At 36.8% G+C, this 144,179-nt stretch overlaps 2 protein-coding genes across 4 annotated transcripts in view; one reads left to right on the forward strand and one right to left on the reverse strand.

Moving 5' to 3' along the window:
• Window positions 1–5,522: 5,522 nt before the first annotated feature.
• Window positions 5,523–86,550, reverse strand: col13a1 (collagen, type XIII, alpha 1). Its single transcript, XM_053502569.1, has 44 exons — window positions 85,912–86,550; window positions 83,208–83,277; window positions 54,018–54,025; window positions 49,283–49,309; window positions 45,045–45,080; window positions 43,829–43,855; window positions 41,094–41,144; window positions 39,206–39,241; window positions 36,884–36,910; window positions 36,218–36,244; window positions 34,654–34,680; window positions 34,521–34,547; window positions 34,401–34,427; window positions 32,386–32,448; window positions 30,429–30,521; window positions 30,224–30,265; window positions 30,092–30,109; window positions 29,254–29,280; window positions 28,886–28,930; window positions 27,300–27,326; window positions 25,873–25,917; window positions 23,744–23,788; window positions 21,693–21,728; window positions 21,549–21,593; window positions 20,800–20,877; window positions 20,691–20,717; window positions 20,565–20,600; window positions 20,411–20,467; window positions 20,282–20,305; window positions 19,820–19,864; window positions 19,603–19,647; window positions 19,353–19,487; window positions 18,936–19,007; window positions 18,743–18,787; window positions 18,499–18,549; window positions 17,664–17,690; window positions 17,471–17,557; window positions 15,888–15,923; window positions 14,598–14,651; window positions 14,412–14,465; window positions 14,167–14,202; window positions 10,209–10,295; window positions 7,736–7,774; window positions 5,523–5,601 (listed from the first exon to the last, which is right to left on the reverse strand). The coding sequence occupies exons 1-44, from the start codon at window positions 86,176–86,178 to the stop codon at window positions 5,569–5,571; spliced, it is 2,211 nt and encodes a 736-aa protein (XP_053358544.1). The 5' UTR covers window positions 86,179–86,550; the 3' UTR covers window positions 5,523–5,568.
• A 47,738-nt stretch (window positions 86,551–134,288) lies between these two features.
• The window catches only part of LOC128529287 (core histone macro-H2A.2), a 10,023-nt gene continuing 132 nt past the window's right edge, over window positions 134,289–144,179 (forward strand). The window contains exons 1-10 of one of the 3 annotated variants that reach the window (XM_053502697.1): window positions 134,289–134,438; window positions 135,477–135,522; window positions 135,664–135,836; window positions 137,040–137,146; window positions 137,815–138,006; window positions 138,164–138,268; window positions 140,784–140,883; window positions 141,305–141,394; window positions 141,521–141,695; window positions 143,660–144,179. The exon at window positions 143,660–144,179 is cut by the window's right edge and continues 132 nt beyond it. In XM_053502697.1, coding sequence (XP_053358672.1) covers window positions 135,665–135,836; window positions 137,040–137,146; window positions 137,815–138,006; window positions 138,164–138,268; window positions 140,784–140,883; window positions 141,305–141,394; window positions 141,521–141,695; window positions 143,660–143,825 — 1,107 coding nt within the window. In that variant the 5' untranslated portion in view covers window positions 134,289–134,438; window positions 135,477–135,522; window position 135,664 and the 3' untranslated portion in view covers window positions 143,826–144,179. Of the gene's footprint in view, window positions 134,439–134,556; window positions 134,826–135,170; window positions 135,193–135,476; window positions 135,523–135,663; window positions 135,837–137,039; window positions 137,147–137,814; window positions 138,007–138,163; window positions 138,269–140,783; window positions 140,884–141,304; window positions 141,395–141,520; window positions 141,696–143,659 lie in introns of those variants that run through there. The other 2 variants (XM_053502698.1, XM_053502699.1) reach the window with 2 other exon arrangements.

A 144,179-nucleotide genomic window follows, 5' to 3' on the forward strand; every position in this document is an offset into this window, starting at 1 on the left:
AAAGAGTGCTTTAAGAAAGTCTGGTTTATTTAGATGTCCGACCTCTGACATGGTTAAATACTTCCACAGAAAAATAAACTGCTGGCATGTATTTCAGATAGACAAGTTTCTTACCCTGTGCGCCTTTACTGGCTCCCGTTCTGTTGAAATGTTCGCGGGATGTGTGTCATCGTGGCATGAAGCTGGAGATGAACAGCACCGCGCTGACGCTGCTCTCTCTGAGCGCCTGGCAACCTGACGGAAGCGCCTCAGTCACAGCCAGCGGGGCTGCAGCGCGACACCTAGCGGCCAAAACACGCAATGCGCTTCTTACTTATTATTGCTGCTGTTCCGAGTGTAGTGAGCACAGGAGGCCGGATATAAACAAGCAGGTAAAAGTCACCCACTGTCTCTCAGGTAGCATGTTGTTAATATGATAACAACAACTTATTGAAGTATAATATCACTGTACTGTTAAAAATCTGGAGGATGAGAGTAGCTATCCAACATCTATGGAATTACAAACAGCTACTGCAGGCTGCATCCCCCATAGAGAAAGAAACAACTAAATACGCCAGTGGAGCTTAAAGGGTCAGTTTCCAGGCATATTTGAAAGAAAAAAAAATGTTTAAAAGCATAGTGGCTGTCCACTTAAACTGACAGTCTGGGCAAGGAGAGTATTATTTGGAGAAGCAGCCAAGAGAGCCATGGGAAACACAGGACGAGTATTAGCCGTGCACTTCACAAATCTGGCCTTTATGGAAGAGTGCCAAGAAGAAAGCCATCGTTGAAAGAAAGCCATAAGAATCCCATTTGCAGTTTGTGACCTGCCATGTGAGGGACACAGCAAACATGTGGAAGAAGATGCTCTGGTCATGTGAGAGCAAAATTGAACTTTTTGGCCTGAATGCAACACTGCACATCACCCTGAACCCACTATCCCCAGTGTAAAACATGGTGAAAGCAGTATTATATTATGGGAATGCTGTTCTTTAGCAGGGAAGAGTCACCTTCCAGCAAGAAAACGACCCTAAACGTACAGTACAGCCAGAGCAACAATGGAATGGTTTAGATCAAATAATTCATGTAAAGTATTAGAATGGTCCAGACCTAAATCCAGTTAAGAATCTTTGGGAAGACTTGACAATTCCTGTTTACAGACGCTCTCCATCCAATTTGACAGAGCTGTTTTGCAAAGACGAATGGGCAGAAATTTCACTCTCTAGATGTGCAAAGGTGGTAGAGACAAAACCCAAAAGACTTGCAGCTGGAATTGCAGCAAAAGGTAATTTTACAACGTTTTGACTCAGAGGGGCCGAATAGAAATGCATGCCACACTTTTCAGAAATGTATGTGTAAAAAATGTAATAAATAATTTTGCTTCCACTTCACAATTATGTGCCATTTTGTGTTGGTCTATCACATAAAATCCCAATAAAATATGTTAACGTTGTGGTTGTAACATGGCAAAACGTTGAAAAGTTCAATTCATATGAATACAGTTTTACAGTACATACATTGTTTTTCAAGGCACTGTAGCATGTGTGCCAACTGGGTAGTTCTTGTGTCTCTAAACTTAATCTTACAGTGCCACATTTAAAATTAGTTCCTGTATGTAAATGGATAGTAGGGAATAGGCTTATTTTTTCTTATTTCTTTTTTTTCTTCTTTTTTTCAGTGTGTCTGGCCCCCAGAAATTGTACACGGTATACTGAGGACGACCAGTATACCGTAAGATGCACCCCTCGTATACAGTAAGTAGACTTCACTCATCTGCAACTTCAAGCCATATGCTAGCACTTAATCAAGCTTTAAAGAGACACTAAACATGCTGAGTGATCCTTATTGATCTGGTTTTTGTTGTGGATGGAAGTGTCTGCTCATGGTAACCCCATGTCTCCAGCGGTAATCATAACTGTAAGATGATTAAATATGTCTTATGTTACTTTCACAAGTAACTTTAATGGACATTCATTATGGTGATTATGATAATCAATTTTATCCCAAAAGCTTGATCCTCCAAATGTAATTATGTTAACTAGTGAATCGAAAGAAATTTACAGTAACCAATGATTTGAATTGAACCAAAACAAAACTTTTCTTTAAGCTTTTTTTGTTCTCTAAGGGAAAAAAAAGAAAAAAAAAGAAAAATGTATGCTATGACAGAGAACACAGAGAAATGAGAAGAGAAATGTGGAGAATGAGAGTTGCTATTCAACTTTCAATCCCAATATTGTTTCTGGGTTTCAGCAATTAACGATAGCTGCTGCATTCATAAAAAGTGCATCCTCCATGGTGACTAAAACAACTAAACTAGTTGTTTAAACTACTACAGTAGAGCTTAAAAGTTCAGGTTCCAGCTAGCTGTGATACATATTGTAGACAAAAACTTAGCCTTTAGGTCTGAGCAAATCAAAACTGACAATTATCTCACATTTTGTTAGAGAAAAAAATCTAGTTAATAGTCAACATCAAGCATGATTTCTGACTCAATGATTTATTGAGCGACATTGTCATTATTGTGCTACAGATGGTAAATGTTTGATTTGAAAATCAGGTTAGCTATATGTTTAAAAATACAAATAAATATTTATGTATTATGTGTTTAGAATGGCATACAATGGATCTGTTGTAATAACAGTAACAAATCATTACATCTCAGTTTTTTCAAGAAAAAAAAAATCCACAAAGCAAAAAGATTGTCCTATATTTGCTAGACTACTGAGATTGTAGATTAATACAACTTAATGCATAAAACAATATTAAACATGCAAGAGAATGTTCTTGTTGTCATGTTACCTTGAAATGCATCGCTGTGTTAAAATGCCCTTGTATCCATTTTTTGTGTGTATGTATTTGAACTTTGCTAACCAAAAAAAACAGACAACTTCAATAAGCAATCTCCAAGTGTGCATGCTGCATTAGCTGCAAAACCAAGTAATGTCATGAACTGACTATAGAACACATAGAACAGAACTTTGAGAACAGGAGAAAGCTAAAGGTGAGATCTGTACTGTAGATCAAAAGTCAGAATGAACTGAGCATAAACTGGCATCCAAATCTGCAAATTAAGAGCTTTATGTAAAGAAAAAAAAAAGAAAGAAAAAAACCCTTTAAGGAGTTTACTGTTCTCCACATGAAGTTACAGCCATGCAGGCTGGGATTAGCTAGGAAATCAGTTTTTATACAAAAGCAATACTTTATACTATATATAAATAGATAAAAACACAAAATGAAATGGCCACTATAAATGCTGCGTGACCTTTAACACATAGTATTTTATAAAGAATATCACTGGCACTTATTAAATAATTTTGTAAATGTCATGGCAGAGTACATGAAACATTGGTGCTAAATACATAAAGAATTGACTTTGCCTGTGTAACTGGTCTTTCAAGCTTGTGTGATTTCATATAGACTAAAATGTACAGGGTTGATGTGCAGCTAAAACTAATGCAGTCATTAAGTTAATTGATTTTACTGTATTTAAGTTGAAAAAAAAATCAGGTACCATAACTGACCTGCTACCAGTTTTAAATATGTTTACATTTGAATCACACTTATTAGTAATCTATTTTACACATCATAGTAAGAGTACACTGTACAAAGGACAGGATACAGCATCAAGACATAGTACAGATTAGGGAAATGTTCTGCTTAAAAGACGAATCACAAAGTACAAACAGTCAAATCACACAGTACATCAATCGAAAAATACCTCAGTATGATATGAATATAAAATAAAATACTTCATAACATATGCTTCTGTGGATCTGGATGGTTTCAACTGTAAGTTTGTTAAATAATCAATGTGAAGCAGTACATGATTGCATTTGTTGCATAAAATGTTTAATCCAATATGTTAAATAGTTGTAAATAATAATGAAATAGAGAGTTGTACACTATTTGGTAGGAATATATCTGAAGCAGGTCAAGTTTTTGCAAAACTAATACTGTTTGAGTGTTTTAGTATTTCTAAGCTGTAGTTCTTTTTGCATGCAAAGATAATCAATATGCCTCATGTTCCATAGCTTTTGGTGATTTACAAAGAAGTCTAATTTTCTAATGATGTTGATTGAAGTCTTTGTATTTTAGACTGAGGACAATTGTCTTGAAATCCTAAAATTACAGGTTACAAGCTTGAAAAAAAAATATATGTTTAAAAAAAGTCATTCCGGCAGTTTAGAATTATTTTGCTATTGTGGTGCAAACAGCATACTGTATACAGATGTTACCAGAACATTATGCAAGACGAAAATTAATCATTTTACAAGCAAATGTAGTTGATAACAGGCAGAAAATGTGGATGTAGGCTGACAACAGCGGTAAATACAGTATGACATCAGGAATGCTTCTGTGCATTAGGCTATCCACATAAACAGGAGTGTTAATAAAACACCTCTTTAACTTTGACACATGAAACCAGTTAACATTACTGGTAAATTTTAAAATATTTTAGTAAGGTTTTTCGTGGCATCATGTACCGGGGCAATACTGTTACTGTGTGTACGGCATGTATTACATTTGCCTTTAATTAGAATAACATTAATCCCAGACATTAAATGGGAATTTATAAAGCAATTTTTGGCCTGTATAAAGTAAATATTTGAAAATTGAATCACACAACGAAGCACTCAGTCCAACTTCATGTGACCATTTTGATAAAAGAAAAATGAATGAAAAAAAAAGGTGTTTTATAGACAGGTCAAATATTATTCAAAATGCAGTCAATAAAGTTTAGCTGCCTAGCATACAAACATGCTGTACTTAAAAAGGTTTGGGCTCAAGCAACTATGATTTAATCTGTCATCTTCATTTACAGAACATCAATTTCCAAGCCTTTGTAATGGCAAGAAAATGACAATTACAGGATAATATAAATGTTAATAGGAAGTTATAAAGGTATTTTAAACAGCTGCAAGTATTTTTTATATTGTGGTATCTGGATATCTGGCTGCTGTCCTATGAAACAGTTTATATAAATAAATACATTTTTAAACATGTCATATGAATTGAGCTGTCTCTCTGTGAGTGAAGGTACATACAGCATGGTTCTGTACACTTCCTGTCACTCTCAGGCTGAGAAAAGGCAGTGAAAGAAGAAAATCAGGAATCATTAAAGTTTTTTTTTTTTTTTTTTGCTTGTTAGTCTGGAAACACATGACCACCGAGATGACATGTTCAGTGAGCTGCGCTGAATCCTCAAATCACAGTTACTGGTGTCAAATAATAATAAAAAAGTAACAGTAACAAAATGCTCATTTTCACATAGTGAACATGATAAAAAGAAAGAAATATCTATAAAATTTGGAGCAATGATACACCTTTGTTTTGTTATGGCAGTTTCTCTGGTGAAGCCCTCCGCAGAAAAAATGTCAAGATGAAAATTGCTCATGTAGTCCTAGCGAAGAGAAGGGTGTTCACCTATGCCACCCTGTGGAGCCTCCCAGGAACACAACGTGCGCTTTAACTCTCATGAACATCCATGGAAAAGCCACGGCAGGTCTAAACTCAAAGATCTCCTCTTCAAGTTTCTTTATATAGCTTAGTATGAAACCTCACCAAGAAGCGGTGGGTCTCAGTTTGTTGTTACTTCTTAGCCAGCTGGAAAGGATTCTGACCCTTTCAATAAAACAAACACAATGCTGATGTTCCAGATGTTTACAGATATGATTGTTGTCTAAACATACCACACTTAAATGGATAAAATCACACTTTTATATCACCAGTTGCAAGTTAGAACAATTACAATCACAAGAAGTTATAGGACACAAGGTGTCATTGTTCTACATGCTGGTAAAATTAATATGCACTTTTCATCAAAGCAAGACAGCAAAAATTATTTCAGTAACTCTGGGCAAGACTTTTATTTTTTAAGCAATTAAGAATGGCTTAAAGAGATAATAGTTTAACTATGTTTTATTTGCATTTAATGTCCATCTAACGTTTCTTTTTTACATTATCCTTGATATATCTCTAACTCCTATACAGTATGTAAGAGCATGGCAGCACCATCTGAGGTATTACATCCTGATGACAGGTTTACTAAAGCTGGGCGTGATTAAAGCTTCAGTCAATCTCAAAAAAATGCTTTTCATAGTAAGCAGCAGCAATTAAACACAAGAATCAAGTTAATCACTCCTTCAACACACACAAACCAACACTTTAAAACAAATGAACAAACATTAGCTTGGGCTCCTCCTGATATGACTGAATTCCGTGGAAAGTGTAAAGGGTGTATATTGTTTTGGGTTTGCCTTCATCCGGATTTCAGCTTGTCAGATGAGGTACAATAAGGCGTAAAAGTATAATAGCAAATGCCGCAGCTTGCTTGTCATTGAGCAGCAATATACTGTACATATGGTATAAATTTATTTTAAAAAGTCTTCATAAAGATTAGTCAGGTAAATAATATGGCACTACTCAAAAAAAAAAACACATGGCTAAAAAAAAGAAGTAGTAGCTGCTTAAAATAATGTCTGAACTGTAATTGCTAGGTATGGCCTGTTAAGGCAAAAAATAAAAATAAGGCACCCTGCACAGAGAGAGAGGATCTTCTAAAGCTGCCCAAGAATTACTGAATTTGTCAACTTTGGACTTTTTAAAAGTTTTTTTTTTCTTTTATCAAGGAACACCCTCTTAAAATTGAGATTAAAACATGTACTGACCATATATGTTAATAATTCATGCATTAAAGTATAGTAATGAACTAATTAAATCTCAGTGCCACATCATAGTTCGGTTATATGTCCCAAGCTCATTTTTTAAAAAACATTACAGTTTACAATGGTGGTCAGTGCTATACAAATTTTGGTGTCCATTTTAATCTCAGAAATGAGGGGTTTTCTCACGTAAGGCCATTTAAAAAAATCCAGCTCCACTGACTAGTGCAGCATGGTCTGTTACAGTTAATCAAACATCATTATACAATAAGTTAATAGTCACAAGTCAGTTAACATAATGCACAAATATCATGCATATGCTGCCTCAGTATACGTCCTCCTTATCAAAATATTTTTGCATAATGCATAGGCACAGTATAAAATCCGTTACATAAAAATATTGCCAGTATTAAAAAATAAACAATAATAAAAATAAATCTGTACAAACATCCTGCCACTATTTTTAGGTTTTTCAATATTTTTCCCCAACATATAACAAAGCAAACAGTACAAAAATAAATATTCTATGTACAATCAAACACAAAAATCCGGAATTAATGTCACTGCAAAACAAGAAACACAAAAAGCACCTGTTATTTCATGCATGGGGCACACAGAGGTTTTTATGTATAACATATCATTAGTGTTAGGTCATTTTACATTAATAAAAAAAGTAACAGAAATATATATATAGTATATAAAGTCTTAAGCAAGTTTGTTTTAGCCCTGGTTCTCAAAGGTTTTTTAGCCAGGGCCCCCTTAAATTTATTTCAAGACTCCATTTTCTGAACATTATTCTGTAAACTTTTTAAATATTAGGCTCATTATTTCACAAGAGTTAAGTAATATTCAAGTCATATGGTATTTTGCAGGCCAATATCGTTTGACTGGACTCAAACATACTATTTAAGGACTGACTTGACATTACTTAGAGACCTTTTAGGGAAAAAAAAGACTGATACACTTACAGGTGTCCCTGGACTTCAATTTGAGAACCATTGCATTACAGCAATGTCTGTGTTAGTAACGGGTAAAAAAAGATGCACAATGCTACACTAATTGCAAAATAATAGATCAGATCTAAAGCTGCTTACTTTATTCCAACATCCTGGTACTGGTAGACCATCATCACCCTGAGGAAGGTAAAAAAAAAAAAAAACATTAAAAATCTAAGAATATAAACCTAAAGAAATGTTTGCTAGTTTATTACGTACAACTACAATGCAGCTACACCTTTATGTCATTTTATTACAGTAGCCTCACTTTACCAACAGGACACACATTTCACTGATGAGGGTAACTTTTCCCTCATTTTCTTCCACATTTGGTATTAACTAAAGCAGCTGATTCTAATTCGCACAACTCTTCTGGGAGATTAGTGACATTAACTGTTTTTTTGCACATGCAGAATTTTAATAAATTGTATATTTAAGCAATATTACACAAGAGAGTTTACCATACTCCTGGACATAAGGGCGCAGTCTTTGAGTGTGATATCACTCTTTATCCACCTATTCCACAAACATCATTTATCATTTAACAGTACTGAAAATATTGTAAGTTTCTCTTTATATTTTAACCTGCACCGCTTCAGAATAAACTTGTGGAAGGCCTCTCGTCCAACCAGATTGCTTGGTCGGAACTAACTGTTATATAAGTTGTCTTAATGCTTTTGACCATCATTGTATGTGCTCACGGATAACTGGGATCGGATAGTGTCGCACTAACTGATGGAAGAGACATTATGCCATCCCTCCTGCAATTCTCCGCTATATTAAGAATAAGAATATCTACTTATGGATGATCTGTTTTCACTGACTCATGGGGTATAAGAAGAAAACTGGCATAGCACAAATGGGCTATGGTAACGGAGTAATTGAACACCTACAAAAACGCACCTGTATGGTTAATAAATCTGATCAGGTATTGGGACAATGAGTGTAGCTACAAGGTAGATGTGCCTACTGGATGCACATGTAACAGTAAAAGCAACCACTTTCCATTGAACTGTCATTTTGCAGGATATTTTAATGTAAACAATCTTCACATGAACAGTTGTTTATACCACAGCACTGTTAAATTCTCAACTTGATTAAATAATACACTTTGGAATGAGCTGTTACTGAAAAATAATCTCCCCAGGCTGCCATTGATTTTATTACAATAAAAAAGCATAGCAAAGCTTTATTGCTTACTTAAAATTATATATTAACCTTTAACCTTTTTAGTAATTTTTCAACAGTGCATGCTTGTAATAAGACAATCTTTGTCATATATATTTTGTTAAATAGTTTCTTAGGGGTGCCAGACTAAATTTTTTTCCCGTGTAGGTGTTAGTGCAGGAAGAATTGTTACTCATTAGTAAAAGAGAACTCTTTCGATATTAGTCCAAAATACAGTATATTCGCCATGCATTCATACATAAATTTAGAAAGTAATTTAGAAAAGGGATTTTTATGAAAGTATTTATTACTAGTAAAAACTCTTTATCAACCGTTACATGATATCTACATTAGTAACATATTAGGATACATATCAGGTTTAATGAAAGGTAGTTAGCTTTATATATTATGTAATGAAAGTCTCTTTAGTGTTTAGTCATGCAGTGTCCTGATTTCCTACCATTACACTCAACTGGAACAAAGGTCTTGATTTGAGACCTAAGGTCCTGATGCCCTAAGGGACAGGGCTGTTTTTTTTTTTAGAAATGTAGACAATATTAGGTTTGTAGTTGTATAACTGATCTGTGTAAGTGTATAATATGTGCTGTGCAAGACAATGGGTCTCCAGAAGTGGGGCTGAAAATCACTTCACTTTTACTATGGCATTTTACTGTGCTTGTGTGTGTGTTAGATGTTGTTAAATCTAAAGTTATGTATCAAGTGAAGCATAAAAGGAAGCTACAGAGATATTTGTCAAACAAGTAAGCATGCAAGAGCAAAGAAAAACAGTCATAGGATAAGAGCAAGAGAGAGGGAGCGAGAGAGAGCACCATACCACAGGGCAAGGGGCATCCAACCCATCCAGGCCTGGCAAGCCTGGTTCACCTTTCTCCCCTTTAAAGCCTCGGAAACCCTGTTCATGAAATTAACCACATCAACATCCTGGTACACCACGATAACTTTAGAGGCCACTGAATAACCTCTAGGTCAGGCCAGTCTGAGTAATGCAAACTATCCTGAAACTCTCAGGAAAAGACCCTAGAGAATTCTTGACTTGAGATAATGTTTTTCACTCAGCGAATTCAGCAGTGCGTCTCCTTCCTGTCAACCCTGAAAATGGAAAAAACCCAGAGAAGGTTCTGGTCCCTGCTCAAGGACATCCTTTATGATTCTACATTCCGTTTTAGTGCATAGTGTTGAAGTTAATAACTTGCCTTCCTAAAATAAAGTATGATTTTGGCAATATTGAAATTCAAATTTAGAACCAGAACCCCTTTGAGTATTTGTTAATAAGTTAATATCACACCAATGCCTAAGATCATGCCAATGGCTCCTGGGACTCTGTTGAGCCCAACTGCCTTTGGCACGTTAAGCCTTGATGTGGCACACTAAACGAAGAACATACCAAAGGACAAGGGGCATCTAATCCTGGGGCTCCTTGGTCTCCCTTATCCCCTTTGGCCCCCCTGTTGCCTCTCTTGCCCCTCTCCCCCTGCAAACAATGTATTTAAAAAGACAGATTTTAGTCCTCCCTTTAAACTGAAACAGAAATTATTTTGAAAAATCATCATCACTAGTGTATATCATTTTATTCTCAATAAAAATTAAGAAAGGGATTTTAGTATGAGTGGAAGAGTTAGGAAAGAGGGATATCAGCCAAAGCTGTTGGTGTGCAAAACCTTTTTTGTAGCCTAAAAATACAGTCAGCCACCACAGAGTACAGAATTGACATGTACTGTACAGTATTACAATTGCAGCAGAGCTACATCTCAGGTTTGACTCTTTATTCCAACTGAAGCACCTAAGTTTTTTTTATAATATATATTGGAACTTGGCCAATCAGTTTGTCAGGATGTTTTCTAGCCCATATTAAATTGTCCTCAATGGCTGTAAGAAATCCTGTAAACCCATGACCTTATAACCAAGTAATTAACAAGCTTTTACATTATTCTTACAGTCAACATTTCAATTACTAACGGTCATACTCAACCATCAAACTCAATTACCATTATTTGATAAACAATTAATAGTTTTGTCCACTAGATGGAGAGCAGCTCTACAAAACATATTGTATTTCTATGCACACATTACTGGGTTCATAATCTGAACAAGTTGTTACATTAGTGATACAAATATGATTGTATATAATTTGTATAAATTGCTATGTCCATTATTTTTATACTTCAGTACGTATAGTGTGGGATGAGAGGAGGTCTCATCATAATCTGTTGGTTGGGAAAATGTCTTTCTAGTTTATACTACAGGCCATTTCTAGAAATATTGAAATACATCTGGACATATGTATATTTCTCTTTTATATTTATATACAAGAGATATAATATATAAATATATTGTATATATATATTCTAAGGCACAGATCGCAATCAGCTTTTACTGATCTGCTGTGATTTTTCCTTCTAGGAAAACAATGGGGCCCAAACCATGACAGCAATGTGTCTCCGTGGCATAACAAAGCCACAGTTTTCCCTTTAATTTGTTGCCTAAACATGGCAATTCTCATTCGATTAATAGAAAAAATAAACTAGGTAATAACAACTTAAATAAACAACTTAAATAAATTTTAGTTTCATTCAGTTATCTTCTGTGAAACAAATATTGAATAAGGAATTTTAACCTTAATGGCTGCACACCAAGTCTAAGGCTTTTGAGAGTTTCTAGGAATTTGGGACTTAATGGCTTAGAAACTGCATCTGAACAGAGTGCACAGTTCTCATGCTAAAAACAGCTATATACAGTACAGTATGTAAATAAAAAATAAGAGTTTGTTCATATTGCCTAATGCTCATTTTACTATGAAGGTGTCTTATTAGGCTATTTGCTAAAAAAAAAACTGATTTATGTTGCAATATTATGTTGCAGATTTATTGTTGCAATAATTTATTTTTTAAATACGCCAAGCACTTGATTAAGGGCAAAAATACTGCATATATGCATGCATTGTTTAGATTTTTTGCTAACTATGTACGTAGCTTTTTCTTTTTTCTTTTTGTTTTATGTACAGCATGGCTTTTTAGCATTTTAGAAAATTCTCTTGTTTGTGGCTTAAGTCCATTGCGATGCCTCTTAAATTCTTAGCTGTAGGCATACATGAGATTAAGATTTTTGAGAACTGTGCACGCTATCAGAGGCAGAGGAAATTACAGGCTAGCTGTCAGGAAGGTAAGTGGAGGAAGGCAGGAGGAGTAAGGAGGAGTAGTAACCCAGACTAGAACATTAGAGGATCAGAAGGAGGCCAGGAAGGGAGAGAGGGACAGAGAGGACAAGAGCCACGGTTCACAGGCCAAAGTGCAGGGGAGGAAAAGGGGAGAGGAAGACCTGCAGAAAAAGAGAGGAAGACAAAGGAGGAAAACAGTAAAACAATACTGACTCCTGTAGATCCTCCTCAGCTACTTCAACTAAACTGACATTAATCAAGTAATCTTTTGTAAGTCAAATACATTTTGGGACTCCTAATTTAACTCACCTAATTTGGAGTCACTAACATTCTCATCTGTAAAATCTACCTACGTTACCTACCTACCTACATACAATTTCTGACTATTTGTAAAGGAGAACCTGGGAGAAAACATCGACAATCTTTTAAATTGGGAGGTATTCAAGCAATGACAAATTAGTGTTAATGGGAAGGAGATGCACATGTATTGTGGCAAGAATGAAATATGAAAATATGTATGAGATAAAAACACATATCTTCTAGATATGATAAAAAAACTTTTATTTTGCAGGACCTTTTTACATGTGAGCTATTATTTCATGCTATACAGGCAGCATTCCTAATATAAAGTGAGAATATTTATGTGGAAATGATTATACAGTACTCTTAGTCCTAGACACCCTTTTTTAATATAAAGAAGCACTAGGGGCAAATAAAGTTCACGAATGAATGGTGCCTAGATGCTTGAAAAAGCTTATTGAAAGCTATAAAACTGCAGACTTCTAAAAGCAGAACTGCAGAACTGCAGAACTTTCAAAGCAGAGGATTGTCATGGCAAATTCCTAGATTTTGCTTAAATAATTATGGTTTACTTATTTTAACAATACTTGTACATGAATTAATGTATAATTTCAAAATGCCTTTTGCACAGTCTTGTATATTATTGCTATTTAAGTAATATTTATACTGTAGGTCTATGTGTATATTTGGATTTTGTATCTTGAGAGCTTAATCTTTTATGTTAAGCAACATCAACATCAAATAAATAATAGGCTTTGTAGCAACTTTCAACAGCATCTTTACAGTATTATTAATTTAGGTGACAGTGTGCCGATTTATCTACTTTTGTTTACCCAGTAGCAATTCATTGAACAGAAGTGACAGCATCTGTATGAATGCAGTTGAGCGATGCAACAAGGCAGATCCTGATTTGCAAAACTACTTTGGTCCAAAAATGTGCTAACTTTACCATATAAAATGACCTAGTTTAAGCTCAGACACAAAGCCAACACGTTGCCTCATTCATACAACTTGTTTTGCAGACCTAGATTATTTAACCCTTCTAATTCTACCAAAGCTACTTAATTCTTCTAAAAGAAAAAAGAAAATTTCTTCCCAACAAATAGGAACAGACAAGTCCTTAAAGGAAATGAGGAGCTGATTTGATTATGTTTGACGTTGATACTGTATTTATACCCTTTTAAACCAGCCGCCTCTTTTAAACTGTCCTGTTCTTTATCAGGTTACCATCTGTACAGATGGACATTGTTATATTTCTGAAAAATTAGCGCTATGTAGCACTACAAACATGTAGCGCCTCTTTTGAGGGAGAGGAAGAGATCTGCACAATGAAGGTCACTAGCTGTTGATGTCACTAGCTGTTAATGTGTTCCCTCTTCAGAAAGCCAGCTGTTTACAACTAAAGTCAATCCCATAATGCAATGTGAGATGACATAGATTTTTCCTGTTAAAGCCAATTGCATGTCTTTTATTTTGCATTTTCCACTGTTCTATTTTATAATCTACTTTAATTTGATATATTTGCATAATCATCATGTAGTATAGCTGTACATGTAAAAAGAACCTGCAAAATAAAATAACCCAACTAACAGAAGAAAGGGCCATTTAAAAAACATCAATATTCATAACTGTCTTGTAGTAAAGTAAAATACACAGCATGACTTATAAAGATTACAATACTACAACACATATTGATTTTGTACACAACGTTGTCTTGCTAATCTAAATAAAATCTATATGCTAATATTAAGCCCAACTGTGCTCTCAATACATCCTACAGTGGATAAAAAAAAAAAAAAAAAACAGAAAAACATCCCTATTAATATATTTTTAATCTGTTTATATATTTATCAATATCTAATTCAGATGCAACAGCATCAAAACTTACCCGGTTTCCTTTTAGTCCTGGTGGTCCTACTAAGCCCTAATAAAGTGTGGGAAAAACGGGAAATTAATGCAAAATGAAATGCTTATATTTATTTATGTCTAAAATCCATTTCACAGGAAAATGGATATTACTTGTAATATATGCCTATTATTCCAGCAAAATTTACAGCCAATCTTGGTGGCTTAATGCCATAATTTCAAAATCACAGTCTTACTTGTACCTGTGTACAAATGTACAGTACTTACAGGGATGCCTTGAGGCCCTCTTGGTCCTGCTACTCCCATTTCTCCTTTCTCACCCTACACAAGGAATATGAGATAAATAACACATGAACAATTTGACAGAATATGATTGTAAATAATATCATGATTTCTTATGAACTTAATGTAATACAGATGCAGCCTGTCACCAAAGATGAAAACATATCTCACCCGCTCTCCTTTTGGTCCTGCTGGTCCAGGTATACCAGGCGGCCCTATAAGACCCTTTGGAGGAAAAGGCAAATATTTAGACAATTCAGTCTTTAACAAAAGTAAGAGCTCTGAGTGCCATAGTCATGAAGGAAGAGAAAGTACCAGTAGAGCAACAAGCATTTCAGAGTTGACAATGCACTTTTATCCACTACTATTTTTTCTTCTCGGTGCTGACTATATCTATTTTTTAGGTAAATGAGATTAATTCATATTGCTTCCACATAGTGTAAGAATTATGGTGAGATTCTATCTTGAAAAGCTTTCATGTCATCTTTAAACTTAAAATTACCAGCTGGGAACTAGATTATTATTATATAATAAATAAAAATTTTCTGAGCTTTACTGTACATGCTTCTATTAAAACAGCTTATTTCCCAGTTCAACAAGAGAAACAGCTCAGAAAAGAATCTCCAAGCCATCATTTGATAATTTCCGTAACTCCAGTATGACATGAGAGCACAATAATGCTAATTTAAATAGTTCTTCTCAAAGAAACACTATGGAATGGCTTTTTGTAGATTACCAAATGGTTGAATTATGAATAAACTGTCAGGCCATGTCATGCCTCACTATCCACTGGAGTGCTATTAGACTAAGCATTCTAAAGATTATTGAGCTATAAAAATTATATTATAAATCCATCTTCAACTCTGATTTTATAACTTGGACAGGAATGAAAAGAAAGGAGTTAGACTTTTTGCTTTCCTGCAGTATATTCAGTCATGTGCAGGATATGCCATACTGTAATCATACAACATGCAACAACATCCAAGCATGCTCTCCTGATATATAAGGTTAAAGTTACTTTTGTTTTAGAAAATAAAGTCGTCGATCAGCCATCTTTAAATATTGGATATGGTAGGCTGGAACGGCAGGCTGGAAAGGCAAGAGACTATTTATGGTATGCTATGACATGATATGGGCCGTTGAAGTTGTACTCAACTCAATGCTAACAAGCAGTAAACTGTGTGGCATGTTCTGTGTTCTGGAAGGAGCAAGAGGTTACAGACAAATAAGTTCAGGGATAATGTAATATCAAAAGCCATCCCTGTGCCAATCCAGCCTCTAAACAAAGACATTAGCCAACAGACAGTAGGGAAAATATGAAAGACAAAAACAAGCAAAGAAGAAGAGGCAAGCAGACAAACACAGATGTGTGGCAGGCAGGCTGTGGAAGCAAAAAGATAGTGGGAGAAGAAGGGAGATGAGAGGAGACAGGGTGAGGGGAATGGGTCTTGTGCCACTCACCACTGGACCAGGCTTGCCATCTAAACCATGAGCTCCCTGGACAGTGTGTAAACAGTTAGAGAGTGGAGGGGAGAGACAAAGATGGTGGGGATGGGATGGGGGGTGGGGGGTGGGGAGGGGAGTGTGGGGTGAGTAAAGCAGTGATTCGTGTGGCATTAAAATAGCTTTGATGGAGGAGTGACAGTGTGGCTGATGATGTGAGAAGTAGACAGTAACTCCTTTTAACTTTCCACGTCAGTGTAAGTTATTTTCTTTTAGGTAGATGTAACCTGACCAAGTGCTTTGATGCACTTGACTACATTTTTAGATGATGGCTGCAAGATTGGGGTGTATCATTACTCAGTCTGGTGGAAAAGTGTTTGAGATTCAGGAACAAACTGATCCATGCATTGTCCCTATCATAAGAAAACCTTAGTTCACAAGAGGAGAAACAGATCTGTGCTAATGTTAATGTAAAGTTTCTTTTTTCCTCCTGCATATAAACCAATGGAGTATGAAGAGAACATATTTCATAATCAGGGGATCTGGTTTCTGTATAATTTAGGCAATAAACATTCACACAACGTAATAGGAAGCTGAAATTATGTTGAGTGTATTATAGTGCCTAAAAGGTTTTCTTATGACACAGACAATATTCTAAAAATAGTTTGCATCTATATGACCTGATTTCTTCAAAATGTTCGAAATTCCCTGAAGCTTTACAGTAAGATGAAACTTTGGTTAAGTGCAAAAGGAGTTATTGTGCTACTGATTGGGTGACTAGAACAAGTTTCTGACTGACACCATAAAGACACCAAAAGTTAGGAAAAATTCATTTGACGTTCATAATGGACACCACTGACTGCATGCCATTTAACAAATCAAAGAAATAATAATAATAATAATAATAATAAAGTGAAAAAAGAAACCCTGAGTAAATTACACAAAATATTGTGAAATGTTCTTGCACTCCATCATACTAGTTGATGCAAGGAAATAATGGGCCACGTTCCTGGAAATTCTCTTATAAGAATAGTAGTAAGATAAATCAGTACATCTATATTACTATAACTCAAAATACATAAAGCATAATACAAAAGTGCTATATTAGTTATAAGTTAATGACTGCACTTAAATTATTTTGCAATAACTCAAAAATATATACCTATTTAGTCAAGAAAAAAAATACTAGTAGTGAGAATAGGACTGAATTTGCTCTGTCAAATTTTATATCTAAAATTTAGGATAATTATATTTGACAGTCTGGCCTCTCTGCTAACTATCTATCTGTTCCATGCACTTTCTGTACACAAGGACATTCACTGCTTCATGCAACTTGACACCATGGCACTCAATAAGCCATCAGCCAGAGAAGCCCAGTCTTAACGCTACAGAAAGCAGCAATATTACATTAGTCATTTCATAGCGTATTTTTAAACCCATATCTAACACACAACATGTTCTTTGTTCCTAAAGAGAGTTAACTGAAAGAAAAATGTTAGCATTATTTTGATACTCACATTCAAATACTACCTTTTAAAGATATTTAGTCTGAGGGGAATATAAACACTTAATATTCAAAAGTAGTGTAGGAAGGTACTTACTGGTAGTCCAAGATGACCCCTGTCGCCTTTATCTCCTTTCTGTCCAGGTGATCCTTTCTCTCCTCTTATACCAAAACCTGGCTCCCCCTGACAAAGACCACCACAAAATAAATTAACTTCCTATGGACTATGAGTTGTATTATAAAAAAAACTGTGACACTGGTCAATTACTGCAGTGAAGCAACATCCTCACCTTTGGCCCTGACAATCCCGGAGGTCCCTGTAAATGAAAAATAATGCATATTTGAGCTGTGTTTTTAATTACAAATAAATAATACATGATAAAAAATAGTAAAATGTAAATGCACATTGCAGTGCTAAGGTAAAATGTTTTGCAGCTTGAATAAAGGTAATTAAAAGACTAACAGATTTTAATAAAAAGTGGGTCAAATGTTTGTCATATTTATACTGTACAGTGTTATGTCTGTCATTCATTTTCCTCACACTTAGATTAAAGGGATGGTTTGGACTAAACATTGAGGTGGATACAAATACAGTACAGTAGAATAGGTCTTGGTTGTTATAAACGTTCTTATTTTGCACACCGACCATGAAGTTTGTCACCCAGAACACGAATACAACGTATTCCAAAGCTCAGCACAGACTCATATTAAGCTTCTGCTGTCTCACTGAGCTAAATAGAGTTAGTTCCTGCAAAATTTCCTTGCTGTTGTGCCAAAAAGTGAACGGCTGCCAAATCTGATTGGACTCTGTGAGAGTATGATCTGATTGGACTCCGATAGAGTTCTTGCTTTCCGGGTGACACAATTCACGGTTGCTGTGTCCCAAGCAGAATTATTTATAATGACCAAGACCTATGGTAATGTACTTATCAACTTTGGTTTAAGACAGCCTTGAAAAATTCACTTTAAATGGGTTTAACTGTTCTGAATATGTGCAAAATGTCTCTACACTGATTAACTTGTAGTTGGTCATGGCACTGTGTTGGATAACCTGGCAATTCAATAAAACAATACTTTGTTAAATCATCTGGCAAAGTCATTACAAAAAGAATATATCATCCTTACCATCGGCCCCACGGGTCCTGCAGGTCCTGGAGGTCCTGGTGGGCCATAGAACTAAGTAAAATAGAGAATAAAGAATATTATTATATTAATAATAATCTGTCTATTTCGTCCAATTAAGAACCATTAAAAGAGAGATCTAGGAAGTAGATATATAGGAAGTAAATGCAGCTAAATTGTCCTGTCTGTTTGTCACAGGTCATTTTTAACGTTTTTTTGATCCCTCAAATTAAACATAAACATTTACCTGGTCTCCTTTTTCTCCATTCTCTCCTGCTTCACCTTTCTGACCCTAAAGAACAGTGTAAAACATTTTTACCACTCTATCATTCATATCTAATTACATAATCGAAGAGCAACAAAACCACCGCATTCTGATTCTACTGCATCTGACGCCTATGGATTAATAGCATCAATCCAACAGGGGCACCATTGCGTACCATTGAGCCTGGTAATCCAATGGGGCCAGGAGCCCCTTGAGCCCCTTTTTCACCAGTAGGGCCATCTAAACCCTACAGATTGGAAAGAAATGAGGAAATAATGGTTAAGTACTGCCAAGAAGGAATGTTTGGTCCAATCAATTGACATTCTTCAGTCATATTTCGGATGCGAATTTGAAATATGAACGTTCACATTCATGACACCTGGACGCAATGCTGCCCACACACTTAAACTAAATCTCTTATAGTAATGACATGTACGATTCTACTATTCAGCTTAATCATGATCCACAGTTTAACTGCCACATTGGTCTGGCAGATGTTAAAGAACTAAGATCATATTCACAGATTAGATGAAAATGTACTTTCGGATAGTGCCAGCTAAAAAGTTTGAAATCAGTTTCCTTAAACACTCACAGGTGAACCAGACGGACCCATGTCTCCTTTATCCCCTTTAGGGCCTGGTAAGCCCATAATTCCTCCCTCTCCTCGTGGCCCTTCAGGTCCAGATGGGCCAGCGGGTCCAGGCTCTCCTGGTTTTCCCCGAGGACCCTGAGACATGTGATTGTTCGATATCAGTAATTCACTTAAATAAATCGCCTTAACAACCAAACCAATCATCATGGCATACTTAAAATTTTTAATTGCAAAAGAGATGGCATTTCACCTTTTCGCCATCAAGACCAGGAGGCCCAGGCAGTCCAACTTCACCCTAAGAACAAAAGCATAGTTAATAAAATGTTAATAAATTAAAGTTTAAAAAGATTATTACTAATTATTAACTGAATTGTCATTAAAATGCATAAAAACTGTAATATTGAGACAGATAAAAATGCAAAAAAAAAATAAATAATAATAATAATATATATCGAAAAATCCAGTACCTTGGATCCAGGTAACCCGGGAGGCCCTGGTAGACCAGGTGGGCCCTGTAGTTGAACACATGAACAATTACTTGACTATGCATTATTATTTAAGTTAACTAACTCATAGAATTTTTTCTAAAAAATATATATCTGGGAAAAGAAGGATTACAAATCTAAAAAGTTCAGGAGGAAAATAAGAGACCACTGTTTTTTCTTAAATGAGCATCCCTACATGTATGGCAGTCACTCCATTATAGTGTCTGTTGCAACTATTCCAACACAAGCACATCTTTTCTTAGTTTATGTGTTGTTGTTGTTTAAGTTGTTGTTGTAAGTTTATAAAATAAAACAAAACTGTTTTTGTACCAAACACAACCATAAATAGTAAAACCTGAAGAAATTATAATTTTGCATCAGTGTTCTTTTATTTTATCCAGAACTATATACATAGGCATTTTCTTTTACATAGTAAATACTTACCATTAAATGCACATTTCGAATATCCTGGGGAAAAAACAGTTTATTTAAACAAATCATGTGTATAAAATTGCTCTTTCACAAATGAATAGTTTTTATTGACACAATAACATAACATTAAAGATAACATACATTCTCGTTGTTGTTGATCAACATTTTTCCTGGTTCCCCTGTTGCACCTGGAGGACCCTGATTTGAAAAAAAAAAATACAAATATCTAAGTCTGTTCATATAAAATGTAATGTATTTGAATTTCTAAATTCAAATGATTTGAGTTAAAACTTACTCTTGGTCCAGGTTGGCCTTCAGTTCCTGTTTCACCCTACAGACAGACAGACAAAATTCTTACCCTAAAACCAAAGTATAACACTAAAGTGCCTTGTTATTGTACAGTAGTTGAGACACTACTAACCTTAATGCCTTGATCACCTTTTTCACCCTGTAATATAATACATCAAAATGTTAACAGTTGATAACCATGATTGATCTCAGACAAGTTGGCCATGCTTAAAATGCTGCACCTTGGATCCAGGCATTCCCGGCACTCCAGGTTCTCCTTTAATGCCAACACCCGAAGAGCTTGGTTCCCCCTTTTCACCCTGCAATAAAGGAGAGATAAATGACAAAAACTGGTTATTCCAGTTCCAGTTCCAGTTCCAGCCAGACCAATTATTTACAGCATGACATAGTCACTGACACCAAAGGCTTGGCACATCATCATACAGTACTGTTCACTAAGTATTACTGTATTACATTCATTCATTTGCAAATGTTATCACTGTAAATTTCAGGCTTTACATAATTAGTAATAAAACACAATGACCAAACATGCCCATGTTATTTATTTCATTTTAAATATGATTGTGAAAGTCAGATTAGATACAGAGCCTGTAACTTTGTGAACAAGCTGGGGGCTAAATCTCGATGGGATGATGGGCAGCCTATTGCAATAATACTTTTAAACACTGTTAAATATCTTCCAAGAGAACATATAGATTAAATTACAGAATTAGATACTAAAATTGTAATGAAATCACAGCACAAGGTCAGGTCAGCATATCACACACACTGCACTTTTATGCGCAGACATACAAGAACAAAACAAAATCATAAAAGTAAGAAACACCATTATGAAAAAATGTCTCTCAGTCAGTAACACAAATTTCTATTTGTTTTAAACAATGAACCAAGGACCAGATTAGCATGGGGTGCACAAAACATGACACTAATTGTGAATGAGGTTCATGCACTTTTCCCATTATAGGCTTACCTTATAGCCTCGTTTCCCGGGTATACCGGAAATACCTGTCTGACCCTTTATGCAGTGATAGAAAACACACCGTTTGTCTTTCATATCACTAAGACATTGAGACTTGTGGTCTAATGTCACTGTCTGTATTTCTCAGACCTTTACCTTTAATCCAGGAGCCCCTGGAAAACCAAGATTTCCCTGAAGCGAATAAGCAGCACAGTCAAAGACAAAAAAAAAAGGAGATAGTAATAGTAAGGAAATAGAAAAAGATCCTAACATCTAAAACTCAACAAACTCATGCCAGAATTCATGAGTATTATTAAAATATTTGTTTACATTTAAAAGCCTATACATTGAATCAGCATAAATTAGCATTAACTAATTTAAAACATCACAGACATCACTAGTCCTATCACAATTCCTGGAGAACATGCTCTAGTGCTAATATTTGGAACATCTGGTGTGTGGTCCAGTCATCCAAAGCTAATCACTGGCAGAGCCACAATGAGCTGTTATTCATGGTAAAGGACACGTGATATGCATTTACTTAACATTTGACTCAAACTAATGAGCAAAAATCAAGGGATTGAAATCCAGACACAGTTAAGACAGCAAAGACTTGTAGTTAGTCACTGCCACTCTTCTACAGTACATGCTCTATCATTCCTCAAAACCACTAAGCCACAAATAAAGTAAATGAAATTATTCTATAGTCCTTTAAATGTACTGGAACAGCAAGGCCAATTCTTTTGGTTTGCTACATACTGAAGCCATTTAGTTCTGAGACCAAAAGATAAATACGTATGAGATGATAGCTTTCACTTCCTGATAATCATATCTAGATGTGAATCCACTGTCGGCAACCCATTGACATTACCAAACTGTTTCATTCTTTTTTGTGATGATTTTTCAGGCATTTTTGTAATGCACCTCTTTTTACTTGTTGTTTGCTTTGAGGAATTTCTCCTTTCAGTCTCCTTTTCAACACATGAAATGCAACTCAATTTTTCCCCCTGAAGAACTCCTTCATTGTGTTGGCAATTTCTATTGGGTAATTTTCTTGCTGTTTGATAAAGTTCTTTCCAAATAGACCATATGCATTTCTCTAGAATTTGGCAGACAGAATGTTTCTGTAGACTTCTACGTTCAGTCTACGGCTACCATTATGAGTTACATTGTCAACAAAGATTAGAGAGCCTGGTCCAGAAACATTCATGCAAGCCCAAATCATCACATACGGTAACCTCGGCTATACAGTACTTGTTTGCTGGCATATTGTAAATCATGATCAGCGTTCTGTATGCTTTGACCTTTTCGTTAGTTTGGTAGAGGTTAAACTTGGTTCCAAAACTTTATTTACAAATTAGGCATTTAAATTTTTCTTGCTGAGGAATGCTTTGCATTTTGTGGCATGATGGCATATTGTGGCATGGCTTCTATATATCGGCACTCAAAGTCATCTTTTAATGGTGGATTGTGATCCCTTTACCCGGTCCTTTGATGTTGGCTGGTGGTAATGCTGGCTGTTGTTTGAGTTTGCTTTATAGCTCTTACAATATTTTTTGCCATAAATTGATGATATTGACTGTCATAGAATTTTACATGACATTTGGCAGGCACCTTTATCCAGAGCGACTCCACTCAGACAACTATACATCTGAGAATCTAAGGGCTCTGCTCATGGGCCCAACAGTGGCAACTTGGTGTTGCTGGGGTTTGAACTTGTGACCTTCTGATCCATAACCTACCCACTGAGCTACCCCTGCGTGGTATCTCATTGTTTGTATACCAGTATTTCCTTTGATTTCTGTTGGACCTATTTGTTGTATTGGTTATGCCCAATCCATCTTTTGCAGTTCCAATACTTTTTAAAAAGACACACATATAATACATTCATGAGTAGATACAGCATCTGTCTTAATTTATTAATCAAACAACTAATTGAATAAACTGTCCCCTTCTGATGTTATTGGCATTAATTTCGTGCTTTTAGATTATTCGTAGCTGTGTGATCACTCAGATCTTGTTGAATATTTCCACTAAGGAAATCTTTCTCATAAAGCATGCTGGGTGAGTACTGCAGGATTTATGGTTTGGCTCAACTTTAACATCGAAATGTGCATGAATAGCCAAGGCAAGTAAAGAAAAGTAGCAACCAAAAAGCAGAACAAGCTTTTGTACTCTATGACCACGGCATATTTGCTGCACACTACCTTCACTCCTTGTTTTCCAGGCATCCCAGGCATCCCTCTCTCACCCTAGAAAAGTGGCATCAATTTTCCTTCTTTTAAAAGGCTCATAATACATCCAAAATTCCAGCTGACTTGAACAGGCATTGTAGACGTGCAACCAAAATGTCAGTGCAGTTACTAAGTTGTGTATCCTCAATAAAATGTTCTAGGAATTCAAAAGCTTCCACAGAATACATATGTGTCAAATGTAGAAAGGCAGACCCCAGGCACCATGTGCAGAGTTAAAAGGACAGTGGATCCTCTCTATGACCACACACACTCCCCTCCTTTGGATTTTATGAGCCCCTAACAGGTGCAGTAGTCTATCTTGGAAGGGCCATGCATTGTCAAGCGATATGCGGCATGAGAGTGCACTAATTATCTCAAGAACTCAAGAGGGGCTTTGGACTGGAGACACGAGTGCAACATGCTCAGCTGCCTGTCATGACCACCAGCCAGTCCTAACCCAGCCAGAGTAATCTGGTGGCATACACTTTACACACAGTGTGCAGTGGATATGGTGTATATATATATATATATATATAAGTCTCTAAAGTTCTAGTAAGGGCTGCACATGTGAGTACTATGGCTTAATGCGTCTGGAAAACAGAAAGATGCTATAATGCTTGCAGCCTTCAGTATTTCCAGTGAGGGAGGAAGTCTTGGGTCTCTTTCATCCTTTTCTTTTATTCTCAACTCACACCGATCTTGACATCTTCTCCATCCTTTATCATTATTTCTTCATCCCTTGTGGATGGTTGATCGGTTCAGTATGCAGTGTGTGGACAGAAGCAGTCCACACACGATTTATCACGCTGTCTACAGCAAAAGGATGTGGGCGAGGTCTTTGGAACACTGTGGAATTGTGGGAGTGTGAAGAGATCAACAATCTACTCTTACAAAAGACTACACTTACAGTAAAGCCATACATCAGAGATGTAGATTTATTTTATTAGAAGAATTGAGCCACTACAGAAATAGCAAATTATTAATGCTCCAAATAACTGCAAAAGGAGCTCCTCGTGTTATAGTTACTAGTGTACTAGAAGGTTCATAAAAAGGTGGCTGAAAGTTTAGGAGCCACTGAGAATAGGTTGAGCAAAAAACATAATACAAGGGATGAGAAAATGTATAGTGCCTAAGGTTAGAAAGTATGTTGTAAATGATAACTACAAATTAAGCATATGTGGTTTTACTCGCATTAGTTTCAACTGGTTTCTAACTGGTGCACATTTTTCTCAGGAAAAGGACAATGAGAAGAAAAACTTCTTTTTTCCTTTTAGCGGCAATTAGAAATGTCTATCTTAAAATCCTTTCCATTTTTGAGTGATATTACTGAGGTCTCAAACTTTACTTACTCAAGGCCACCTGCTGGCAGAATCCCATAAAGAGTTTTCCTGCAAGTGTGGGGGAGTGTATAATGAAGTGAGTCTGCTCTCTTTCATCTCATTAAATAGAGATCAAAAAGATTCAGACTGTCCCATTCTCAGCTGTTGAAGTGGATGACTGTAATTCAGAGGTTGTGGTCATCACCTCGCTATCTCCTGCAGATAGTCTAGCCTGCAGAACAACTGGAGTGGTGACACAGTGTAATTTATGATGTAGTAACTGGATTACATTTCTTTCACTAGAGTCTGACACATGACGGTAACCAGCGCACGTTACAGTCATGGCAACATGTCTAGCGAGCTAAATAGGGCAGTGTATTTTTGTGGCGAGAATATGAGTGAAGACAGACAGGACTATGTGGACTAAACATCAGACCCCTGGGGATCAGATACGTCTTCAGGAGCTTCTTTTTTCGTGAAAAGGCTTTTGTTCTGTTTCTTTTGGCAAGGCATCGCTTTGACACAACTGAGTTAATGTGATGGCCTCAAGCAAGTAACATGCAAAGTTGATCATTTATAGATGCAGTGGGTCAAGATAATCACTGTTGAATATGCCATTTTGACACTATTTTAGCATCTTTGATTAAGGTTTGCTTTTAAATTCATAGTAACAATGATGATAAGAATGATTCTCCACATTATGGATTATTCATGCTTTTAGAATCATGGGTCAAACCATGCAATGCTGAGATCCACACAAAGGTGAAATTACTGAGAGGATACCTTCTCTCCTTTCTCTCCTGCAACACCTATCCTCCCCTCCTCTCCCTACACATCATGCAGATGGAAACATCTTTAGCAGAACAGTACACACACATACTGTATGGACACACACACACACACACACACACACACACACACACACACACAAAAGCAAAGTAGAAGCATAGGACAAACAAAGGCTTTGATCTTTTTGTTTGAGAGCACAAATAGAAAAAATTGTGTGTTACAAATTAGAAAAAAAGTAGAGAGCACTGTAAAAAGAGTGTTTAATCTAACCATCAGGAACCCAATGGGTGGTCCTAGGAGCCTGAGCATGTTTCTCTCCTCTGTGTAAAGAGACGGGACTTGAAAATGAACATTCTGTTAATCCCACTAAAAAAGGTGGTAGCTCCATCTACTTTACTGAAATGTGGTTCTAATATTTGGCAATTGGTCTCAGGTGGTCCCTTACAAGAGCCCAAGGTTTATTTGGGGCTGACAGTACCAACTGATACAGTATATTCCATTGGAAGTCCTGTAGCACTGTCGGCTCCAAAAGACAATATTCACAGCAGCTAGTTAGACAGATAGGATACTCCCTGGTTTCTACTGGCTGTTTACTGGGTCTATAAAGAGTCAAGTGACATCACTAAGGCAAATGTTTAAACCTACTCTTCATGTCACTATAAAGTAAGCTGATACTAGTCCAAACATGCTGCACTACTTGTGCTTACTTTTCTGCATTGTTTTTACTTGCAATGAAGAGCAAAATGATTTTTACAATCAAATCAATTCAATAGAAGTGTAACTGAATACAAGTACATTATTGAGAATGAACAAATAATGTTTTTTCTAACAGATACAATTGCAGATACCACTAGGAGGTGCAATACTTTTTTTTTTTCCCGGAAAATTTCATAAGACATCTGGTTAAGACTTGATGTGTGCATTAGGACTAGAATCCAAGAAAATGCAACAAAAAAACCCTCAAATGTGTAGGAGGGTTTTTGTTTTCCTGTGAATGCAAAAGCATGGTCAGATAAGAAGCTTGCAAGGGAAATAAGGATCCCATTTGTAAATGCCTGGCAAGGGTGCTGAGGTATAAATTACTGTACTAATGTGCTTATTTTTCAGGAAAAAGAAGCAAAAAAAAAAAACAAAAAAACAAGGTTTAAAAATATTGTGGAGTAGTACAAATGAAAATAGCTGTGTGAGGGGGATTCATAAAACAGAACTTAAGCGACAAAGTAACTTTCAGACAGCCAGAACACACACAAAAAAACAACCTTTATGTAGTCAATGTCCACTTACAGAGACAGATATTTAGAATATTAAACAAATACAGGGAGAGAAGGCTGCATTGCATTACAGGTGCAAATTCAGTGCAACCCCTCAGATGACGTCTAGAATTTGAAAATTTGCCAAAAACAAAACCACAGTTGTCTTACCTTATGTCCTTGATCTCCTTTGGATCCCTAAGATAAGAAACACCAGAAGAACATTAGCCATGCACTACGACATAAATAGCTGTTTCTTTCTTATTTCTATCTGTTTTTTAATGTTGTTCTTCTTCCTTTTAAATGCAGTTGACTTGACCTCAGGTACGCAAGGTCTTTTGTGTCATGTAGAAGATGCAATAATTAATCTATCTTCATAACAATGCGCATTAAGGTGCACATCAGCTAATTTAAAGACTAGTGTCTTACATTAGCTACCTAGAGGCATGGTCCATGTCCAAACTAATAACTTACTCTCTGAATGGTTACATTCAACTTGGGTTAAAAAACATTTCTTAACAATGTGTTTTCCCTAAAATCTACTGTGCCCCATATAAAATGATTACTCATAACCTGGCTCAAGATCTTATTTGGATGGGTGCATGGGAAAATATCCATGTCTGTGAAAGACATCTAAAGTTTACAAGGCTCGATATTGAGGGAATGGAGTAGCAGGTTGATTCAGAGTTCAAAATTGAGGTTGCACAGTAGGATGCATTTGATCTATTCCACGGTAAAGTTCATTTATATTCAAATAATAAAACCGTTGGCAGTTTGAGCTAGGGTGAGCAGTCCTGATAAAAATGTCAATCATACACTTGTCAGAACTGACTTAACAAAGTGCTGAGCATGTGTACAGGAAAAGAGAATGTAAGAAAGAAAAACATATGAGCTAAAAAAGAAATTTAAATAGTGCTGATATGGATAAGTCACATGAAATTATGACATAATTTACTGCAAAGGCATTAGAAATATTGGAGCGTGGGAAAGTCCTTTAGGCTTTGGAAATAGAATGAAATCTATATGATGAAGTAAGAAGATAGAGGCTGGCTCACTGTTTTTATTTCTTTCTCTGTATGTATCTGTATATACAGTATGTGTTTTCTTAGGGTACTTTCACATATGTTAGTCCATTAATGGAGTCCCAATCAGTGTGAAATTGATACTTTTGGCTTGTTGGCTATATGGTTTGGTTTCCCACTGCACATACCTATAACCAAACCAAAACGCAAAAAAAATAAATGTTGGCTGAGGGGTATTCGGGACCAAAAACGCACTCATCACATGCTTTCAATCATCAGAATATGGCGATGGAACAAAGTAAACAAACTTTCATGCGTGCCTGTACAAATCAGAAGAATCACCTAACCATGGAGAACACGGAGCTGGCACAACAGAAAATAGTAGCTAGCTATTAGTAACTAGCTTAAAATGTTCTGTGTATTGTATCCAGCTTTAAATTGCTTTCATTTTAATTTTTATACTTTCCAGATTTTCAAAACACAGAGACTGCCTCAGATAGGTTCAGATCGAATATTTTGGCCAGTCCCAAAATGTGATTGCTGTTCTCACTAACTCATTTAAATTGGACAGAAGGAAGATGCACCGGGGTTATACATGTACCAAAAACTAAAGTACACTAAAGACTTTATTTACAATGGTGACTGACAGAATCCTGCACAAAGAAGTTAATACTGTATGGTGGAATGGTCTGTTCAGTAAGATAACCATGATGCTCAAAGATGATCATTCCTCACCTTTAGGCCTTCAGGTCCAGTTAACCCTGTCTCACCACGGTCACCCTGCACAGAGAAAAATTGTAGTCTTAGTAAAAGAATATCCTTACCTATAATCTAGTATTTATTTGGTAGGCATGACATTGAAAGTTTATCTATATTGTAAAACTCTTCAGATTAAATGGTTAACAAATGATTCAGACAATAATAACAATTTTCTGCTGCATGGCATGCAAAATTACAAATATGAATTTTCATCCTAAAAAATAAACAGTATTTTACTAATTTGTCATACAGTTTTATACAATGGGTCTCCATATTCATAAAAACATAAATTTAACAAATATTTGATTATAAATTAATATATGCCTTTGACTTAAGAGACCCACCTTTTGGCCTGGTACACCTGGCTCTCCCTATAATTAAAAGCAAAAGTCAGATACTTCAAAGCAGTCATGACAATCTATTGCCATTAATCACTTTGCTGGACTGAATACAAAACAGCATTAGATTGCATAGTAAATGCTCTTATTGAGAAGTTATTTTTGCTTGATTTAAAGAGTTTCAGCTGATTTTCTAATTATATGAAGTCTTTTCACTTATGATCAGGACAATTTCCTTTATAGCATCTTGGACATCCACAAAAGACATGTCTGGCTCTTGCTTATATAAACTAGTGTGTTGCTTTTATATGGAGCTTGGGTGTGCTATTTTATGGGCCCTGCATGTTTCAACTTACAACAGTTAAAATTCTCCAACCTAAACAATCCATGGCAATTAATGCATCAGGGGAAATGGAGAATTATCCAACAGCCATACAGACCAGTGAAATGCAGCATATCCCTTCTGTACTGGTAGCACAAGTCTGCAACCTCACTGTAAATGGCTGAACCTTGCCTGAACCTTAGAACTGTTTATAACACCTAGAAAAACGCTGTTGACACAGCTGGACTAAAACTCAAAAAGGTTAAAGCTAGGACTCTGCACAAGTAATACTGCACAAGTTACAATAGGTAATTAATCGCTAGGTTTGTAAGGTAATTATTAATCAACCTGAACAAGACACCTTCTTAAGCAGTGTACTGTGTGTGGTCTGTCGAATCAAAATATTAAAAGGTAAGAAGCCATTAGACCGTTATGTTTAGGGACTTCAGGGGTTCACCTGACTGTTTTGTCCTATAACTATAATGTTTTAGCATTAAATAATATATTTTTTATAAAGCTTACCTTCATTCCTGTCAACATCTGAAAATTGCACAAAAAATGCTAATTACTAAAATGGCAAAAAAAATTACTTAAAATCTTTATGCTGTAAAGAGGAGCTAGAAGAGAGACAGTGTTATGTATGCATTTACACACCCTTAGGTCTTTTCCCGGTTTTCCAGGTTCTCCAGGTTTTCCCTTCATCAAAAAACATATTTCCATATAAGAAATGATTGGTAAAAAAAGGTATGTATGCATACCTTTGTTATGTATACATTATTTACCATAAACCCAGAGATTACCTACAATCAAGGCCCTCAAGATGAAACCTAGCAACCAGATTAACATTAGTGATTCTTACCGGTGGCCCATTAGCACCAGTCAATCCTTGGCTACCAGGAGGCCCTGGGGGGCCAGGAGGGCCCGGTGGTCCCTGTGCTCCAGGTTCGCCCTGCTGTAAGACAAAACACTACAATCTTAGTTAAAGAAGCCAACAAATATTTTATGCACAGAACATTCAACATCAGCTTTAGGATCCCTTGTGTTTCAATTCCAGTCTATATTATAGATGCTTGAACTGAAAATTGTATTCACAGAGACTGAAATGAAAAGGAAGCAAATCCTTATGGCTGAGTTGAAAATGAAATTAAAGCATGTTGTGGTTTTCATCAAATGGAATGGGAGTAATTTAAGTGGTTATTCTACCGGTGGTTATCAAACTTCACTGAGAGAGAACCATGTTTGGAAAACAATCGCAGTCATTGAGTGTTGGCTGTACATTTATCGGAACCATGCCAATGTGGCTTAGGTTCAGCTAAAAAGCTTCAGCGTTCTGACCACTGACCAGGAAACCGCGCACTCATTCTGCTTTCACGGGACCCTGTCAAAATTAGGACCTGGAACTAAGGCATGTTCTCCTAAAACCTTCTTTGGTGTTAAAAAAATGACAGAAAGAGAATAAAATACAAACAAAATCAACAGGGGACATTGAAATAGGAAGTAAGTTAATGTATGATTGTATTATTAATAATGTTTTAAATACTCTGGCCACTTGAATTGAAAATTAAAGATGCAAAGTGTTCAAGTTATAAAAAGACAAATATTCTCTGTAAGTATTCTTTAAAAAAAATTATCCTTTATATTTCTTGCATTGCAATATTTGAGTAACTCTAGATAACACACCATAAAATTTAGAAGTCATCTTTTTTTATTAATATTTTGAATGGGCCTCGGTAGACATGATTTATTATTCTAGAAATCAATTCACTAAATGAATTCGCTTCATTACTCCTGTCCAGATGGGTCAGAAATCAGAACTCTAACCCTCTCCAAGTGGAGCTAGTTTCCACTATTTTCTTTAGTCAGTGGACCTCAACAGGGAGTATTGTCTCCAAACATGGTGCATTATCCTGGTACACTCACACACATACACCTGTAGGAACAATATAAGGGATGGATGCCAGCCGAGGTCGGTCTTTGCCAGGGCGAGGTGTACAAGTAAGCCATTACAGCATGAATGCAAAGAGAGGCTTTAAGAACAGGAAGCAGGGCTGGCATGCTCTTTTGGGCAGTCCTTACTTTCCTGGCAAATAAGCTTTTGATCCCATTCTTTTGTTACTTTTAGCCTGACATTATGAAAACTGCAGAATGGGCTTGAGTACTGAATTTTCTGTACTTTATAGGTTTATATAAATGTCACTCGGTTACAATATTTTCTTTAGAGAATATAATGGAAGCCGAGCTTGTGATAACATCATTTGTCTCAATTGGTAGCTTTAAACCCTCTTGACCACTGTGGTTTTTGACCTTTTATCACTGAAAGCACAGGAAAAAAAACTTTAATTTTTTAGTTTTCCAAGATAACTTCCTGCCAGTGTGCTAATAATTGCCCATTTACTTGTATAGAATTACCATGGAGATATCTAGGTGAGGACATAAAATTTATCATTTCTTGGAAAGCTTGCTTTGGCACTGGTTGAACATTCAAATGTAAATGCCTATGGCTTTGAGAAATAGCGTGTCAGTATTTAAGAATGCCAATAAATGCTAAATCACAACTACAAATGTCAAACTGAGAAACCATTGTAAAATCTCAGATAAGTTACTATCTTATTTGACTACAGTGGACATAGGTCAATAAAGGGATGGACCAGTTCTGTTGCTGTTCTCACATTTCCAGTACTTAAAGTGAAGGCTTGTAAACACAGTTGTCCATGGAGGGTTTAGTAATGTGATTAGGTGTGAGTTCAGCTGGCAGTTGGTCGACGGTAGCTGGCATCCTCGGCAAGTGGTAAGGAGGATGGCAGAGAGAGATGTACCTTGAGGCGCTTTAGAATTAGAGGGCTTATTGAGGGCATGTTGCGCACGGTGATGGGCAACATCTGCTCAGGTCACAAAGCACAGGTGGGCCGCAGTGCAAAAAGTCACGAGGGCAACAAGTTGACCAGCAGGCCAAAGGAAGGAAACGGTGTCAGCGAGATGCAGAGGGGAAAAGGAAAAGAAACAGAGAAATAAATGCAAAAGAGTAAATAACAGGGAAACAGCAAGGCAGGGAGAAATAAAAGAAAGAGATCAAGGTGGAAAGGAGAGAAAGAGTGAAAAAGGCATGAGAACTGACAAACAGAACCCAGTAATCAGTTACAGTGGTGAGATAACTGTTTTAAACAGGAAGCCAAATTGTATGCAGCATCCAAGCCCAAAGGTCAAAAAACTGAACAGGGCTGATGAGGAGGTATTTTATTTTAACAGGATTCAGATATCTCAATCCACTGTCATTTGGTTCCTGTGTCCTGCATCAGTGCTGTGCAGACTTCAGTCTTGCCACAAAGAGAGTTTAGCAACAGACTTACTGCGGCCTGTCCTCCAGCACATGGGTGGACAATACGCCGTTTCTGTTGAGATCACCAGCATTATAAAGTACAGATTGAAAAGTTGCTAACCAAATTCCCACTGATCTATACTAGTAACTAAACCCCTCAAATTCCCAAAACAGCAGATACTGACTCATATTTTACACTTTTGTAACTTACCCGAATGAGCTGGAACTTAAAACATACAGAAGCAGTGCAAAACTTGTCTTTGTTTTGCAATGTTTCTTTGCATTTAGTGTCCCAACAGTCAGATAATTCCATTTTAAAAATAATAAAAATGCATTTAAGGACTCGTGAAATAGTGATAAAAACAAAAAAAAAGGGGTGCAGTCACTATGCATAAAGAAAACTTATTAATTATTGCATATAATTTGGTGACAGGCTCTTGTCTCTCCCCCCCTGGCTTAGTCAGAGGACAGGCCTTATCTGTTCTCTCTTTGCAGCATGGCTTAAACACACACACTGGGGGTAAGGGGGGACCCCACAAACCTTTAACATCAGAGCCTGACTGGAGCGTAATGCTGCCAGAGTTTTCACTGGACGTCCCTGCTTAAAGTGTCCCACCACACACACACACACACACACACACGCACGCACGCACACACAACCATATGCGCACGTGAATGCACATACCAAAACGCAAAACACACAAGCACTAAGTGATTCCCATCTCTGTTTCATGAAGTAGTTCTTCCTGTCTTGAAACCTGTGACCTCTTGGCTCCGCTTAACATAACTGTAAGCACCCGCCAGCACAGACCTCCCACTTAGAGACTTGTCGTTCATGCACTTAACATGATCCTTTAGATAGTCTGCTGTCTAAAGCCATTTTACCCGAAGCCATTTCATTGTTAACTAGAGTTTTTAATAGAATTAAAAAAAATTTTTTTACCTTGTAGTCAATTTACTTTAAAACATTTTGATATGACTCCAGTTGAGTCTTAGTTTAATTCACTATAACATACTGCTAAACCTCAACCAATTTCTATAATAAACTGGATTCTACAACAATTAGCTAGGAAATGACTGAACAACTTGTAAGCTAATCCCAGAACACAAAATCTTTTTCTTGGCACTAATTATCAGAAATCCTTATCAGATCTTTTTCAGTAAGCCGCTTGTACAGTCGTCTTGCTTTCAGCGGAACGCTATTACCCCAGAGAAAAGCACCGAGGGTCTCTAGCTCCACATGTTACATGTGCTATCCATCACGAACTTTACCAATTTATCAAACCAGTGTTCTTTGCTTTCATTTTATTTTTTTTACAGAAAGGTAATTACATCACTCTGTTTTATCTTTTTTGGGGTTAAAAAAAAGACAAATTACTGAGGCAAAGCAAAATAACATACAAAATGCTGGTGCATTATTATTATTATTATTATTATTATTATTATTATTATTAAAAGTTCAAAGTATTCTTTAAATATAAAGCACAGCGCAGTATAAGACAAACTTTCACTCACCCGATGTGTATAATCACCACACACACCCTAAAAAACACACAAGGACAAGACTTGTGAGGAACTAAAAAATGTATAAATTAAGTGATAACGCATAGGCTATATTTAAAAATGTATCCAAACCTTTTCCCCTTTTGGACCTGGTTCACCCTAATAAAACCAATAATAATGTAAATAAATGTTCAAGAAGTATAATACTGTGAACTAGCATAGAGTACAATAGTATAATAGAATAAAAAAGATAATAAATACTTACAGGAAGTCCTTTGGGACCAGGTGGGCCCTAGTAGCATTAAGACATTAATAATTAATCACATTTTTAAAATGGAGTTTCTTAATTTAACATTAATACATTTATTATTAATCACATTTTCTAAAGGAAGGTTCTTAATTTAACATTAATACATTAATAATCAAAATCTTTAAAGGAAATTTGTTAATACATTTTACACGTCTCCTCTCTGACATGAATATATCATATTAATCCTGTGCAAATACACAGATTAGCTAAACATAAAGTTCTTCCAACAAAAATTAATACAATGTTCACTCTCACACCACCGCAAATATGTTTCATACTGTATAAATAACTGCAGCAAAAAAACCTTTAAAAAAATCTTATTTTGGTAAAGAGGGAAAAGCAGCGGAAATGGGCTCATAGTTAAAACATGTTTTTCAGCTCTTCAGCCTCAGTTATTTGATGAACTAGTCCAGGCCTGGAGTGGACAGCCATGAAATTTGTTTTGGCTAGTGGGAGCGAGCTTCTGTGGGCCGCCAGCACCCGAGAGGTGGTGCACGCTCGCATAAGGGAGCACCAATCAGCGCTGCAAAAGAGGTTGAATAAGACAAATATCCCCTGCTGATGAAAATCTGAAATACACTTTAAGACCCAAACGCTGGACAAGAATAAAGCTTCATTCAAATACATAACATACTAAAGTAATAGCATAGACACTGGAGCATCTGCTATTATTAGAAAAACAACCAAATTATCAGAATGCTAAAACAAGAGGGAGAATCTGAATCCCAAATAAAGGTGGGTTTGTAGCCTCAGAAGGTTGTGTGTATTTTTAAAGGGTCATTGTGCTTCAGTCACAAGCCCTGTGAGGGCGATCCAACAGCCAAGCTGACCCCATAAAGGTGTCAACATGATGCAGGGAGACTTAATACTTATAACTTGGCGTTATTCATGATACCTTGTAGGTATGCCCCACTTTTACAGTAGTTCATGGCTTTCTTTTTTTTATCACCTATAAAAAAATATATATACACACACACACACACACACACACATATATATATATATATATATAATATTTAGGTGAAACTAACTAGACTTCAGTGTATTGTTCACTTAACGATGGGTAATGTTTTCCTTTGTTAGAAACAACAGTATCATGAATCTATCAAGTTACATTGCCAATAAATCAACTTAAACTGTTTTCTTAGTACAGGGGGGTTACACTTCAGGATTGAGAGGCCGTTGCAGAGTTTACCATTCTGCCTCATTTAACACAACTGATTCAACTCATCAGCTAATTACCAAGACTTTCCTGAGATCAATTTGTTGTCCCTAAAAAGGAAATCAGTAATCTCTGTGTGTAACCCTGCTATCCTTGAGGCGTCATGTGGCCAGGTTCAACAAGCTACATAAATATCAGTTTTCTAAGCTATCTTCAGAAAAAAATGACTTCATTTTATGAATTCTCTTTATGATAATTGCTTTCCTGTGTGATGTAAGTGAGCTTCTTGGTGGATTAGATCTACACAATTTCATGACTGGAGCACGAGAAGTACTACTGCAGTAGCAGGATGCTTACCATGTCCCCTTTCTGACCATTTTGTCCCTGTGAACAAAAAACAAAACACATAATTTAACACTTTATTTAAGTTTTCGTCTGTTTTTTTCTCGTTGCAGATAGCCAGTTATTTTATTTTACCCCACTCCCTTAGTTATTCATTATCTATACCGCTTTATCCTGAAATGGCCTGGAGCCTATCCCAGGAGACTTAGGGCACAAGGCAGGGTACACCCTGGACTGGGTGCCAATCCATCATAGGGCATACACACACACACACACACATGCTCATTTATATACTACAGGTAATTTGGAAACACCAATTAACCTAATATCTGCATGTCTTTGACCTGTTGGAGGAAACTGGAGTACCCAGAGGAAACCCACCAAGCACAGGGAGAACATGCACTTCACGCACACAGACCCAAGGCGGGAATAGAACCCTCGACCCTGGAGGTGCAAGGCGACAGTGCTAACCACTAAACCACTTTATTTTAAATAAGTCCCGCTTATTTTATTTTATGTAATAGCTAATTTATTTAGAAAGTCACTAAAGATCATTTTTAGTACAGTTAACCTAGGCATAAATGTAACTAATGTTATCAACGTGCTTTAAATAAATTGAAGTAAGCATTTCAGATTCTGAAGACTTAAAAGCATCTAATGAACATTTGTAAGGAGACTTACAGGTGTGCCATCCAAGCCAATCGGACCCTAAAAAAAAGAACATACAAAGGAGAGACTTTAACACAAAAACCCTGAGAAAGAAAGACTTCCATGGCTGTGTAGATCGCTAATCTAGTGTGAGGATGTTTATGGGAGAAAAAGATTTCCTCAAAAGGTCAGACCAAAGGCACAAGTCAAATATTAAAACCCACATACTAGAAGAACAAATTGGAACAGTAAAGCTACTGTATTCACATGGACCCAATGTGTGCCCAGTAGATCACGACTTAGTACATGCATGGTAATAAACACCGAAAAGGAATTGGTCTACAGGACCACAGCAGATAAAATAAATATATCATTTATTTATTCTTTTTAAAAATTACATTTTCCATGCTGGTTGTATGTCAGACAATAGTTTGAGTTAAATAAGCAAATTTAAAGCTTGAAATGAGCAACTATGACCAAAAATAGGTTTATATAGTGTCATATTTGGTTTGTTTTTATATTATAATAGGAAATTGTGAATAAATGTGACTACTGTATATTGTAGATATTTTCCATTCCTTAGCTAGTATTATCATTAACCGGTCACTAAGAAAAATTAGTTTTAGTTATCGCTGCTTATTTCAAGCTTTTAACTTGCTTATTCCAATGGCAGATCATTTTCATTCATTATAACAATAAATCTTTTAAATGAAGAAAATACAATACCAGGGGCAAAAATATATCATTGGACCCCTTTTAGCACTAAATATGGCACATGTTACCTCTGTCACTGGTTCAATGACCTTATGCAATGTTTCCATCCGGACTTACATTTTTCACTGTGACCTTGACCTCGATGACAGGAGTGTCGAACCACTCTTCTCCTGCACATCCCAAGGACCTTAAATAGTGGCCAATTCATGTGTGAAAATGATTCCACATGCTCCCAGAACCACTCTTTCACAATTTAAGCGTAAAGAGCCTTGCCATTGTGGCCCTGGAATATGTCTTGTGCCATCAGGGAAGAAAAACTCCATTGACGGGATAACTTGGTCATTCAGGACACTCAGGTGGGCAGCTGACTTCATTTTATTATCACATAATGTTGCTAAGTCTAGACTTGTCCAAATTAAATAATCTGTCCTGTGCATGATGAATGTCTTTTTGGCCTTTTGAAAGTTTTTTTCTTCTTCTGTTTTCTTTATGTTTTCCGTTTTGTTTCATGAACTTCCTTTCTTATCCTGACGTGCCCCAACATGACCTTTTAACATTGCTCCAAAGTTATTGCTTTTAGCTTCCCAGCAAAGTAAAGCCTTCTGTTTCCCAATTAGTCTCACTAACATGTGGTTTTCTTATTACCACACAGCTGTTTAGTCCCAATCCTGTGACTTCTTGTCTCATTGTGTGTGTGTGGAAATGCTCTTACCCTTACTATTAAAAAAAGCTGTGATCTGACACTTATTTGCTGACTCCTTTTTTATGTAGTGTACAATAATTTAACACTTCTAAAGCACATTAACCTCTTTGCCAGAACCAGGGGATACATCTTCCTACATGGTTGTTTAAGGAATAAAAAGTTTTAAAGAAGGTCTGTGAATGATGATCCCGGGCCGAGGTGGCCCAGAGCCCACTGCAGTCGTTCCCATCAACATTCAGTGAGAGGAACAGCTGATCCTTTAATATCGACAAATAATTTGTCACCAAAATGCAAAAGAGACGCATCTGTCTGTGGGAACTGAACACACAATCATTCACAAACACCACTTGCACGTTACATAAACTTAGCTGGGAATTATTGCCACATGCCACATGCAGTGCAGTTCTGAACACAATTTCCACATGTTTCGATCCTTAAACATGGGAGGCCAGCATTTCAGATGTGAAGCAGGCTCTGCCGTACTGAAAAACTTTAACATTCAAGCACTGGGTAAGTGCATTAGTGTATCAGGGTATTATATAGAGAAATACTTTCATAGCTGTGCTCTGCAGTCCCCGTTTGACTTAAACACACCTCATGCAAGATTAAACTGTATGTGGTTGTTCACTAAAATATTATTATGGCCTATTTTGCTCTTTTTTATAATGTAAAACATGGATGGTTACACACCACCTACTCTCCCTGGACATAAGTGCGCTTCATATTGCTTTAATAGACATTCTGCCAGCAAATTGCTGACTAAAATCTTTACTATGTGCAAAAATATTGATGATCTTCTTCTTCTACTATTACTATTGTTTTTTTTTCCTTAACTTCTTATCAATATATATATATTTTTTTTTACTTATTTCTACTTTTATTACTACTATTATATACACAATTTTGGTTATTACTGTAAGGTCATGCAAGTGACATACCGGAAAGCCAGGAAATCCTCTAGTGCCCGGCTGACCCTGAATGGAGACACACAAAGAGAAAGGCAACAGCGGAATTATTACATGCACATATTATTACTGCAATATATATACACAAAATAACAAAAATTCTTTTTTGAGGAGTGTACTGATTTATCACAGACACACACACACACACACACACACACACACACTAATAAGTGATGTGAGCTCAGGTCAGTGTTAAAAAAACACTCCCTGTTGCCTGTGGGGAGCCTTTTGTGTGGGATGCGGAAACAAAACGCACGGTCAAAAACTAAAGTAGGTTGTGAAATCCTGCATTAGATGCATTAGATAAACAAAACAATACAAATCCAATAAGTGAAAACCAACATGGAAGTTACCAAATTGAATAAGTACGTGTCACTTATCATTAGTACTACATTTCCCTGGACACAATATCAAGGTTGCTCTGCTGGTAAAATCTTTTAGTGCCCTTAAGACAGGAAGAAGTCATTAAATATCCTCAGAAAAAAAGAGGTAATAGGTGGTGAATGAAAACTAGAAGAAATTACAAGGAAGAAGTGAGTGCAAGTAATGAAAGAGATTACGTATATGTCTGGCTCCTAGGTAGTTACTGGGAAAACAGATCTTGCATAGAGTCTCTCGCAATAGTGATCAACTCTACAGTTGAAAAAAGGGGGAATAATAGTCTGGGATTAAAAATAAAATACACCCATTGTTGGGACCATGTGCTTTTCTGTGCTACCTGCCTACTGCACACTATATTTAGTTCTGTATTTCTGTTGTATTGTTATTATGAAATACATCAGCATCTTATTACAAAAAAGTGCAATTTAATGGTAATGCAATGGTAGTAACATAAGGACTTTATAAGACCTTGTCCATGTGGGCCCCGATAAGTGCTCATTCTCTTCTCTAATCTCTTCATTTATGTGTGAGAAAGGGATTGTAACAGTGCACTCAGTCAGGTCCACCTGGCTGATTTATCATTTCCGTTGGCCTCTCCACACCTCTCTTTCAAATCAACCCCAGTGACCCACTCAGCACAAAGCCCACTCTCTCTGCTCGCGTGCTGGGAGAGGTCCCTTCCTAAGGCAATCCTGCTTTGACATTTCCCTCTGCCACGACCCTGTCTCTCACAGCCTGCTGTCTCCTACTAGTGCCTTATGACTAGTGTAAGGACTTGGGTACGGAGAGGCATGTAATCAGCAAGCTCAAAACCAGATGTCTGGTCTTGCCTAAGCAGTCTGCTGGCCCTGCCGTAAGGTATCTCGGGTCTGTCAACCAGGAGTGCTGGGGGATGGATTGGAAAACCGCAGGACGAAGAATGGCCAGAGCATTTCACAGGATAATCAAAAGGAAAAATTGTACTTCTGAGGGCGAAACTTTACCCTTTTGTCTTCTGCTTGGAATGTGGACTGCAGATAGGGTGCGAGTGCTGAGTTTGGGGTAAGCCCCATTACATCTGGAGCATAAAATACTCATTTGTAGATGCAATACAATAGTAGGCAATCTAGGAGTCTAGTGTCTGGATCATTATCTTGTAAATTAGGATGTTTTCGTTTCTCTCACTAATGAAGATGGGGTTCCAAATGACCATCATTATAGGCAACTTAAGGCCCTTCGGTGTTTAAATGAAGCTTAAGTATTTCCATACAACCTGCTATGGGGATTCTGTTTAATTCATCTCCATTAGAAACGGTACACTGCAGAAGAGAAATGAGCACTTTAAATTCTTTCCTTCCTATAATACTGCTGGTATAATAAGTGTTGGTTTGTCAAGTTAAACCAACTAGTGGGACATGGCACAAAAAGGGAGCTGTAAATTTATGAAGAATTTTATTCGGAAGTAATGTGAGGTTTTATTGGTGCCAGTGACGACACTTACAGGAGGTCCTCGTGGGCCAATGATAGATAGACCTGGCTCTCCTGGAGCTCCCTAAGAACAGACAGAGAGATAGAGATGATCAGAAGAAGTAACAAAGAAAAAAGAAAGAAAGAGAATAGTACTATAGTACTATAGTGTCTTAGCTACGCTCAGCATGAAATGCCAAACGAAGTATACCAGAAACAGCCCATTAAACAATCTTTGGCGTCTGGGGAAAATTCCCTGTCACTAGCCTGTATATAGTCTCAAGACATTCTGAACTGAGTGGCTAGGAAACATGCATGTGTCAGTGTGTCTTGCTTGATTTTGGGTTTTAAACATACACTTTAAGTGTTGATAGCTGGGAAGGTCAGACTACACTGTAGAATAAACAGAGCAAGGCCCTGTGGGCTGGTTTTCTGGCATAAATAAGGCATTTTGCACAGTCCTTAATGGTGTACCCAGCCTCGAAGCACAATCCCACAAAATGTTGTGGCCAGAGTAAAATGTTATCCTGTTTCTAGCACTTTCGCTAATTAGCCCTTTCCAACAAAACCCTATCACGGATACACCTTTGATGACCCAGTCATCTGTGCAGTAACGGGTCATTTAAAGGCTTTTGACAAATTCTTTTGTGTATTTTTGTGCATTTGTAAGCTTTGTTGGCTATTATTGAGGGAAAGTGATGAGGTCTATCAGTAGCGAAATCAGGCCAGACAAAAAGAAAAAGACTCCCAAGCATTTTTGTTGAAGCTGTGATCCAAGAGAACCTTATAGAGATCTGTCCAACAGGCCAACGGAAGAGCTTGAAAAGTTGTTAGTAACTCGGCTGTAAATCCATACATAATCAGTCAAAGCAGAGGAGTGAAATCTAGCCATAAAACTGACAAATAAATTAAACTGCACTTTTCAGGACAACACTAATGACCAAAATGGACTTACTCGATTTCAAATCCTTAAAGAGAGCCTTCTAAGTAAAATGAAATATACTGGCTGAGGATTTTTAAAACAGTGAAGCAATTACTTATAGCTATTGCTGCTTCTCATTTTTTAATGCGTTCCTGAACATTACACAAGTAACCAGAAAAAAAAAAGAAAAAAAAAAAGAAAAAAAAACCTGGAGAGTTTAAAGGTACAGTTACATACTCCAGACAATATGAACATCTTAAGCTGCTATTTTAGATATGCAGAAAAGATCTATACATCAACCAGGATCTTCTGCTCAATCAGGACTCTGCATCAGGAAGCCCTAATTTAATCAAACTTGTAAAAATTATTTTAAATCTGAAAAAGATTTGGAGGAACACAGCAAATTTCACAAATAGTTTGGATGTACTTCTCCAAACCTGGACATTTTAAATGACTACATGTTCTGGGGGTTTATTTCCAGAGACTGGCCATGCTTTGATGTTCTCGACCCAGAGCCCTGAGACAGCACGCATTCCTGCCCACACCTGCACCATCTACTCTTTGCCCTTTTGTTTAAATTTTATTTGGTTTAAGGGCTGTTAAGAATTGGGATTAATCTATAGTAAAATGTAGCCATTCTGGGGTCCAATGAGACCTGCACCATAGAAAGGTTCACATACTGTACAGTACCAGTCAAAGCTTTGAACAGCTTTGAACACACCAAACTTTAATTAAATGTTTTTTGTTTAGTGACTTATTTTCCACATTCTAGAACAAAACTGGAGATTTCCAAACAATTAATGAACAAATATAAAATAAAGTAATTAAGTAAGAACAACAACAAAATTCAGTTTTATTTTAGGACATGAAGGTCAGCTGATCTGGAACAGTTCTTGCAAGGACAGTACTATCAGGTGCATTTGCAATCCTATCAAGCAAAATGATAAAACTGGCTCTCATTAAGACCGTCCCAGGAAAGAAAGACCTCTGCTGCAGAGGAGAAGTTCATTTAGAGTTACCAGCCTCAAAAATCACCAAATAACTGCACCTCATAAAAGAGCCTTTACAAAGAACAAGTAGCAGACACATCTTAAAGTCAACGATTTAAATGAGATTCATATTTTCGATGCCTTCAGCATTGTTTTACAATGTAGAAAGCAATACAAATCCCATGGAATTAATTTTGACTGGTACTGGGTAAATCAGGTTATGCTCTCAGATTGTACATTAAGCTGTTTTATTTAATTTAGACATCCAAGTCCATCCAATTCAGGAGAATCAGAAACCATAAAATAAAAGTGTATATGTACTGACAACAAGTACTGGTTTAGTTGCAGGCAAATAAATGTGTGATGCCTCAAAAAAGGAAAAAAAACTTTAATCACTGTGACTAAAACAGTATCTAGAAATTCTCTCTGTATTCCCAGAAATAATTAATAAACTGGCAAAAACGGCGAAAGTAATATACTATAACATATTTGATTACACCAAAAGCACAGATCTATTTTACCAACAGGGATTATGAACTTCTGAGCAGTTAGTCTTTATAAACCTCTTTCATTCCAAAAATTACACTGTTTATAAGAGTGAGTCTTGGGTGTCTGAAACTTTTTTAAATTTTGGAGAGCTGCTTCAGGGTGAATAAATGCAGGTAATCCAACCGTTGTGGGAAATCTCTTCAGAAATGGAGCCCCCACAAGGCCTATTCAAGATAGAGCCCAAAATCTCCCTGATATAAATCATGACGCCTGCACACACAGTACTTTGGACTAAGCCCCCAAACCACCCACAGTGAGAGATTTTTTTTTTTTTAGTTGTGCACAGGCGGGCTGCCGTCCTGCACTTACCTTTTCCCCTGTGCTTCCCTTTAAGCCCTGGTCAGTCACAGCAGACACAGTCACATGCACAGTGTGAAGGAGAGAGACAGAGAGAGGAACCAGGGTTAGAGAGGCATGGAGAGGACACAGACATGCAGCAGACTGAGTGGGGACACTGGAAAGTTGGGAAATGGGAGAACATGGAGTCAGGGAGAAAGGATACTGGGATGGGAATATTTAATATGGTGGAGCCATGGGGGCATGGAAGCACTGGAGCAGAGTGTTGCTGTACACACTGCTTGACTGTGTAATAAATAGTAATGAAAACTAGATGGGGGCCACTAACTTTTTATACAGACAATTATAAAGAAAATCTGCTGGATAAGCAAAAAAGCATTTAAAAACATTTTTACTAAGAACAGGACTATGTTCCTTAACACTACAGAGAAATATGTTCAGTTCTGCCAAAAAACCTGCTATGAAAATGAATTTGTTTATATCCCAAAGTAGCACAAGGGGTCCATTATAAGTCAGACTGTCTGGAGGCCACCACTGTATCTTTATTATTTAAATAAAGCAGTATTTATACCTTACATGTCAACTATTTTCTATTACTGTAACATGAATAGAGTCTAGGTTATACTGTGGGTTTTAATTGTTTAAATATTAGTATTTATGGCATGTCAGTGCTTTGGAGCAGGTCATGATTTATTTTACTCATAATATGCTATGTTGGGATGAAAACATCTGAATTCATAACACACAAATCCTTTATAATCCTTTATAAATATCTCTTTAGGATGGGTTTTAAAACCTGAACAAGACACAATTATAACAATATACTTCTCTAACTCATTAATAACATATTTTTTTAATCTCCTTTTAACTCATATAAATAATATGAATTAAACTATCAACTATTTATGAAGGTAGTTTTTCTTATGAATTAAAAATATATATAAGTGATAAATTACAGATCTTTGTGCTAAGATAAAGGCATAAATACTGTATATCATTATGATTTAACAAAATACCGATTTTACTTTATAGATTCCTGTCAAACTTAGGTAAAATATCACATATGACTTAAGGCTTGCACAAAAAGTTAAATATATAGCATGACATGAATATGCGTAATTTATTGCATTACATAAGCATACCATGAGCATCCCAAACTAATTACTGAAAGGCCTAAACCTGCTTTAAAACATTAACTAGCTGGGCTTAAGGCACGTTTTTCACTCACCATTCTTCCAGGAATGCCCATTGATCCTTTGTCTCCCTAATGATCAATGCAAAGTCAAGAGGAAAGTAAGAAACAGTATTTCTAAAATATTTTTTTTCTACACAAGCTCATTTAGTAAGACACACTTAATGTATAATTGAATGTATAATTTACATGATTGAGGTAAAGTCAAACTGGCCAATGTTACATCAGTGCAGTGCTCTAAATTCTCAAGCATTGTCTTAGTTGTTCGTTGAATACGTTTGATGCAGACATGCCATATACAGTATGATCTGATCCGTAGGGGCCAACGGCCAGCTATGCAAGGCGAGATTAAGTGCAGACACAGAAAGTTGATCAGAAAGCGGCATGACAAATGTGACATGACAACTGTTAATAGACGATTCTGCAGCTCTTTGCAGTTTCTGAGTTCATGGTGACAACAAGGCATAGTTTGGTGATAAAAGTATGTATTAGAGATAATGTAGTCTTTATCATGATCATGATTTTATGTGGAAAACCAATTTACTTGCAAACTCCAGTAAATTAACAGTATTCCACCAAATAGCTGATAATTGGGTATACATTGTAAAGTTATAAATATAAATTGTTTATCTTCTTCTTTGTCTTTTGGCTAATCCCGTTAGGGTGTCACCAAAGCGAGTTATCTGCCTCCACCTAACCCTATCCTCTGCTTCCTCTTCTCTTAACCCAACAAACCTCATGTCCTCTCTCACCGCATCCACAAATCTCCTCTTTGGTCTTCAGTTCCAACCTCAGCATCCTTCTACCAATATGCTCACAATCTCTCCTCCGAGCATATCCAAACCACCTTAATCTGGCCTCTCTGACTTTATCAAAACATCTAACATGGGTTGTCCGTCTGATTAACTCATTCTTGATCCTATCTACAGTATCCTTGTCACTCCCAAAGAGAACTTCAACATCTTTAACTCTGCCTCCTGTGCCATTGTCTCTAAGCTGTAAAGCATCGCTTGTCTTACCACTGTCCTGAACACCTTTTCTTTCATTCTTGCTGATACTCTTTTGTCACATAACACACCTGACAATTTCTCCACCCATTCCAACCTGCCTGTACCCACCCCTTCACCTGCTTTCGACACTCTCTGTTGCTCTGGGCCATAGACCCTAAATACTTAAAGTCCTGCACCCTCTTTACCTCTGCTCCCTGTAGCCTTACTGTTCCACTTACGTTCCTCTCTTTCACACACATGTATTCTGTCTTTGCTACGGCTAACCTTCATTCCTCTACTTTCCAGAGCATACCTCCATCCCTCTAGATTTTCCTCCACCTGTTCCCTGCTCTCGCTACAAAGCACAATGTTATCTGCAAACATCATAGTCCATGGAGGCTCTTGTCTAACCTCATCTGTCATCCTGTCCATCACCATTACAAACAATAAGGGGCTTAGATCCTTGATGCAGACCCACCTCCACCTTGAACTTTTCTGTCATACCTACAGCACATCTCACTACTGTCTTACAGCTCTCATACATGTCCTGCACCACTCTAACATACTTCTCTGCCGCTCCAGACTTCCTCATACAATACCACAGCTCCTCTCTCAGGACCCTGCTGACGCTTTCTCTAAATCTACAAAGACACAATGCAACTCCCTGTTACCTTCTCTGTACTTCTCCATCAGCATCCTTAAAGCAAATACTGCATCCGTTGTACTCTTTCTAGACATGAAACCATATTGCTGCTCACAAATGCTCACCTCTGCCCTTAACCTAGCTTCCACTACTCTTTCCCAAAGCTTCATTGTATGGCTTATCAACTTTGTTCCTCTGTAGTTGCCAAAGCTCTGCACACATCCCTTGTTCTTGAAGATTGGCACTAATACACTTTTCCTCCATTACTCTGGGATTCTCTCACTCTTCAAAATCTTGTTAAACAAACTAGTCAGAAACTCTACTGCCACCTCTCCTAAGCACTTCTATACCTCCACAGGTATGTCATGATGACCAACTGCCTTTCCACTCTTCATCCTCTTTAACGCCCTCCTCACCTAACTCTTACTGATTTTTGCTACTTCCTGCTCCACAACAGTCACATCTTCTACTCTTTGTTCTCTTTCATTTTTTCATTCATCTCTCTTTAAAGTACTCCTTCCATTTTTCCATCACCCTCCTGGCACCTGTCAGTACATTTCCATCCCTATCTTTAATCACTCTAACATGCTGCACATCTTTCCCATTTCTATCTCTTTGCTTCGCCAAACCTGTACAGATCCACCTCTCCCTTCTTACTGTCTAACCTAGCATACAAGTCCTAATATAAATATTATAAAAATATAAACCGTTTATCTATTTTGTTATTTATTAATCATTCTTTATATTAATTAAAGTTACAAATCTTCGCCTAAGACAGCTAGTCATTAGCATTATCACATGATTGGTATTTTTTTTTTTCGTGTGAAGGTTTTCTTAAGCTGTAAATGTGTACCACTAAATTGGCTGGACAGCCCACTGGGACTACAACTTCTAACCCAGTTTGATAAGCTTCTTGTGTTAATTTAAAAAAGCGATGATGAAATTATGAATGCCAAGAGGCCATAAAGCCACAGGTAAGCACATTCATCAAAGATTGGGCTAAAACCCTGAATCTACACTCCCTAGTGCTTTAATTTTCAATCATACACTCAGTGAACACAGACAGGGATTGCGGAAACTGTCAAGAGGCCAGGCAGGATGGAGCCCAGGGGACCTGGGCCTATCTGATCAAAATATATTGGTCAAAAACATGGTTTTGTAACAAGCCTGGATATTTTTTTGCAGTGGGCTTCTTATTGATCTCATTCCTTCTGTAACAATACTTTTATATTGGTTCATATTTATTTACAGTTTTATGAAATAGGCTGTCATAAATCGTGCAATTCATTTATATATATTTTTTTACTTTTGTTTTAATCTTGATAAAATGAGTAAAAGTGTTAGGAGAAATGCTTAGAGAGTCTGGATGGATCTGTCCAGGGTGCTGATTCCAAGAAATGCAATTTCAGTTTTATTCTGCTGCTCCATAACTTCCACAAGTTAAATCCATTTTATACAGTTGTAGCAACTAAATTTAATTAAAATTCTAATGAGCCAAAAGATCTGAGCATCTGTAAAGTTTTTTTGTAGCCAGAGTTCTAGAACCACCCAAAGATGTAGCAATGCTGACAAAGAACATGCAATGCAATACACATTATTTACACCTCAATTATAAAACCAAGCAATAGCCGAATGTATTAGAAATATAGTTTTTCAATTATATTTTAATACCTAGATTTGTATATTATATGACTTATTTCCTTAGTTGCTAAATTTTTTATTTAATAAAATATTATGGATTATTATTATTAGTAAAACCCTTATGGCGCCTAATATGACCTTGCAAATGGCATACCCATAGAAAATTTAATAGAATGGCTTAAATAATAAATTAAACTCCAATCTTCCATTCTATTTGCTTGGGAATAGGACCAGCAATTTAGCACAGATCAAAAGGGGAATAAAGTAAGCATTTTAAAGTCATCACTGTGACCAAAAGCACACATTGGTGAATTATTTCTATGGGAAACTCTTTTCCAGACAGTGCAAAAAATCTAAAATATCTACAGGAATCACATTCAGTCTTTGTCCAACATGGTCAAGTGTCTGAATGAATGTGCTGTTTCTTCCATTTCACCCACTTTTTAGTTGATCTTTATGATTGGGTTTCACAAGCCGAGATGTCTTGAGCAAGAGGGGTTTGCTGTTGTTATAATTGACAGCTTAGCGCTATAGGTAGCCTCCTGAAAACATGCTTTAATGAAGGCCAGTTGTGTTTTAGGTCTTTGTTAGTAATGCTAGTATTTCAACTACAAAGAGAACATTAAGACAGAGTGCAGAGGGACTGTGAAGAAGTGAACAAACATGCAAAGCAGACTTTGCCAATGGTAACACTGGACTGCCTGAGTTTACTGACTTTACTTTGTAGAAAACGTCAATTAACTGAAATTAAATAGGTTAAAATAACTCGTCCCCAAAACAGCAAGCTTATTTTCACAATTGCTCGTTCAGCCTTGCTGTTGAAAACAGTCTTACTAGCTATTTTATTAGAAATGCTGAACTCTGATGTACAGAATGTATGTTTATTTAAAATCTAAAACCCATCAAATATTGAATAGCTCCTCAATAAAACACACTAGAGACAGAAATAGCCCTAGACAAGGACAAAGACACACACACAACTACAGTACTGAGACAATTACCGGAAAGCCAGCTCGTCCAGGAGGACCCTGAAAAGGGGTGAGAGAGTGGGTACAAAAATAAAGAAAGAACCTGTCATCAATCAACATTCCACCACCTAGCCAAACTGTAAAAATTCTACATTTACCAGTCTGTTTTACTTGACAGAATAATCAAAATTTGGGAAGGGTCGCAAATTACATTGTGATTTCACCATCAAAAGCCCTTAGTGTGCAAATGTAATGCAGAAATGCTCCACAAACAGTAAAATCATGCAAATACTCCAGTGCTGGAAAACTGACATCTAAAATCCTCTTCCATAACATGATTAAAGCTCATATTATCACTATTTCTACTATTACAAATAAATCAAGATCAAATTATTTTTCTGTAGGTTACTGTAGGTGTTTAAATTAAAATTAAAGTATAAAAATAAAATGATATTGAAAGAAGAGTCTTAATAGATTTTAGATGCACGCACATGCAAAAAAAGAAATTACACCTTGTGTGGTCATGCAGTCATGGTTTTTTATGATTATTAATAACCTAAATGGTATATAAATTAATTTCCTAACAGTTTTTACATATTAAAAAAGAAAGATATTTAGGATTTTAAATATCTTATATTTAGGATTATACTCAATTACTGCCAAAACCTGATAGCTTTTATATCACTCAAAAGGAAATATTCTTTCCATGATTGAAAGCCGTCATGGAAGCAGTGGTCATAGATCATTTAGCACCGAGAGTGTGTTTATGTCTTATTCTTGGCCTGCTACTGAGTAAGGGAAGTCATTTATCAAGACTCAAGCCAGCAAGGAAACTGTTAGGGAGACAAAAACATCCTTTTTACTTTGCTGATCTGCCTGTAATGTATTCAGAAGTAACAGGTTGAATTCATAAAGTCATAAAACACAGAACTGTCTCATGCCTTTTATAGCATAAAGATGCTATAAGCTTTTAAAGGGGTTTCATTAAACTGCATAAAGGTTTTATCACATTGATGCTTCTGATAACTGAGTTATCTCTATTTAGCACAATGCAATGGAAGAAGTGCATTTAAACACTGCTTCTCAGCCATGTTACTTTAATTTAAACAGGCTGTAGATTACATTACCCCCAAAGGAGCTCATCCCATGGCCTCTTCTCCACATCATCACTTGTGCCAGTGGTGTCAGAAATATGAAGAACATCTTATTCATTTTTCTTACACCACTCTTTTTTTTTTTTGACCATGAAAACTGGTATGCCATACATACATTTTTAAAGAAATATCTCTATTCAGCAAACAGGTAGGTATGCTATTTACAGGTATCATGACAGACCATGATAAGTGTATACAAGCTCTAAACAAAACAAAAAAAATCAGAAAGAACAAAGTTCGAAAGCATGTGTGTATCAAAATGCTTAAGAGAGGTAAAAAACGAATCAATGCACCAATCAAAGGTCTGGAAATAGCCATTTGTCTCCTAGAATGCAGTGTGTTTGTGAATGAATCAGTGTGAAAAGAAAGCAGTGTGTGTGTGTGTGTGTGTGTGTGCGTGTGTGTGTATGTGTGTCTGGTTAGGATAAAGCATTTGCCTGAGTGTGTAGGAGTGTATATATTCTGATATGAGGCCTAAAACCAGATGCTGAGTGGGGAAAGGCCACCAATGGCTTCTGGGCACGTCTTAGACTGGTCAAAAGATGTCTGGCAGGGTCAAAGTTGAGCTACTGGAAAAGAGACCCTCATTTGTGTTACACGGTAGCAGCACACATGTGGCTCTCATTACAGCTACAGTGCTTCTGGGGGAATGATTAGGTTCCCCACAGGGGCTGAGGGGTTACAGTACCACCACACTTAGCAGTAACTCAGTGAGACCTTAAGCAACTAGACGTTCACTTCTAGTGAAACACCGCAGATTGAAATAAATCTACTTTTTTAAGCACTGAACGTTGGGATAATTTTTTCTTTAAAATACAATTGCAGTGCCATGCAAACCTTTATTAAAGCTGCTGGAACAGGACTTATGTAAAAATATTTTTTGGTCAATATTTTAATGAGGGAAAAGTCCTGGATAAGCTCTCTAACCGCACCGTGGTAAGCGTCTGGGGTTTTATATAATCAGAATTCACAATTCCCATCACCTATCTTGCACACTCATATTTGTATTAATCCCCTTACTGCAAGAAGGATCATCATGATAAATAAATGCTTGTTCTGGAAACAAAAAGTGGCATTTATACTGGCACTATTATTATTATTATTATTATTATTATTATTATTATCCTTATTATTATATTATATAATTAAATTGCTATTTTAATGAAGAAAGGCTTGGTAACGATATGCATAAATTTAAGGTCGTGTCTGATTTGAACAGGATGCAATTTTCTTCGGACATGTGCAGACTTTAATGGTTGTGATCTGGTTCTGCTTAAGAGCCATGTTGAACTAGTCCTGCCTCACACACAGTTAAAGGCCATGCCCATTTTAGTTGACCTGTAAAAAAAATGAAAGGCAATTATACGTTTTAACTCATGCAAGTTTTTGCTTTCAACAGGAAACAGTCGATTTCATGAAGTTGGAGAATTAGAATCGCACCTGTAAGTATGTTATGCTAACTTGCTTGTGTAAATGTTGGTCCAGAACCTCACCTCCCTGCTCAGGATCATCACCCGTGTACCACAGTACTAGATCAACACAAAGCCTGTATGGAGCTGAAAACCATCCATCACTTCAGAGAAGTGTTTGGTTGTTTCCAACCAGGTTTAAAAATATACATGGCACTTGTCACATCCCCACTGATTGCCAGTTAATCATTTCTGACACCAAAAGACCTCACGCCTGCTTGTGATTTTGAGCGTATGACTTGCTGCCGATTAGAAAAATTAGCCATATGCATATTCAGTAACCTGTCTGCTTCTATAACTGTATTTCCATCAGTGATATAAAAAATACTGTAAAATTTATTACAAAATCAGTTAATTCTAAGAGTATTGAATAAATAAATTACTTACATAATGTGCATATTTAACAGGGAAAAATCTTTAATCATTGATGTATAATCAGGGTGAAACGTTCTTTTGTAGTACGTTTTTCACAACAGGATCGCCTTACGAAAAGAGGAGTTCTCATTGTATCATTACCATGGCAAAAGAGGTTGAGGCAGGAACAACTATTTACAGCTGTTGTAATCTAAGTGATAATAGGGACTAATTTGTCGCAGAGATGAATTAGGTTAGGATGACATGGTTACTTAGTGGTTTAAACTGTTGCCTTGCACCTTCAGGACCAAAGTTAAATTCCCACCACGGGTCTGTGCACATGGAGTTTGCACGTTCTCCCCATGCATTGGGAGTTTCCTCCAGGTACTCTGGCAGAAACCCCCGCAATTCAATGACATGCAGGTTAGTCTAGTTGGTGTCTCCAAATTGTGTGGGCATATAGCGTGTGAATGACAATCGTGCATCATGCTGACGATCCAACCCCTTAAGTAAATGCCACAGAAACGACAGATTTATGTCCAGGATGGCATGTGGATGAAAAAGTATTGTTTTTTTTGTTTTTTTTATTAGAAAACTCTAAATTTTAATTACTGGCTAAATGCTGTGGAATAAGAGGAATAAAACACAACAAGAGGTGCTGTTATAAGGGAGAAAACACAGTGGCAACACCACCCTATTAGTTTAATTGTGATTGAGTGATTAAGAGATTGACTGCTTATGCTATTAAGAATATCATATCTATAAATTTTAAAGTTAAAACCCTGTCGTAGACCCTGGTTGTAGATTCAGTGATTTCTGACATAGTAAAATGGCCTGAATACATTATGTCCCCCCATGGAAAGATATAAACATTATGGTTTTGCACAAGTTTAAACATTGTCTTGTTTCAAATGATAGATTATAATGTGGCGTTTTAAGTAGTTATTTTGGAGTCGTTTATACTTAATATCTTTAAAGTAAAAAGTTGAAATTTAGTGCATGTGGGTTTGAGCTCCTCCAGTGCCATGAGGCTGCCCTTTTATTATGTCTGTGGCTGTTGTAATATCATTAATCACTGCCAGGGTTTAGAGGAGGAGCTTGACCTTCAATCTCCAAAAGCATGGACACAGCTGTCCCCAACCACACCTAATTTTAGTCCTCTCATTGCCGCCTCTCCTCTGCTTTCCTCTCGTCAAGGTAGTCCATGTTCCCACAGCAAAAGTCAGGTGCTTGCGTTTATCAGCTTGAATTAATAACTACGCCTGTGCACATTGTGCTTTATTTCTCACTTTATTTAAACATGTAAATACAAACACATCTCCAGTTTAAATGCACAATTCATGTCTGATCCATGTTTTTTTTATGTCCAGCTGTGTTATTAGACGTGTACTGTAATGTCCTTACATTACAGTACACACTTGTAAAAACCTTAACGCAGTCTACTTAGAATCCTGAAATCAAGTGTTTCCTTATCATAAAGTCAGTAAGTCGTCCAAACGTGTTTTTTTAGTTGCTTTTTTTAAAGAAACCCTTTTAACAGTGTAAAAAGAGTCTATGAAACGTAGTTCACGTTTTATATCCAAATGTATGTAAAAGTGATTTGATGAGGTGATGTGACATACAACATGCCAGCTCGTATTTACACACACACACACACACACACACACACACACACATGCACTTACCCACGCGCTCATACACACACACAGCACCGCAAAGCACACACAAATACAAGTTCGGGTCACTTTACCACAATCCAGGCAGCAAAGGTTACAGGTGTATTGTACTTACAGGAGGCCCTGCAACAGAGAAAAAAAAAGTTTGCTGTTAGTCGTGTGCAGTAATAAAACACTTCTGACATTGAGACGGTTAAGCAGATTAGTTTTTTGGTGGTATAATGTTTGAAATGCTGATCAAAAAAATAGGAATTGAAAGTCCAGTCCTTCCAGGCTAACTCAATTGTGTGTTTAAACAAGGCCCTTAACCCTAATCTGCTCAGCTCGGTTTTCTGTCGCCTTGCATAAAAGCATCTGCGAAATGAATAAGTGTAAATGTAAATGAGTTTAACAGTCCTAGACCCTTTACCTTTGGATGTCAGCTAGTACTATATTTGACCTGTATAAACTAAATTGTGAAGACTCTAAATATCTAGACAGCATGCCTTTGTCCGTCTCTGTCAGTACAGGTGCAATCAGTGCATCACTGATGACTCTTTTTATTCCTCTCAGTCGAGAGCTGTAGGGAAGGTAAACATCTCCTCTACTGAGTCACACTGACGGCTCTGCACATAAATAAAGCAGTTTAATTTCAGAGTTGTGTTTATAAAGTAGTAGATCACAGGCCTGATGTCAGTGCCCGTCAAGAGATCCAGCTGGTTTTTCTGGCAGTGTGTTAGAAAGCCTTAAACACTGCTGACAGCAGGGGGGGAGGCAGAGATTCGTGTACCACAGCACACTTCGGGGATATAGTTATCACACACTGCACTTAAAGTAAAAACCCTAACTAATTCATCACTGAAGTAGTACTTTTGCAGCTGCTAGGTTTATCATTTTTAATTCTGCAATCAGGACACTGCTGTTTTATTCCTTAAAACATCCAGTCTGTGTGTTGTTACAGTAGACAGTGGTAGTATTCAGAATACTGCATAAAACAGAGGTTGCAGAGCAGTTTAGTCTCGTTTCAAGTGATTGATGTATCTCGTGTGCTGCATCATGGGCTGATGAAACATCCTTTCTTTTAAATGCACTTTAGCTAGCATCGAAAAGGATTAAATCAGTACTCTGGAAACATCTTTATAAAAAGTTCTTTCATGATAATAATAATAATAATAATAATGCTTGCAGTTATTTTTAAACCACTGGCATACAAAACAGTATTCCAAATCCTGCCATAGACACATATGTAAAAATCACTTACAATCAAATACCTCATGTCACATCAAATTCAGATCATCCCCTCATACTCACACAAGTACAAACCACTCCATCAAACAATTTGTGACAGGCAGCTTTTTTTTTTTTTCTTTCTAAAAGTAAATGATTAGATCAAGCTGTTTCCCTTTAGGTACAATGCATAAGGACAGAATAATAGATGGCTTTCCAGACTGCTTACGTTTAAAATAGCAGGAAAATGAAAGCTGGTGCAGGACAGCTTTGGTTTTAAATGGCCCAAGGAAGAAACAGGCCACAGACATGGACATGAAGCCCAGGCACAGTGATCCAGATGAAGACAAATGGAATGAGAAATGTAAAGAAATTAAGTGCAACTTAAAGTCAGCTTGCCTTAAAGACAAAGATGTATGTCTCCTTGGTCTGAAACATTTCATGCATGTATTATGTACTCCAGTGAAAAAGCAGAAAAGGTCTGACCAGTCCTTCCTGTAATTTAGATGTGCAATAACTAAGGCAGGTATAAGTAATGGTACGGTCACAACAGTGACAAACCTTTCCTATGGGCCTATGAATTATTTTTCTTTCCTGTTTTGAGAGCCCTGTGTTTTTCTAGTAATTAGAGGAGATATTTATCAAAACTGCTGCCAAAGTGCCAAGTGGTAGTTTTTGTAAAATGCCCAAATGAAGCACAAGAGAAATCTGTGGTTAAACAGGCATAGGCAGGGTATTGAGAGCAATTAGATCTGTTATTAGAAGTGATAGTGTACAGTCCCATGTTGCTGCAGTGACCCAGAGTCACTCCAAAGCAATAAAACATAGACATCAAGAAAGGACTTTTAAAGTCTCCATATAACCTTATACTTTGCAAAGAATTGCTTTTTGACTTTTTTTGCACGTGTAAAAACTTGCAAGCTTAAAAAAACCTGCAATCAACCTGAAGTAACTTTCTAATAGATTGCATTTGAAATAAATATGATTGAAAAGTAGGTATTACATTTTCATACACCATGTTCACCATTATGTCATCAAAACTATGTCTTAGAATTTCAAAATAACAAGAACTTTTCTCCAAATGATAACTTTATATTTTCACAGTAAAATGCTTTTACATTTTATACACACCAATTAGCCATACAATTATGACCACTGATAGGTGAAGTTAATATTACCACCAACTATATACATTTAAACTGGTGACAGGATCATGGGAAAAGGCTCACCCATGCCCTTGGGGACCACAAGCCAGTCTGTCCGGTCTGATCCCACACAAAAGCTAATGCAGCACAAATTGCCGTAAAATGTCAATGCTGTCCGCAATAGAAAGGCAACAGAACTCCCAATGTATTACAGCCCACCTCGCATGGGCCCAGCAAACAAAAAGCCTAATGCCGCTGATCCGGCCTCCAAGCTCTTCAGATCCCAATCAGACTGAACACCCATGGGATGTGCTGGACAAACAAGTCCAAACCACGGGAGCTCCACCCCGCAACCCACAGCACCCAAAGGATCTGCTGCCAACATCCTGGTGCCGGACACCACAGCACACCCACAGAGGCCCCGTGGAACCACAGAGTGAGAGGCCAGTACTGCCCCGGTGGCACAAGGGAAACCAAAGCCCAGGTGGTTTCAATTTTAATGGCTTTATCATTATAGTTGAGCAGTTTATTCCACATGATTGTACTCCAATGGACATATGATTGTGTGTTTAATACCTGCCATACAATATTGTGCTGCCATATGCACAATTAAAGACAATGTGACAGATTTTATTATCAGTCTTTTAGCATTCTCTTGAAGTTTTGATTTCTGAGTTGTTAAGTTGCTAAAAATTCATTTTAATATTGTTTTAAAAGTTATGAAAGTTAGCATTGTTTATGTGATCAGTTTAATATGATCAGTTTAATAGGAGGAGAGCTGTTTACAAATTAGAAATATTTTGGCACAAACCATATGTCTAAGCGGACATACTAAAATACCCAGATAGCATTTTCATACTGCCTAAACCAGACTAGGGATTTATTTAATCAGACCAGGCATCAGAATTATTTACTCCTTTGACGGAGCCCATATCTTCACACCAAGAGAGAGAGAGAGAGAGAGAGAGAGAGAGAGAGAGCAAAGCACAATGTGAAATGAGCAATAAAATGTTTGTCGATCTGTCAAACATTTACGTATTGCTTTTGGACAAAAAAGGCACCGCATGATAAACAGGAAGCAAAAAGCAGATAATCTTCTAGGAATGACTGATATAAAAAAAAAGTGCTGGCATGAATAGCCATTTTGGTGTAGAGACAGGCCACTGAGGTCAGGGAGTGGTGGCTGTGAAAGGTGAAACCCTATGTACAAGCATGTGGAAGTGTATACTCCGATTCCTGACACATTCTGGGCTTGCTACCACTTCCTGTTCTGCTGGGTTGCTCTGGGACATCTTTAGACAACCTTCGTCAAAAGGCACATCAAGCACTGGCTTCAAATATACTGCACATGAAGATGTGTACAGTACAGGAATCCTATTCAAAAGTCCTTCTCTGTGTACTGTGAATTTTGTAATATTCAGTTTGTTATAGTACATATGCTCCTGTAAAAAAAAAAAAAACACTGCGAAAGCAATATTAAGCAAAGTAATTCTGAAAAGCAATTTGGAATTTAATTTCTCTCTAGTTGTGAGTCTTTCGCAACCAGCTTGCCGACTGATTTTCTAATTTTAAAACCATTTGATGCCTTAGGTGAGTCACAGTTCTTTTTACATGCATGTGTTCAGAATTTGCAATATAAAAAAAATTATATGGGAAAAGAAATTGTAAAATATGAGGATTATACTCAAATGTATACATAGGTAATACAACACAAGTTATTTAACTTCATTATTGTTCGAAACTTGACTAGGCAACCCAGACCAAATGGGACACCATCTTGAGAGCGTCCAATTCCCACTCCAGAGATCCTGGAATTCTATACCCCAAAATACTCAAGCCCTGCTTCCCACCACTACTCCTCTTATCCTGGGCCAGTCTCTCAGATTCCCCTCTCCTCTGAAAGCCCCTGTAAAGACACCGCACAAGCCAAGAACACATGTGTCATCTTTCCACCTTCTGCATTGTAAGCACAGTACAGGAATGTCACAGCGGCGGGGGAAGATAGAAGCCTTAATAAAACACTTGGCCTAGAGTTCTGTTGGCATGGAGAAAGTGCTGTGATGTTTCTCTTATTTCAGATTAGAGGTTTGGCAAAACATTGACTCACCCACAACATTACAACATTGCAAACACTTATTTCTTGCCAATTCCTTCAATTATAACTCATTATATCCCATTCAGAAATTAAGAAGAAAACAAATATACGACTGTTTTGCCGATTTCTGGATATTTATTGATACAGGCCTTGATACAACATACTACATTATGTCTTAATATTGTATCTAGACATAAACAAACTGATCTCTTTTTTAAGAGCAAGCTAAGTTAAATCCTAAAATGAAATGTCAAGCAATAGGCCACAAAGTTAAAGCACAAAGTTGACTGTGTACAAATCCCCAAAGGATATGGTCCATAATCTAATCCCAGGAGTTTGGAGACTACACAGCAAAGGGGAAACCAACTTTGTGTTGAAGGCTTTAATTTTTTTTTTTATATGGTTACATACATTATGGTGCCCAAACCCCAGCAACTGAAGGCAGTGCCAGTCCCAAGCCTGGGTAAAATTGGAGGGTTGCGTCAGGAAGGATATCTGGCGTAAAACCTGTGCCAAGCTTGTATGTGTGGACCAAGCGTCTGCTGTGGCGACCCATTGCTGGGAGCATCCAAAAGACAACAACATACATTATGGGTATAATGGTCAGGTGTCCACATACATTTGGCCACATAGTGTACAATGAGACATTTTACATGAATATGTCTATATATGCCTAAAAGTTTTTTTTTACTGCAGGTTAAAAGTTTGTTGTCAAAGTCACAGGGTTCACAAAAAGTGTCCATCCTCTTACCTACTTCACTGTTGAGGTCATCATAATGGTCTAACTGTTTCTGTGGAGTTTTTTTTTAATTATCAAATGAGACTTTTTTTCGCCAAATATAAACCCTGTGTGAATGTGAAGTGAACCAAAAAAGTTGCTTTCATAGAGTTTCACATAATTTCTATATAGCCTTGTTAAATACAATTCTCCGAATAAAAATACTTTTGCGTGACCCTGCTGAGGAGATGCAATGACTTGCTGGAAAAGGGGGTACCATAATCTATCCTACTTTTATATCCTCACAAAGGCAATAAACTGTAAACAAATACCATATCAAGTTTAGCTATTTCCACAAAAAAAAAAAAAAAATGAAGAACAGAAGCCAACAGTCCATCATCCACAATCCCTATATAGGCAGGTCGAGTCAGGTGAATCACCACGCAAAAGTAATTTGCACTTACTCTTATGTCTCCTCTGAGCAGGTATCATAAGATTTAAATGGGCAAACAGGGAACCACACACGCCAGCTTTTATACAGAACAACTTCTATAGTCCAAAACTGGTTCCATTTGGCCATGCAGCTCAGATGATAATTCCATTTGTTTCTTTTGGTTACTGCTTGCGCTATATTTCTCTGAATTTTTTATATTTTTTTACCTTTTGTCAGTTGCAGCTTTTCTCGAAAGGCCAGAAGGTTGACATTATATTCACTTACTGAAATCTTTCTGGCTCATTTGTGGCAAAATAAAAGCTGAAATATCTTCCCAAACAGTCCATATAGATAAAAAACTGCACCACTAAGCCTGAGATTAAATAATTACCAGAAGCCTCTTACAGATCACCACAAAGCACTCATTGTGGTAGTGCCAGGAAAGTCACTATTACCCTGACTTTACCATCATTCCCCCAAATTGCTCTCAGGAGAAAAAGCATACATTAAAAAGCTAACCACCTTTTCCAGTCTGGGTAGAAGAAAAGCTTCCTCCTTCAATCCATGGAGATGATTCGTGAGCTGGAACATCACATAAATCTTGATTTTTTTTTTTGTAGGCCTATGACATGTCCAGAATCCAGTAATGGAGCCTGCACAGGAACACCTACTGTCTTTCAATTTTTACATGAATGCACAGGCTAACACCACATCACACAGTCCACATGCCCAGTGAATGGATGTTCCAGAGATTCTTAGAAACAAAGGAATGGTGCTGCTTTAAACTCAAGCTTGCCTTTTGCAAGTTATGATGTACTATAAAAATTTGATGTACTTTAAAAATGAAAGACTTCACTGTTGTGCACAGGGTTTAATAAGGGCATGTTCTGACTTCACTTCTTTCGATTAGTATGAAATGCAACAATTCACTCTGGTTAACATGGTGAACGCTTTCCTGCTCTCCACTTTAATTGCGTCCTGCTTAGTGAATCAACAACACAAAAAAAGTAGCCAGGAAGTGCAAATAGAATTTAACTTCATTATCAAAAAAGAAAAAAGAAAGAAAGAAAAGAACACAGAATTTTAAAGTGGCAGGAATAACATTAGGGGAGAAATCCCTTCCTACTTTTTATCTAGTGGGAAAAGTCTTAGTTAGAGGCCCTGAGCTTATCTATAACAAATAAAATGCAGATGTGAAAAAGCAGGGTTGCATTAACACCTACGCAGGTGTGAGATGTTATACTGTACCTTGGCAGCTACTCTGCTAGGGGCTTGAAGAAACAAGGCTGCAGGTAGAGAATATAAGAATCACACACACACACACACACACACACACGCACACACACACATATATATATATATATATATATATATATATATATATATATATATATATATATATATATATATATATAGTTGATGTATATACTGTAGAATGCAGCACAGTGAAAGTCAAAACCTTCTAACCTAAAGGACTTTATGTGGTCTCACATGGATGTTTGCATAACTGCAAATACTTGATGTAACCAGAATAGCTTTAGGCAACATTCACGGTATAAAACTATCCAGTGTTAACTTGAATCTCAGCCCAAGAACCTGGAAGACTGAATGGTGTCAGAATGGAATAAAAAAAAAAACAATAGATTGAGAGGTTATGGACAATATATTTTAAGGTGCAGTGCTATAGCAGTTTTAAATCAATCCTCACTGCTTAAACAATATGAAAACAAATATGATTTACCAACAATTTAATTTAATACAGCTACTAATCCCAAGAACTAACTACAAAGGCTGTACTGAAAGAAATGCAAACATGGGCATAATGTTTTTATGAACTGACACAGCACACAGTGGCTTAGTGGTTAGTACTGTCGCCTTGGACCCTTAGGGTTCAGTTCCCACCTTGGGGTTCCTGTGACTTTGTATACAGGTTAAAGCGGTATAGATGATGAGTAAGTGAGTAAGACCACATACAATAGGTCTATACCTATTCCATAGTAACTTTTCATGCTGTTTTTCCATCATTAAGTTCTTGACGAAGAAGGCTACATGTTTATGTGGATGAGACCACAGACAAGAGCAATGTGCACAGATGGATAAAAAAGGGGAAACCAGCACTGAAGACAAAAACATGCAATGCTAGATCATCAACCGCGACTACTGGCATGACAGTGGGTACCACAGTTCACACCTGAATTTATTTAAAGAGGCTCAATGATGCCGTAAATGCTTGTAATTAGAATAGATTGGAGCCAAATTTATTGTCACTGCACATGTAGGAAAAAGAGATGCATATAAAGGAAGAGTAGCTCTACCAACATGTGCAATTTGAATGCCCTATGTCAGTTATGCCCACTTTTGGTACAGCACTTGTATTTAATTTAAATACAATGTTTTTAAAATCTGCAAACTAAAATGAAATGACTGACTTCTGACTTGAATACATAACACTTATTCACAGCAAAGATAAGGCCTAGGAACAGACTGGGACAAGAAGGAGCCATGCTTTTCCTACTTACACACCCACACACACTCGCGCGCGCGCGCACACACACTATTATTCCATGCACAACAACAGTCGCTTATAAAAGACAAATGGCTTCCTAGATAAGGTTAAAACAGCATCTAAACTATTGCAGGTCAGAAAGGTTTTAAACTCACAAATGAGATCTGTGGCATTTTCCACCTCTTCTCTAGAAACCCTAATTGCCGTGTCCATATTTGTAAGACCCTCTTTAACCCTTGGGAACCTTTATTTATGTTGAGAGGGTGATAAAAGACAAGATTTGTGCTCTCGTTTTAAAACAGGTTTCTCTTTGTACTCCAAGGGGAAAATCCAGCCTTAAGAGTAAAGAAACACAATACAGTCCATCAGGAAAAGGAAAAAAATCCACTCACGTTATGAGAGACTGCTGACAAATGATGTAATTTACAAGCAGAATATGTTTCTAAAACACCAATTACTCTTCCGTACAATCCAGCTTTCTTATAGCCTAAATGTGAGATTTTTACATAGGTAGTTATCAAGTGTTATCAAACAAATCTGTTGGTCGGTTTTGTCACGTCATTGAAATGAAAGACTGCAGACGTAGGAACGTCTCCGAGGGCCATGATGCTGAGGGTTTACCCACTTACGATTTGAATTAAAAATATGGTTTGATATGGTGCTTGGGGAGCATATCTTGGCTATGATTAGGTTACTGATAGAAAAGGGCAGTATACTGCCATGACAAGAGTTATTAAAACAGAAGCTTGATGATCAGACTACAGTTGCATTTCTGAAATAAACGTTGAGCACCTTGATGCTTTTACCATGTGTGTTTTTGAGCAGGCATATGGCCAAGAGCACTCTACACATCATTGCTGGTGTTAAAAGTGCCTATCAAATGAATGCTGCCTGCTGGCTGATTGCAAAACCAGAGCTGTTGAAATAAACATTACACAGACACTAAAGTGTTAAAAGAGCTGCACAGTCTCAATCCTACTGGGGAGCAGGAGGGCAGTCAAGTGGAGAGTTACCGGGCAGACTGGCCCATGCAATGTATTTATGATTACAAGTATTTCTATAATGAGTAAAACCAGAGCTCAGACAGGGAGCGCACCACCTGTACAGTAAATGAATGTACAGTGAGTGTGGCCTACACTTTCCCACAATGTTTTTTAGGTATCTACAGTATCCTTCTCTCCTTTGAGGGATGGCACATTCCTTGTCATGTGATGCCTGAGCCATGGTGGTGAAGAGAAAGAGCAACCTGTGTCTACATGAATCTCAGATGTTACTTCTTTTGACACTTGATATTCTGTGACATTCAGGTGTCAGAACGGTGTTAAAATATTTGAAGTCGTTCCACAATCTTCTCTTTCTATTAACACTCTTTGTGTGCACATTGCAATATTTTTTTCTTTTCTTTCATGATTGTTTAATATTAAGCTTTCATCAATAAGAACAACTGTGAAGCAAACAGGTGGTACTCATCTGAGTTAACTGCTGCTTCATGTAAAGCGAAGCATTTTATTCTGGTGAGAAATGTACTGAATATATGACTACAGAATCAACAGTTTTATTTTGTAAACCAAGAGATTCAGCTGCACTTTCACTAATTAAATTATTTTGCTCAGGACTTGTGATGAGATTTCTCATGTATCATGATGGTGTAAAACTGATGGAAGTTTACAGGAGACTTCAAGCACAGTGGGTTGATGAGATGATGACAGCGGCTCAGAGCCCGCAAACATTCAACAAATGTAACGCCTGATCCTTGAAAATCGATGGATAATTTGTCACCAACTTGTGGAAGAGACTCATCTGTCTGTGGGAGCTGTACACACTATCATTCACAAACACTACTTGTACATTACAGGAACTCAGCTGGGAGTTATTGCCAAATAACCCTGTACGGTTCTGAACTCACTCCAAGCCATTCCTGGATGTTTGACCATTAAAGGAGTTTCCTGGGAGGCCAGGGTTTTAGATGTGAAGCAGACAGTCCGATCGTGGCTCCGGCATAATGAAAAAAGTTTTTACCTTGATGGTATCCAAGCATGATTTAAGTGCATGGGGATTATATAGAGAAATAAAGGTCGTTTTTGCTCTCATATTTGTGTTCTGTTATTCTACACAGATTCTGGTTTGAATCGAACATAGCTTGCATATTGACATGGATATTCAAAAAAATATATTTAAAAAAAATCTGAAATAGTTATTAATATATGTAAATCTTTTGTTGGAGGCCACGGGCCACTGCTTAGTCACCCATCACGAAAAAGGGTCCGCTCTCAATGAGGCACTTCAAGCTCCTTTAAAAGGGAAGCGAAATAAACCCAGACTTGTTGAAGGATGACACATCTACACAAAAGGCTACCAGGACTAAAAAGAAAAAAAAATGCATGAAAGTATCATGTTTCCTTACGATGAGGAAAACAGACTTGACCCTGAACAGTGAGCTCCATCCAGAAACGTTAAGGTATGAAGGACACACACACATTCCCTTATTTCCCAAACACAAAACCATCAAGTGTTCTTCCACAGCTTTTCTGTCTGAGAAAACTCAAGCTACAGCAAAAATAATCAAATCCAAATGAAGCACAATCTGCTTGGAAATTTTTGCTGCTATGTCCAGTGATCCTGTAAAGCTTAGTCTGAGTCTGTTGCTGTGGTATAGCAAGAACATTTTGAACCAGCTACTCAATTACAGCTCAAAATAATCCCTAGTGACACAAACGCTAGTGTCCTAGACCTGGAGTGTCACACTGGTGTATTGTTACACAGGCAGAGTAATAAAAAAATAGCCATATTTAATATAACGTACAAACAGAAAGTCGTCTAATATTAATGAGCATTATTTGTCATCAATTCACAAAACAAAACAAGCTCAATGACTCACGGGTTCATCAAAGCCAGATCTGGTCTGAATGTAAAACAAAAGAAAAACAGCATCTCATTAATGTGTGTACATTACGTCCATATACTGTGTTTGAGGCACATTACCGGGTGACTGTCATGTTGAGAAATTATTTCAGAAACGTGATTTTAATAAGCTTTGTTCAGTTCCTACATCCAGCAAGCATCCGTACAGATCACAACAATTTTTACAAACCTCAGAACGCACATAAACCAGAATCCTCCCAATCCCAAATGTTCTCTCTGTTGATTCACTTCTGTGTAATTGATCTCTTGTTTCCTCATTACTGTTAGTGAAGTAGCACAAGAAACATGCCTGTGTTCTTTAATACTGCTTACGTTCACTATGAATTCAAGCAGAGTCTAACATCTCCTCGTCACTCTACACCACAGCGTGCCAGCCTAGACTCTGGAATCCAAACACTTTGGCATACTATACTGGCCTGTAAAAGTCACTCCATCCTCCGTACTTCTGTACGACCACAATGAGTCTGGACAGGTCTTGGTCAATCCACTAAAGGCATGGACAAAATGCTAAATTTAAATCAACTGAATTTATAGCTTTCCTATTACAGTATATCACTACTATTAACATGTAAATAAGATGAAAAGACCAAGATGAATACACTTTGTTTGTACATCATACATGCACTGTACACTGACCAAATACTTTATTAAAAACAATGAATTTTGAAATTTTGGACTTCTACCACATCACAAAGGTGTTCTATGGGATTCATATGTGTTGATTTAGAAGGCCATAACACTGAACTCCTTTTCATGTTTGTGAACCCAGTTTGAGACGGCATTTGCTTTGTAACATGGAGCATTAATAGACTGTTCCATTGAAGCAACGATTGTTCGGTATTAATTGGCCCAAAATGTGCTGTGAAAACATTCCCCACACTATTACACCAGCTTTACCAGCCTGGACACAAGGCAGGCTGGGTCCATAAAGTCATGCTCTTGGAGCCAAATTGTGTGAAATCAAGGTTTGTGACACCAGGCTATGTTTTCCAGTCTTTAACAGTTCAGGTCTGGTGAGCCTGTACCAACTGCAGCCTCAGCTTTCTGTTCTTGGTTGACAGAAATGGACCCTGACATGGTGTTCTGTTGTTGCAGTCCATCCATCAAAAGTTAATGTTGGGAGCATTTTGAGATTTTCAAAAAACATTTTCTGCTAACCACAATTGTACAGTATGGTTATCTGAGATTACCGTACCCTTCTATCAGCTTAAACCTGGCCATTTCCCAAAACTGCTGCTCATTGAATGTTTTTTCTTTATTGCATTATTCTAAGCAAATTCTAGAGACCATAGTACATGAAAATACCATCAGATCAGTAGTTATAAAAATACTCAAACCAGCCTGTCTGGCACCAACAATTATGGTTAAAAACACTAAGATCACATTTTTCTCCATTCAGATAGTTGATGTGAATGTTACCTTAATCTACTGACCAGTATTTGCATGATTTCATTCGTTGCACTGCTGCCACAGAATTGGCTGATTACATAATTGCCTAAAGAGTTAGGTGTTCCTACTAAAGCAAAAAAAAAAAAAAAAGTGAGTATATTTTCACAAACTTTCAACAAACTTGGAGCAGGCCTATTGTTTGGCTTGCATCGTTCTGACCTGAGCATATGGCATTTCTCTTATTCAGCAGCAGAGTCCTGGAATGTTGTGCACAAGAAGTAAATGCTTACCCCCAAGGCATTTCAACATCGCAGGAAGTCAGCAAGCTCGTTGTGGAAAATCAATGACCTACTTTGTCACTCATCCAAAAGTCTTTGTCTTTGAGCCTCTCTAAGCCCGAGTAGCAGACAGCAGGCCTCCACAATCTCACGTTCAATTTGTTAAATGCAAATCTTTATTACAGCAATGGAAAAATCATGTCTAATTGGATGCTACACCAGAATCAAGATTTTTTAATGAAAAGACATGCTCTCATGAGATATCGCTCCCACAGCTTTTATTATTCAAATAATACAATGAAATCTTGAGCCAGAAATAACATCATAAGTAATGCATATACTGGATCTGAAATTTAGAAAAAGATGTGTGTAACAACCAACTGCTATTAGGCTGGTGCGTTCACAACAATGTGAGCTCCTGCACAAGTTATTCTCTGATCAAAGTCTGCATCTCTGACCTTATGATCAGCCAAGCAGAACCTCGAACTGAATACCACCACTGCTGACTGGCTCTCCTGCAGCGTCTACCACACACACATGCACACACACACATACACAATACATTCGAGATATCAGATGCCATCCTGATCTGATCATGCATACAGCCCTCCAGCGTCACTCTGTGGTGTCTTTACCAATCCATCCTCGAGGCCTCACGTGTCAGGAAATCCCTCTTAACACACGTCAGTAATCACCAAAAAACTGGCTGAAGCTGAGGCGTCAACCGTGAAGGCAAATAACCCAGTCAAACAAAGAAAGCAATGTTTAGGCTACCAGACAAGAAGGTCATGTAGGTGGCTTGCCCTGAGGTGAGCTCATGCTTTAATCCCAAAATTCAGTTTCAATAGGTACAACAATATAAGGCGATGTATTCAGTGAACACCACATCAGACAGCTATTGTTGGCCTTACTTTGTGAATGAACATGCTTCTGTCTGCATGAGTTTTTGCGACATGACTGACTTTGTATGACAGAAATACCTGGAGGTTTTCAGTAAGGATATAGGAAAGTTCGTGTGTGTATTTCCAAGTGTGTCTCTTTCCATTTTACACTCTGACAAAGACCACTGTGTTACCACTCGGGGGTATTGGGTCAAAATGGAAAAATGTATTAAGTTGATATTACTTCCTGGCCATGTTCCTGACAGTTTTTAAGTGCGTCTATCATGTAAGCTCTAATTTCCTATCATGCACATGATCACGCGCTCATCATGTCTATTAAGATCAAACCACGTTATTAGATCAAAGCATACTCTTACCAGGGGCTTATCACGTACTTACTCCGTTATCATTGCATCTGGCTGGTTGGTATAAATACCATGTCACATGTACTGCTTTTCCTCAGGAAGTGTTGGTGTAAGGAATTGAATATGGTATTTATACCAAATTCTCTAAACGCATCATACACACGCTGGTAGCCTGTTTGATACATGCCATAAACATGGTAAAAACCAGAAGAACCAGATATTAACTTAATGCTGACGTTGTGAGAACTCCATTGATGTAACAACAACGCAGTGACATCCCAATTACAACTTAGTCACACTGGTATTCCAATCTTACTCGTCTCTACGCCATGCTGGTAGGATGTCAGTGAAGTCCCTAAAAGGTGTAACTGGTCAATGGCATCATTAATACATCCTTATTGAGTTGTTTCAACCATGTCCTTACCAGGCTTTTTTTTTATACTGCATTTGTGCCATGTTGTACAAGTTCTTACTGCATTCACCCCATTTTTTGATGATGCAGTGGAAATGTAGTGTAATGTGATGGGGGTTTTCGTCCTGCATACATTTATGGACTACAGTTTAGCCAGAAGTCCACAAGTTGCCAAGCATTCCAAAATACAAAGTTGATCATTCTGGCCAGCTTTGCCTGAATAATGCACGCTTACTGAACATAACCTATGACGAGTAATAAAAAATTAATGGGAAAAAAACAAGAAGTTAATATAAATAATATATAATAAATTCTTATAAAAACGTTTGTCTTTATGTCATCTGTTAACATGAAACACATCACAGGATTAAAACAAGATCAGTGAAGTCACATTCTTTGTTGACACTGAGCCGACGCTGTTAGATGGCAAATACCAGGCTCGCAATCCCAAATGGAAATGAGGGATAAAAGAGGGGCACACATGGACATACACACATTGCCTGTGTTGCTTTATCATGGTGCCCTTTGATAAGATAAAAGTAAATCTCGCCCTCTACCCCAGCCAAGTCTTACCTGCTTAACGGTTAAGCCCAAATTGTGCTGTGAAGCTACAGATATAGAAATATATACAGTATATTATAAATTATATAGTATATTTATAAATTTGAGGCCCCTGTGTGTCTGACAAAAGGGCGTTCAGAGAACAAGCATAGAGCTGCAGCTATCAAAAGCAAGTAATCACAGATTTTCTAATTCAAGTCATGGAAAAGAAAACAAGAGTCTGTTTGTGGTATTTTCTGATGTCTTCTACTATACTGAAAGAAGCACAGCATTTTCCCTTTTTTCCTTTCCATTTTTCCACCTCACTAGATTAAAGAAGAGCACTCTGTTAAAGGAATCGCTATTGTCTTGGAGACATAAGGTCCCCATCAGGTCATTCCTTTCACCGTGGAGGACAGTGTATATTTGACTTGTCCAATCAAAGGTTTGTTCTGCATTCGAGAACAAGACTCTGATGCTCTCTCACACTTGTACACACTGTCGTTGACACACACCATGAACATAATTCGCGCTGTCCTCTAAGAGGAGGGCCTCTCGGTGAGGGGCAAAGTATCCCCTCAGCACTGTAAATAACCTTGTTTACCTAGAGGACATCAAACGAATGCTTTGCGGTGAGATGAGCAAACCAACTGGGGGTGGGTTCATGATGAGGAGAGAGGGAAAGCTGGCCATGTTTACATCTCCAGGCCCAATTGCTTTTCTCTGTTTGGTAATTCCTGTCACCTCTTTCTCTAGCAGGATTCACAAATACACACGTAATCACACACGCTATACACAGATGCAAAAGTTCCCAGGACTTGCACCAACTGAGACGATCTCACAAGCTGACACAGGACTGTAGTTGGCCTCATTTAGAGGATATGCACATACAGATTCAATTTAAGATAATTATATTTAGATTATATTTTTTAACAATGGACATTAGTTAAGAAATTGAGAACTATTTGTCAGCGCGATCATTCAATGCTCTTCAAACTTGACACTTAAATAACAAACTTAATATGTCAATCTTTACTAGTAACATCAGAACTTTATATCACATTAAACTTACAGTCTTAATACTAAAATTTAATTCATATCCTGTTGCACAAGATGTAACATATAAACTCGATGTGTCCGTGTCTGTAGCAACTGATAAACTTTCTGTTCTTTTTACAAATCTTTCTTTTCTGAATCACTCAATATTCCAAACATATTTTATTTCATTCAGTTCTGCTTGGTTTTCTGCTGATGTTTCACTCAGCTACTTTTTCAAATAGCTCATGAGTACGCCTAATAATGTCTAACAGTGCTCTAAGTAGATTGCTGCATCCTGGGATTTCGTCTACTGCTTGTACTCAACCTCTTCTCGAGTACCTCCTGTTAAATTCCTGTGAAAATAAACAAAAGGGACTACACCAGACCCAACCAAAGCTCTGCACAATTTCATAGCATTTGACAGATCTTACAAATGAAATTTTGGCGATGGATATCAAATATAGTGCAACATGAACTACAGATAACACATTATATTATTATCACAAATATCATAATATTAATATCATCATATTATACCACTAGAAAGGCTTTTTTTTTTTTTTTACATAAAACGCTCTACAGTATTCTGCTTAGATGGCAAAATAGAGTCATTTGGTGTTTTAGTTTAGTAGACCGGATATTCTGTAGGCAGAAGTTGAGACCTGTCTGCAACACTAGCCTGTGGGCCTCGTCTCTATCTGGATTCTGATAATTGGTTAACAGAGGTTTCTACTATTAACCATGGTATATACATTCAGTTATATAATGTACCTTTCCCTACATTATGTGTCTTGTAATGCCATGTTGTGTTTTTAATGACGGAGCAGGACTTTCAGGTAACTGAGCTCTGGTATGTTCATTATCAGATTCCTTTTTATGTCAGATGAACCAAACACTGTAGCTTTAAATAAAAAAAAAAACTTCATTAAACATGTTAAACTTTGTTAAACATGACTCCGTTTCTGTCTTAATCACATAAAGACAGAAAAGTCATGGTGTTTTCTTCCATTCACTCTTCTTGCCATCATCAGAAAGTCAAGCTGAAGCTCCTGTTCTTTTGCCATCAACAGAAATGGAAGCTGCGTCTGGCTTCAGCGTCTCTGTTAAATGCATAGACCTCCTTGCCTCTGAGATTTCCCTCTCTAAAAGCTTTGCAAGACAAAGGTGGAAAAGCAAGACCCTATGTGGGAGTTTTTGCATTCTCTAATGAGCAAAGAATTTTAAGTACTTTAATACTCAAAAGTAAAAAATGATAGCAATGCTTAGCATGATAATAAGCGATTCAGCTGCTCCATTAAATGGTAAAAAAGTAGAATGAGGATTAAAGAACAAAGGTTCAGAGGAACAGAGGAAATCTGCAGTTGTGGATCCTACAATTCCGATGCTAATCTAAAGTCAGCAAGCAGAACTTTTATTTGTTGAACAAATGTGACTGGTTTGGTGATCAGCAATTCCTAAATAATTAACCTCAATAATGGCATTAACAGAAAATCTGGGACAAAATCTGCCTCATTTCTACCAGTGCAGCGTCCTCATGACAGAATTCAATAGACAAATGTTACTGTGGATAAATCCTTTGACATAATCATTAATCTACTTTCTTATTCTCTCAACACTAACCTCTTGATTCACTGAACCTAAAATGAGTGACTGCATTCATCAAGGCCAAAAGTTAAGGTCAATATCAAAGCTCAAACTCTTGCCTTACTGAAGAATAAAATCTGTCTGTCTAGGAGTATTGTGCCCTATAAACAACTGTTATAAACCACTTCACAAACTCGCCTGAATTAACAGTTAAGTACAGTAGTCTCTACACAAACTGATATGACTGACAATGTGACATTTTAATTGTAACAGTCCAAAATGTCTAAAGTTAAATGACATATTTTAACCTAATAAAACTCAGCACAAAAATGTTTTACATGTTATCACATTGCACAGTATCTGTTATGTGTTTACTACTTAAATTATACATGTTTTTAAGGTAAGATCAGATCAGATACACTCACCGGCCACTTCATACTGTAGGTGCAACTGGCTTGTACTGGACTGGACTCACTTTTGCCTTAAGAAATGTCTTAATTCTTCATAGCATAGATTCAACATTGTGCTGAAACATTCCTTTTGGCCACATTGACATGATTGGCATCATGCAAGTGCTGCAGATTTGTCGCTGCATGTCCATGATGTGAATCTTTCATTCCACCACAACCCGAATGTGCATTATTGAATTGAGTGAACTGTTGACTGTGGAGCCCATTTGAGGACAGTGAACTCATTTTCATGTTCAAAAACCAATTTGAAATGATTTTAACGTTGTGACATGGCCTGCTGGACATAAAGGGGGCAGACATGGTCAGCAACAACTCATGTAGACTGTCACATTTAAAAAATGCATTCTTAGTAAAAAGAGTCCCCCAAAGTCCCCCAAACCACTACACCAGCACCACCAGCCAATTGCAACAGTTTGTCTGCAGTTAGGCACCCCTATCTATTATAACATCTGTTGTTAACCCTATATTGAAAAGAAAGGGATAGCCTTATAGCACTGTTTTTTTTTATCAACTGTTTGCTGCCTAATACCGGCCATGTGTAAAACGAACAGTTTAAGCCAAAGACACTATTTAGAGCTTACACAGCCGCACAGTCGAAACCGAGTGACAAAGCTCTCGATTAGTCAGCAGACTCAGCGCAATATATCAGCTAGAGGAGTCTAAAAATAATAACTGTTTTCAATGTGGAAAATTTAATAAAAATAGTTTTTTGTTTTTTACTTGCCTGATTGGAAAGTGGGCGAGTGTTAATGTTGATCATTTAGTAATTATAGGGTGCAGCAACTGGTTTGACCAGAGGACATGTGGAAAGCATTTTGTGATGTCACACATGACAATGACCTTTTAAAGTAGCTACATAACATCTGTGAGAAATACTGAAATGTTAAAAAATAAAAATTATGTCCAAAAAATTATGTTCATTAGGATTCTCTCAGGAGCAAGGAAAAGACTTTGTTCCCTAAGATGGTAGAGCTTAAATGTTTTTTTTTTAAAATAATTTTATAATAGTCTGTAAAATTCCTTAAATCTACATTCTAACATTTAATATGCTTTTACAAACCGGTCATACGAAAAATCTTAAAATAGAAATTGGTCAATTTTATTGCTTACTGCTATCTATAAAGCCGTAATGCCCATAAGGCACGCTGATAAAAACGTGAAAGCCCTCTAATGAAACACTGACCCCTATTTTGATATTTTCCTATCTACAGTACCCTCTATTTTTCTATATTTTCCATAGCTTAAGGAAAGAGTTCTTGTTTCAAATAAATCTGACTTTAGAGCAGAATCGCACTAGAGAAAGTACAGGAAAATAGGCAAGTAGGCAAAGGAACACCATTAAAATAGCAACAAGAAAAACATAAGAATTAGGAGACATGCAAGGGTCTTTCAGGGTAATTCTCATGGAAGAGCAAGGGACAAAACACAACAAGGCAAAAGGGAAGGACAGTTTCACAAAAACAAAAAAAAAATCTAAGTACTAATTTGCTAGTATGAAAAGAGGAAAGTTTGAGAAGGAAGCAACAAACCACTAAACCATCTCAGAACAGATTAAATATATATATTTATTATTTTTTTAATAAATGAACTAATAGCAAGATTTACCTATGAGCTAATCTTTTTAAAACAAACCCCCTTCTTTAAGATGTTATGTCATCTGAAAGAACCCTACTGTATCCTCATAATACACCAAGCGGATTACATTTTTTATTTCTACTTAAATTCTATTCAATTTTATGTGATACGTACAGTTTGTGATTTTTTATTATTATTTGAATATAACACCCGGCCATCATCTTTAACACAGTCACCTCAGTGGAAATAGACTTTTGTAACATATTTGTAATAGATTCCCTCCCTTGTGTGTAAAAAGACTATGCAATGGGCACAAAAATGACAGTGCAAACTGTATTAAAATAAATTTTAAACATAGGGTAGCTAAGATTGCTACACAGCATTATGGGTCATACAGATACATTGAAAACAATTACATTTAGATTAAATGAACATTTTAACCATTATCCTCGAGTGATGCAATCTTTTTATGGGTCATTAATAATCTGAGAACAACATTAAATTTGAGCATTTAAGTTTCATAAAAAAAGGAAATTAAACCAAAAAGGAAATGGCAAAAGCCAATTCACAAAATCAAAGCCTGATGTGGACATAAAAGATGAACGTAAGTCATCAAGGTAAGGCATTTCCATGCACAGACATCTGGTTTAGTCTTCATTCTTATACGGATAGCATTGATGTCAAGGCTTAAGCCAGGAATCTGATTCCTTCATTACCTTGCCCTTACTTTCACATTTTTCAGACAGAGGTTCTCCTTGAATGTGATGACTTTTAACATGATTTTTTCCCCCTGTCCACATTGGTTGTGAGTAAAAAAAAGTCACATGTGAGTTATTGAGAAAATCAAGACACTGAAGAATAATGATTATAAAATGTAACCGTATTTATTTCTGATGTTTGATAATGATTGAGTCTAGGCTCAAAATAATAATTCCATCTAAAAATGACAGTTTATGAATTGGCCACAACCATGCTCATAGTGGTGAAATTCATGGATTTTTCTTATAATGACTGGATGGTTGGAAAGATTCTATCACTTCCCTCCAATATAAAATTTCATCTAAGGCTGTTCGTTTACCAGAAATTAGTGGCTGATGCAAAGCAGATGGGCTTCTGTTCCAGCACAGTTTCACTGAGAGACGTACAAATTCATGACTCTAATGGTGCTTAATAACATACAGACTTTAACAGACCTCCTTTACACTCCATATAGAGCCCCTGGAAATGTCAGGGCAATTTTGCAATGTTTTAAAGCTTGTGGTTCACCTTTAGAGAATGACCTGTTCCTTTTTGGGGGACCAGCAACATCCTTAACCAGCAGAACTTTTGAGGCCATAATTAGACTTGGACTCCAAAAGGTGATGCATGACCTTCTGAAATGAGCTACTACAATTCCAACTACCAAGGCTGCTGTGGCCAGTGACAAAAATACTCCAAAGGGAGATTTTTCTTCTAGTTTCAGATTCAATATAAAGTGTTGTTTTTGGCAGTCAGCCGAGAACTGTTAACATAAGAACTGGCTGCCTCAGAGCAGCAGACAGCATCATGTGCTCTGATGCCCACAGGAAGTCTGCTGCAAGCAAGGGGCCTGTTGAAACTATGCCAACAAACACTGCTTCACAGGAAGCTGACACCAGGGCCTAGACACAATATCAGTAAGAGAGCTCTGCTTCAATGATTTGATAATGGATAAAAGCTGAGAACTGCACTACACTCTGCTTTGCATCCCTTGGTGATTGATTGTGCTGCTCCTTTCAATTCCAGCTTTATTTCAAAAGCATGCAACTCAACCATGTTTGAATAAATGCATACATATAGGTAATTATATTAATAATAATAATAATAATAATAATAATAATAATAATAAGTTTGAGGACATCTAACCATCACACAAATATATGCAGGTTCCATTGAATCCTGGTTTTAGCCTGCCTCTCCGTTTCTGTTATAATACCCTCTATTCTTCTAGAAAGGTTTTCCATGTGCATTTTGAAGAACGTAAGTAGAGATTTGCTTAATCAGTGTACAATCAAGTCAGGTACTGATGTTAAGTAAAGAGGCATGGAGTGACGTCTGAGTACCAGTTAATCCCAGAGAGTCGAAGTCAGAGATCTGTGCAGGCCACATGTGTTCTTCCACACCTGTCTTGGCATGTGGAATGTCTTCATGGACCTCATTTTGTGCACTGGGACATTGTCATTCAGAAACAGGCTTTTTTTCCATTGAAGGGATCCTATACATAACTCGTACTTCCAATTTTGTGGAAACAGGTTTGGAAAGGCCTATATGGGTGCGATGATTAGGTGTCAAAAAACTCTTTGCTATAATGTGTATCTTACAATTTATTCTCGATATATGGGTTTGGTTTTATACACATTCCATACCACCAAAGAAGAAGCAATTCTTTAAAACTAAACAATATCCTAAATAATAAAGCACTAAACTAAACTGCATGGTTCTACACATTCTTACTTGCAAGTTACTGGGTTAATATCCCCCTCACCTCCACACGTTCACTATCATGCATTTATTTGTAAAAGCATAACTAGTCACACATTTGGCCACACACAGAGGACTGTCCATGCATTTCCTTTTTTATTTAAGAAACATGCCTGGAATGAAATAAGATGAAACTAGATCCAGATATTCAGGACCTAATACATGGGACGACATGATTTAGATTCTGACCACAATGAGTAGTTGAGTAGTCCTTTCACAAGCACAAAATTCATGTGGAGTGCTAATATGCTGCATAACCACATTTAAAAAAACACAAATAAAGGTAGTTCTATGTCCAATATCCTCAGTCTCATGGAATGTATATAAGTTTGAGTCATGTCCTGCCGAACTATTTGTTTCCAGAATGAGAGTTAAATGGTGGCCGTCAAATTCCTCTAAATAAGATAATAAGTAGTTAAAGACATCATTGTTTTTATGCATATGGGCAAAAATGGGGATTTTAAAAGCAGACGCAAGATTTTAAAAGTCAATGCAAGATTCAATTTGAAAAGCAGATGGCTAACCACATAGTGTTCTCCTTCGTTTCCAACTCACGCGCACTTTCCCTGCCTGCCGTTCTCTTCCTCTCCCATTGTCAGTGCCACATGTTTTTTTTTTTTATATATACTACAGACTTTCCTGTGCCTATGCTCTTTCCTCATACATTCTCTGGCCCTCTTGTAAGACTGTGTGTCTGTGTCTGCTGGGCACAGTCTGCAGACAACACCTCTCCTCCCAGCAAAAGTGTTCTCTGGCAGCTGAGCTGTAAGCTAATCACATGCCAGGAAAGGAGATCCGCCACTGCCTCTTCCTGTCAGCAGTCATGACAAGTTGAACTTGGGGGTGCTTAAATGGCCCGAGCCACTAACCTCTATGCCTGACCTCTGTATGGAGTTTAAAGCTGCCTCTCATTTACAAGGATGAAGCGGCCTTGCCTCTTCAGGGTATCTGAGGGGTATTTTTACATTTGGATTAAATGGCTTTACTGGACTGCCTTAATTTGGACATGCATCCCATGTGCTCTCACAGGTGCTCTCTCATTCTTTCCCACCCTCTGTTTCTCTTTTCCGAATCGCTATATCTCTGACTTGCTCACACACACAGTCATTCTTTGATCCAGTTGAGTCTGCATTGGTCTGTCATCAGGCAGAGCACTGGGCGTTCTCCGAGTGCCCAGCATGCCAGGTGCTTGACGTCCACCACTATCCTGTGAAAGTCCTGACACAAGAGGGCACTCTTATGAGACAGCATGGAACCTCTGCAACCAAACAGTCCAAATGACTCCACATAACACTGCTCAGCATTTATAATTGACTTGTCCTCACTTCTAATCCCATTAATGAGGGTACCGGATGGTTTGGCAGGTCTGACCACCTGTAATTTAGACCAGTACGAATGGTTGATAGAGCTTGGTTGGATTTGTTGAATCATTTTTACAGGAAATTCTAAAGGATGTTTATACTGCTGAGGAAAAGACTTTTAAACATCAAGACAAAGGGCCATACAATTTTATGATATTGTTTATATTAATCCTTAATATTTCCTTAAGCTTGACTGTGTTACAAGGTATACCAGGAGGAAATGTAGTTACAGAAACCGTACAACCAAATGAAGTTACCACTTGAATTTGTCTAAGCAAATAGGTAAGGACTTTCAGCTGGCAGCAAGTTACTTAACCCTAAGTGATGCAGTGAGTAGCTTCTCATTTCTTACACAACCAGAGGGCATATCCTGTGGTCATGACAAAAGATGTTACTCTGTTTCATGGGTTCAAATATTTGCCTACATCAAGCAATTTAAAACAACTAAGGAGACTAAACAAAAGACTAAACAGCCGTGTATCCTTAAGAAAACCACTTATCATTGAGGCTAATGGGAAAAAATGCTTTATTTTGTTAGGGAGCATAAAGAATGGACTGTGATGCTTTTTTTAAAAGATCATGTGGTGTGATGAGCCTAGATTTTTTCCTGTTTCAGAGTAAATGGTGCAACAAAATAAGAAAAGAGGTGGCTGAAGTGATGCACCCATCATGCCTCGTGACTATTTTACATGATTTACTATGTTATATTCTGGAGTTACTTCTGTTAGTCAGGTCTATGTTTAGCGACAATATATGTCCAAAAAGTGTGTCCAAAAAGCTGACTACCTGAATATATTGAATCAACTGTTTTTTCCATCAATGGATTGCTCTTCCTTGATGGAATGGGCATATTCCAAGATTCCAGGAATCATCAGGCTCAAATCGTGAAAGAGTGGCTCAGGGAGAATGAAGCATCATTTTCACACAAGGATGGCCACCACAGAGTCCAGACCTTAACCCCATTGAAAATCTTTGAGATGTGGTGGAGAAGGGTTAACACAGATGTCTGACTTTCCCATCATCAATACAAGATCTCGGAGAGAAATTAATGTACGGAATCTGGATGGTAATACATGCTGTGACATTGCATAAACGAATGAATGTCATAGTTAAAGCAAAAAGTGGTCCAAGGAAATATTATGGCTTGTAATCTATTTTTATAGCCTAGATGACAAAGGCAGAGTGCTAGATATCAGACTAGGTCCCTAACAAAAAAGAAATTGAGCAGAATTAAGCATTACTGTGCAGTTTTTTAGCCACTCACCCACTCACTTACCATCTATACTGCTTCATCCTGTATTCAGGGACACGGGGACCAGTCTCTCCCAGAAGACTTAGGGCACGAGGCAGGGTACACCTCGGACAGGGTGCCAAACCATCGCAGGGCACATACACATACTTAAGGCAATTTGGAAACGCCAATAAGTCTAACCTGCATATCTTTGGACTGTGGGAGAAAACCAGAGTACCCGGAGAAAACCCACCAAGCATGGAGTGAACATGCAAACTCCATGCACACAGAGACAGAAATAGAGCCTGGCCGGGATCGAACCCGGACCCTGGAGGTGCAAGGCCACAGTGCTAACCACTACACCACCGTGCTGCCCTGTTTTTCAGCCTATGCTTTAAAATTTAATTAGTAAATACTCAGTGAACAATAGAAGGAAAATGTTCTTTATCTGCCAGATTTTATGTAATGTATTAGTAAAGCATTCATACTGTGATTAGATTATCACAAGTTTAAATCCTGTGTTATGACTTCTTTACTCAAAGTCCCTTTGTCTCTGAAGGGATTTCATGGGAACTATTTGTGACAAAGTGGAATACCAAAATAAAACAAAAAGAATCACTATTACATATCAATTAGAAACCTTTAGGAAAATATAGTTTTCTCTGTGTATATATAAAGGTATTAAAATAGGCAATTTTGGAGAATAAAACATATATAATTTTAAAATAATTTTGTGGTAATAATTTGTTGTATTCTGTTATGTTGTGTTGTTTTCTGTTCTGTTGTGTGCTTTGCTGTTGCTATTGCTGGTTTGTAGAAGCTGCTATGATAAATATGCCATGCTCAGAGACCCTGCAGTCCAGCTCTGGTTTCACACACACTAGACATGGCCTCCCCTCGGACCCTGGCCACATAAACTGTCAAATCTCACTTCCGGCAGCTGGAGGGGTGCGGCTTTAGAGGCCTTTATCCACTGGCCTTTCCTGCTCACTTTTCCCCTCATGGCTAATCCACTGCAGATGACCTCTGCAGACATGAGACTCTGCCCTATTCTTTCCATGAGCCAAACAACAAACAAAGTCCACTGGGAAGTTCTTTGACGAGGTGGAAATAAGAGTCATGAAGGTGTGTGGTGTATGAAGGTGATGGGACAGCAGCCTCTTTCTTCTCCTTTTCCTGGAGCACTGTCCAAGAAAGTGCCACTCAGTTCCTCAGCATACAATATGTGAATTCAAGAGAACTTGGTGGAGACCTGGACTCAATCTAACAGTCATGAACGTTTTCCTGTTTTCTGACATGGCCGTTGGCTCTTGTCCCTTTAATCCAGTACTAGCCAAAGAATATCCCGTACCATGTTATCTATCTGTATTCTCACCTTAGTTATTGATCCTTGATTCGATCCATATGTTTAAACATGATACTATCACTAGGCAATTACCGCCAACAAACACACCACACGCCATGCATTGAACTTTCCACATCAGTTGGTTTTATATGCCATATAGCCCCCATGTATGTCTGTTTTAGTGCATTACTCATGCAATAGTAACTCAATCACCAACTGTGTCACTATGACACACTAAGCCAAAATTATCTAAGGTAAAATCAATTTAATTGCAATTACTGAATAATAATGTTTAGACCTACTCGCTTAGCTGAAGTCACTGTACGGTTGTAGGTGTCTGTTCCGGAAAGCAGGATTGGACTAATAGTACAAGTCAACATGGACAAAAATCTATTTGTAGAAGGAGAAGATAAAAGTTACAGCTGTCTCCATACCTCTTGTTATAATCAGAAATTACTGGCAATATTAAATATTCACTCGTAGCGCAGCTTTTACAAGACACTTTTTATAAATAGTGCATAAATCTGTGCACAATTTTGTGAATGCATGTTTTTTTTTTTTTTTTACTTTTCATTTAGCTAGAGAATGGTTATATAGCTTTTAATGAAGTGTGGACCCAAGCTAAAATATCTAAGCTGTAATATAGCATCTCATGCTAATGTTTCTTTAAATGAAAAAATATTTTAATAAATCTAAATAATGTAAATAGACGACCCCTGTCGTCTATATGACCCAACAGTGTTTGACTGGTACTTAGTTAGTAACCTAGTAAGCCAGTGTAAGGATCTATTCAATGACGGAAACTTGAGCACTTTTGTAAGTCGTTTTGGATAAAAGCGTCTGCCAAAGACATAAATGTAAATATAAATGTAAATAGGGTACAGAGCATTTTAATTACAGGTAAGTCTATGTTGGCAATCTCCCTAAAAGCTAAGCCTCTATTTGTCACATATACTGCACAGTGAAATTCTTTCCAGGAGAGGAGGGGAACAAGTCAGAATGCAGGGTCAGCCATGGTACAGTGCCCTAGAGCAGACAGTGCAAAGGGCCTCACTCCAGAGCCCACAACTGCAGCATGGTGAAGCTGGGGCTTAAACTGCGAACCCTCAGATTAGTAACCCAGAGCCTTCACCCACTGACCTACCAATGCCCCAAAGGCATGCACTGGCGAGGAACCAAAGCCAGTTCAACTGCTTGGAAGGCAGCTCCATACCACTACACCACTATACACCAACACCACAGCATAAGGTAGGGCAGCAACCTTGGAGACCACTGACACACAATGCTTGATTAATGTTACGTCGACCAATATGGTGGACCATTATCATGTGGAGCCCGACTTTTAAAGTGGATTTGCTTTAGTGAAAAAAGGTTATTTAGGGAGTATGTAATAAAGTTTCATGCTTATAAACCAGGCTAAACCTTGCTTTGAGCTCCTATTTATGCGATTCATTGAGCTTTTAACAAGGGACAGCTAACATTACAGATGCAGGAACATTGAATCTTTTCTATTCTAACACACTGTGACTGGATGTCAAGGACACTCAACATTGCAGATGTACAGCAAGCTCACTTTACTAATTGAACTTGTTGACCACAGAGTTGACAAATTAATGTGAAATACAGAAACTTTGTTCATAGGAACTTAAAATAAAAGGATGGTATCCAGATAGTAATAAAAGCCAAGAGGGGATAAACTTTTCTGGATACAGTTTGACTACAAAAGCGTGGTGTATGAACACCTTATCAGAATGAGACAACACTAACAAGCAATAACCTGAACAAATATAAATTTGTTCAATGTACTGATTTTTTTTCCTTGCATTCAAGGCATTGTGCAAAGCTTAAAGACCTGTAAACAAGTTATGGCAAATTTATTTTGAGCAAATAAATGAACTTTTTTATATAGGGGTTATATTATGATAAATGATACCCTTGATAATGTTAAGTTGTCTACCAAGCAGAAGTTTGTGTGTTTTTATGTAAGCATGCGAGCATTTCAGGAGAGGCATCTGAGGGCCGCAGGGGCCACTACTCCATGTCCCTTTGCACTGAAAATAAACAAAGGAATGGAAGCAATCCGAGCATGGCCTGAGGGAACGATTGACAGGCACCAGCTGGAGGAAGGAGAGCAATATGTATACATGCATATTCATATTGTATTCACACACATACAGTAAACATACACATGAATAAGCATATATGTAACAAAGGACAACGACTTTCCTACTTTAACAAAAATATATGCCTGCAATATTCTACCATAATTATTTATGTGCTAATAAGTTATTTTAAAGCATTGACTAAATTAGAATTAGGAATGACAGAATTGACAAGGAAACAAATATAACTTTGGTCATCGTGAGACCAGGAAGTCTCTCACAGCAAAGTCATAAAGTACAAACATGTTCAAAGACAGACACCATCTGGGCCATCCACTCCGTTAACACACTGATGGCTACTGCTGATGGGCAAATTAACACTTAGATGTGTTTGCTGTCTCACCTTTTTCTCTTTTCTCTTCTCACACACACAAGTTAATGGCTTACACCTGGAGTCTGGAGTAGGAAACTGAATATCTGCATGACTGACACTGCAAATTTATTAAGTGCCCTGTTTTCCAAAGAAACTTAAGAAATCACAGATCCAAAGTTCAGCATTAGTTCAGCATTGACAATAACCAAAACTCCTTACTTTTATGCCCACATTACAATCTCTCATACTATTGTGGTCACTGTCATATGATATCACTAGACCACACTATGTCCCCATGCTTGTATTACTCAGGTTATATGGCAAGAGACCCACTGAGCCAGTGTGACTTATTAGCCATCAGCTCTGGACTTTGACGGTTTGCTCTACACTGGAATTCTGAGATGATGCCACCCTGTCACTCTGTTTTGCATCATAACCCAGCATGACACTAGTGAAAGTCAATGACTGCCAACAGAGCCCAAAATATAACTGCACCTGTCACTATAGAGATGCCAAATCAGACACACAAACGCAATCCGTTTAGTTTGAATAAAGCAAAAAGCACACACGCTTTTCACAGCTTTCAAATTACGGAGGGACAAGGAATCTCATTGACTAGTTATGATTTCACAGCACAACTATGCCTAATAATAGCTGCTTTCAAATATACCTGTGCGACCAGAATAAGTGCAGGATTTGTAGATTAACATTTCAAAAAGCCTCTGTTAAAGACTTAACCATAAAGCAAACCTAAACAGCAGTAACCACAGCTTTCTTCAAAAGCCAGGTGTGTTATAGTCAGTATGGTTGGGTTCAGAAACAAATGGTTAGACCTACCTGGTGGACACAGACAGGCATGGGAGACATCCCGAGTCTCTCTGGTCTTCGGCAGACGAGACGCTAACTTCTGCAAAAGAACAAAGAAGACTTCAGTTACTCCAGGAATTACTACTGCTGATATACTACTAATTAAACAGGTTTACATGAGAAAATTCAACAGTCAACATGAACAGATAAACTATTTACTTTAGATCAACTATTATAAATACTTTTACCTTAGCTGGGATACTGCATGCATTACATTAGCAAAATAGATGGTGTACACAGTTATTACTCTAACACTACTTCTATTGACATTTAAGTCATATTTCTAATAAACCGCTACCATAGCAGCTTATATAATTTAAAGTCAGATATTATATTTACCACAATGAGATGTATTATATCCAAACTAAAGTTAAGATTCATCAGTTGCCTTCATCATGAAGAAGGATAATGTTAATGGTTAATGGTAATAATTTAAAGCTTATGCCATTACTGATTAAAACAGTATTATTATTTCTATGCGATAAGTGAGATGTGCCAACTTATTACCTGGACACACCATGACCCCTTTGCTAAAATCCTACGACGATGATTAGAGCACTGCACATGATGCCCAAAAGTGTAAAATTAAAATACTATAGTTAAATTATCCTTAGAGTTTTATCCAACATATTTCCCTGGCCCCAGTGCATGCTAACCACAATTCATTCCAGGGGTTTATTTGGTTGATACTGGCACACTCTCTTCCCAGCTGCAAAAGTTCTTACACAGACCAGGCTCAGGCACTACAAGCAAGCTTTTTCTTCCACAACACTGACACTGACTGAAGTACGGTTGAGTGTTTTGTATAACTAAAACTGAGCTAATGAAGATTAACAAGAGATGAGAAACAATGTTGTGAAAGAAAGCTGTAAATATCTGGGTTAAGCAAAAGTCTGTTCTTTACAATGAGGCTTGGAAAATTCCTAATTTAAAAAGCATGAATAATTTTCTTGTAGTATTTTTCCAAAGTAATAGTGTGCACTGACTTTTCTGAAAGTTCTTTGTTGTTCATTAAATATGGAACAAATTATTTTCCAGTTTCACAGTCTTTGCTGAGACTATTTGTTAAGACTATTATCCTTGAACACCCTAGGTAATTTACAATGTTTTTTACATTTGAATGGATATGTTATTATTATTATTATTATTATTGTTATTATTATTATTATTATTATTGCACATATTATTATTTTCTCAGTATAAGTTTATATCGGAATTCAGTGCCTCATGGTACCTGGTGTATGCTGCAGTGTTAACAAACATTTTGATAATCATACTGCTGTCCGAGTAATTAATTTTTTTTTTTTTTTAACAATTACATTCTTGTGCATGATTACTGTACCTTAATGACTGACAGGCTTTGCAGCTAAGAAAAATCTCTCTCTCTTTTATGTTTCAGTACCAAATAGTCTTTTAATTTTATTAGTTTCGAGACTGGAAATGATTTAGGTTGTCTTTCTGTAGTTATATGTTGAGTAATGTAAACTGAAATGCAGACATTGGCTAAAACAGAATAAGTTCATTGTGACATTAACCTGACCACACCAGATAAACACTATAGGTTCAATTATTGGACACCTGCAAGCCACTGTACAGAAAACGACTAAGATTTTTTAGCACTGTCCCAGACCTGGAAAGAGTCCCACCTCACTTTACTTTAGCCCTGAGACGTTCCGGCTGTCTCTCTTGCAGTCTGCTTTGCTTCATTAAGGACCTGACTGTCCTCTGCAGTCATGACAGCTTTACTAGCAATACACTAAGATTCCAAAAGCAGGGTTCTGTCTTCCCAAAGCACAGCGGCACAGCACATACTTTACACACTGTTGGGTAAGTGACCATTAGAGGCCTGTGTGAGGAAAGGATAGCTGTGAGAGACTGTATATCTTACTTTTCTACACCTCACTGTTTTAGACTCAAATCTGCACACAGTTTTGTGTTTGAGCCTAGTGCTGAAAGCTCTTATAGGTTCATAAAAATCTAAAATAGAATGCTTAAAGGTTAACTGGTGGTCTGTGAGACAAGAATTTAAACGTTTTTAACTGATGCTTTTCTTAAAACATATAGGTCAAAATTGTGAAAAAGGTAAAAATATATATATATATAATAAAAACAGAAATATAAAGGTAACAAAACCAGTGTGATTGTACTGTGTTATGTGGAAACACTTTTAAACTGTTAAATCATCAGGATTGCATTCAATTCTGCATGGTAAAATACAAATATGCAATGTGGGTAGCTCACATGATAGGTAATTGCAGGAATAACTGAAAATCCTTTTAATAAAAAAACACTGCACATTATGAAATAGAAAAATGTGCAGAGTAGCTCATTAAAGAAAAAATTTAAATGTGTTTTGCATCATAAATAACCATAAAATAATTCAAATGTAAAGTGCAAAAAACACTGGTATGCCTGACAGGTGAGGATATAAAATTTCCTTAATGTATGACATTATTCTAATTTTTTCTAAATTTTCCCCCTGCTTTCACATGACTTCCATAGAAAATTAAAAAATATGTTCATTATATATATATATATATATATATATATATATATATATATATATATATATATATATAAAATCATGGCACAAGTCTAACAATCTTATATATGATCTAAGCCTAAAACTTTCCCACGGGACCAAGGAAACCCTGCGCCTCGGAAGCGCACTCACCTCCTCCAGCATCTGATCCAGGCGGTTTAGAAGCACTGGTTCCACCTGCTCGAGAAACATCCAGGCTGTGTACTGAGGCTCTCGGTGCTTCTCCATGCTGTTGACCCTTGCCTGTAGCTCCGAGGTGCGCAGATACACCAGCACACACACTCCGAGAGAGAAGAGGCAGAGCGCCACACACACCGCCACCGCGCCGCTTTTACACGGATGCTCGGCACAAGTCCTTCCTCCAGGAGCATCGCGAGGAACTTTACTGTCCTGTTCCATTGTACTGAGATCCGGCTAACCTGACTTCTTCCAAATCGCTTTTTCAACAAACTTATAATCTAACCATCAGTTGAAAACAGGTTGGATAATAATTCTTCCAAAAAAAAAAAAAAACTTTAGTCCAAGTCTTACTCAGAGAGCAGGTTATTCAATATGGAAAAAGGAGTTCTGTTTGAGGAGTTAAACGCATGGTTTCTAGTGCTGTGTGCAGGTGGCTCGGAAGGCTCTAGTGTTGTGTCGTGCCATCTGAGTGTGTCCTCATGAGCTCCAGTGTCAGCGTTGTAGTGATCTGTGAGGTGAAACTCGAGCCTGTTCCCTGCTTCAGCTGCAGTCTGTTCACTCCACACTCACACTCACGCTCACTGCGCCTCTTCCCTGCGCGCTCCGCTCAACTGCGCTCTCACGCGCCCTGCGCCTCTCCTGAACGCCAGGCTCCTCCCCGTGTGTGTGTGTGCGCGCGCGCGTGTGTGTGTGCGCGTGCGTGTGATCGCTGCCCATCAGCTCTGGGCGGAACTGAAGCTTCAGTGGAGCCGCGCGTTTCTCCACAACCCCGCCGACAGGATATATTTAGGTGCCAGGAGCCCATGTGTATAAAATGACCCTTTGATCTGTGCGGCACTTTTTTCTTTTTTTTTTTTAGATTTATTCTAATACATTTTAATGCTATAATGTATTTTTAAAATTAAAATAATAATAATAATAATAATAATAATAATAATTGGTAGTAGTAGTGACACAGTTATTGTATTATCCAACATATAAACCTATCTTAATTATAAAGTGGATAGTCATCTTACTGTCTGTATTCACCTATTTAGAAATAATCCAGGCACATAAAGGACCATACTTACAGTATATATATTCAGGACCATACTAAATAGAGACCCTGTGTGGACTTCTTTAAGGCCCATTTCCTTATACTAAAGTCATATATCATCATCATCATGGTAGATAGCGCATCTTTACAAAGTAATTAGCAATATCTTATTTTTTTGTGGACAACCTATAGACATAGGCGGCATGGTGGCCTAGTGGTTAGCACAATGGCCTTGCACCTCCAAGGTCAAGGATTTGATTCCTCTGGTCTGTATGCATGTGAGTTTGCATGTCCTCAGCATGCTTGGAGGGTTTCTTCTGAGTACTCCGGTTTCCTCTCATCATGCAAATATATTCAGATTAGGTTAATTGGCGTTCCCAAATTGCCCATCTGCCCTGTTATAAATTGGCACTCTGGTTTCCTGGAATAGGCTTTAGGGCCCTATGACCCTGTACACAGCATAAGCAGTATGGAAGATGGTTAAATGAACCTATAGACATCTCTAGGAGTCATGAGTTTAAATGACTTTCTACAGGTAATGAAATATCAGGTCCTGACAACCTGAAGGCTAGTCTACATGCCCGCAAAGAAAATAAACTTAAAGCTCTTTTTTTTTTTCTAAAATGAACCTAAATGTCATAATAAAGACACCTGCCAACTTTTCCACCTTGAAAAGTGGCCCTTTTCACTATTTGAAAAGTATACAAAAATGTTTCTTTTTTTTAAGACAAAAGAACAGTTGCACCATATATTTGAATTGTCATATATTTAAGTAGGTGGCAGGTAATAACCTGCAAAGTACTGATTGAGCAGACTAAATGACATGACATCTTAAATCTGGCCCCCAAAATAAGATGCATGTAAATGTATGTGTGCATTATTTGCCAAATAAACAGCTGACAGCCTGTGTATTTTATTTTATTGGTAAATTAGCAATAATTTGAATGATTTTTGTGACCAGTAGCAGACTGAAATAGATAATTTACTATAATATACAAAAAGGCCATCATAATGAGCACAATATACAGTAAAAGAAAATCTTCTCAAGACATTTATTACATTTGTAAATGTCACTTTGTAAAGACAGAAAAAAAATTACTGGATGAACCAACAACCACAATGTTTTTATTAAGGGGACCAACTGCTCATAAATGGTTATCCATAACAATTTCATTGTGATCATTGGGGTATTATATCATAATTATGAAATCTCACTCATACAAAAAGAACTCTTCAAAAAGAAGTCTTCTAGCAGATGTTGTAATAACCAATATTTTCCTGTTAACAGTTTGTTTGGCCCCTGAAGACACACTCTCAATTACACATGCCCTACTCTTTTAATTCCTGTTTTGTCAAATTTCTATTAATCCTTTGATTAAAGGTCAAGTCAGTAGCAATAAAAATAACAATGTTACTGTTTCTGTAGCAACTAGGGAAACTAGCGCTACAGTAAGAGAGCAGATGAGCACTGACTCACCAGAACCAAGATGGCAATCTTAAGGAGTGGTTGCTCAACCTGCATTTACAAAACCACAGAAGCAAATTGGACCATATTTCCAAAAAAGGTTTTAAAATTTAATAGTGAATTTCCTGACTTGAGTCTCCAGCTTTGATTTATTCAAACCAAGAGATGTTCCCCCTACTTTCGGCCACATCTAAAACATTTTTATTTTCACATGGTTTAGTCACTCTTCAGTGCATTTAATGAAGCAAGTGTTGAAAACCACTGCAATTATAACATAAACAACTGTCTCAGGAGTGAAGCAAATGAGGCTGATGATAAATATGCCATGACTATAGATGATTATTTAAGGCACAATAATAGAAAGAAGTTGCTTTCCAGTATAACAAATTGAAGTGCAGATTAATGCCTTGAAACAGTGTATATAATGTAATGTAAACAGTGTTCCAGTTCCAAACATAATTACTGAGTGCATGTAGCAGTCTACGACAATAATAATAACTGTGCAAAAAATTAAACAACATTGAAAACAATCAACAAGAGCAAGAAGGAGAATAAAAGTAAAGAGAAAACCATGGGATTTAAAACATAAATGCAAAGACTAAAAATGAAACTAAGTCACGGAATTACACCCTTTAGAAAGCATGACAGTAGCTAACCCCACCTGTTACCCATCTGAATTTAAAGCTAGATGCCCAGTGCCAGAAGAACACAGAGTACAGACAGGGGAGCAAGGGCGAACAGGCTCAGTTAAATAGCACAGCATTTCAAAATGCAAGGCTTTATACACTGCCCGGCCAATAAAAGTCACCACCTGGATTTAACTAAGCAAAACAGGTAAGAACCTTCCACTGGACAATTGCTACAGTGATTAATAGTGTTCAGCTGGCAACAAGTAATTTAACTCTAGCTGATGCAGTGAGAAGCTTCTGATTTCTTAAACAACCATTTCAGAAGACATATCCTGTGGTCATGGCGAAGATGTTACCCTGCAAATCAAGCAGGACACGATTTTCCTGATGTCCTGAATCAAGCAAATACAATTAAGGAATAAATTTAGTGAGAATAATATCCTCAATGAGTGTGATGGGAAATCACTTAAACACAAAGCCTTCTTCATTGCATGCCAAAAATTCTCAATGGGGTTAAGGTCTGGACCTTTGCACATGTGGACCCATGTGTGTATGGTTTCATCCATGTGTGAAAATGATGTCTCATGCTCCTTGAACCACTCTTGTACAATTTGAGCCTGATTATTCCTTTAGTATATTCAAGTAGTCAGCTAACCTCATTTTGGACACCTTATGTTAAATTAAATATATTGCTGAACCTGATGAACAGAAGCAGCTCTAAATCATAACACTGCCCCCACAGGCTTGTACTATATGCAAGATGGGTGCATCCACCTCCTTTCTTACTCTGATGCACCCATCGCTTTGGAACATTTTTTCAATGCTCCACAGTCCATTCTTTATTCTTCCTAGCAGCTTTAGTGTTAATGATAAGTGGTTTTCTTAAGGACACACAGCTGTTTAGTCCCAATCCATTGAGTTCTCTTCACAATGTGCATGTGGAAAAGCTTTTACTTTCACAAAAAGGCATAGCTTCTCTTATTTGATTTTAAACAACTTAAACATTTTGTATTCTCTGATTACAATAATTCAGAGTTATCTTCACCACTATCCTACCAGGTTTTAATAATGCATTGGACAATTTTAGTTATTTCATTCCTCTTCCTAGTTGTTTTCTTTGTTTTATACAGTTCAGTAATTTAAACACAGAGTAATATCGCTGCCATAACCAGAGGATACGTCTTCTGAAAGGGTTGTAAGGAATGAGTTCACTGCATCAGTTAGGGACAAATCAGCTGAAACATATTAATCACTCCGTAAATCATACAGTAGAAGGATCTTACTTATTTGCTTAATAAATCCAAAAGGTGACTTTTTCTTTGACCAAAAAATTGCAGTGTGTATATATTTCTGATTTTCAAAGTGGCCAGATTGTTGATTGATTTAAGGGGGTGGACTGTACCCAAGCGAATGAGAAATTTAAGGAAAAATGTCAAACATCAATAGAGTCACAACTTAGACACCCTACGCCTTCAAAGAAATATTAATTATGTTTAATGGTCTATTCAAAGCAACCCCCTTGTTAAAGTCAACAAAGTATCAATAATGTATTAATAGCTGAATCTGACCTACTCAAAAATGTAAAAAACAAAACCATGTGTATCAGTTTACCTCTTTCATGTCTGTAAACACTGATGCAGACACTAGTAGTGTATTTTTCTACCTAAGTATGCATGTTTCCTTTTACCTATACAATAGAATGTTAGGGTTATGCACACTATTATTGTTGCTGCTAAATTATAACTATCATGGTTATTGAGTTCTATTAATCATTAATAACACTGCTCTGATGTATAGCATGATTATTAGTTTTTACTTGTTTTTGGATGAATATGTAAACCAAAGGAATGAATGCAACATATTGCCATGTTTACCTAGACATAAAAAAATTATTATAATTTTGAGACATCTGGACATGATCTGAACATAACAATTTCCTGGGCAGCTACTCAGTAATCATGTAATAAACCCAACAGCTTCTAAGGACCATTAATAGTGGATGATCTGAGGCTGGCCTTCACAAAATTACAGTGCAAAATTACAAGGTTTAATTTGTTCTTTTCTAAAAAAAAAACAAAAAAAAAAACATAATTAGCACAGGAAATGAAGGAGAGAACACTTTTATTTAAACATAAAAGAAAGCTTTATGTCTGTAGTCTCTGCAAGACCACATGGTCCTGTAGTGGCAGTGAGACTCACGTGCCAATGGAAATGGAAGTGAGGCATTTCCCAGATATCCCCCAGATACCATTTTGCTGTTTTCAGTAATTTGTTACAACATTGCATTTCCAGAGCACAGAGAGAAGCAGAGGAATATTTCTTAATTTTTTCCCACCTTGAATCTCTAGACAATGCTTGGTGTTTGAGGGCTTATTCAGGTCTCAACACACACGTTGTCTGTTAAACAAATTCCTGTTTTTTTGGCCTTAGTGTGTCCCCAAGCAACTGGGAAATCAGGAATATGACAGATTCCTGTGGTCGTTTTCCATCTTTTAAACTCTTTAAGTAAAGCCTCACTAGCCATTTAGGAGTATCCTTAAAGTGCATAATGATGAACAATATGAGAACTGACATTTAATTCATATGTGGCCCAGTGAAGCAGTTGCCTGTAAATAACAATTTGCTTTGGAAAGTTTAAATCATTGACTCATTTTACAATTTTTTTATCTTTATTGTGAAGGATGCAGAGACAGTGCTGAAAAATATGATATATTTTGTTTGGTATTAGGATAAATGAGGATATACTGTACGTACATCATCATTCCCATAATCAGGTATATATTCTCTCTCTCTAAAAAGATTTAAGTAGCATACATAATCTCAGAGGCTAATCAGATACATTGAGCCTAAATCTTTCAAATCATTCACAGGTGAATTCAGCATTGCGTGAAACTGAGCACACTCATAAATTAAAGGAAATGTAAATAACTAGACTAAAAAACTAAAGACATTTACACTGATTTACTCAATACTGAGTAAATATCATCTTATATAAATACTTTAAACTTTTCAAGGTTTACATTTCAGTTTCAGGGTTTGCAGAGGCAACAAACAGATTTGTATTTTTCAAGTACTAAAACAATACTTGGTCTTATCCCTACATAAACTAAAAAAAAAATCCCTATTCAACATTTGTTTTATTCCCATCCTCATGTCATTGATATGGGTTCAAAATGCACATTTGCTTCTTTTTTAAGTGACAGTGTATGCATTGCTTTGCGGTTTCCGTGGTTTCTGATGCAGCGTCAGACCCCATGTGGCACATTTGGTTTTCTCACCTATAATGTATCCAATGCTCCATCTTCAACTTCTATTACACTTAACATTGTGAATTTTACCTTACAATTTGAGTTTTAAGACAAACAAGTAACAAAGAAGAGAATAGGAGGTAGAAATTATCAAACACTTCCAAAGAATTTAAAAATGTGGGGAAACATATGCATTTCAATTTACTGCACAACAACAGCAAAAACTTCATCTTATAAATATAATTATATTAACACAGTTATTATACTAATATTAGAGTCACTGATCTTACAAGTGCAAGTTGCAAAACATTCATTCTTAAAAACCTTCACTTCATTACATCAATCACATCATTCACTACAATCACATCATTATCATTCAATCTAGTTCTTGATAGTTCAGGACATATTACCGCCAAATAAGTTAACAATTTCTGACAAAGAAGCATATACTAACTGACATTACTGTACATAATTACTATTTCAACAGCCATATTTGATCACGTATTGTAATAATGTAGTTGGTAAACATCTGGATTCTCTCACATAATGGTTTTTACTATGTGATGCACCATAAAGCAACAAGTTTAAAAATACTCATTACTTCATCACTTAGTCAGTTTGAGGGCTTGCTGTCTTTAATAAAGTGTAAGGAAGAACAAATTGGAAACAGGTATCCTGTGGAGACAGATGGAAGGCCTGCAATGCAGAAAAGCCATCACTCAGCACATTGGAAAGCCTTGGGACATGGTCATTGCATTAGGTTAAAGCTGTTTAAATAACATTCTGTATGGATCTTCTGTGTCAAACTGTGTCCATTATAACTGTCTTTATTTGTCTAACATCTGATATACAGTATTATGTATTTGGGTTTTTCTTTTCAGCAGTGTTCTTTCCTTTAGTGGTTTACCCAATAGTTAAAGTTAAAGCTCTTATCCCCTGGGACTAGTTAACTCCCATTAAGTTACCCAGTTCACAATGTAAATATATTTTACTTTTTTTGAAATAAAGGAGTTAAGCAAAATGTGCATTAAATTAGGTGCATTAAATTAGTATCTACAGTAAGTATTAAATCCTTAATTAATAAAATAGTAATTAATTCATTGACCTCTAAATAAGAAAAAAAAATAGAGCTTTCACTTTATCCTGTGCTTTATTTTAAACTTAAAAAAAAAACTAATTTAAACTATTCTGCTGGGTGGCCATTTTCTAATTTACCAACGGTACTAATCAGCAGTGGTAATTAGACTTCATGAGGTGAAAACCGCTTACTTATCATATCATTACCATGTATCACTAATACGATCTTTTGTGATATTTCTGGACTTACCAAATTGAAAGTTGGGCTTCTACATTACCGCACCGCAGTTTAATTACATTGAGCTGATGGTGGGTGAGGTCACTGGGCGAGGTTTGTTTTGAATGGCCTGGTGAAGTGAAATGAGCTGCTTCAGCATCAGTGTTTGGCATGGTCCTGGTCCGGTATAAACTGCTTGCTGTTTGCTCATGCTTTTAGCAGTGCGTGCAATGCACTTGTGTAAGGCTTTGCTTTTGCTTTCCTTTAAATTTACATGTGCATTACATAAGTTACTATATATCTGTTCTATAAAATCTAAATATATTTAAGCGTTCACAGTACAAAGCTTTTATTTTTGGACTCATGTAATTGGACATGTTCTTCAAAAATATTAATCAATAAAATGTTTGGTAAATGTCAAATGCAAAAAGTAGCATTAGAATGAAGACAATAAGAGGAAGGTCTGCTCGTCTACATATCCACCTCCTTGTCCAGATACCATGTACTGCATAAGTATGGGTAATGTATAAAATACTCTCTTTCTATAGTGTGCACACTCTCTGCTTTTCATCAACCTGTTGCTGCTAAAATCCCATATAGAGGTGGAGAAGAGGCAGACTGACAGGTGTAAAGAGGGGGAGGACATAGAATAGGATGTTTTTGGTACCTCCGACATTAATTTCCATCATCCATGACATAGGAAGACTCTGCTTTTTCTCTATCACTCCTCATTTCTGCACTACCTCCACACTGTGTTAAAAGAACCGTTTCTTTGTGCCTGTACACCAGTGAGTTTTTAGTTAGAAAAAAATGCAATTATTTTGTGACCTTAGGTGTAAATTATATTTTGTTGTAGGAATAAGACAGCAGAAGGACAAGAAGCATAAAACAAACTCAGAAACTAGAACAGATTGTATTGTACCTGCGTTCCACAAGACTGTGCTCTAAGAAATCTGACTGGTGATGGTGTAGTATTTTTATTTTGTCATTTTTTAAAGTTGATTTTGATCTTGCTAAAGGTTGCACATGTACTTGTGCAAACTGATAACTTTGAATTTACAGCTGTCAAAGCTTTGTTTATTTTATTTAGTTTTTTTTTTAATGATCATTTAAATCTCTTTTGAAAATACACTGTGAATGAAGTTAGTATAACAGACGACACTGATCTCATACAGTAGTGGTATGAGTTACTGTTTTAGATCCAGTGAGATGCATAAGCTCCGTTAACACAGCCTGTTCAGGGTGAAAATATTCTGCCATCGTTGTACCTCAACATTCTGTATGGAAGCAATGGAGGTGGAAGAGGGTTAGGTTAGGGTTAGGGTTAGTAAGAGGGGGTGGGGGACAGGATCTGTGTGAAAGAGAAAGCCCTGCATTGTGGAACGGGGGTTTGACATTTTCAGAGGTGTGATGTGTGTGACACACTATCGGGAGGTTTAAACAACAGTAAACAACTCAGACAAAGCAATACTTAATTAGTGCTAAATCTATAGTGCATCAAGAACAATGAACTGAAAGATGAGGTGAGATTGAGATAATTAGCAGGGCCAGGCATTTATTTTTCGATTTCATAAAAAATATTTAAATGTCTCAAAGTGCAATTGACAGCATAATGCTGACTGTAAAATGAAACATGCAGAAGGAGAAAAAATAACAACTTCCACCTTCTATAGTTATAAGTGCTATATGTTTTATAAGTCGCAGTTAAGCACCTCATCAGAGAAAAATAGCAGTGAACTGGAGAGACAGTGAGCTCCGAGCAAAGCACTTGTGGTGAGAGATGTAAATGTGCATGACTAGTAAAAGCACCTCAACTCTCAATTCAGCTGCCTTCCTTGTCTTAAAAGCAATTATATGATTGGTATTCCTGATGCATGTGTTATCTATCGCACTAGATGATTTCACTGGTGTGTTAAACGTCACACCTCCTCTGATTGAAGAATGCTGCATACACCATAAAAGAAAGTGAATTTGTGCTCTCTGTATGAATTAGAAAAAAGTATGGAATGCAGCATTATTGAGGGAGTCTTCTTACACTTACATTATAGTGTGATAGGGATTTATATCGTTTTTAAACTGGCAGCAATGCCGCCGATCCCTTTTTGCATATCTTAATATGCAAGTGCCAATAGAATTAAAATCAAATAACAATAATTCTTTTGTACACAAGTGTGATACCATTATATTTATTATACAGTATGCCCAATATAAGTGTTTTTTGTGGGAAAGAGACTTTAAAATATTTTAATAAACAACTTTAAAAAATCGCAGATGGTCTTCATAGGCTTCGGTATCAGGATTGGAAAAGAAAAAACGGCATCATGCCATGTCTAGTTGTCATGTCAATGCCATGCCCATTTTTAAACTGTCAAAATGTTTGAAAAGCATTTGTATTTAGGATCTGTTTATAAATTCCATTCTAGAAGTGTAATTAAAAGAAAAAAATTCTTAATCATCTGATCCCATAATGAGGAGAGAGCAGCTTTGCTTGTGTGTGAGGGGAAAGTGTGATTTTTTTTTAGTGATGTGAAAATAAACAACTGCCATGGCCACTTTCACCTTTCTTTTGTAGCAGGAGACACCAAAGGGACATTTGTTCCTGAATCCTGACTGGCTTTGAAAGTGTAGCTAGTTCAAAACCTTTGTTCTTAAGGGGGGATGGGACAGCGAAAGACACACACACACACACACACACACACACACACACACACACACACACTACAATTTTAATTCTTCACTGAAAGGAAAAATAAATGAGAAATACACATTCATATTTGTAACCTTCACCAACTATAAAGAGAACATGCCCTGTTGCTGAGGAACAGTTCCAGTACAGGGCAATTTATGGATGCTGGGCCATGTTTTTGCTATTAGAGGGGAGAGGATGGTTAATTGCTGGCCTGCAGCTAGATTCCACTGAATGTCAGCTGAGAAAACATGAGCGCTTGTCTCGCGATCGCAGCAGTTGAAGGGGTAATCAAATGCCCCAAGAAACAAATTAGAATAGCAGGGATCATAGCAATGCCTTTCCAAAGAAGCTCATTCTGAACACGTTCTTTCTATCAACAGAAATGAACAATTAATGTGGCAATGTGCAGCACACCCCCTTTGCTTAATGAGGAAAGGGTTTTTTTGCAAGCACTGCAATTATATTACAGACTGGAACTAGAATTTAAATAGTGGACTAAATCAGCACAAAAGGAAATGAGGAGCATGAAGAAGTTCAAATCTATAGACTAAACTGTCTGCCTTTTTGACCTCTTCACTACTTAAAAAAATAAACTGTTAGATTAATGTATAAAAAGCAGCTGCTTTATAAATTTTCCTTGCTGTCAGCAAGCTCAATTAAAACCTTTGTGGGTCTTCTACTAGAATAAATCAATTTCTGTCACACTAATTCTACAGAGCAGAACAGGTCCCACTTCAGCTGTCTATATTTATATTTAGTGTTAAGGGGGAACATGAGCAATGCCATAAGTTGTATAACTTCAGAAACCCACCTTGCTGTCTATGCCATAGTGTTTTAAAAGATCCATAAGATGCTTGTTAATTTGGGTCGTACTCAAAAGTTTTTGTTAAGTCTAGTACTCTCATGCTAATTTATTGAACATTGTTAGCACATTGCATGGTAATAATGCGTTATGTGTAAAATGCGGGTTATGACAAATTAAACTTCCTCACAAGACATTTTCTGTGAACATCTAATCAAAGTCCTGTATAAGGCCTCCCTTCCGTCATTTCCTTTTGGATAACTATTTATGTTCATCTATTGTACTATTCAAGGCTACTGATATATTATTTCCGTTACTTAAATGGATTTTGTTTGTGATTTTGTAAAGCTCATATGTATTTTTATTATCAATATTTTTATCTTGTGCTTATAAAAAGCATTTTTGACTTTAAAAAGCGCTCAGATATAACACATACTATATATTTGTAAGAAATAAACATGTAACTTCCGGTATACAACTTTTTCTCATGAAAAAGTTCCTGACACTTAACCGAATATGTAAAAATATTGAACACAATGTACACATAACACATAACTGCTACATCATTATCCGAAATGATGACCAATGCATATCGTCATAGTTTGTATATGAGGAAATTCCATACACATATATTTTACAAGCAAAAAAAATGGGGGAATTACATATATTTTCTACGGTTGACATTAATTTCACAACTGATTTTCCCTAAAGAAGGGCGTTAACAAGACACAACACTAACAGTTATCATAACCTTCTGATCAGAAGTATAGATCACGAATCACTGAGCCAGCATTTCCCTGTATGATCGGTAGGGATATCATTACCAAGCTATGCATTATATTGTATATAACCTCTGTCGCTAGATTCTGCAAAGAACATTGTACTGTAGTACTGTATAACTGCTAAAACACCTGGGGTTGCCTGCTTACTTTTCGATCTTAAAGAGACAAATAAGACATTTTCGATCAGGTATAAAGACGGATATACAAACAGACACTATGCAGTGTCTGTAAAAAGGATTTTGCCATTTCTAGAATTTCGACAATTCTAAAACCATACAAAAAATACAAAATACAAAAGAAAATTACACTGAGAAGAAAATTATTGGCTTTTTTAAAAAGATGATATCAGTTTCAAAAATAGCTTTAAAGCCTCAGAGGAAGATTAGATCGCAGAAGTCTGTTCAAGTTTAAAAGATGGGCCAAGAATAACAGTCCTTTCACTGATGTATTAAGGTGCTGCAATAATGTTAAGAGCTTATAAAGAAAATCACTTAATCGCTTAAGTAACTACATAACTTGGCTTTTGATTAGGGCTTATGAAATCATTTATTTTTGATTATTATTATTATTATTTAATCTCAGGGGATGATCTTTGTTGGAGCGAAGCCACATCATATGATCTTATGTTAGGGCAATGTTTTGATTGAATCCTCATTCAAAGACAAGAATAATGGATAATGTCCGGAATAATGCTGTGTCATTTTTCCTTCTCCTTCAAGACATGTTACAACACTGATATGACATAACTATTAATATAGCAAATTATAATTACATCTGCAAAAACACTTCGAACAGTTTAACTCTTTCACAATGCTAAAAATAAAAATAATAAAAGAAAAACAACAGTCAGTTTTTATGTGTACAGAAAGCAGGCACTTTCCTGAGCACTCAGAAAGCTGTGATAATTGCAGTCATGCAACACTTGTCATGACAGACTGAACTGCCTGTTATGTTCATTAGGTGCAGAAACAGATGCTGTTGACACAGGTGCTAAACTTATCATTAAGGACTAATGCACTATATTGTGGGGGGTAATTGCGTTCAAAGCTATGCTTTTCTTGTTAATCTTGTTACACCCTGCTGACTGGACATGTCTCTGCTAAAGTGATGAGTGTGTGATCTAAGTAAATTGTGTAGGAGGTGGATTAAGGTGGTTGTGAAGCGAACCATTCCTTTCACACACTTGCTTCAGGCACATCACCTATGTTCCATTTTATTGTCAACCCAGTATGATCACTCAGCCTATGGCTCCTCTGGTGACCAATAAATGATATAACTAGCACCAGCTGTCATGTCTAACTAGAAAGCAGTGTAAATAGAACACTGGGATTTCTTTTTTTTTAAGAAGAACTAATATCTATACAGAATGATTATAGTTATGAATAAACCAGCTAATGTAGTCTCTTTCATTTTACTTTAAGCATCAGGGAGCAAGCATGTGGAATTACTCAGAGAGGACAGAAAACTTGACCTAAGAGAGCATGAGCCTGATTGCGACTGATAAAATCTTCCAACCGCCATTATAGCCTTGAGCCTAAGGCTTAATGTTATCAAGGTATTCCAGATACCCCAGAGAGACTGACGTGCATCTGTAAGACACAATGTAATAAGAATAAGAATAAAAATACAAGGGGGAAGAATATCAGGACCAATGGTTACATCGGCAATTACCCTTAAATGTGAATGCATGTACAGTATGCATTGTGTATTTTTACCTTGTGTCCAGTGTTCCTGGGACAAGCACAAAATAGTTAATGAAAATGAATCATAAATAAATAATAAGAACAATCACCTATGTGATCTAATGGATTTGACATAAAAGATAAGTGGCCGCAATATTTTAAAAAAAGCTTACAATTGTGTAGTAAAAAGAGAAAATCCTGCTAATTTCTAATTACCGGCAGTTTAAAAATATCTAGCTCAATAGCATGCTTTGGAAATGAAGATAAAAGGAAACATCTAATGAGCAGCTATCAAGTCCAATGGGTTAGGTCCAAAGTTTTTTCTTTTTCCTTCAAAGGACTAAGGCCTGGGAGAAATAGAGTGGTTGCATTGTAGAGTGCAGGTCATGGTTATTTTTAGCATTATATATATATACACACACACACACACACACACACACACACACACACACCCCTAAAGAATACTATAGCTACCCAAAAACTTTAGACTATTTTTATTAAAAAGTTAGTAAGTTAGTTAGTTAGTTAGTTAGTTAGTTAGTTTTATGTACTTAGTTTAGTTTTATTTAATTCATTGCAGAATGCATGCATTATACAAAGGAGCCTGTCCTATTCGAGTGGGAAAATATAAGGGACAACAATAGAATAATGCTTAAAGCAACCAGGGAGTCACTGGGAGGAAACAATTCCATCATGCCTATAAATTGTTCATCCAAGGCTGTTTTTAAAATAGCACACATGTAGGTGACCCACAGATATAGAGAGCTATGTAATCAAACATTCAATTCACATGAAATTGATTATAGAGTGTCAATGTGCTGGGCGCCAGTTCTAAAGGACATAGGGTTAATAAGTCATCTGCGACAGTGGACATGACGCAGGTTAAAACAATATAATCTTCATGTTTGCATAAGTGAAGCATAAACAATAGTTTTTCCTTACCACTAGTGTTGATATTAGGGATATCCTGTAGATACCAGTAGCCCCAAGCTTCATGGAAAGAATAAAATGATGGTCTACTGTACCTTGACACTGTAGTATCAGTCTGACATTAGATTGTCCTCTTCTAGTCCTTATCATTTCCGATGTTCAGCCAAACAACCGATATGTCAAAGATGATACAGCATCAGTTTTCTTTATTAATTGTGTAAGCTGGTCTCTTCACAGTCTCCTTTTATGCAGAATCTGTGTATAAACTAGTAGTCTCGAGAGGTTTCTTCTTTATTTTTAAACTGGTAATTTGGCTCAAAGTTGAATAATTTCTTTTTGTGGTTTCTGGGACCAGTTGTGCAAAATTACATTTTAATTAAATTAAAAATGTATTAAAAGATTTTATTACTGTACAACCAAGGACTACTATCAGGCTGTTTGTTAATTGTTAGAGTGATCTAAGCTGATCTTTCGCTTTGAATTATAACATAGTAACTCAGCCAAGAAAGAATCCGAAAGCATTCATCTAATGATAAATGTCCACAAAGAGTGCTTACAGACTTTGTTGCATCAAACAGCAGCTTATGCATGTTGTTAATCATGTGTATGTTGTTAATCATGTGCGTGTTGTTAATCATGACCTTAATGGGAAGCATCTTGTCTGAGTCACTGGACCAAACTGACCTTTAATCTGTCATTATATGTTTAATGCAGAGATACCTTTCATATGGCTAAATGGGCTGAGTTTTAATTATTTTCCATTTATCCTGCGGTTAAAAACCCTGAGCACATGGCAGAAACATTAGCTTTAATGCAGTCTTTAATGACAGCCCATGTCTGTGTTCTTGCTTTAGTGCTTCTCCTGCATGGTGAGTCCGACTTTTCCTGCCTTCCTGTGAAATCATCAGTGTATTGAGGTGGTAGGGAGAGACTTCAAAGCAAGGACATACAGATATTTTCTACAGAGACTGAACAGCAACCCTGTGCTTTATAGAGTACTCCCTAACCCTCACATCATTTCTCATTTCTGTTTCAGTGCACTATATATTTTTTAATACTCATAGGTGTTTATGAGATAACATTGCATGATACAACAGCTCAATCAAAATATACAGTAGACAAAAAAACAGATATACATTTATTAATATTCATTTATTATTATATTAGGAAGTCATCTATTGAAATGCATACATGTGACATCAAGGCTCAAGGGTTTATTATTTCACTTTCTCATGGTAGTCTTTAGTATTTTCTAAATACAAATGCAAAGTCAAAGTTCATTCAAATGTTCTGTGTACATTCAATTCTTAAAACTAATTACACATACTGTATTGTATGTAAAAATTGTTGTTGTAAATTCTATGTGCTATAATGCTATAGCTATAAGTGTAAGCCCTCCAGAACATCTGCAAACAGTACATCAAATTAAAGAAGCATCTTGAGATCTCATTTTTATTTGCTTACTTTTTTGAGTAGATCTCAATATGGGAACTGAAACACTATATTTGTGGATAAGTATCGCAACAGTAACATGTAACAGTAATGCATTGTATTAGATAGTAAGTAGTGGTTCTAATATATTATTGTGATAGAAAAATAAAGACATTTTGTAAAGTAACTATTTTTACAACTAAGGAACACTGAGTATTTTCGAGAATATTTCCCCTATTGCTACACCTGAGACAATTTTATTACTTTTTCAAAAATTGCTTGATACTTGTTTTTTATTAATATTGCTTAACAAGAATAATAACATTAAATCTGATGCAGATGAAATATGGACTCATTACCAGCTTTACAAAAATCAAACATGTAAAAAGTCAATTAATCCCATGTACATGAAAGTGGAACGGTCATGCAACAAGAAGACAGATACTGAATTAACGCTGTCAGATTACACCTGACAGATATCAGATCATCCACCAAATCTCAAGTCAGATTTTGAAATGGTGGTAAATGGTGTTCATATGACCACAAAAATCTAATGTGTTCCCCCATTGGTGCATTGCACCATTTAATATTTTTATTAGCATTGAAATGGTTTTATTGAAAAACGAGCAGTAAAGCATTTTTCATGGCGCATTTAATGGCTTGTCTGTGTATTTCTTTGCTCCAAGTCTGCTCAGGTTCAGACAACGCCTTAGGCTTTAGAACAGATCAGAAGGGAAAGGGTTTTTTTCATCACTGTGTTGACAAATCTGTTCACTCCGCTAAATGATCAAGACTTTACTTTGTTGTGTAATTACAAAGGCAACAATGTCTCTCTCTAAAAGTGCAAATAATTACACCCAAAAACGTCTTGTAAATCAGAACACTTTGTGTGAACTGGCTAGGAGTCTGGTTCTGACAATCTTCTATCTAACAACCATAAAGCCACAATACACAATAAAACCTATAGTGACTGTAAAACATATCACATTCAGTGTGTGTGTGTGTGTGTGTGTGTCTGTGTGTGTGTGTCTGTGTGTAGATGATATACAATATGTATATCTTTTGTTTTTCTCTCCACCCAGAGGAAACATGTGAGCACAAACCCCACTACTCAACACCCATGAGACAGACTTAAATGGAAATATCTGCTGAGGTGACCTGAAGTCCAGACTTCCTAACCTTAACAAATTGCTTCCTCGTCATGCTTTCAGATAATCACAAGCACAGGAGATGCCTCGGCAAGGTCATTCTCCTGGAAGCCCTTAAGAGAATCTATCATGGAGACATAGCTGTGTCTAAAGCTTTTCAGACATAATTAAAAAGAAAACACAATTATTTCTACTGTATATTGTATGGTTCATATATTTAGCAAACGTTGTCAGGTATTTAGATTTAACTAATAAAAAAGTTTTATAGTTCACTTAAATAAAAAAAACATCTATTTGTACTAAATGACCAGGTTATCAGACCTTCGGCATGTTTTTGTATTTATCGTAGTTTTAGGAGCATGAGGAATCATTTTCACACAGGAACTGGGCACCAAACTGCACACCGTAACCAAAACTAAAGGTAGTCTAACTAAATCTTAACGGGTGCAACTTGTTTTTTTGGCCAGGCAGTGTATGATAAAGGCAGATAGGGATGATAGGTGGTCGTGTGCAGTACAGCAGAACACTTTCTTGGAACGATCAGGGCTGAGGAACTCTGGAGAACAAGGGTCTGTCATGATGTCATGATGTCACACTCCAACCAAAGCTGCTTGAAGAGGAAGTAAAGACACAAATCCATCAAGAAGCAAAAATCATTTGGAAACAAACTAAATACAGCAAAGAACCAGATGACATGGAAGCTCAGTCATTAAAATCCTCCTGTCATGACCAGATAGACGACCCAGACCGACAGGTGTTGACAGGGATGAACCTGTTACACACCACAGCTGGGTCCATAAGAAGAAACCTGAAGTCAATTCAATTATTAACGCACACACACCCACACAGAAAAAAAATTATAATAATAAAAATCTATTATTTTATTCATAAAATGTAAAGTTATTATATATATATATATATATATATATATATATATATATATATATATACAGATGTTGAGAAGACTTCTTTTCCATTCTTTTGTTTTCTTTACAGTTTACATGTACTTCATTAATGATCACAAGCTTCGAAATCAGGTTAAAAACTGTATTCCAGCATGTGTTGACTGGTCATGTAAATTTTCTTCCTTGTTATCTGGAAACGGTATCTTACCAGATGCAGGTTCACAGAGAAACAGGTGAGTGGAACAGTTTCCATGATACAGGAAATGGAAGCAGGCTTTAATCCCAGGAACATATCTCTAGATTCCCCACTGTCACAATCTCCAGACTGAGCTTATCCTGTCCTTTAACAACTGTGAGGAGTGGTCCCTACTTGTTGTTTGGCCTCCCTCTGCATCATCTGGCAGTTATCAAGCAAATTAAAAGAACACATGTCCATAGCAACTGTGCTCCATGGACAAACACAGTCCCAAAATAGTAGAGTTCGTGAAGATATAACAGAACTTAAAGGGATTCAGGCTCTCAGGTGTAGTATTTTCCCATTGCTTTATACCTAGGGGAGAAAAATGTTTGGGTGGAAGATTTAGAAGGAGTACGCAAAGAACAAAAAGCAATTAATGTCTTATCCTTAATAAAGTTTTCTTCTGATATAATTTGCTGAATTAGATCTGGCAACCAGAAAAACTGGAACTACATCTATTCGCCAACAGTCCGGTGCGAAAGGATCCAGGTGTATGGTGTTGTTGTTTTTTAAACAAAAGGTAATGTTAAAAAAAAAAAACATTTTTTAAATTGTAATTGATTACACATAGCATGCCATGTAATGTTACCATATACTGGCATCATTTTTGTACTCGTTTGTCTACAGCTACTTCAGTCCGTTCTAATTATCTGTCAAGTTGTTTGGTGGATAATTACTACAACCCCAATTTCTGGTTCCTGTTTGGATTTGTTCTTAATTTTTTAATTGCTCTGAAATAGTGCAATTTAAAACAAGATCTTGTTAGATTATTTTATAATGATGAACATTTTTTTATGTAAAAGGTAATGTCAAACTGTGAGTCATATGATTTAGAGGATTCCATAGTGCTGTTTTGAGTCATACTGTATTTACGCAGTAGATGTATGTATCTCACAATGATACTGTAGCTTCACAATGTGTCATTTAATGTAAAAATAAGTATCAAATTTTGTAAAATGACAATTTACAAAAAAAATGGCATAAAGGCATTGGTTTATGCACTCAGTCCATATTATATCTCAGCTCCAATCATAATACCTTCATTAGCAGCAGCTCTTCATCACCCTTATCCAGTGGGGGACAGTTTTACATGCTTTGGGATCAACTATAGTGATCCCCTTCCTGCAGTAAACAGAAGCGTCCATCACTAACACACACACACACACACACACACACACACACACACACACACACACACACACACACAGATGACTACACATCCACATCCTCTGTGAAACCAGACCCTTTAACAGAACCAGAAAGAAGGAAGAGCAGAAGATTAATATCGGGGCAAGGTATGGAATAGGTTGATATAGACAGATACCTCCTGATTATTCATGTACTAACTTACATAAACAAATGAATTGCCATGAAAAAGACTAGAAAGAGAGTTAGATAAAGACAGAGAAAGCAATGTATTACAAACGGAGGACACTTCAATTACAAGCCCTATCAAATTCCATGAGGGCTTTTCAAGTCCCAAGGCTTAATCTCTGGCCTAAATTTCAACCAGTGTCACCCATCAACCTCTATCTCTACTCATCCCCGAATCTGCAAAGTCCATCATAGCGAGAGACGTGAGAACATTCCAAATTCTGTGTCCAAAACTTACTGTCTCCTAGTAGAAGATTGTTTGGTGATGAGAATGTCAATTTCAGGGTTCACTGACAAGTACTTGTTAAACTAATTTCTTTCTGTGTGTCAAACCTTAAACCTAACAGCTAATTAGGAAATAAGTAGTTTTATTTTTGTAATAAAGCAGTCATAAAAAACATAAATCATTTCCTTGATCACTTTCCCATCCTCGAAGCAGTCTGTCTGTCTATCTTTGCCATGTGCTTCACTCAGAGTCACCAGCATTTCTCTATTCTGTGTTAGTAGGATGTTTATTGTGTGTTGTGATTTTTTAAATTATTATTATTATTTCTGCCAAACTACCAGACATTGAGATTTTATATTGAGAATGTGTGTAATTAGTTTGAGGTTCCAATAAGTTAAACCTGCAACCTGATTTGCTTGTTGCTGATGTAACCCAACAAACACACACTGTCGAAGGCTGTCGAAGTGCTGTTTTCCCGGCAGCTCTCCAGTGATCTGGTTTTTCACTTTGTTGTGAAAACATCGCAAAAATGCTAGCCTGTCTCACAGTGGGATATGTGAGAATGGGCATCATGCATAAAGCCCACTATTCTAAGAGGGTTATGGCCCTCTCACGGAATACTGCCTTTAAGCTCTGCTGCTGATGCCTTTTTCAGACATTGACTTTAGAGGAAACCATGTGAATTTCGCAGGCAGTCTCATCTGCTCTGTGTGCTGTATGACTGGCTTTTTGACAATGCAGAATTTGCCAAAGTAAAAAAATATATACATATACATATATATATATATATATATATATATATATATATATATATATATATATATATATATATATATAATATCTAAACTGGTATTTACACTGTGGTTTAATAAACTAAGGCAGTGAGGGCTCAAGGGTTAAGGTTCTGGGTTACTGGTCAGAAGGTCAGCAGTTCAAGCCCTATCAGCACCAAGCTGCAACTGTTGGGTCAATGAGCAAGGCCCTTAACTCGATCTGCTCCAGAAGTGCCGTATCTTTACTAACCCTGTACTCTGACCCCGGCTTTCTAACTGGGGGTCCGAGGCTGGAATATGTCAAGAAAGAAATGTCACTGTTCTGTATGTAACAAACAATATTTGTATTATTATTATTATTATTATTATTATTATTATTATTAATTATAATAATAATAATAATAATAATAATAATAATAATAATTATTATTAATATTATTAATATTATTATTATTATTATTATTATTATTATTATTTATTATTATTATAAGTAGTAGTAGTAGTAGTAGTAGTAGTATTGTTACTATTATTAATTTCTCTACCAAGACCATATTGTCTTTATTACTAAGTAATCTCATATCCCCATCATCCTGGGCATTCTCACACACTGAAATTTAAAGAACTCACAAATTGGAGCCGACAATGTCACCATGTAAGCCATTTCCTTCCATGTCATGAAGCACAAATAGACAGCCAAATAAAGAATTGCAAATCCCCATCCTCTATGCTGTCCTTATATAGGTGTTCAGCAAAGCTCTGAATTACCCTATCATGGACTTTGGGACTATGTAATCGTCCTTTAACAGGAGTGTATCAGAGACTAAGACCCAGACCATGGAGGTTTATGTAAATTATCATTCCTTATTATTTTGTTATAGTCTTTTTGTGATTGGCACTATTATCCATAGCAACAGTAGAGACAGGATACCCATGAGCAACTAAGGTTAAGTGGTTCTGGGATTTAAACCATCAGTCTTTTGATTAATAGCCGAGTAAGATGCTGTAGTACCCTGACCTTCAATGTTCTGAGCTGTCAGTCTCCACTCTTTCCTTGGTTGGAAAAGCTGTTAAAAATCGCTGTGGTCAACAAATGGTTGAGGGGGAGTTATAGAACCTACCCACATTCAGTTACAAAGAACTATACAAAGACAGAACATCCAGGTGGACATGAAACAGCACCAATTATCACCGATTATCACTCAAGCCAAGTATCTAAATCTGAAACTCATGTCAAGAAAGTTAAGCCACAGATTCGCTAGTGTTTTTACGCTTTTTAGACATATTTATCCTGCTCCCAGGCTTAGGGCTAGGCCCCATCATATGGGTGGTTCAGCTTTTGGAGCTGCCAGGATGTTTCCCCTGCCAGCTAAAGATCACTATTCAATGCTCACTAGATTATGCTCTAGCTCTGTGGTTTCTCTGTGTATTCGCCCTGTCAATATTATTGCATGTGGATCCCAAACCTTCCCGAGAGCAATCTTTTATGTACTGTAAAGATTTATTTGTATCACTGTCAGTGTTAATGAACAGTATGATAAATTCTTAATTGACTACTATTAAGTTACAAGAATATAGAAGTTTTACTAACGTAGTTATGACACTGTACTTAAATTAATAAATTGTAAAATTATTATATTTGTCTAACTGGTAACAAATTAACTAACCATTTTGTACTCTTATTACAAAACTTGCGTATGTTCTGTTTTTAAGCTAGAGTTCAGCATGGTGCAGAAGATGCTGATCTGTGCCTCAGATGAAAAATATAAAGTGAAGAGTCCATATTTGCTAAGTAGGAAAAATTAATCATTCCAGGTGCTTAGACACTCAGGGTTAAACTAGGCAGCTATTTTAAAAATTAGGTATGACCCAGTGATGTATAAGCCCTCTGACACCTCTTAACCTTTCCCTCTCCAGTGGGTTACTGCCTAACTTCACATGTTGTGAAAACAGTAATACACACACACACACACATACACACACACACACACACACACACACACACACACACACACACACACACACACACACACACACACACATATCACATATACTGTACACATATTTTATTTTTTATTAAGACCAAAAGTTAAAATTTGTAACACCACTAAAGAAATCAGACTCCAGACACTTTACTGTTACTTGATAGCTGACAAGTACAGAGTGCAGGTTAACAATATATATATATGCTTAAAAGCACTGCTTTTGCAACTTGTACTTTTGCTCAGGAGTTTGCATTTTACAGTTCACATTATAACTTACAGATGCTTGTAGTACACATGTGCCATACTGCCATATGAGCACCATAGTACATTGTGATTAATTTTTATTTTCTGTTGTAAAATTGCTTTGGTGTTTTAAAATAGTAATCTTGGAGTACGTGTCTAAGCACTTAAGAAAAAAAAGCTAAGTACTTTAGAAACTGTTTTATGTTGAAAAAATCTGAATAAAATTACACAGCCTTTCCATATGTTTAACATCATATCTTTACACATAGCATGTAGAATTTATTGGTTTTTCCAACATGAGAAAACTGAGTATTACTAAGAATAAAATAGCATTGTAAAAATTGAAAATAGATAATGTGAGGTAGATAAGATGTGTAATTCATAAACAGAGGTGCGATTGATTTTATGCCACACATAATGCCTTATATGGAATTACTTATGTTCCTATTAGTACTTCCTACTAGTTTGTTCTGGTTGTCTGAAGGCATCATGTAGATTCGTGGACAAGTTTTTATATAGGTATATTTTCTAATCATTCTTTTTGTGTGGTTAATGGCTGTTTATAAAAGTTATTGTTATGTTGCCCGAAGACTGTTTAACTAAATGAAAAGGTGTCAATATATAGACTTTGATTTGTATAATCTTTTCCAATCTTAAACCCCATAACTTAGAGGCAATACAGAAATAATCAGAAGGCTGCAACTGTGCTTACTTGACACACACAGCTGCATGGCACAAGCATAAACAGAAATGTTTGAATATTTATTGTATAAACCAGTTTATCACAAGCTAAGACATGTGTTGCAATAAATTCTACCGCTATAGGCACTTTAACATAACCAAACCACTAGTGCTTACTGTACATACAGAAATTTAATACACGAAGACACAAAGAATTAAGGATTAAATCATGCACCTGTTTTAAAAGCTAAACTAAGCTGAGCTATCTAAATGCATTCCTTATGAGAGCAATACCTTTTGGATAAGTGTGTCTTTGCCCAAAGCATGAAGTCATGTGATGACTTTGGCTAGAGAGACAAAATCAGCACTTTACTTACACTCTGAAGTAAATACCGAATGTGTATGTTGCTGTGATTGGTGTCAGCTGGTACACAGACTCTGGCTTCCTCTAAATACTGCTGTTATTCAAGAGGACCTCATGAGGACCTGAATGCGATCCATCATTTATGTGAGAGATCACAGCATTAAACAGCATGCTAAAGCATTAAATAGTGGAACTTTAAACGGAAAGTGAAAACAGCTGTGTAGTGTAAATGGTAACATAGCTGGTACTGTTGATGAAAGAGCTGCTTAAGGCTTTACCTTTTTATGTAGAGTTTAAAGCTTTCTTTATAGTTGTAAGAGATCGTAATGTCACTTTTACAGAAAATAAAGGCTTTTTAAATTATTTCCAAATAGAGTAATCCATTTGCCAAATAGCTTTATGCATGCACATATTAAAAGGTACACAAAGCCATTACTCAAGTAAATGTACTCCACTATAAAAAGTAGTACCACTTAAAATTTTACTCAAGTTGTACTAAGAGCATCTTCTAAAAAGTACAAGAACTGTACGTACTCCACAAAGAAACTTATTTTTCTGAATATCTATCTGATCACTGATAACCAGGTTTATATTGGCAGTTTGACATTAACTAAATGAATGTAGGGAAGAAATTTTTTGCTTCTTTCATTATTTTGGTACCTTGTATAATGAGCAAACTGCAAAATATGGATGTGCCAAAACATTTTTATAGGCTTGTTATAAAAACAAAATTGGTATTGGTGTGAGACACAATGAGTCATTCATGAACGAGTCGTTCTTTTTCAGCGAGTCTTAAACGTGTCTCAGAAGGACAAGTAGTCTCGGAGAGTGAAACAGGATACCGAATTAAATACAGTAGCACTTCTCAATGAGTCTTCTAGTCCTTGTTGTTTGTTCCTTTGTCACGTGACTCCCATAGACGCTATGCAGTACAATAGTTTCAAAAGAACAAACAACTCGGACTGGAAGATATGAGAGGTGAGCTATTCATCCTGTTTATTATAGTATGTTCTTAGCTGCATTGTAATATTTGTAATATTTTTATTACTATAGTCAAAATGTATTGGGGAAAATGTAGAAAGTGGGAGTCTGTTTATTGACAATGTAATGTTTTATTTTATTTCTGATCAAAAGAACGAAATGAACTAAATAACTCAAAAAGAGATTAGTTTATTCTAATGAACGAGATTCCAAGAAACAAGGCAGAAAAATGATTCGAACTTCCTATCACTATTGCACACTACTAACATAGTAGTTTGCTAGGTTGGTTCTTATCTTTCCTTGACAAAAACAAACATTTGAGTGGCTTGAAAAAGGAGCGAAAAAATCTGTATCCCAGAGACGAAGTGGGTGGGATCTGTTGGCCAGGCAAAGGTCAATCAATTTGGTGCCCTTATCAATCGACGCTTAATGAAAACTTGGACTGCTTGGACTGGTAGAATTTCTGAGTTTTGATTCTTTCCTTGCCACATGGGGTGTAGCTCGGTCATGACATGGGTGACTGTGTAAACACTTATATTTAGATTAGAAAATCAATGCATGTTTGTGTGAAATAAAACTATAGGTTTTTTATCAAAAAAAATTGTGAGTAGAGTAAAAAGTATCAAATATGAACAAAACTCAAGTTAAGCACAGATCAAAAGTTCAAAATGAATATTAAAACAATGGTGTGTACTTTTCATTTGGCTGTTCCAGTTTCCGCCCAGTTCCAAATTCATTTATTTTAATACATGTATACTCTGTATACTTCCAACAGTTGATGAATCATCATGTTATTCCACATCATCATCTTTTATTCAATGTCCCTTTTATTTGCATGTGGAAATCAGCTGTTGCAGTCATTCACAGTAATAGGTCAAGCACCTTGTAAAAAATACCTGACATCTATGACCATGTGCCCTGTACACCTCTAGTCTAGCACCTGCATTAAGCTCTAATGTTACAACATTTATGCACAAACACATCTGCCTTCCTCAGACCTCAGCAGTCTGTCTCACATGCACAGCAGATGGGAGGGAACTATTGCTTTTACACAGATACAGAGTGTTTGTATTAAAGCTGGGGTTTTTTTTATGAGAGAGGGCTTTGAGTCACTACCTCTTCCAATGTTTCACCTGTCTTCTGCTCTCCTGGGCACCTATGAAAGAAGGAAGTGCAAGTAAAATCGAAGTTCAAAGCATGACTGCAAGCAACTTGCAAGCTTGGGGCCAGTAGTCATTACAACACTCCAGAGAGTTCATTCTCCATCTATGTGAATGTTTAAAACATGTGAATTTAAAACAATAAAGTCATTTAAATTCTTGACAGGTGCAAATATTCCACAGTAGAGGCAGCAGTCCTTTGGATAAAAGATTTTGTAGTAGTGTTCCTAAGCTTTTCATTGCTTTTTTGCTGGTCGGTAATAAGAAAGTAATTATTTATTTATATATCATATTCTACTTGTTTAATATTTTAAATGTTCAATTATGTTTTATTTTAAAATTGCTTGTACATTTTAGTTCGTGTTCATAGTTTCTGAACATTGTATTTTCCTAATATGCCTGTGCAATATCAGTACCAGCCAGTACCAGACATTTGTCAAATAATGCTAAAATAGACCCAAAATGTTTCTCTACTTTATCACTACTGCTTCTTTCCATCATAATTTATGGCATTGTGGCACACCCTGTTATTTACAGCAGTTAAGGGATAAGGTCTGAGCAGCCACTGCTTGATGCTGCTGAGCTCTTCTAATCGTCTCTACAGTGGCTTATTACCGCTGTCCTTCTTCTACAGCTGTACATTATTGTACTTTGAGATATAAAATGTAATTGTGATGTATGATAAATGCAATGACTGTAACATTTCAAATGCTGTCCCTCTGTGAAAAATAGAAAAGTACATAATGAACAAGAATGTTACAAGAAAAAAATGAATCTCCAAAAACAAGTCTCATCCCACAGCTAGTCAGTTCAGAAGATAACATAAAGATTCTGATAATCTATGATTTCTTTAAAAGGGAATAATATACCTTTTTGGATAGTCCTTTTTGTTTTTAGTATTTAGGTGTTTTTTGATTGTCAGTAGAGTATATATACGCATTCTGAAAACAAAAACCACTTCTTTAATGACAGTTCTGTGGCCAAAGAAGCTTTGTTGGTGAGAGAGGTCAAAGAAGCTGACAGAAAGGCTATGGTAATTTTCAACAACCACTCTTAACATAAGGTAAAAATAGGATAAAGCTCTGGTAAGCAGATAAGCATCTCCAAGACGTATCTGAAAAGGCAGATACAACAGCACAAGATCAGATTCCACCCCTCAGACATATAGGAGAGTATATGAGGTGCGCCAATTAGATAATCAATATCGATATTGGTCCAATACTGATCAAAATCAATAAATCAGTTATCAAGAAAAAGTATATTGTGATATTGTACATGATTCTAAACTGTCATGTAAATGCTTTCCTTCCACGAGTAACACAGAAGAGCAGTATGTGTCATGTGAACAGTAGCTATAATGTGAGTAAGACTGTTAGTCTTGCTGTCATCATGTCAGCTGTGTGGAGATATTAAAAGCTCAATGAAAAAAAAATACAATACAGCCCAGTGCAATGTATGCCAGCAAGTTATACGAGGGGTCTCAGGAACATTTGAAACTCCAACACAACAAACCTGAATACACAACAAAGCAATGCTGATAGCGGAGAAAATTATTGAATACAATGTGCTAGATGTCCATCGCTCTTTTGTTGTTAAAAATGTGGGTTTTTAACACTTAAACCTAAAACGTTGAGCCTTACCACACATTGCCATATCAGCATTTCACCTCCAAAATGACAATCTAAAAAAGGTACAGTCAAGTGTGTAAATCCATTTCAAAATGCGAGGAAATTGTTGCCATGGTTAGTTTCTGACATCTGGAGCTCAGACGTGTGTCCAATGCCATTACAAAGTCTGACAGCACAGTGGGTAGACTTTTACCTTGCAAAAAGCAGTGCTGCAAGCTAAACAGATCCATGGCTCACACACACAGAAGAATCCATCGCTACGGTAATGAGGCAGATGTTAAATGGGTGGAAAATCTGAGAAGAGGAAAGTCGATGTCATTTTAAGAAGCAATGCCAGTAATACAAGCAATAGATTACCTTTGAGTTGCAAATTTGTGATGCTTTGCGCATCCTCCGTAACTTATTGTGAACGAGGGACTGCTATCACAGCGTAGTGATACATGATACATTGGCTATTGACAGAAATATTATGGGTTCCTTTAAGCACTTACCATTTGTATTTTCACGCTTGGAGGACATTCAAATGGAGCTATATATACTGGCCAAATATCTCCAACAAAATGTAGTAAGGATGTGGAGCAATACATACAGTATTACATGATCGAGAACCTCATCGCATGCCCAGTGTGCATGTAGAGTGGAGTACGACCTGACAGCCACACTAACTACAATCCTGGAAAGACTGGAAAAGACTGTCACAGCTTTAGCCCCTTTTGAGGACTTGACAGGATAGGTAAACTCTTTATCTTGTTATTCATCTGATGCTATTTCTATTTTTTGTGCCCTTAAACATGTTCTCAGTTAAAAACAAACAAGGCCAACATAGGAATAAAATAAAAAAGGAAGGGCACCTGTGAACGGATATTTCAGTGGTGTGGATTCTGAGACGTTATACTTGGTTGAAATGCTACTGAATCCAAAATATATTGATCAGCCGCAACAATAAAACACAAAACAGCAAGCCAAATATTGTGCCCCCTTGGCAGCTCTGGCTGCTCGGAGCATGACTTCACAAGACCTCTGAAAGTGTACTATGATGTCTGGCACTGGGACATTAGTGGGACATTAAAATGACTTTTTTTAGCTGTTTGTGATACATTTGCTTTTCTATGGGATCGGATTGGACAAGCTTGCCTTTGGTTCTCACAAACATAGGCCTTGGGTTCCCATGATTCTGTCACCAGTTTATAAAGCATATAGCGTTATATAACACCAGTTTATAATTAATAATCTATGTTATTGATTTCACTTGGTGGTGGTGGCATTGCTGTTGCTGATTGGTGTATAATGAAAGTGGAATTCATGGATGTGCAATCCCTTTAGCGTGAGAGTATTGACTTAATATTGAGGGTAGACTAATTAATGGCAGAGGTAAAGAAGATGCAAGATGTGTTGAGGAAGATCATATCAGAAGCCTCAGAATCAGTAAAATGAACTTCTGCCAAAGAGCGAGTAAAGTAGACTTCAGTAGTAGAAGTAGTCAGAAGTAGCCAATCTATCGCAGTGCCCGCACAAATACACACACTCACACACTATGGCAATTTGTAAACACCCATTCTAACAAACATGCCTAATCTGCATGTCTTTGGACTGTGGGAGGAAACCAGAGTACTCAGAGGAAATCCACCAAGCATGAGGAGATCATGCAAATTCCATGCAGAGGCAGGAATCAAACTTGGCCGGAAATCGAACCCGGGCCGTGGGCGTGCAAGCATGAAACTCCAACACAACATCAACATCAACGCTAACTTTTTCGGGGGGGGGGGGGGATTTTTTCCCAGATTTTTTTCTTACTAATTTAGTTGTGTCCAATTCCTTCCCGTTACTTGGGGGCTCCAACATTAAGCTCCTACTACCACTCAGTCGGGAGGGCCAAAGACTATGTGTTTCCTCCAAACCATGAGAAGCCAACTGATTGCATCTTTTCGAATTGCTTGCTCACACACCGTTGGGGGCGGCATAACAAACTCGGAGGACAGCGCTATCCGCTCATTGTGCGAGCACTAAGTTCCTCTTATCCCTCCCCTCTGAGAGAGCACGGACAATCAGCTCTCTCTAGACCTTTGGCTGTGAGAGGTTACAGGAATCGAACTCGCCATCTCCGGATGATAGGGTGAGCACTTTACCACTGCACCACTAAAGGGCCCGATATTATGTTTTATTAATATTTTACTTGATGTGTAATACATTTATAATATATGAGAGTTTCACATTTAATTAATTTTATATGCTGTAGTAGTTTTAAAGCTCAACCCGTAATGTAACTTGTGAAAAAACTGTGAAGCTTGCACTGTTTAGATATTGTTTTTTCAATGCCACTACGTTGATATCAAGAGTAAAGGCCTAGATACTTGGTTGTGAGTTTCTTTAGATGTCATGTCATGTCTTCCTCTGATATTACACTGATAATTTGTGTCACTGTCTCAAACAGGAATACAGTTTTCCTGCTTTAGTCCTTAGCTATTAATCATCTGTGTTCTTAGACAATATAGTTCAGTAACAGCTTTGTTGAAGAGGCAAGGCCAAGAAGGACAAAGGCCCTCAAATTTCTCACAGCTCTAAATCACACAGTGCTCAGGCAGATCCTGTGGTCGCATGGATTACACGTTTCCTTCCACACCAACACAGCAACTTGCCAATCAGGTTATTTATGGCAGATAGTTTAAAACCCGCCCACCCCTCTTGCTTGCTGACGTACAGTATGTTATTACAATATGATTTATTCTTCTCTGAACAGAATGGGCTGATGGTTTTAGCAGCCACCCTGTGCCGTGAGGTGGCCTAGTGTGGGAAGAGATCAAAAGGATTCGGATCAGGGATGGAGACTGGGTGGGACACCGGAGGTGACTGAGGGTAATGCAGAAGTTTCTCACCATGACTAATTCATTTTCGACAGTTCAATGGTAAAAAAAAGACATTATGACTTTTGAACGAAGGTTTATGTCTCCACATCAATAACTTTCACTTTTAGTTAATTGCCAACATATATCATTTTCTTAAATGATTCTTGGTAATTTACGAAACTGAGAAGCTTCCCTACAAATTGAAATGTTTAGAAAGCTTTTGTAGCTTTTTATACCTTAATGTTTACTAAGCTTACAATGAGCCACTCAATGAAGAATCAAAGTCATTTTCCTTACAAAGGGTTCTCAGCACAAATGAGGAAACACTTGTCCAGAAAGTGTACACATAACACAAACATCCTTTTTTAAGGGGAGTTAAGAAGTAGCATTGTGAAGTGCTAAAGCTGGGTAATTGATAGTTCCCAAGCATCTTTGAGTATTATGACTACAGGTGAACCATGCTCTAAAGATAGGCATGGGCCTCCTTTTAATGCCATTCACGTTTACATGCATTCAGAATGTCAGGAAAAAAATTCCTTCTGGTGAACTCATTACTCAATATGATAGTTACAAAATGTTTTATGCCTAGCTCTATTGTGATTTATTATTAGAATCATGGATTGAAAAACCCCTGAACGAACTTGATAACCTTTCTTTAATGCCTTGGGCTCATTATGGCATTTCCTATCTCTCATGTCCCTAACATTATTAAACATTATTCTCTTAATGTAGATTATTATTATTATTATTATTATTATTATTATTATTATTATTATGTGTTTGTTTGTTTATCTTTTATTATTATTATTATTATTATTATTATTATTATTATTATTATTATTATTAAATAAAAATAATTTTTATTTAATAAAATAAAATACACACTTAAAAATAGCACCAGGATTGCCCGCAAAGTATAGGAAGTTTTTGCTAGTATTTACAGTAAAGCACTTTAATACTTTTTTACACAGTATAAATAAACACATAATCCAATACATTTGCTTATTTGGCTGATATTTTTAATTAAATTGATGCAGGATGCAAATGAGCAAATTTTTCATGAACCTAAGACTTTGTAGTTTATGCCTCAAAGCCTTAACCACTGAGCCATCACAATAATTCACCTAGCTTGCATTATCTTAATACAATGTGCAAAAGACTTAAACATCGGATCTGTCAGATTGACCCAAAGGACCAGGCAAAAATCACAATGATAAATGAAAAAGCTTTTAAAAATATAAATAATTCAAACTAATAACTGGATCAGAATTGCAATACATGAAAAGTGGTAAAGTTTACATTAGAATTTGGAGTCATTAGCTAGTGTTTGTTATAATAGTGAAAGATGAATTATTTTTATAATACCTAATTTAAAAAATATCTCTAGGTGTAAAGGGCATAATCTTTTTTTTTGTAAGCATAAAATGTTACCACTACCCTGTCTTAAGACTGGAAAGGGTGTGTTCCTATGTGCAGGAAGAATAGCTTTACAATGAGACTTTGTGGTTTAAGGCTCAACTGTAATGGCAATTGGTAGGCTTTTTTTGTCCCTCCATTTATAAGACAACCAACTGTCACTGACCTTCAACTGTCATGCTGTTACTTATTCATCTGAGAAAGTACAGTAGTTATTAAAATTTTAATTAATTAGTTAGTCCAGAGTGTAGTGGTTAGCACTGTTGCCTTGCACCTCCAGGGTCCGGGTTCGATTCCCGTCTGTGTGCATGGAGTTTGAATGTTCTCCCCGTGCTTGGGTGTTTCTCCCACATTCCAAAGATATGTAGGTTAGGCTAATTGATGTTCCCAAATTGCCCGTAGTGTGTGAATGTGTGTGCCCGGTGATGGTTTGGAACGCTGTCCAGGATGTACCCTGCCCTAAACAATCTTTTATATTTTCTAAAATCATAGCAATGTTTAAAATAAACAGTATAAGATTTATTTAGCTATATTTGACTTTATTTATCACATACTGTATACATTATTGCACAGTGAAATTCTTTATTCTTTGCATATCCCAGCTACTTGTTAGGGGGCTGGGGTCAGAGCAAAGAGTCAGCCATAATATGGCCCCCCTGGAGCATACAGAGTTAAGGGCCTTTCCCAAGGGCCCAACAGCGGCAACCTGGCGGAGCTAAGCTTGAACCGACCAACCTTCCAATCAGCCTTAACACCCTATGCCACTACCACCCATACGTTTTTCCACAAATTTTAACCATCTGAATTCTGAATTTTGTATTTACTCCCTTTTGCACATAGATTAAAAAAACAGATTAAGCAACCAGATTAAACAACCGGATGTTGGTCTGCTAGATCAATATCAAACATATCGTGCATAAAGACTGCAAAATGGTTTCATGTACAGGAAATGGACTATTGAAAACCAAGGACAAAGTACATTTGAGCCACACCCACAGTTTTTACACCTTCCATATATGAAGAGTTTGAACATTTTAAGGCAAGAGCATAATTCCTTACATGTCCACTATTAAACTGTTAGTCATCCAGTAACAGTGACATGCAGTTGGTCTACATTTTCCAATTCCTGATGATTCTTTAATATCCATCATCTTTTTTTGTTTTTCTACCTCAAAGTACAGCTGATTTTATTTTGCAATTGTGCCATCTGGAAACAAACTACTATTGCAGCTAATTGTGGAAGAACATTTCATAACGTGGTTTGTGCTGTGCTCCTCCTCCACAACACATAATAATCTCATAGCTGAAGGGCTATGCTTGTTATGTTTGTTAATACTCTGAAGGATTTTTATTTTAAAAAGCTGACCTTATGAATCAGTGCAATTTTTAGTGTAGTTGTAGTAAGCGTGTCTTCTGTAGACATTATCTTGAGGGTCAAAAAGATTACTGATATAATACTGATAGTGATGTATAACTCGGAAATAAACACTTTGGCAGTGTCTTGCTCACTTCAATTGTGTAAATGTTTCCATCTTTTGCATATGTGCAAATGAAAACTCCCTGTGTGTTCTCAATGCTATCAGATGGATGTAGCTAGAGTTTCTAAACATTGCATGTTGGTGAAGCTCTAGTGAAGTTAAATGTTCTCTGTGGTCAGAGTGCATCTCCAACAGAGAGCCATTCTTGGTGCAGACCTTTCATCTCCCTCTTAGTTCTAAGGGGCACAGGACAGGCAGTATATCATTTCAAAACGAAACAGAAAAGCTTTTAAGTAAGCACATCTATTGAAATGTTACCCAGACCGTAATTATAGCACAGGAAAGTGGGGAGGCCTTGAGCTTTGCTGCAGAGGACTGTGGTAGCTGGCAGCATGAGGATCAAGCTCTGGGCAAGAAGACTGAAAAGATGTAGAAAAGCAGGGTGGAACATAGGGATTATGGATGACTCTGATGCTGCACCCAGAGCATGTAATGAACAGAGAACTCCTCCTTGAAGTAAAGGGCTTCATACTATAAATTTAATGAGAACTCAAAACCTACTTGATATCTTTCAGTCTAGAGGACCAAAATCCATGATGAGGAGCTTCTATTTGGTAATATTTCTTAACAATATTTTATAACAGAATCATAAGCCTGTTCAAGTGTGATCAAAGTTTCCTTTAGAACATTCCAGCGCTAGCTATGAGTAGCAGGTTAAACTAGTGATGCACAACATCCTAAAACTGCTTTAACATCTGTGTGTGGCCACTATACTGTTTTTCAGAGGATATACCTCTTCCAGATTCCACATGTCTGCCTTAGTCATTTTCGAAGATGAGGAACACACAAAGTGAAACAAATAAACTTGATGAAAAGCAGACAGACAGACTGAGTTAGGGTGAGCAGGTCACATCCTAGCTCTATAACTATTAACCCAGTGTTGTCTTCATTTCTATTTTCTGAATGATATTGGCCATTACTGGACAATGTCAAACTTTTTTATTATTATTATTTCAAGCTCCCAAACAAATCCAGATGGAGATGTCAGACTCAGATATATCTTCAAAAGCATTTTTTAATTATGGTGAGATCGGAATCATAACCTTCTGCTGTACACTGACCTAAATATATACATGCTCTACTGTGGATATGGTTTGGGCTTGGAGGTACAAATATGACACGAAAGGCACAAGATGATTAAAAGCCAAACTGTACGCATATGTTTCAGTAAAAGACTCTACTCAGCTGGCATCTGTTCCGACTCCTCTACTCTATGAGTTTGAAATTTTGAAGTCACTGTCTGTGTAGCGTTTTACATTTCAGTAACCTGATTGACAAACACTGAATTATTATGGAATAAATTGCAGCATGGTGGCTTTGCACCTCCAGGGTTCAACTTCAATTCCTGACTTGTGGGCTGTGTACATAGAGTTTGCGTGTTCTCTCTGTGCTGTGTGGGGTTGGTCAGGTTCTCCAGTTTCCTCCGACAGTCCAAAGACATACAGATTAGGCTGATTGGCATCCCGAAATTGCCCACTGAGTGTGAATGCACATGTGTAGGTCCTACCATGGTTGTAAAATAGTAATAAATACAATGGCCTCCACAATCCCTACTTGGTTCCTAGATAGATGGATATGCATATATTTCCACAATCTTCCATTACATTAAAAACACACTGCCTAATAATTTGTATGTGTCTTTTGTAACTCCAAAACATTTCTGACCCTTTGAGGCATGGACTCCACCAGACCTCTTGTGTGTTGTGGTATCTGGGAAAAGGACCAAATTCTTTAAGCCCTGTAACCTGTGAAGTGGGGTCTTCATGAATCTGACTCATGGTTCCAGAACATGACAAAGATGCTCAATTGTATTGATACCTGGGGATTTGGAAATCAAATAAATACCTTGAACACTTTGCCCTGTTCCTCAATCCATTTTTGAAAAGTTTTCAAGAAACTTATCCTATAGAATATATAGAATATTATCCTGGAGCAACTTTTGTTGTTCCATGGCCCAGTTCTAATGTTCACAAGCGCACTATAGTGGATAAACAGGTGCACAGAGTGCATGGGCACTCAGGCCAATCTGCAACTACACAGCTGTATACACAGCTGCATCTTCTGAGGGATCGGACCAGAAGGCTAACCTTTGCTCCCCACGTGCATCAGTAAGCCTTTTATGTCAAAACTGTCGTCATATCAGTATAGCTTTTCATGATTTTGCAAAAAACTATACACTATAAATCCACCTCCTACAGTTTTGTCATAGTCAATAAATTAGCTAAATTTGTTTCTGGCAATTTAAGCAGGTTAGTAAGGCGAAATAAATTGGTTAATCATATATGGAATCAGACAAAAAATGGTATGATGTATATTATATTAATATAATATTAATAATATTGTTTTATATATCTATATCTATATATAATGTCGAGCAATTAATTTAGTATGAATATATTTAAAAGGTTTTTCTTTTCGTGAAGTGTATATACATTTTTTGGCTTACCTTGTATGTGTACAGTATATGTATGTATGATAACTTTAATTTTTCATAACTGTAACAATAAATCTACCATTAGGCAGCAATGATCATCGTCTGACGTCAGACAAATGATCATAAACATAGCTTTTATTATCCTTTTTGAAGTTCTGACTGGTGTGGGAAACATTAAACCGTTTGGAGTTTACAGGTATATTAGTTTAATTACTGACTTCATAACCAGAAATTAAGCAAAACACAACACACCATTATATATTGACTTATCCATCTCAGATGAGACCAAGACAAGAGAAGTGTGTGTTACCTCTGGACAGTTTTGATGTTTGGCATCCTTAAGCCTTTAGTTGCCTTTGTAAACGCAGCAGCAAATAGTGTAATGGATAAAGGTTTACTAAAGTGCTTCGGAGCCCACATCATGATCTCCATACACAAGTGTGATTAAGGCAGTGATGTCTGAGGGATCAGAGAGCATGTGTACTCAGAAATAAGTTCCTTTATGCAGTGAGGTTTTCTTGAATTTTTTGCTGATCTTGGCTACTAATAGGGTGAATGTTATCCTGTAAATATTGTATAATTTGCTGGTTTATCTGTTGTTAAATCCTTAAGCCTCACCCCATCCTCGATCTAAAAGCGTTAGGCCTTTCTTTGAAACTCCTTGTACACTATAACATAACTGCTTCACCTATTTAAGATAATCTGTTTTTCGCCACATTGTAATTTTTTTTTGTCACATTTGTATTGGTATAATTAAATTATCCCCGGCCCAAATTTTTTAAAAGGGGTTGCAGCCACCAGATTTGAAATAATTACTATTTTTTTTTTGTTTTATTGCCAATTTTCCATACTGTCTCAACTTTTTTGGAACTATACATGTTAGTGTTTTGTGATATTTTCCCTAGACTGTGTTTCCGCATGCTTCCCCCACTCTTCAAGTTCTTCCTCATTCCTTATATGGCAATGCTTCCTGAGGTTCATTTTCAGACGTCTATATAATAACTTTCCTTTTGATTTCAATAGAACATAAACATGGCTTGTGCTCTTTAATGTAATCGCTGATGTACATTATCGGCGTGTTTGGCTCAGGACTTATATTCCTCTTTGATCTGTGAATAAACCAGATAACGTTCACCAATTCAGAGGATTATAATATAAAGAAAGGTCACACATGCTGAAGAAGCTATAAATGTGTATGCAGGTCATACATAAGTCATACTGCTGCTGTATAACTTAGGACATGGGCATCAGATCTTACATTTAAATTATTTTATTTAAGAATTTGTCAAGAAGTATGCACATCTCTACTCCAAAACAATAATAATGAATGGCTTGCAAGGCAATAACCGGGATTCAAATTCTATTGAGTTCCACATTATAGATATCATAATGCTACATGTGTATTATACCAATTGCTAATTACATTTTTTTTCCACACTATGATTTCCTTGACCTCACTGTTTAATAGAATAGGCTTCTCTGTCTGTCTTTTCTTTTTGTTTCTTTTCTTTTTCCTTTTTTTAAAATCAGGGTTACAAAAATTAAGTTTTAAAAGAATCCCACAAAATATTCTTTTGTTATTGCTAAATACATTATCATGTATGTATCTTATGTATCATAGTTGTTTTATTTTATAGTCTGGCTATCACAGATCTCATAGAAAAAAAAACATTGTAACTTCTCTGAACTCAAGTTTACTGTGATTAGTTATTGTTACTACATTTAGAAAGTTGATTTGGCTGGCAGCACTACAAATACTTTGCAACCTTTCACTTTCTCATACAAACTCTCACTGCTATGTTGTTGTTAAAATGTATGCACTTATTTTATTACTGCTTTAAGTTTAAAACCAACATATGCTATGATGTACAGTAGACTTCACAGCCGTAGACAAACTGATACAGTACTGTGAAACGCCACTATGAGACAAATTGTTGAGTGTCACTCATGAACTATTCATCAGTGGTAAAGCATTAAGACATGACTGTTGCACTGTTCTTGCATTATTATTTTTTTCTTTTCCTATCAATTTTTATTTTCTATTTCTGTTCATCAGTGCTTTTCTGCTTATGACCTCTGACTTTAAACATTGCATGATGCTGTTTCAAATTTAGATTTTCTTACTTTTGTGTTCATTTCTACACTGCTCTACACTGTCACAGTGGGGGCCATAAACAAAATATCCACCTTTTGCCCTTAGGAAGGCCGGTGGGGTGAAATTCTTGTCCAGGTTAGCATGGGGTGCTGCAGTGTGGGAATTACTGCTGATGGAGGACAGGACAGGTGTCTCCACCACTAATCCACAGCTGTATTCATAAATCAATGCCTGCAGGGCTTTACTGTGCCCAGAAGCTTTGCCATCAGACGGCAAAGGAAGTTCAATCATAAGGATTGTCTTATGTCATTTGTTTTTATGCAGTAATATACAAAACAAACCTTTTTGGTCTTCCTGTGACATAAATTATTGCAGTAGGTTATGTTTCATAGTTGTTTCAGTTAGGTTTCATTTTCCTTATGTTATAAATATTACATAGAACCTGGCAGCACCAAATTAATGCATAAAGACTTAATGCCACCTGTTTAAAGTTCTGTTTAAAAAATGTAAGAGTTGTTTATTAATGATTAATATTTAATTATTTGGTAGTAATAAAACACTGTGCAACAGATTAAAAAACTGGAATAAAGTGTAAAATAAATTTATAGTTTAAGCAGTTTCTATAAATGTGTTAAATAGTGTCGAATCAGAGGATATACTGCAGTCTCCATTTGAGAATTTTCTTATGCAACAAAACTTTTGTTGATATCCGAGTAACAGGTGCATCATTACCAACTTTTTTTTTTCAGTCTAAAATAAATGCCACTGCAGGCCTGCTTCGCACTTGTTTACAGCCTGTTAAGGAATTACGATGGTTCCTGATGGCCACAGTGGGTTTTGCTATGACCATCTTCCACCATCACAGGTCAGTGCAAATATAAACACTCTCCCCCTCTGGTCAAGGACTTCTCTTAGATTTCACAGTCAGTGCGTCACCCCTTCATTCTCTCTGTGTCTCTCATGATCCGACACTGATTTAAAAGCAGCATGAGGGTGGTTATGGGTAAATAAAAAGAGTCAGTGGAGCTTACGGCTTCTTCTCTGTATGTGTAAGCAGACGCGCATGCTAGCACACTTATATAAGAATGTCTCCTGTTGGGCCAAGAAAAATGATGTCAATGTTTATGATGATAATCAACTCAAAATATATGCATAGGAAAGAGAAAGAGAGAGAAAATCTAGGCACAACAGACTCACTATTATGACACAAGATTTGAAGTCTTTGACACAGTTATAATCATAACTTTGACTGTGTGACCATTTATCTGTGTCCTGTCTTTAATGTGGCGAGACTAAAACCCTGTTCTAAGGTTCTGTGTAATACCTGATGGCAAAGCCCCTGTATTCGTATGAATCAGATACTAGCTATGAGCTTCAAAGGGATGCACACATGTGAAGCTAGAGTACCACATGGCTTTGAAATCTAACACTGTTATGTGATGTTGTTGGGGTGACTGCCTATCAAAATGTTCAGCCAATAAACAAAAAGCATAAATACTGATATACAGGCTCATCCAGAGATTCTTCTTACACAGGACATTTTATTTTCCAACTCTTACTCAACAAAACAACGATTTGCAAAATGAAATAGCAGCTGGTGACAAACAGAGATGTGCTCATTACATGTTACGTAAACAGTAGTTACTGCATCTCACAGGCATTAAATTCAGCTTTTCTAATCACCGGCCAGATGTATTTTTATCTTTTAATAAGTTGGAATTACAAGATGTCCAAAACGTGTAGAACAAGGAGTGTAGCTGTACATGACAGATTTTGCATTTACTGTTTGTTTACTTGATTATTTCTTACTTTTTTTATTGGTGAAAAATGTAATTAATAATAGAAGAAAAGGTAGAGATAGTCTTGGTACTCGTGAGCTCTTGGTTTTTCAGAAACTCCTTAAAATGAAATAGATCAGCCTCATTAATCATGTGTTTCATTCTAGTAAAACACGATATCATAAGGCTGCATACATTGAAAATGTAAGCATTTAAGCAGAACCCCTCTCTGAAAAAGACGCTTCACTCATGGAAACATCTGCATTTGTGAAGACTATTCTATATCTCTCTCTTTTTTCTTACAATAGACCCCCGTTTCTTATCCTACAATTTATGGGCTTGACTCCTTTTCCAGATGTATTAGGGACTGCAGGAGGAAGCTGACCCAATCTGTGTCCCAATCCTTTGTCTGATGCGTGTGAGTGACACACACATTTCTCCAGGCATGGAGCAAAGACTAGGTAGAGGACTTATTTTCCTGTCCTGCTATTAAGGGCAGGGCAGGACATATAGTTTGTAGAGCTCTGTGATAGGTATTTAGATGGATTATGAGTGTTAGCATGTATTGTCTTCTCGAAGGCAAATGTGTCTAAAAACATATACATAGGTTAAAGAACCTATTAATCAATGGTGGTAGACCTGTGAGACCTTCAGTATAAAACTAGTGACTGCTGCTTAGAGACCAGCTGTAATTTTTATTCGTATTTATTAAATAAACAAGTGCCTTATATATTTGGACAATAAACATCAGTGGTTAAACTTTAAAGGATGGTATGACATCCTGATTTATGAAGAAGTTAATATGAAAATGTCTGAAATTGTGCTTAAAATAAATAATGGAAATAGAAAAAGCTTAATAACAAATATCAATATCAAAGCCATGTTTATGATTAAGTAGTAAAGGTTTAAAGTTGTTTTTATTGAAGATGGATAAAACATCCCATTACTTTGTCCCAAGAACAATAAATTAGTGATTAAAATTTAGTCAAGAGTATGGATTGTTTTAATAGCACCACATTTCAAAAGATTTCCACTCTAATGGTATTAAAAAACACAAAAATGTAGCTAGATTTAGTTACAAAAATAATGATATTTGACAGATCATAGTAGTTTATATACAGTATATGCAACGGAAATAGATCAGATCCAGCTTTGCTGTAGAGCAATATACAGGTGCACAGCATCAGCATAGCAGAAACCCTTGTATAACATCATGCTACAGAGGTGTTAAATATAAAGCAATACAGGATAAATAATTTATCAATTATAAATAATTTTCAAAGATAAGCCTGGTGTTATTGAAAATACTCCTACAGTTGAACCAATGTGTTAAAATTCAAAGGGAACATGCATATCATATAAATATTTCTAATAAATGTATTTATTATTCACTCCTATTCACTAAATGTTATTCAGTAAAATTTTCAGCTTACATTTAATAATAAAAAAAAATCCAAATAAATGTCAGCATTTTTGCAGGTTCTTTTCTATTAGATTTCACATACATTCTCTAAGCAAGTAATCAATTGTCAGAAAAACATTGAAGCTATAATAATAATAATAATAATAATAATAATAATAATAATAATAATAGTCCACTTTAGGGGGTAAAGGGTATGATGAATTAAAACGAAAATATTAAATACTATCTTTATTTTTAGATGTGCTCAGGTTTTGTCCCTGTCTCTTTGGAAGTCTATGTACCAGAGCTCCATGTTTAACAGGAACAGGAAATACTACAGAAGCCTAGAAGTTGATGCACTGCCAACTTTAAATGCCATCTCTAAAAATACCCACCAGGAATTTAGGGCTTGGCAAAGGGGCAAGGTCACTGGCCTGGGGCTTGTCGCCACTTTGAGGGCCTATTTCGACACGACAGCCTTGTCTAACTGTAATCCAACCCTGTCTCTCTCTCGGCCCCTGTCACTTCTTCTCTATAATCACCTCCTGCTTTTTAACTCTCTTCAGTTTCTTTGTGCTCAGCCAAGACTTATGAAGGAGATTTAGAACAAAGGTGGTGAGCTGTGGTGCTTGAAATGGTCTGCTTAAAGTTTAGTCCAGGAGACTGAAAGATCCGTCAGCTTGCTATTTGCTTCATGAAACCTATAAATACTTGCCCAAGCTGACCATGCTGAGTGTGTGATGAGGACTTTTTATAAGTAGGGGTTTATCAGAATTTACAACATTATGCACCCAAAGAAGAAAATTGGCACAAGCTTATGATTAGGGGGTATAAAATGTTTTAATTTTAAACATAAACTTTTTTAAACATTTAAATCTCTTATAGCTCTGGTACAACAAATTTACAGAAAAAAAGAAGGAAAAAATGTGCAAATGCAGCATAGTGGACCATGAGCATGAGCATCATGGATATGGTTGGCCTTGCTTTGACCATGAGCTTGGCTTATTGTCTGTAGAGAGTTCTGCATGTTCTCCCTGTGGCTCCGTGGGTTTCCTCAAGGTTCTCTGGTTCTCCTTCAACTGCCAAAAAACATACCAGTGGATGGATTGGCTTAATTAAAATGTCCTTCGTATAAATGAGTGTGCAAATGTGTGTGAGCTTTTTTTTTTCTTGCATAGTATGATACTGACACTGCAAACAAAAGCATTCTCCTGTGGTTTTTTTGTCTGGCAGATTTTAATAGAGGTAAAAAGCAAATATTCACTTATGCAATGTACAAAACTTTCCACAAAGTTACCTAATTGTGGTTTTGAGGGTTTTTTTAAGTGCTTCTGGGAAACAACTTGAATCCCATCCATGGCCGCAGGGGGAAATCGTCAGACAGAAAAAGTAAAATGGTAAAATGTAAAATAGGATCATAGAGAATAACAAGGGATGTTCTCAGTTACATTACTCTAACCATACAAATTAAATTGCTAAAATACACTGGCCGGTTTCAATTGAAACTATTTGACATTTATGCACAGTTGATTAACAATTTTTTTTGGTACTGAAGTGTCTACTACTCCTATGTGTTCTGCATGCCCTTGTTCCCTTTTTTTTATACTAAAAATAAAAATTGGACCAAATTTTGTACTGCACTCTTGCTGCACCTTTTTCAGCCATAGCAAACAGTGTGTACGGGTATGAACAGGACGTGTGCCTAGTTTAATATGATAGATGTGTGTAAACACACACATAGACAAAACACAGTGCTTCCTTTCAGATACTCATGCAGGGAGGAAAATCCCAGCAAGAGAACAGAAGAAGAAGCCTGTCTCAAGATATCCTCTACAACACATTTAACACAGTTTGCAATCTAAATAGTTTGATCCTAAACCATAGGATGATATTTGTTCATACTGGAAATGCTGTTATTTTTCATTGTATATTACTTTTTTAAATTAGTTTAATAAAGTTTAAGTTGTTTTTCAAAGAATTTATTAAAAAACTAAGAAATAAAAATAAATAGATATATTTTTTATTTACTAAATTCTTTTTTTCTTATTATTGCAAGTATTGAAGAACACACAAAAAATTAAAATATTGTTAAATTATAGCACGGTGGCAAGCTCCTTGCTCTCTGTCATCTCCAGTAAATGCACAGTGGTTGTTGCTGGTGCCTTTGGGCCCCCAGTGGACCAAGTACAATCATCAGCAGGCTTTTTTGTTTAGACTACTTAAACCAGGTGTTTAGACAATTCGGCCTGTAGCTGCTGACTAAGATTGCATGCCCCCATTCGTGACACATCCCTTTCTAAAGCAAGACGCATGCTTACCCCCCAAAAATTTCCCGAAGAGCAGTGCACGGCTGGGGAAGTCATTGTCAGACATCCCCTGAGCTAGAATCTACCACACAACGAGTATTGCAGATTTAACTATACCCAATGCACTCCGATGTACAGTAGTATAGCATTCAATTACTAAACAGGATTTAGAGTCTTCTTCTATATCTACCCTAATTTTAGGCCTGTCTGCTTCCTTTCTCTTTGGATCCTATAAAAGCCATCTAGAGTGACACAGAAGTCTCTTCATGTCCTTCTGTCTGATGATTTAATTCTGGTAGAGTTTGGAAAATTGAGGGAATGAAATGTAATGGAATGCATTAGATTACACCATACAATACGATACATCCCAATCCTTAATTGCTGGCATCTCATTCATATTGCATTATGCTTCTTGAGATTCCTTGATCATACATGTAAAATAAAATACTGGAAGCACAATTTCTTTATAAAAACTATTCACTATACTCACATACTCATTCTCTATACAGTTTATCCTGCACAGAGGTGCAGGAGGTCCCAAGCCTATCCCTGGATACTCTGGGCACAATGCCAGACACACCCTGGATGGAGTGCCAGTCCATTACATGGCACAAGCATGCACACACTTACACACTCCGGGCAATTTAAAAGAACTGGTTAGCCTAATCTGCAAGTCTTTGTCATAACAACAATGTACCCAGCAGAAGATGTCGTGCTTAATTTTATGTGTTGTTTATTTGGGAAACCTTGGTGCTGGTACTAAGACTCTAAGTTGTTTTTAAGTATGGTGTTGTTAGTTACATGGCTTTCGGTACAGTTTTTGTGTTGTACTCATTTTTATTTTATTGTTTTATAGTAACATTGTTACTGTTCACTTATGTGTTTTTACTTTTTGTAATAATCCACACTAAACATTGTATTTAATATGTAACTAATCCAATGTTTGCATGTTGAGCACATTTTTTCCTAGGTGGTGAACCACATTCGACAGCAAATTAATTGTTTTTTGATAAGCTTCCATTCTTTGATGCTTAAACCTTAGCTTAAGCTAAAGAAAGTAAAACAGGTGTTTACCTGTCCACATCCAGAGCTAACCTAACACCTCAGGATCTGTGCAAACCCATATAATACAGTACATGACAGTATGATAAAGCAAAACATGCACAAAGCAATCAAAACTGACATCAAGACACTATTCAGTGACATACCATCCTTAATTGAAACAGCTCTACGCAACATCAAAAGGGTTCATATGACATACATGGTGGACTTGTTGAACTGTTTGATAAGAAAGATCTAGTGCCCTCACTATGTATGCCACTGACCTGACAAGTAATTGTGGCAGGTGACATATTGAGTTTGTGCCATGCTTCTGGCCATGGAGGGCAACTTGCTTTCTCAGCTGTTTCAGCAAGTACACTGATCTTCTGCACTTTACTGTAGCATTTATCATTGCTTAGTTGGTGATGCCTGTAGGATTTCTGTCCCCACTGTACCTGCATTTATGGGCATTATCTCATTAAGAGCTATGAGCAACTGTGTCCTATTTTAGGGGTATAACCCACATTCATCATAGTCTTGCAAAGTACATCCAAGCTTTCAACAGCATGTAGCACAACCATCAATGTCTAAAAAACAGGCATTGATCGTAACCTTAGTGCATTGCATCTGCCAGTGGAGCCGGAATACCTGCTAAATTCTCAGGTCAAGGTTTAAACAAAGTTAAATGAACAGTTATATATTCATAATAAATAATGGACTTTCTCTCATTAAAATACATCTCAAAATAAAAACATGATCCATTTTACTGTGCAAGGATTTTATTTTTGTATAATTAAATTAAACTGAAAACGAAGCAACAGCTACCAACCATGCAGAGTGATATCTATCATATGCTTCCTCCAGGACACCAGACACCAACCAGCCGCAGGAGGTAGCCTCTATTCCTATGATTGGTTAGTGTTGCTATAATTGATGTGAGAGTAGAAGCATGCCATCCCCATTTGCTCTCAAGACTCAGCATTTAAACTCTGAATCTACAAATTATAGAGTTAACACTTTTCTTTCAAGCCACTCAGGAACCTGTGCAAAATTGGCCGCTAATGACCAATCATGCTTAAAACTTATCGCTTCCAGGCAGTGCTTAATTGACAGTGCATCTTTAGTGACAATACCAGGAGTTGGCCTAAGCATTCAATCAGCTATCTTGATTGAATGATCCACCTTTCATTTCTCTAAGACGTAGTCTGCACTGACCACTGTTATTGAGTTCCACTCCTGCCTTACTGTATATGCTCATCATCAGGTACTCTGGTGGCAAGCAATCAGTACTATCAACCGAAGGGAAGCTCAACTTTAAAGACTGGGACACAGAGCCTGAACTTTCTCAGGATTTGTCTTTTAATGTGAGGCAGCAGTAGGCTACAATAATTCCACTATTTATATTCAAAGAAATCCTACTTATGGTCCAAAGTTTGTGTCCGTTTATGCACAAGAACACCATTTCAGTTTCTTGGAAAAGTATTTTTACCCCCTGAACTTTTCCACATTTTCTCAAATAAAAATCTAAACAGTGTGGCATCCATTTGTATTTAGCCATCTTTACTCTGATACCCCTAGATAAAATATAGTGGAACCAATCGCCTTCAGAAGCCACCTAATTAGTAACTAGAGTCCAGCAGTGTGTAATTTAATCTTAGTATAAATGCAGCTGTTCTGTAAAGCCTTCAGAGGTTTGTTAGATAACATTAGTGAGCAAACAGCATCATGAAGCCCAAGGAACATACCAGACAAGTCAGGGATGTTGTTGAGAAGTTTAAAGCAGGATTCGGTTATAAAAAAAAAAATCTCAAGCTTTAAACATCTCACGGAGCAATGTTTAATCCATCATCCGAAAATGGAAAGAGTATGGCACTATTGCAAACCTACCAAGACATGGCTGTTCATCTAAACTGACAAGCAGGACAAGGAGAGCATTAATCAGAGAAGAAGCCAAGAGGCCCATGGTAACTCTGGAGGAGCTGCAGAGACCCACAGTTCAGGTGGGAGAATCTGTCCACAAGACAACTATTAGTCATGAACTCCACAAATCTTGTCTTTATGAAAGAGTATCCAATGAAAGAGTTTAAAGAAAGCCAAAAGAAGTCCCATTTGCAGTTTGTGGCAAGCCATGTGAGGGACACAGCAAACATGTGGAAGAAGGTGCTCTGGTCACATATGACCAAAAATGAACTTTTTGGCCAAAATGCTAAATTCTATGTGTGCTGGAAAATTAACATTATGTATGATGGTGGTAGCATCATGTTGTGGTAATGCTTTTGTTCAGCATGCACAGGAAAACTGGTCAGAGTTGATGGGAAGATGGATGGAGAAAAAATACAGGGCAATCTTAAAAGAAAACCTATTAGTCTGCAAAAAATTTGAGACCAGGACGGAGGTTCAACCCTAAACATACAGTCAGAGATACAATAGAATGATTTAGATCAAAGCATATTCATGTGTTAGAATGGCCGAGTTGAAGTCCAGACCGAAATCCAATTGAGAATATTTGACAAGGCTTGAAAATTGCTGTTCACAGACGATCTCCATCCAATCTAAGCTCAAACTATTTTGCAAAAAAAATGGGCAAAAATTTCACTCTCTAAATGTGCTAAGCTGGTAGAAACATACCCCAAAAGACTTGCAGCAAGAATTGCAGCGAAAGTGGTTCTTGAAAGTATTAACATCGGGGAACTGAATACAAATACACGGCACATTTTTCAGATATTTACTTATTTATTCATTTTAAATCATTTATTTTCTTACTTCCATTTCCAGTTATTGTGCCACTTTGTAAATTCCCAATAAAATACGTTTACGTTTGTGGTTGTAACGTGACAAAATGTGGAAAAGTTTAAGGTGTGTGAATACTTTTGCAAAGCACTGAACTAGAAAGAAACCTTTTATAGACAATGTTAATAAATGATTAATAAATGGGGCTCATTTCGAGCACTGATCATGACGGACACAGCATACTAGCCTGAAATACAGAGTAGGATGGAGTTGAACGCTGAAAAAGATTAACTTAACGCTTCCTCAGCAAAGCAAGAATGGGAAAGACGTGGGCTTTTTATAGGCTACACACCTAAGGTTATGGTCACAGTCCATCTGTGGATGGCTTTGCTACTAGCACTGGGCAAAGAAACTAGCAGATGGGAAAACTTCAGTAGTTGAGAAGAAAACCACACACACACACACACACACACAGGCTCAGAGGTTTAATAGTAATCTGTACTGGTCTTCATCTGCCCTCTGACGGTGATGTTTAGATGTACACCAAAGAAATGTAATACCCTGTTAAAATTCATGTAAGCAACAGTAAGCAAGACAGTGGACAACACTGGAGATTACACTAGATCTACACTCCATTATTAATAAACCATCTAGTCCGAGCAAGACACAATGCATACAGCAGGCTAGTAGAGACAGCCCTCAGTGAGAGCAGCGCGGATATTTATACTGTACAGTCAGGTGTCTTTCTTTTAACGAAATCAAAGCTGAATTAAAACTGCGGATTTCATTCTGGAGTCATAAAAACTGTTCTGATCTGTGGAATACGGAGTGTTTCTATGTACCTAGTTATGGACATGGCGGTCGTATTTTTTTAAGGAATAAATAAATAAATAAATAAATTACGGATTTCATGTAGAAGTTTTTTTATCTATTTTTTTTTTTTTTTATAGGATTTCTCCCCCTCGAATGCACGAACAGGGGCTCTATTTTGCCCCTCAGCTGCATCAGGAGCATGAGCCTGCCTCCATCGCCGGTACGCTGCTACTGGCTCCAGTTTGCTATCCCCCTTTTTTTTTTTTTTTTTGAGAAGAAGAGGAGCTCAGCATAAGGGCGCATAACACGGATAAGAGCAAGAATTGCTTGTGGGAGCATCAAAAGACAAACCCGTATTTTATATGTGGCGTTAAGTAGGAGACAGAGAGCAGGTAAATTCCAGTAAACAGTAACGCCGGGTTGGTTAATAGGGTTGCGACGGAGGGACTAGTTCCACTGTCCGTGTGTGCGTGTGTGTGCAGATTAGCCTCGGCTCACCGTTACTGTACACGGCGGCGGTGAAACAAAATGGGGGTTATTTCGTGGGCGGAGCGGCTTTAAAAAACGACACGCTTTCTTTGGCCTGTAAACAGCCGGAGATTTTGAAAAATCGGATACATGGTGTCGTTCGGCGTGTAAAGCGGTGAAGTTAATAAGCGAGGCCTTTTTGTTCGGTCCGCGGGTTATGTGCGCATATTCGAGCCGTGCTTCTCCATGGCGCCCACGTAGCGACTGCAGCTCGAGTTAGCAAGGAGGCGTCTTTTCCTGCAGCACCGCGGGTCTGTCGCTCCGATTTTATTTACTAACGTTATTGAAATATTTTAATTTTTTCCCCTTTTATTAAAGACGGAATTACAAAATCTGGAGAAAAAACGTACTGCTTTTTAAAGAGGCAATTTTCCTTTAAGTGTATGTGTGTGTGTCTGTGTGTGTGTGAAGCCGCAGCAGCGATAGAAATGATCAATGTCTGTTATTCGCTCGTTCATTACCGGTATTTATCACAGCTGGCAATTTATATATCTCGGATTTATATATCAGAATAGACAGTATGATTTTATTTTATGCAGCACTTGAAAATAATTCCCGCTTGCACACAGTGTCAGGATCATCAATGAATTATGTATTGGCTGTAATGCGAGCAGACAGGTGATATACTGCTGCTGAGCTCCAGCTACTCACACCATCTCATTTCTCATTTATTTATTTCTTTTTAACAAATATACACGTCTTAATGTTTTAAGGGATTTTTTTTTTTTTTTTTTACAATTCCCTTGTGAATCTATGACCATCCCTTCTGTCATTACATATTTTTTTCTTATTTCATATAATAGAGAAATCATAACATGTGCTGTGTAACTAAATATTGCTTTATTGCAATCATATTTTAATATTGATATATGGGTAATTTATTGCATGTAACTGTATTTCAGTAAGTAAGGTGATCATCTATTGACACTGTGAACCAAAAACAAAAAGGTGAGCTTGCTACTTATTCATCTTCAAATTTCTAAATATACTGTTTGTATAAGGCTACCTTCAATTAAAAAGGCTGCCTTAAATAAAATGCCTTGTCATTATGTTTTAAAAAATGTTCCCCCCTTATTGCATCTAAACCAGCATGTCGGCCAGAGGAGGAAAAAAGAAGACCACCAAGCTGTCACGCTCAGCCCGAGCTGGTGTTATCTTTCCTGTAGGGAGGATGATGAGGTACTTACGCACAGGGACTCATAAGTACCGCATCGGTATGGGTGCTCCTGTCTACATGGCAGCTGTCATTGAGTACTTAGCAGGTGAAAGCAGGCACACACCACAGATACAGATGTCTACACATTACTGTTAAAAATTGCAGGTCCATATAATGATAATATATGATAATAATATTCAGATATATTTTTTCTCCATTTGATGTTATAGATATAGCAGATTATTAATGAAAAACAAATAAAAAATTCTGGGAGAAAAATATGTAAAAGAAAATGCAGTACCTGGTTGCTAAAGGGATGTGTGAATAAATTAATAATTAATCTTCAATTCCTGTAAATCTGTCATCAATGAAGTGATTAAGATCTTGGTTCCATGCAACTGCCCATCCAAGCCCACCAAAATCACATTAAACCTATGTGCCAAAGTGTTTATGGTTCGATGAGACCAAGGTAGAACTTTCTGGGCATAATTGTAAAAAATGTCTTTGTCAAAAAACAAGACAACCAAACAACTGCATGCCCTCTGTGAACTGTGGTGCTATTTCTCTTCAGCTTGGTTTGGATAGAGGGAATCATTAATCACTACAAATCCAATCTATTTTGGTACAATACCTGAAGGCTTCTGATATCCAGCTGAAGATGATGAAAGATTTTCAGCTTCCAGCATGATTATAAACCTAAGCAAACCCCCAAGTTGACAAAAGAATGGCTTTAAAAGAAGAATATCTTTAATAATATTAAATATTATATTAATATAATATAATATTAAGAATAGTGGTTTTGGAATGATCCAGTCAGAAACTGATCTAAATCCTAACAAATCTATGCACTAGCTTGAGGATGGCCTCTAAAAACTGGTAGATTTTGAGCAATTTGTGCGAGGAGACATGGAATAACATTGTCAATCAACATGTGCAAATGTAATAACTTCTTTACCAAAAGACTAAGTGCAGTAGTATAAGGAAAAGGTGCTTTAACAAAGTACTAATCTAGGGCTGTATAAACCTGGGCAGCCAGTTTTTAAAAGTTTTTTTTTTTCTTTTTTTTTTTTTTGTTTCAAAAGAATTTTTATATTCTGTTGTTTTTACTTGAATATTGTTGATTGCATCATTACATTAAAGATGGAAAGAAAATTGACTTTGATTTATCTTGGTTAAGCCTTGGCCAAAAACCTGCAATTTTAATAGGAATGTGTATACATGTTCTATCCACTGTATATACACTGATTTTATTCGCTGGGTATATGTAGAGATGAATGTACATGCTTTTATTTTTTTTCATAATGTTTAGCTGAAATTTTAGAATTAGCCGGTAATGCTGCCAGAGACAACAAGAAAGGACGAATTACTCCACGGCACATCAAGTTAGCAGTGGCTAATGATGAAGAGCTTAACCAGGTACAGTACACCTTAAATGAAATGGTCTTAGGTTTTGGGTAGATAAGAGCACTGTTTGTTTATTGCTGTGCCAGTTCATTTGTTTTATTCCACAGGTGTCAGTGACATTTGTGTAAATAAGCTATTCACTGAATTTAATTTAGTTTTGTACAGTAACCATTAATATACATCTGCTTGCTGATGATATCCCAACAAAAGGGTTAAAAATTAAAAGCACATTTTATTTACATGTACATGATCCATATGCACAGATCTATTTAAGGTTGATTAATTTTTTTATCCCACAAAAGCTATTTCTTTATCTGTTTAGAGTAAGAAATAAACCCAAAACAAATTATTCTTAGCATAGAGGTATTATGAAGAGTTGTGTCATCAAAGGATTTGAAGGTGGTTTGCAAATAACTGAATTACCTTTGACATGATTTACAAGTTATTTTTGGAAGATAACATTCTTATTAGCAATTTATCAAAATGTCAGAACAACCCATGCATCAAAAGAAATTTTGTAGCAGGAAACATTTTAATTTATTGATGTCCCTGGCAGAAATACTTCACACAGTTCACACTTTGTGTGTAGTAGAGATCAATTTGTCTGCTGTTTGATTACCTGTGTATGCTGTACTATATATGTACTGTTTTATTACCTGTGTATGCTGTATATACTATAGCTACTGAGAGGGGTTACCATATCGAATGGTGGCGTCCTGCCCCGTATCCACCCTGAGCTGCTTTCCAAGAAGAGAGGAGGCAGAGTAAAGGTGGACTCTCAGATGACGGCGCCAGAGAAGACAGTCAAAGAGGGCAAAGCCAACAAAAGGTCCTCCAAAAAGGGCAGAGGAAAACCAGGCCGGAAACCAAGGGTCAGTCCACTGCTACCTCGTTCAGCTTGACCATCTGTACATTGTCACACTGGCAATTTTGTGATTTCAGGAAACACTTTCATATAAAGTCTAAACATTTGAACCTATTGTATTTTGTAAAGAAGACATTTATTATGTTTACTTTATCTGTTTGCAGAAGATTGCAGAGAATGACAAAGACGGAACCAACAGCACAATGGAGGATGGACCAGGAGAAGGATTTACTGTTCTTGCAGCAAAGAGTTTGTTCCTTGGACAAAAGGTATTGATTTGACAGTGCACATAACTGTCCGTTACTCAGTCATCAACAGTGATGTTTTTACAGTTTTTATTGAAAAGTATTAAATCTACCTGGAATGTATCAGTTTTGTCTGAATAAGGAATATTAAATAAGTCTTTCTGTTAGAATTTTTATTCAAATTTTAATTTTATTTGTCACATAAACATATATGATATACTGTATACATAATAATATATACAAATTACACAAGATTTATATACAGTGGAACCTCAGATTGTGAGTAACACGTTTTTCGAGTGTTCCACAAGATGAGCAAAGATTTTTAATACATTTTGACTTGGAAAAGGAATAAGTCTTGGTTTATGAGTACAGAGTATTATGTACCACACATGCGCTTCTTGTTTTGACGCTGAGCATCACGTGATCACAACTGAGCCAAAGCTTTTTCTCTCTTGCACTGCTGAATTGTGGGTAATCGTCTCCCCTGCTGAGTCTTAGTGCACGTCCCTTACTGGTATAATCAACATCTGTGCACGCGTGTACTGTTTATCATAACACTGTGACCACATGTGTGTAAAACACATTTTATTTTGTGTGTGTACAGCGTGTGTGTATTATTCATTATAACACGTGTGTGCGAATGTAAAACAAAAGAAAGTCTTGTTAGAGAAGTTACAGATCCATTTTCTCTCTCGCTCCCGTATCGCATCATAGGACACCGTGCCTCTTCCATTTTATGTGTTGATTTTTTTGGGCTGTGGAATGAATCATTTGAGTTTTTATTATTTCATATGGGGAAATTTGCTTTGATTTACGAGTGTTTAGAAATACGAACCTGTTTCCTGAACGAATTATGCTTGTAATCCAAGGTTCCACTGTAATATAAAAAATTAAACTGAAAGGTATAAAATATGGTGCGTGGGTATGACAGCAGCAGTATGATAAAAGCATGAAGTATGAAATCGAATGATGTGTGTGTTAGCAGCAGTGTTAGTGTCCATTTTTTAAAGTATTGCCTGCTAATGTGCTCTAGAGTCAATTTTTAAAGTCAAAATTAATTATTGGTCATCAAGTATTTAAAAGAGACTCAAAATTCATCAGAATGCTGCATGCATATGCAACCCTGCAAGCTCCAGAAGCTCCTGGAGCCTTAAAGAAAATGCAAACCACTTACTTGTGTTACTTGGCCTTTACTTGTGAGATATTATAACCCCCTTTGTCATGAAATAGACACTCAGTCAGAAGCAAAAGTGAAAATGTAGACATAAGAAGCATTCTAAGGATAATGAAGATAATGCAAGTAATAAAAGGTAATATAATAATAACAGAAACAGGGTGTAAAAATATATCTAAGGGGTTAGACATCCCCAGATGTACTGTCAGATCAATAGTGAAAAAGTGGAAGCCAAATCACACCACACAAGCACTACGCAGACAAGAGCATCACTCAGAACTTCAGGTCGACAATAACTCACAGAGTCACAATGTACAGTAGACGAGAGTAGAGTTGAGGTGCATCAGCCAACTATTTCAAGAGTGCTGTACATTTGCAGCATGGCACGTTGTTGTAGTAGTTAGCACTGTGGCTTTGTACCTTATTGAGGAAGTGTTTGATTGCATGTCTCCCTATGCTTGGTGGTTTTCCTCTGCTTACCATGGTTTCCTCCCACAGTCCCAAGACACTCAGACTAGGCTAATTGGCTTTTCCTAATTCCCCATAGTGTGTAATTGAGTGTGTGTGTCCTTGTGTGCTCTGCGATGGATTGGCACCTTGTCCAGGGTGTACCCTGCCTAGTGCCCCGAGTCCCCTGGGATATACTCCAGACCTCCCACCACCCTGTACAAGTGACACAGAGAACGAGTGAGTGAGTGTATAATTGCAAATTTAGGGTGGCTAGAAATAAACCAGTGTTCAAAAAAGCCAAACTAAATGTTTTGTTTGTTTGTACATTTTTTATGAGATCAAGGTTGAGATATATAAACATCACCCCTGTGAATATGGATGCTTTCTGTCCACCGTACTTGGGCCTTGTTTCAAATTGAAGGGAGAATGGATAGTAAAAGATATAGTGGATATTATAAGGGTCTGCTTTAAATCAAAAACGTTTGAAGAAAATTGAGCTAGACAGAAGTTCCACACACAATGGCAAAACAAAGTGGTTAAAAAACAAAGTCAAAGTTCAAGTGGCCAAGATCAAGTTCAAAACCTATTAAGAATCTGTGCAGTCGAAAAAGAACATCCATCCTGGAGCAAATCTGACAGGAAGACTGGGTGAAAAACTGTCCCAGACAGTGTGCAAGGCTGGTTACAACATACACCAAGACTGTTAAAATGATTACTGTAGCCAAATGGGTTATAATAGTAAATACTTGAAAGTTAATAAAACAAAATAAAAAAAAACACACAATTTGGTTTGCAATAAAAATACTAGAACAATCTTTATGTAATTTGTAACCCAGACAAATTTTAAAGCCATGGTGTAGATGGGTATTCATAGGTATTATAATAGATTTATTAAGCTGTCATCCCTTTCAGATCTCTCTTGCAGAGAGTGACATCAGCAAAATTGGAACTATCAAAGTTGAAGGAATCATTAATCCCACAAATGCAGAGATTGATCTGAAGGATGGAATTGGTAAGTAGACAACAACATGATGCAGAGGTGAGAACATCTAAGGCTTAGCTGTTGCTCATTTCTGATCCCTTGTTATGGTGAAATGGGAACTACCTACAGCACACAATGGTCTTCTGCTTTTAGGCAAACTTTCAACCCATGAATTCATGAGTCTTGCGAGATAATAGAAAAGAGCAGAGACTATACTCTCACTGGATAAGCTGTTGATTATTTAAAAAAATCACACTGGACTGCTACTTGACACATACTGGTGGAAGTAATTATAATGTTTGCCATCTTGTTGTCTGTCATACACTAGAAACACACAGTAAAACATGATTTCTATTGAATGAGTGATGCATTTTTAATTTATGTACAGAACTGATTTGTTGCATGTTCTTAAGCACCTTCATCACTCATATTTCTTTAATTTATGACATAGGTAATGCACTAGAAAAGGCTGGAGGGAAAGATTTCCTGGAAGCTGTAAAAGAACTGCGGAAAACACAAGGTCCCTTGGAGGTTGCATCAGGTACAATTTGCACACATATACACAGAGGAGGTGGAAGTGGACTGTATGTTTTTTTTTTATGTCCCATCTATTGTTTTCTCATTTTAAAAGTTGCTTGAGCACTGACCATTTGCGTCTTCCACCCAGTTGCAGTTAGCCAAGCCAATGGGATGGCGGCGCGTTTCATCATCCACTGCAATGTCCCTCAGTGGGGCTCTGAGAAGTGTGAGGATCAGCTGGAGAAGACGGTGAAGAACTGCCTGTCTGCTGCAGAGGAGAAGAAGCTCAAATCTGTGGCCTTTCCTTCTCTACCCACTGGAAGGTAAATCTTACTACAACACAAATTAAAGAAAGTACTATGGTATAAATATGAACTATTCTATGAAACTTTAAACTTATGATGTAGATATTAAATATAATATAACCATATACATTATACTTAATATTTATATTATAATGTTCAAGTGTTTCATATTAAATAAACTATAGCACAGTCGAATTTCCCTTTTTTTTATAACGGCAGTTCTATCAATAGTGCAAGCTGTGATTCAAAGTTTAAATTAAAGGTTTTTATTAATGTGCTCATTTTAAAACGTTAACATTTCTATTTTTGTAAGTGATCACGGGGACTATCATAAATAATCAATGTGTAATAAATGTTAAAGAATGCTGTTTAAGAAATATAAGCATTTAATTGTTGGTAACATTTTTAGTTAGTTAGGAATTTAGTTAATTGAGAATCACTTTTTAACAGTGAGAGAATCTGTTCCTTTAAGTACATTTAATGTATCGCAAAGCATGATAAAACCACCCAATTACTGATTGTTATTAACAGATGCACATCTTAATTTCATTTCTTAAATAATTATATTTAATTTACATTTAATGCAGCTGAACGTGCTGTAAACCTAAGAGGAATTAAGATTATAAGAAACATAAACATTGCAGCAGAAGGCAGGGCCTCATGCAACAAAAATATGTATTAGACATGGGGAAAATTCATTCAGTGATTTATTATGACTTTTTTATGTGGAAATTCATTTATCACCACACTGATTCCAAAATAAAAAAAATTTTATATGAATATTCAATTTACATGTGTTTTCATTTCAGGTGGTAAAATGTTGCCGTTCCTCTATAATGCTGTAGGTGGTGCGTTCTAAATAATTCACAAGGCACAGCATCCTGTATGGAAGGAGCATATTATTTGCTAAATTTGTATAGGATTGTAAAAAAAAAAAAAAAAAAAAGACTAACATTAAATCAGATTTTTTTAAAACTATTGATACTTACAGAATTTCAATAAAAATTTAATCCGCATCTAGATATCGTATCATAAGAGTCTATCCCTATTATGTATATTGTAATATAATGTAACAATGTATTTTCTTTTTTTAAAGTTTTTTTAAGCTGATGTGCAAAAAAAGAAGAAATATACATTGATCATCCATCACACTAAAACCACAGACAGGGGAAGTGAAGAAGATGTATGTGGAAAGCCAAAGCTAGCCTGTGTGGTCCAAGCCCACTGAAGAGCTACTATAGGACAAATGTCTGAATAAGTTAGTGCTGGTTATGATATAAAGTTGTCAGACCACAGTGCATCACATCCTACTACATATGGGGCTGCATACTGTAGGTGCACATGAGCATCAGTACTGGACCCTGGACTAATAGAAGAGGGTGGCCTGTGAACCTGATGAATCAAGTTTTCTTTTACAACATACAAATGGCTAAGTGCCTTGGGAAGAGATGGCACCAGGATGAGAAGAGGCCAAACTGCTGGGCTCAGTGTGACATTCTAGGCAAGGATTTGCTGGAAAACTGTGGGTCCTGGCTTTCATGTAGATGTTACTTTGAACTATACTGTATAATCTACCTTATCATTGTTTCAGACCATATACACCACACATGGCAGTGGCCTCTTCATGCACCCTGCTGTGCAGGAACAGCTTGATGAACATGACAGTGTTTAAGGTGTCCAATCCAACTTGCAGGACATCAAAGTTCTGCTGATAACATTTTGTTGGCAGATACCACGGCACACATTCAGTGGTTATATGGAGTCCATGCTTTGTTATAGCATCTTGCTTATTAGAACATGGTACATAGTCTGTTTCACGTTCCTGTGAATAAATAAGCGTGCTTCAATTTTCTTGCATTTAGCATCTGAACAAACAGGTTTAAATGTTTAATGTGGCCAAGTCTGTTTAAATCAACATATATTTACCGCCAAATGACTCTTTGTCTCTTTTTGTTAGTAAAGTTCTCTTTCAATCTTTTCAGAAATGGTTTCCCAAAGCAAACTGCCGCCCAGCTGATACTGAAGGCCATTTCAAATCATTTTGTTTCAGCAACCACATCCTCACTGAAGAACATTTACTTTGTGATGTTTGACAGTGAGAGCATTGGGATTTATCTGCAGGAAATGACCAAGATGGATGTCAAGTGATGACTGCGCAGTGGGTTCTTTTGTTGGTAGCTTGCATAGCTTGGATGCTAGTCTGTTTAATCTGATGAGTTCTGTGTAGGCCATCTTTTTTTATGGAAAACCGAACTGACAGATGTTAGCATCCAGGCTAACAGCAGAATTTCAGCTCGTTTTCCAGCTGACGTGCTGTTTGACTAAAGATGCTGTAGTTATTTGGGTTTCGGAACAAATTTGGAAAGTATATAAAAAGGGTATTTGTGAGTGACGTACTATATGCGTTTATGTTACACTGTTACCATCATGACACTCATTTAGAGTAGGCCAAGTTTATTTGTTCCATTTTTGTTCTTAGACTGAGCTTGTTTTAACATTCCA

Source organism: Clarias gariepinus, chromosome 8, assembly GCF_024256425.1.
Source record: "Clarias gariepinus isolate MV-2021 ecotype Netherlands chromosome 8, CGAR_prim_01v2, whole genome shotgun sequence".
NCBI classification, from domain to species: Eukaryota; Metazoa; Chordata; class Actinopteri; order Siluriformes; family Clariidae; genus Clarias; species Clarias gariepinus.

What these genes read in the sequence shown, in the direction of transcription:
- col13a1 (XM_053502569.1), bottom strand. Translation starts at nt 86,178, where the DNA reads ATGGAACAGGACAGTAAAGTTCCTCGCGATGCTCCTGGAGGAAGGACT. An exon ending in CAGGAGAGAAAGGAGAGAAG is followed by an intron (nt 23,789 to 25,872) that starts GTATCCTCTCAG and finishes CCACTTTTCTAG; the next exon opens with GGTGAGAGAGGGATGCCTGG. An exon ending in CAGGGGCTCCTGGATTAAAG is followed by an intron (nt 21,594 to 21,692) that starts GTAAAGGTCTGA and finishes CACTGCATAAAG; the next exon opens with GGTCAGACAGGTATTTCCGG.